The following is a 143,845-nucleotide window of genomic DNA, read 5'->3' as shown; positions in this document are numbered from 1 at the left end:
GAGATATGCTCCGGAAGTCTTCATTCTCCCCCTGTCCCTCTAAGTAACACTGAATAATTGCCATTATCAGCAGTGACACTGGAATACTACTATCCAGTTTGCGAGAACACATGTTTTAACAAGTGCTAACTCATTTGATTCTGGCAGGAACTCTGTGTGGTGAGTCATATCATCCGTGTTTCGTAGATAAGGAGACTGAATCACAAAGAGGTTTCCTCTCCTTACTGGAGCTGCTCAATCGGTCTGCATCACCTTTCCATGATCTCTGCCTATTATTCTTCAAGGCCTATCTTAAGGGTCATCTTCTCCAGAAAGGTCTTGCTGACTCTCCTCCCCTCCAGCCAAAGCGATGTCTTTCTCCTTTGTACTCACAGAACACTCTATGTGACTTCTCTTAGGATATCTGTGGTCTTCCCTGAGTAACATGTAGGTGTTCTCCTGTGTGTAGGAAGTACCCCGATGGTCACAAACCCGGTGGTCCTCTCTGTTGAACTTTGGGGCCAAGGGGTTCAAAGGGCAATATTTAAGTGTGGCTTCTGGAGCAGAGGGACTATATTGGGGAAACAGGGAAAAGAAGTGTAAAAAGTAGGCTAGGGTCTAATTGAAATGTCTGAGGGCTAGAAAGGTGTTATTGGTAATTATCTCAACTGACAGTGGCTGTCTCTCTCTCGCCTAGCAACCTGTCTATACTGTGCACCCTCTAGGATACTATAAAATAATATTTTGGGAGGCATCTTTTGGTAGTAGATCTCTCAAAAATTTTCAAGTGTACTGGCAATTCCACTTCTATAAATTTATCCTACACATATATAATATAGGGCAAAAGTACATCTACATTTTGGTGTATCTGTACCAAGATGTTTCTTGCAACATCATTTTGATAGCCAAAACCGGGTAACAACATACATGTGTATCATAGTGGAGTGGCTAAATAAATTACACAAAGTCCCTACTACATAATACTGTTACAAAAAAGCATGAAATGGATCATTCTAATGAAAGAGGAAGATAGCCATGGCTTACTGTCAAGTAGAAAAAGTATGATTTGCTTATCATGGTTCCATTTTGGTAAATATTCTCTATGTTCATATGTGTGTGTGTGTTTGTGTGAATGAGTGTGCACGTGCACGTGTGTTATGTCCACGTTGACCCGTGTGTGTATGAATGTAGAGGGCTGGAACACAGAGCTATGAGCAGTGGTTACTCTTGGCCAGTAAGGACGGATGGCATGAAAAGGCGGATGATCACTTTTTAATTCCCTCAGTGTGGTTAGAATTTTAAAAAGAGTAATTATTTTTGTACCAATTAGAAAAAAGAAAGAAACAGAAAGTTGTTTCCATAAGGAGGTAGGAAGATAGTGGAAAGTCATTTCTTCCAAGTAGCTCTGAATTTATCTCGAATTCTGGGTCAAGGCTAAGTTGAGCGGTTCTCCTCGGGTCTTTCCTTGGGTAGCCAGTTCCCCAGCTCAGATGAGCCTTCACCAACCTTGGTTACAACCTTACCTTTTCTGGCGGAAGGCCACATTTGGCTGCCACAGCGGTGATGCAAGATTCTGTTATCAGGGTTCCTTGTGGGAAGCCGAATCCCCGAAAGGCAGTATTAGATGGTAGATGTGTCATGCATGCCCGGCCACGGAACCTGAGGTTGCGGATTTTATATGCATTTTCCAGCTTTAATATAAGAAATTCTGTTACCTAAAGTGAAGGGAGATATTAATATATATTGGCCAATACTTCTTTTTTCCTGTAAAAGTCAAGTAAGAGTCTAACTGCTTGTGAAACTTGGGGAAGGACTTGAAGAAACGTGCTCCGTAAAGATTCATCTGGAAATTCTGCCCTGGGCTTAGGATCCAGAATGACGCCGTTTTCTGAAGCACGTACCAGCTCGGAGTCGTCCAGCATGCATCCTCCGTTAAGGAAGCACTCAATGTCCAGAGCTTTGATTCTCCCATTGTTCATGAACCCCACCTGTCACCGAATGAAGGACATTTTATGATCCGTTTAAAATTTACAAGCCAAGTTTAAGTCACAGCCCAGCAAGGCACACAAAACTTTCCTTTGCTCCGTGTGTGCCACACCTGACCATCCCCTCTTTTTCAGTGCTTACCTGACAAAGACCTCCTCAGATCTGACTTTGGAGGAGCTCTTCCTTTCCAGGAGTCCTTTCCTGGCTTCCCAGTCAGTTATGGAATTGCAAAGCCCTTGCTTGCCCGCTGGTGGAGAACTGCTACCCTCTCCTTGTTTCTGGAAGAGTCTCTTTCACTTTTTTTTTTTTTAAGGTTTTCTTTATTTATTTGAGAGAGAGAGAGAGCATGTTTATGAGTGGGGGGAAGGGCAGAGGGAGAGGGAGAAGCAGATTCCCTGCTGAGCAAGGAGCCCCATGGAGGGCTTTTCCCGTGGGCTCATTCCCACGACCCTCAGATCATGACCTGAGCTGAAGTCAGATGCTTAACTGACTGAGCCACTCAGGCATCCCAAGTCTCCTTCACTTTTTACTACTTTTCCTTCTAACCTAGTGTGTAGTTTCTCTCCCTTGTGGAAAAGTCTCTGGAATTCCAGAGTACGTGGGAATGAATCACAGAGCATCTCGTTGTGGGAAAGCCTTGGAAGCTGAGGCCTGGGGCATGGATATGAGAAGGGCTGCTCTCATCGTAGGGAGCTGCTCAAGTGCTTTGTGAACAAGGATGCACAGATGTGGGCTAGTGCTGCCGTTCTTACTGGGACTCAGAGAAGAACCTTGCGTGTTTCTGAAGTTGCCGCTCCCTCCTACCCACTTAGGCCTGACTGAAAAGCTCCTGCTTCCTGTTGTAGTTGTACCAGAAAAGGATTGGCCCTGGTCCCTTTGCCTTTTTGGAAACGGGCACAACCATATGGCTATTATCATCTATGGAGATGTTAGATAACAAAGCAGAGCACTTAGCACATGTAGAAAAAGCCACAAATTCAGAATTTATGGTAATTTTGACAAATGCTAGGCTGAAGTTTATCTGTGACTTCATGAAGAAAGGACTGCTAAGCAAAACAAAGTAATAAATAAGGTAGTAGAGAAAATTCTTAAATTGTTTATAAACTTTTCAAGAATTTCAGAAGAACCTCTTTCACATAAACATTTTTATGCTAATTTACAAATAGCTCTGATGAACAGAGCAAAACTTTGTTAGCTAGTTTTGAATGTGGATCTCCCTCTCTATACATACGCACACACACACACCTCTCTCACACTAACATCTTACTATATTGGAAGTCAGATTGTATTTCTTTAAAAATAAAATAAAATTTATGAGGCACCTGGATGGATCAGTTGGTTAAGCATCTGCCTTTGGCTCAGGTCATGATCCCAGGGTCCTGGGATTGAGCCCTGCATCTGTCTCCCTGCTCAGCTGGGAGCCTGCTTCTCTCTCTCCTTCTGCCTGCTGCTCCTCTACTTGTGCTATCTCTCTCTCTATCAAATAAATAAATAAAATCTTTAGAAAATAAAAAATTAAATAAACTTTGGATTTTCCAAAGTCTATTTCCCTCATTTTAATTATATTTTATGTTACTATAATTACCAAAATACTTACAGTCTAGAATTTTCTTAATAAGTACTTGTACTGGGGCGCCTGGGTGGCTCAGTGGTTTAAGCCGCTGCCTTCGGCTCAGGTCATGATCTCAGGGTCCTGGGATCGGGTCCCGCATCGGGCTCTCTGCTCAGCAGGGAGCCTGCTTCCCTCTCTCTCTCTCTGCCTGCCTCTCCATCTACTTGTAATTTCTCTCTGTCAAATAAATAAATAAAATCTTTAAAAAAAAAAATAAGTACTTGTACTAAAATAGTCGCATAAATGCAATATAAATAAAGCCTAATTTATAACTCAGGCCAAAACCAAAGAACTCAACAGCCACCATAACAAAACAAATAGCCATAATCCTAGACTGTGCCTCTACGTTGTTCTTGGTGCTAGAAGATAATAATAGTTGTATTGATTTCTGTGCATTTGAAGGCAAATGAAAAATTTAATAGCCAGCTCTGGTCTTTCCCTCCCTAATTACAAAAATCATTAATGCCGAGGGAAGAAAATAAATGGTGCTGTGGTATGGCTTTAGTAATCCAGGAAATATATTTTAGTAATCTAAATCATTAGACATGACATCAGGTAGACTATCTAACTATGTGTATGCTACAAGCAATTCCTGGAGAAAACATCTTTGATATAGAAACATTACATTAGAGCCATCCTAAAAACTCAGTCACAAATTTAAAAAGTACTATTGTTGTTGACTAGATGTTAAAAGTATTTTTAATGCTGTTTATGCCATAGTTGTATAAAACGCGATGAGCATGGTTTGAAACAATTTAAAATGATTTCATTAGTTAGTATTTTTTTTTCCTATTTGCAAAGAACTTTTGTGACACTTTCATAACAATTTGGCAGAAACACTTGTAAAAATGATTTTGTAGTTAAAATGGTAAAATTGCTTCCAAACATTTCAACTGCAAAATATTTTCTTCTTTTTTTAAAAAAATATTTTATTTATTTGAGAGAGAAAGTGAGCGGGGGTGGGGACAGGGGGCACAGGGAGAGGGAGAGGGAGAAGGAGAAGCAGGCTCCCCTCTGAGCAGGGAGCCTGATACAGGGCTTGATCCCAGGACTCCAGGATCGTGACCTGAGCCGAGGGCAGATGTTTAACTGACTGAGCCACCCAGGAGTCCCTACTACAAAATATTTTTATAATCAGGAAGTTTTGGTATAACAAGTGCTTGTAGCTTCCTTCATTTTTTGTCTCTGAGGAACCACTAATGAAAGTCTTATTCCTTCAGTAATTTTTTTATCAATTGAAATTGTGTTTTTATCATTCAATTTCTTCACAATCTATACTAGATTTACTAAAAGTTCCTTATAAACTTTATGAGTATTCAAATACACAGCATTTTCATTGAATATTTTAGGTGAGATGATTGTTTTTAGAATTTAGCAAAATCAAAATGATAAAACCACTCAGATAAAACGAGGTATTTTAATAATTTCATCTTTAATACTCACTTTATATTTTCCAAATAATGGGTGCCTTCCCCCAGTTATTAACATATCGTCTTCGCGATCAAGAACAAGCCGGACCGGACGACCAGTTCTAAAGAAAACAAATCTTGGTTGTATTCCCCCCCCCCATTCCCCTGTTCCTCCATTTCCCCATCCAGCTTCCGCCCACCCATTTCTTCATTCCCTCATCTAATGGTCTACGCTCTCCCATCGCCGGCCTTTCTACCCGTCCATCCTCATCCCTTGTCCCACCCATTTGTCCACTCATTTCACCGTCCAGCCGTCCCCTGTGTTTTCCCTGAGCGCCCGCAGTGAGCTGGGCGCCGATCTGAATTGACATGTGGCCAAACTACACTGTCTCTGCAGCCTTTACTCAATGGCTGGAGATCTAGCTACAGCGATATTGATGCAGCACGCCAGCTAACGTGTTTGGTTTTTTTTTTTTTTTAAAGATTTTATTTACGTATTTGTTAGAGAGAAAGGAGGGAGAGAGCACGAGCAGGGGGAGCAGCAGGCAGAGGGGAAGCAGGCTCCCCGAGGAGCAGGGAGCCCGACGCGGGGCTTCATCCCAGGACCCTGGGATCATGACCTGAGCTGAAGACAGATGTTTAACCGACTGAGCCCCCCAGGCATCCCTAACGTGTGTTCTTATGGCTTCAGATTTGATGCTTGACCAGATCCAGCCATTTTGCATATCCCCATCACCAGCTACAAAAGAATAGGAGTGCGGATAGATAAATGCAAACTTAGCAACACAACTGCAAAACCAAGGCCAAGCCCTTAGCCAGCTGGGTTAGCATCTTCATCTCTGCCTATGAATGCTACTCTCTTGGCCAAGCTGGGCCCTCGGGTACTCAGAGCTTTAGCCTTGCTGTATCTCTAGGGTAGCGGTTCCTGGACTCTGCGGAGTACAAAAGAATCATCTGGTGTGTTGGTGAAAATGCAGATTCTTGAGTCTTAGCACTAGGACTGTCATTCAATATGTTAGGGAGGGGCCTAGAATTGGCATTTTTCTCAGTGATTCTTTTTTTAAAGATTTTGTTTATTTATTTGACAGAGATCACAAGTAGGCAGAGAGGCAGGCAAAGACAGAGAGAGGGGGAAGCAGGCTGCCTGCTGAGCAGACAGCCTGATGTGGGGCTCAATCCCATGATCCCTGGGATCATGACCTGAGCCGAATGCAGAGGCTTTAACCATGGAGTCACCCATGTGCCCTTCTCAGTGATTCTTATGCAGCTATTTTCAGGTACATGTTGAAATCTACAATTCTGGCACAAAGTTTCCTGTTCTTTTTTTTCTTGTATGTGTGTGGGTGTGATTTTTGTTGTTGTTGTTGTTGTTTTTTAATGGTGAAGTCTGCTTGGAGCATCAGTTAAATGGAAAGCTTCTGGAACTACCCCCTGGTGATTCTGATTTGGTGGGTCTGGGATTTCTAGGAGCCTGGGTGAGTCTTATCAACGGTTGGGGAACTCTACTCTGGGAACTACTAACTGTATGCCAGACGTGTGCGAAGGCAGGGCTGTAGCTTACGACACTGGTTCCTACACTTAACTGCACAGTGGCACCCCTGGGGTAATTTTAAATATGGTGATGCCTGAATCTTCATGGGGCAGCCTAGGCATTGGGATTTAAGTGCTCCCTGGATGATTCTGATGTGCAGTAATGCTCGGAGGTCTTAAGGGCACAAAGCCTGGTAGGAGTATGATGAGCTGATTATCCCTTGCTGGGTACTTGGTGGGTGCAAATAGAGAGGTTCATTATGGAGAGAACTGGACATGGGATTCAGATCTTGTGATCTTCCACCGCTCACTGCAGAATGAGACACGCGGCTGAATGCTTTGGAGCTAGCTCTGAACTACACAGAATGTGTCAAAGGAAGCAGGACCTTTGGACTTTGTGGGCTGCCTGGGCTCTGACAGTACTTTGTTACTACTAAGAAACAGCCACAGAGAATGAACGAGGAACAGAAAAGCCAGCAGCTTGAACAACGTGGACAGCAAAGGAGCAAGTGTTGTGGTTGAGGTTAACCTGGGAACTTTCTTTGAGGATGTCATCCGTCGTTAAGCAAACACTGACTAGCCGGCCCTTCCCAGGTGCAGAGAGGCAGGGTGGGAAGCTTTCTTGCCTCACTCCACCCTGTCTGCAGCTAGAGAGGAAGGAAAAGTGGGGGAGGACCCACACCCATGGTGTTCCACACTCACGGGACACTTGTCCCACCCCTAAATGGGTCACTTTCCCTGAAGCTCAAGGACAGGGCAGCCGCAGCCTTGGAGCTATTTAACTAATAATACCACTTTACCTTTCTATAGCAAGTTAGCCTCTTTCCAGTCCTATGTACATTCGACTTTTCCGATAACACTAGGAGGGTGAGTATTGTATCTCTAGTTATAAAGAAAAAGAGACAGGAGCCTGAATTGCCCAAGGACACTCAGGTGGTTATGGCAGCAGCGATGCTCATTCACTGATTCACCCTTAGTTGGCACATTTTACACCCTCCTGTCTCCCCAAGCGCACTTACTTGAGAGCGCCCACAGCTGCAAGAGCCCCGAACACAGCTGGTCTTCCCACCTTCCCGCCGAACCCTCCGCCCACCCGCTTGACGTGACAGGTGATCCTGTTGATGGGGATGTTTAAAGTAGAGGACACTGTTTTCTGTAAAAGGGAGGTGAATGGAAAAGTTTTTATAAGAAATGGCAAAGAAGCCTTTTGTTTTCTGAAACATTATAGCAATATTCAACCACACCTACTGTCAGAAAAAGCAACAACCACAAAAAACTAAGATAGTCTAAATCTGTCCTGCAGAGCTCTATTGAGTTTGTAAACATCGTTAATCTTACAGAATAGCCTTTCCAGCTGAAAAATGGTATTTTCCAGAAGGGAAACTGCCTGAGTTTCCTGTCAGAAGTTGGAATCATGGCCAAATGCCTAGACCTGAAGTCCCAACAAGGTTAAAATCAGCAAACGCAGGACAACTTGCTAAAGATGTTTGCAGCTAAAACATAGGGCACTTTGTTACTGGGAGATGAAAATGTGCTATAAAGTGATATGTTCACTCCAAAGATTATCCATAGTGATTATTTAGAGAAAAGTCATGTACAGATACAATTTAGCGTTGTTATCTAGTGCTAGAGCTCATGCAAGCATGCTGCAAGTGAATGCAATCTTCAAATCTGAAGTGACTGTGGCTGTTTTTTTTTTTAAATTTGATTTATTTGATTTAGTTTTAATTCCAGTATAGTTAACATACTGTGTTATGTTAGTTTCAGGGGTGAAATATGGTAAGTCGACAATTCTGTACATTACTCAGTGTTCATCATGGTAAGTATACTCTTAATCCCCGTCACCTTGCTCGACTTGTTTTATTTACCTGTCACGACCAGAAACAATAAAAGGGTTCTGGTATCTTAGCTGCTCCACTGGTGTCCAGTACCTGGACATCAAGTTCCTGCAGGTAAAATGGCTGCCAACTGCGAAGCTGTGGGGATCGAAGGCCGTGATGGAATTAGGAGGCTGGGAAGGTAAAGGTGATCCTGGACCTCACCTGCACATGGGCTGGATCCTGTGTTGACACATAAATGTCCAGTTCTTTGTCCTCGGCCTTCGGAATGACAAGCACTCTCTGTGTTTCCATATAAAAATGTTCCTGTCCTCCAACATGGACCTCTCCTGTTAAGTGCAAGGTGGGGAGATTCTTGAAAGTGTGTGCTATTGGAAACTACCATGTGGAGGAATTCAAAAGCAGGTAAGGTGTGGACTGACCAGAATGGATTCGTTCGGAATAAAGAGCTGATGGGTCAGGCATTTGTCCTGTGGCAGCTGAGGGCAATCTGTTTCCGAGACTACAGTTTTGGACAACAAGTTCAGATTATATGGTTCTATTCCTCTGTTCTTGCCTAATCAAAATGCTAGGGATTTTTCTTCTATATATTCTGTTGCTCCCCACCCTCCAACCTCTAAAGGCAACACACGCGCACGCACGCGCCTGCGCACACACACACACAATCTGAGAGGAAGAGAGAGAAATGAAATTTGGCAAAGTGCTGAGTCTTTAGAGGATGCCCTTTCTGAGAGGAAATCACATTCTCTCTATGTCTACTTTGGAAGAGAATTGTGCAAAGATTCTGTTAAACATCCTGAGCTACAGAGGTGGGAAAGCATGTTCCTGCTTGGGATACATCTTGAAGGAGAAGCCTATAAAACTTGAAGATGAATTGAATGTAAAGTTAAAGAAAGAGAGAAATCAAATATGACTTCTTAGATTTTGGGCCAAACTGGGCGAATGTTGTTCATCTTAACAAAATGGAGAAGAAAAACTATCTTTGTTATTATCAATGTTGTGGTTGTTAGTTTTGTTGTTGCTTGTTTGCTTTAGTTTGATTCTCTTGTTTTGGAATGCATGGAGGAAGAAAATAAAAAAGGTCTCATTTGGGGATAAATAAATAAATAAATAAATAAATATCCTGAACGGCTTACCTTCAACAATTTGATCCACTTTTTCAAATGCCTCCTCAACATTTCCTTGTTCAAGCTTTTTTTCAGGGCATAGGAATGAGTTGTGCTTTATGGCATCCTAAATGATAGGCAAAAAACACAAGCCAATTAAAACAACTTTTTTTCTTCCAATGGCAAAATTTTTTTTTCTTAATCAAAGGCCAGTAAACTCCCCCAAAATGGCCACGAAGGGTCATCAACAAAGGAAGTACTAGAGTCGTGAGCTCGTGGCATAGACGAGATGGTTGTGAGAAGGTTGTCTTCAGACTGCAGGCAAGACTGACAAGAAGGATTAGGGAAACATCAAGAAATGAGATGTGGGGGTGCAGTGATGGCCCAGGACGATAATTACTCATTTCTCCTCTTCAGGGTGGGTGTCCAGGGAACAGTGATGGGTCTAACTGCAGGAGGGTGAGGTTCTAGGCCCTCCCTCTGTACGCTCTCCCTGAAGAAAAACACTTGTGCCAGACTTAGTAGCTCATGTACAAGAACCTCCAACTCAGGGATCTAAATTGCTGAGGCCAAGTGGACGGAGAAGACTCAAATCCTGACACATCTCTGGGCAAGAAGGCCCAGGAGACACGGTAGGAAGTAGGCTCATGTCTTTGGGCTCATTTCTTGGCAAATCTCATAAGGGCCTTTCTAGCCCTTTCTTCTGTCTTTTCTTTCTGACGATAGCGTGAACTGATTACACGTGAACACTGAAGCTGTCCCACTCCGAGTCCCTGTGGATTCACCTACTGACAGCCCCTCTCCACTGAGCCTTTAGGCCCGGCCTGATTTTCCGTACTTCCGAATGGCTCCTGTCTCCCGCATTCTGACTCTCCAATAGCCTTCCTGTTCATGGTCTATCTTGCTCTTTGTGATGATAATGAGAACAGCCAATATTTGTTGACTGCTTGCCTTGTGTCAAGCACTGCACAACACACAGCGCACGTGCGCACATTCTCACGTTAGTTCCAGATGCAGAGACTGGGCCTCGAGAGCTTAAATACCTCTCTTAGAGTCATGCTGCAAATAAGAGACAGAAGCAGTGTTCAAGCCCCAGCTTGGCTTTCAGAAGCCTCTCGCCTGGTGAGGAATACTTGATTTCTCCAAGCAGCAGAAAGTGTGTACCAGATAGTGGACTTTCTCACTTTCTGCTACACCAAGATGTCAATGAATCACTGAGTTCATGGGGAAGCACGTTTATAGCTATACTGGAAATATGTCATGAGATCATGGAATCTTTAATATGTGCTTTACTTAGTGAGGTTTGAGTGTGTGCTAGGCAGGGTGCTAAGTGCTTTCCATGTATTATCTCATTTGGTCTTGTAACTACTGGATTAAGTGGCTATTATTATTACCTCCATTTTACAGGTGAAGAAACTGTGGCACCTTAACTAATGAAGGTGACACGGTTATCAGGTGTGCATCCAGGGTTCAGATCTAGTGGTTTGGTTCTAGAAACTGTGCTTTTAGCCACTACCTCCACTGTCTCTCATATATACAGTCATTGAAATGAACGGATGGATGGATGAGTGAGTAAATATTGGTATACACGATTATTTTGTTATCTACTGTTGTTCACAAAAGAAATTTTTAGCTGACTCTGTTCAGTCCCATACTGAGAGAACACTAGATCTCTAACCATTCTGAGTCCCAGGATATTTCATGGTTTTTCTTCTGGGTGTCATTTCCTCTTGAGGAAATGAGATTAGAATTGAGATTTCAAAAACTGATATTAGAATCTGAGTACAACCCAGGGACAGAGAGTGAGTCAAGAAAAAGGTGTGAACTTCTTGCAAACTTGGCGAAATGGGAATTTGGAACAGAATTCATTTGGTTTAGAAAGATCAAGAAATATGAGCTTTTTAACACTTTGAATATTGAGCAAGTTGTACCTTTTAGGCACATTTTTTAAAATGTCAAGTAATTCACTGGGCCTTTGAAAAAATTCTATTTTCTGTCACAAGTGCACAAATAAGAAAGCTTTTCTCAACTCAATTACTCTGCACTTGCCCTTTATTGAGTTAGAACCTACTAATCCCAGTCTATATCTGAATTTCCTATTCTAACTTCATTCTTTCTGCTTTGGAAATAGCATTCGCATTCCATCAGTTAGACCCAAAAATAAAGAGTGGAAATTTCTGTGGAATTCCATCGTGAAAGTCATTCTGTTTTTGGGCCCCACCTTGAATACATGATCGTTCTCAATATCCATTCTTCTCACCTTCCCCAATTTTTGGTGGCTATGTAGTCAACCTGGCATAAAGCCTACATTTCCCAGCTCCCCTTGCAGGTAGGTGTGGCATCTGGCTAGGTGTTAACCAATGAGATATGGGAAGTGTCTTTACATGGAGGGGATATGCCTTTCTTCAACCTCTCACTCTCTCTGCTCTCTGGAATGTGGACTTAATGGCCAAAGCTTCTGCAGCTATTGTGGACCAAAGTGTGACCTGGAGTACAGAAACCAGGCAGCAACTAGATAGAAGAAGCCCAGATCCCTCACATATAGAACCCCACATAAGCCCTGGACGGACCACTTCTAGATTTTCTGAATGTGAAAGAGAAAGAAACTTCAATTCTTGGTGTGTCTTTGTCCCCTCATTTCTTACAGCCAATGCTAATTTCAACTCATATGAGTAATACCTTCCAGAGAAAGCTGATTTTTCCAGAGACAAAGTTAGAATTAGTCTTGCATTCAGAAATTTACCAAGGTGGGCGCCTGGGTGGCTCAGTCAGTTAAGCATTTGCCTTCAGCTCAGGTCCTGATCTCAAGGAACAGGGATCCAGACCCTGCTCAGTGAGGAGTCTGCTTCTCCCTCTGCCCCTCCCCATGCAGGTGCTCTCACTCTCTCTCTCAAATGAATAAATAAAGCATTTAAAAAAATATAAAAAAGAAATTTACAAAGGTGCTTTTGATTCTACACCCTTACAGGAAGAAGCCAGCCAGCCCTGCTTACGCTGATGGTGAAGATCACAGGCTCCAGATCTTCATAGGTGATCTTTATCTTTTCAGCTGCGCTCTTTGCCTGTACATCGGTCTCTGCAACCACAGCACAGACGATGTGGCCCACGCAGAGCACCTGCGGAAGGTACGGGCACGAAGCAGGTAGAAGAATATCTGTAGAAACTGTCTTACTCACCCGTGGCTGGTATCTTCATTCTCATTGTTTAGCAATAATAACCATACTGGAGGTCACATTCAGCCACATGTGCTTGGCTAACAAACATTTCAATTGAAAAAAGAATTTAAATATTACAGATGATTCCACTGGCCATTTTACTCAATGAATGTCAGCCCCCGAGGGGGTGTGAGATTGGCTGTAACCTGAATCTGCTATGTCCTCTGTCAAGCTTCGTTCTCACGTGTCATCTTCATGGTATCATTTATCATTTTAGAGTTTAAAGATAAGGAAAGTGTTTTTTGTGCAAAGTGATTCCTGTTAGGAGCTATACTGTGTCCCCTTCTTCTTCCCAAACTTGTATGTTGAAGCCCTGAATCTCCAATGTGGTGGTATTTGGAGACGGGGCCGCTAGAGGGGTAATTAAATGTAAGTGAGGTCGTCAGGGTGGCGATCCAGTCCAATATGACGGATGTTCTTACAAGAAGAGAAAGGACACCAGGGAGGCTCACCCACTGACGAGGTCGTGTGGGGACACAGTGGGAGGATGGCCGCCCACAAAGCAAGAAGAGAGGCCTCCGGAGGAACCAAACCTGCCAGTGCCTTGATCTCGAGGGATCAGCCACCAGAACTGTGAGAAAATAAATTTCTGTTTTTTTCCAAGTGACCCAGTCTCTGGTATTTTGTAATGGCCTCCCGAGCAGATAATACAGCTCTTAAGCAACAGCTGACCTCTTGGTCTGGAGTGCAACCAAGAGAACAGTGATTCGTTTCATGGGTGAGGGAGAAACAGTCTGTGTGACTCACGGAGATGTGACGTACTAGCTAACCCTTACGGAGAGCCTTCAGGTGCCAAGCACTGTGGTAAGCGTTTCACATGCATTAACTCATTTAAATCTCACAACGACACCATGGGGTTGATGCTATGATGAGTCCCATTTTACAGATAATGATACCCAAAGGCACACAGGTAGTGAGGGTAGAACAGCAACCAAGGTAGCCTGGTTCCAAAAGCAGGTATTCAGTGAAAGATTGTAGAATTGAGCTAAAAGGTCAAGGAGAGCAAGAGCACTGTTATCAAAATGGCGGGTGTAAGAGTCCGTGGGGGTGGGGTGTGGATGTGGGGTTGGTCCAGGAAGGGAGGAAGTCAGTATAAATAACGGAGTAGCTGTATTTCTTGTATTCTCCTTTCTAGTTCTTTCTAGGGTATTCTTTCCAGATACAGCCAGGTCCTACATTTATTCTTCAGACCAGGGTCAACTGAGCACACAGTGGGAAGGCTAGGACTCGCTTCTCTGCAATAAATGTCATTTTTACGATGTAATTGCTAAGCCTGCATAAAAATGTGAGGTGTAGAGAGGAGGTGTAAAAATTGGCACTTCTATCCCCCAATGGGTGGGGGTGGGGGGTGGCTGAAAACCAGCTGAGGGGGCACCTTGGTGGTTGTCTGCACAAAGTCGCCTGAAAAGGCACGTCCTGTACCTCATCTGCAGCCATCAGCTTGTCCTCCTCAGTCCCGTTGGTGCCTGGAATGTCCTCAGCTGTTACCACATCAACCACCCCCGGTAGTTCAAGGGCCTCAGACCAATCAATTGATCTGAAAAAAGATAAATATTTAAGAAATAGAAGTCAGCAAACTCTGAAGGCCCCAGACCTAAGGGAGGGATAGAATATTGTTGAAAATCAAAATATATAACCACTGGTCCAGCTTAGGTCCTGACCAATAACAGCTGACCTGCCTCAGGATCCAGGAGGCTCCCTGCTGGGTCAGGGTAACCCTTCAGCTGCTGGAGGGGAGCTGGAGTTGGGGCCCGTGTGGCTGTGGCAAGGGACCTTCTTCGGAAGTTTAGGACAGTGGGCATTTACCATTCAGAAATGCAGTATTTCGGGGTTTTATCACCAGCTGGGTATCGCACTACTCAGAGTTACTCCTGGGAGCCGTGCCTGGGGCTCCAGCAGAGAGCTGAAGAGTTGTGAGGTTAGAACAGAAGCAAGGAGCTCATAACCACTGTTTTTGTTCTCTCTTTTTAATGGTCATTTCCAGATCCCCACCGCTCCTCCTCCTGGGGATGGTGACCTTTTCTTTATTCTTTCAATTTTAGGATCTCTGGGTTCAGGACACTGCGGAACAGGCACATTCTTCCGTGGGAAACTGCAGGTGTGCTTTTACAAGTTTTTTTGAAAGCTTCCCATTTACTTACATGATTTTTGCATGGGCTCTGGTGCTGGTCACCAAAACCATGAAAAGCTCTCTATCCGCCATCGGAATGTCGTCACAAAACATGGCTTCACCTGTCGCATGTTTAAGACCTGAGAGGTGCATGACGGGGCGTCCCACTGGGTCTTGGAGGGCCTGGCAAGAATCCACACTCTGCAGACGGAGATGAGAGTTGCCCTGGGAAACCTGAATCTCCAGGAGTGTTCGGGCCAATTACCGACACTCCTGATTCAGGATTAAGAAATCAGTCACCCCCAGGCAAAAAGCCCTGGAGTGGGTCAGATGATAAATGTGACAATTTGATGATGTAACTAGACTGGGGAATTGTCCCGTCGGTTATGTCGCAATGCCGACCTTTTTGCAGCATTGTGAAATAGGTGAAAGGGCGCCCTAGCTTTTCCTTCTGGCATCTTCTTTTTCTGAGTCCTTCCCCTGGACTTTTTCTGGAATGTAGAGGGTCTCCCTGTCTGCTTTCTTACCTTTTTCATGACCAAACTGTTCACAGCTGAAGTGATCATGATAATAAAGCCTAAAGTGATATAAATCCTGATGGTGGGGGACCAAAATCAAAGCCAAAAGCTTAAGGGCCAACTTGAATGGGGTTTGGGGTAGGGGAGAGGGGAGGAGAGCCAATGGCAGTAGAGTCCCCCTGGATCTACTTGCAGGCTGTCCCTGCAAGTGGCCCAAAAACATCACTGGGAGGATAAGGGAGATGGAGAAAGGGTTTGCTCTGGAACTCTTCTCAGGGACAATCTGTGTGTAGATGGGGTGGGGGGAGGGGCTGGGTGCTAACAGAGAATAATAGATACTTTCTAAATTGTCCTTCAAGGAGGGGGCACGGTTCACGTACAGGCAGGGCTCCTGTTGCGCGGGCTGGAGATCAGACCTTGGCAATCAGGGCTGGAGGCTGACCCTTGCTACTGTCCTACTCGATGCTCCCTCCACACTTGGCTTGGGTGCTCTTCAAACAAATGCCCAAGGAACATCGGTCGGAAGAGATTATTGGTTATTAGTCAGGTGGTCAAACCATTCCAGGCTGGTTCAGCCTCAAGCGTGTATAGTGGTAGCTCAGGCCTGATCCTAGATTCAGTGTCTCCCTGACTCAGCTCAAACAAAGGGCAACATAGCAGCAAAAACAAGAAGGTCAGAATTAGAAATCCCAACTCTGACGTGCTTGCTTTGTTCACAGAGCTATAGCTTTTCTCTTACTTTCCAGCTTTCGATTAAATTATACTCACTGACCTGGTACCTCTGCACTCCCTGCGGTCCTGTGATGGGGAAATCTTCTAGAGCACTTAGGAACTGGTCTGAAATTTCGGGATAATGATGACCGTCCTGAGAGACAATTCAAAACAATAAAGACGAACTGATTAGTCTGTGATTAAACTGGGCTTTGATGTGTGTGGAAATGACTCAGCTAAAGCATCTGAGAAATTACAAGGCCAGAGCAGCCTGGAGGACCACAGTCCACAGCACCTTCCAGGATCTCCCTTTGTATGAAGGCATCTTGCTCTCCTTCCCTTTCCACATAAGGAGGAACTGGACTGATCTCAGTCTGGTGCTCAAGTCACCTTGAGGCTGCAAAGGCCTGTCAGAGAGCTGAGTAAAAGCAGGAGAAGCAAGCAAATCGGGGTCTGGGCCAGCCAGCCCAGAATGAGCTGGAGTTCACCGTACACAAAAGAGCCCACTCCTGCTGGCTTTTCTCAGCAACGCGGCAGTGAAACTGGGAAGGCGCTCGGGTTTCTGAAACATACCAAGTGTCTTGACTCGGAAATGAATGGCAGCGATGATTGCCCTGGTGAATGTGGCTGGTGGGGGTCTACCTCTGAGTACTCGGAAATGGAACACTGTGGGCCATGTGAGGAGCATCGGGTGGGGTGTGGTTGGAAACGGGGGTACAGCATAGGGTGAGAGTTATATTCAGAGGGAAGGAAAGAGAGAGTGCTTAACTTATTCCAGAAGTTTCCAATCAGAAATTCTAGAAAGCAGCCACTTAAATAGTTGCATACAAATAAATTTTCATATTTTTTTGAAAAATAAAATTTTATCTGACATTTTATATTGAATATAAACCTTCAGAAGAGACAAACCTAATCTCTAATGCCATGAAGCAGATCGGAGGTTGCCTGGGGACAGGACTGGAAGGATTGACTACCAAGGAGGCAAAAGGTAGTTTTGGGGGTGATGAAAATGCTCTATACCCTGTTTGAGAAGGCTATGTGGGTTTGCACATTTGTTAAAACTCACTGAGTTTAAATAGGTGCATTTTATTATATGTTATTATACTTCAGTAAAGCTGAGTTGAAAAGAAAAAGCAATCGTCCACTCTAGGCAGGGCGCCGTGTTGCTCAGGGCATGCAGCGAATGTCTGTGAAATGCAGACAGCCTGGCGTGCTGGCCCTCAGATAGTCGCCCTCCAGGGCAGAATGCCCGAAGGAGGGATGGCTGAGAACGGACAAGGCCTGACTCAGAGCAGGTGACAGGTAGTGGCCCGGGCTGCCCACAAGACAGGTTGCAAAAAGAGCGGAAAAGCTGAGGCTTTTGGCTCCAAGGAGGACAAGAACGCCAGAGCACTTACAGCCATGAACTTCGCCAGCTTCTTCAGTGCCTGCAGAACTTCCAGGTAGAATTTGAAGAAGAAACTGACCACCAGAGACCTCTTGAATTCCACTTTCCCCCCTGGAGCCCAGCCTGGGAGGGAGACTTCTTCCAGAAGCAGCTGGCAGGCTTCCTCCAGCATCAGCTCATTCCAGGGCCTGGGGGGGTTGGAGGCAGGGAAGGGGCGAGCTCGAGGCAGGTTTCAGTTGCACAGCACGCACTAGATATGGGACAGCGACAATTTAGAGAACCCCAGGTCTCCTTTTGTGAGTCGGAAGGGAACTTAGAAATCACCTAACCAAGGCCTTCAGGAAAATCCAGGCACTGAGGGACCGGAGAGTCATGGCAGAGTGAGGACAGGACCGTTTCACTGCGACATGAACCAAGCACCTCTGAGGGCCAGACCATGCTGGGACCAGGCATTACACAAACAGCCCATTGGGGACAATTCCATTAGGAACTGGACAGGCCTTTATTGAGGAAGAAATTGCGTGGACCCAAGCGGCAGCCATCAGTGCCCTTGGACACCGGCTGGTGTGGGTTTGCTGGATCCTGGTGTGTGTGTGAGGGCTGCCGCTGAATGTGGTCCCAGGCCAGTTTTGTTATATCCCTCACCCAAGGAGTGGTCCCTCGCTATTCAAAGTCAAGTGAGGTTTGATTTATTAGCAAAATTACCAAGAGAACAGGCAGTGGTTCTACAGATAGGAGTTTCCATCTTCCCCGGGCTATTAACAACACTGACCAGAACCAGGTTTCCGCTTTTTTTTTTTTTTAAATTAAGTTTCACCTTTGGGGTACAGGGTTTGCTGCTTACCTCCCCACGAGCTGCTGGCAGGATTTCTGTGCGCTGATCGTTGTGGCCCCAACCCCTCCATAGGAGATGCTCAGGTCCTCAATGGTGTCTGTGCCTTCCCTGAGGAGGACTCGCATGCCAGCATTCACATCGGCTAAGGCATTTTGCTGGCACTGAGCCTGTCGGAAGGCTGACACAAATTCCCACTGTGGAGACAAGAACCATTTGGGGTCGTTTGACATGTCAAAACTAAGAGCATGGTTTCTGCTTTTTGGTGCCACTAGTTCATCGCTTAGACTCAACCCAAGGGAACACTAAAGTCATTTGGCACAATCAGAGGACAAGTTGGGGGCCACCAAAGGCTCAGCTCCAGTGCCTGATACCCCTGAGGAACGGGGATCACTGTACACTTTTCCTGAGGCCAAGATGCCGGGATCATGTCCGTGTGCTCTGTTTCCAGGAGTTCTTCCCTCTAGTCTCCAGATGCTTCTGTCTTCGTGAGGATGGAGGTGCCTCCCAGCACAGGCACTTTCAAATGCAATTTGCTTACAGTGTGAAAGAGACCCACCACGGCTCTCAGTTTGTAGAAATGACTACGTTTCCACTTTGCAAAATTCACAAAGGAGTCAACTAGAACTTTCTAACAGTGGACTAGGGAATCTTGTATCAGGAACAAGAGTCAGGAGGGTGACGTCTGCCCCACTGGGCTCTTTGGGACGGTGACTGTGTGTGTTGTGACGCGGAGTTAGTGGCGATGACCTGCGTCTCAAGTGTGTTTCCATCTGTGGGGCCACGGAGGGCGCTGTGTTAGAGTCAGCCTGGTTTTCTGTCTGGGGACTTTACTCAGATGCCCATTTGACTAGAACACGTCTCAAAGTTTCCACTGCCAAGGAAAAATAAATGAAGGTGACACATTGGCTGAAAACATGACTTAATATAAGACTTCCTGTGTAGCCAAGCTATCACCTGGCTTTTGATCAGTGTGTGTGTGTGTGTGTGTGTGTGTGTGTGTGTGTGTGTGCTGAATTGCCTCTCTCTGAAGACTGTCCTCTTGGATTCAGGTACAGTTTTGGGGAGCGACACGGAACACGGAGTGAGGACAGAGGACCCATGCCACAGCCAGCTGGGTGGTCACGTCAACCCCAGATAGCCTGTGTTAGCAAACATCTGGAGGCCCTTCTGTTCCTAGTTGGAGGGGGAGTTGGGGAGGCCCAGCCCCGGCGTCTGCCTCTTTGTGGGTCAGGCAGAGAGGCTCCTTCCATAGCCGGGGAGCTTTAATTTCCGCCTCCCAGAGTCGATCTGTAGACACAAAGCGGTGTGGAAGCACCAGCGCCTGCCCTCACGGGCCCCACCCCACAGCTGAAACAACAGCCCCAAACCCACAGCCCAGAGCTGCTTGCCCAAGGGTGTCTGAGGGCTCTGGCGCTGGGCCAAAGTGGACAGGAAACAGGTTTTCGGGGCTGAGTTATTTTCCTTCCATCTGTTTGCAGATTTCTAACGATGACTGCATTCAGTCATGGGAAGGGGAAAACTACTCTCAAATGCCACCGGCACAATTCTTACCTTTTGAGAGTGAGGGAGGTACACGGATTCCAAAATTTCCTCCGGCTTAAGGTCTGCACTTGCCAACCCGGCAAGAAAACGTTCATTTAGGGGAATCTGCCGTGTACCTTCTGTTGAAGAAAATGATATTTCTTTTCAGCTGCAACAAGGAATGCCTGAGTATTCTGTACTCTGATAAGTCGGTGGCAAAGCAGAGAAGGTCACCTTCCTCTGCCCCAAGTGAGGCAGCAGGCCGTGTGCACGACAGTCCGGGGCTCCCTCATTCCCCGGCCCAGGGAGGGAGGCAGTGGCTGCTCTGCACTCGTGTGTCCTGTGAGCTGGGGCTCCGGCCCCCTCCCAGGCCAGTCAGGCAGAGGCTGGTGGACTAACTGAACTCGTTCAGCGCTGTGACCAAAGGGAAGGCCTTAGCTTCCGCAGAAACAGGGGTCATCTCCACTACTGGCAGAGCTCAAATCTTTGCATTTGCTTTCTGTTCTTGCTGCTGCTGCTGCTGGATACCTACACTCTTAAAATTAATTCACAAAACCCCCTTTCTGCCCAACTGTTACAATGTGGCAGTCAGAGCCATACCCCCTGTTATAAAAGTAGTTTGTGACTCCACAGCGGTGGGCACAGTGGTGGGTTCTGTCCCTGACAAAAGCAGTGAGATGTTGCTTGGAATGTAGGGGTGGTCCCGAAGGAGGCAGGGGTGCCCAAAGGAGCCCCTGCTGACCCTTCCTGGCCTGTCCTGCTGCTGGGTCGGTGAGCTCATCCACCAGCCTTGCCAGAGCTGGGCTGCGTTCAGGGTGGACGTGGCTTGGGCAAATCTGGAAAATGGAGACCTTAAGCCAAAGGCAATGACCAGCACCCCAGTAGAAGAACGCTGCCAGTACGAGTACTACGCGTACTACTACCTACAACGAGTACTACGACTACTAATTCACAGAGGGCTCTGCATGGGGCCATGCTGTCCTTGCTCTCCTGATGTTCCAGAGTCTTCGTTTCGTCTTTCCTAGTCTTTGGGGGTCAGGCTGGGTTTGTCTTGGGCACAGGCGGGGAGGACTCAGGAGAATGGCTGACAGGGCAGGGCCAGGGGCAGGCCTCTCAGCTCCTCCCTCCTGGGCAGGCCCCATGCCAAGCTGAATAGGGGCACGAGAGCTTTTCCTCTACCTCCCCCCACTTAGGGATGGGCTCATATTTTGGCCAACAAACCCCTTGGGAGGGTTACAGTCGCCTGTGATATAATTCCGGGTCAGACACACCCCCAAAGTTCACGTGGGGAGCCAACTGATAGCTTCCCTGCACACCGTTGCCCATAGGAGGGGTAAAGGACTGGCAGGCCGAGTGGGGTGGACAGAAGGAGAGGGCGTCTGATGGGTTGTCGGGGAGGGGCGGGGGGAGCGACCACAGGGAGAAGCAGAGGCCTCCCGGAGGCAGCCTGTTGCAGACAGTGGTCCCCACCCCATGTCTGTCTCTGCAGGTGACCTCAGCTGGGCAGCTGGATGGACGAGCCAGGCTGTGCCCAAGCTGAGGCACAGCCGGGTGCACAGCGCCCAGTGAAGGGGCACGTGGCCATCCCTGGAGAGGCGGCAGCACAGAGGGAGAGGAACGTTTCCAGGAGACCGGGGTAGTTTTGCATGGAACAGTCCCATGGGAATGGTGTTTCCCGCCAGCATGCAAACTTAGTCACTCCCTTCCTCCTGTCCCCAGAGGGCCTGTGGTGTGGGCAGTGTGTCCTCCCTGGACTCTGGCTTCACACCCAGCACCTGAGCCGGGTGCGCATGAGGAGGAGGAGGGAGCAGTCCTCAGGCAGCAGACAGCCTTCCGCTCGGTTGTCACACGCCACCCCGGCTGTCACAGGCTGGGTTGTCACAGGCTGTGGTGGGGCGGGTGTGGTGTGGGTGTGCGTGTGGAGCCAGCAGGAGGCACCAGCCGCTCCCTAGCCTCCGTGTGCTTTCTTCCAGAGCCCGCGTTCCCCGCGCTGGATCAAGAGCCAGAAACCAGGGCTTTCACTTATAGCCGTTCCCTAAAAAGACAGAAAGTCCTAGGCCCAGTTCAGAAAGTTCTGGGCTAGCTTACCTTCTGATATCACATTGAGGGTAGCATTGCCTACAGCCAAAACTGGATTCAGATCCGAATAGCAGTGCCGACTTATAATGTGTCCCCCTAAGGACTAAGAAGAGATAGTTAGAGCCTTGGTCATTCTATCCCTCAGATCCTATGCCCCACAAGCACCTGCTTAAGTTCCTCTCACAGTGAAAGTGTCCCAAGGAGTCTTGGTCTTGTTTGCAGAGGGGCTCCTTTCCGACCATCTGGGGGGCCACTCCCACCCACTTTTTTGGATGGGGAAAGGAGCGGGCGGTAACTATCACCCACACAGCATTCCGTCCGTTCTACCCCTTCACACACACTCACTCACTTCTCTCAACAGCCCAGTGCAATTGATGCCATTATCCCACTTTTCAGATGAAGACGCTGGGCACAGAGGAGTTATGAAAGTTGAGCCCCGTCTCCCAGCTAGGAAGGGGCAGGACTGAGATTCAAAGCCAAGTGGCCCATTGGGAACCACCCCCTGTTCAGCCTTGGCTGCAGCACAGGTGGCTGGGATACCGGCTACAGAGCTGCTGTCCCGCGTCTAACACTGCCTCCGTCAAGGCCAGACCTCCCGTGGCTGTGCTGGGGCCCTGGGCTCCCAAACCAATGAGGGAGAGTGGCGCTTTTCCTCTTCTGGGATCTGGCTGAGTCTACAGCCTCTCAGAACTTGGGAGAGAAATGACTGGCCATTCAACTTAATACTCTCCTCCCCACGCAGTGATGGCGCTTCCTGTGACCACCTTGGGTGGCTGCAGTCTGGGCTGGACCATCGGGTGAGGACAGGGAACCCCACTCCTCTAGGAACAGCTTGAAGTTCAAGTTCTTGTTTCCACGGAGCTGAATTTATCTCCCTGGATTTTCCCTATCAGGCATACTTCTACCCTCTGTGGCTATACGAAGTAAATCACATCTATCCTCGTGAGTCTGTACATATTTGAAGGCAGCGCTCGCCATCCCTCTGGCTGTCCCAGTCCCCACCACTCCTCTTTCTGATGTGGTTTGCAGCCCTGCACTCTCCTGCCATCATCTCCTCACCAGGCTGCAAGGTGTTACTCTGAGTTCTTGGCAGGAGGAATCCCTGGAAGAGCTTTTTCAAAGGAAAAAGCTTCCTTGGTACCCCATATCCCAAGGATTTCTCACATACCATTTGGGGGTATGTAGCAGAGGGAACACGCCTATTTTGAAAACCCATGTCTCTTCTGTTTCTTCTGAGGTCAGAAACAGCCAGACTTTAAAGCGTGACTCTCAGATCTGAGCATTATTCTCCAGCTATGGTCTGAACAGTATGGAGTAGAGAAGGCTACCCTCCTTATTTTAGGTATAATCCTTCTGTTAATGCAGCCTTAAACTAAATTAGGTTCTTTGACAGTCTTATGAAATTAGCAAAATTATGACTTCCTTTCCCTACTTGCATTGCTATTTGGCTATTACAGTGAATTTGACTTAGAATCCTCTTTTAAATATATTCTTAAATGTTTGTTAAATTTTAAGTGTTTGTTTATTGTACCTGTCGCTTCAGTCTGCTAGACCTTTTTGCATACTGATTTTGCCAGTGCTTATTTCAAAACTGCAGCTGAGATTAAGAAATAGGAGCAGGTGCACCTGGGTGGCTCAATGGGTTAAAGCCTCTGCCTTTGGCTCAGGTCCTGATCCCAGGGTCCTGGGATCGAGCCCCACATCGGGCTCTCTGCTCAGCAGGGAACCTGCTTCCTCCTCTCTCTCTCTGCCTGCCTCTCTGCCTACTTGTGATTGTCTGTTGAGTAAATAAATAAAATCTTAAAAAAAAAAAAAAGAAATAGGTGCAGTGTGTGTGATGAGTGGCCCCCAGAACATACTGCCATATTCCGGATCTGCTGGCCCGCCAGAGTCTTCAGCTGCTTCAGGAGGGCTCGGTATGTTTGAGTTTTCTCCTCTGGAAGCTCGGAAACTCGCTCAGCCAAGATGTCTTTCACTTGGGCCAGACTGCAGCCAGCACCTATCGTCAGTCCTAGGAAGCAGGTTGTTTTTACAGGTGACGTGGGAGGAGCCATCGTGGCGCCGGCGCTCTCGTGTGCAGCCGGCACGCTGGCTCTCTTCACCGGCTGCACAGAGCATCACTGGGAACCTACAGTAGCCCAGATACCCTCACTCCCAGATCAATTCAGTCAGAATTTCTGGACACAGGGCTTTTTCGAAAGCTCCCCAGGTAGTGCTGTGCAGCTAGGAGGAACCCCTGGGCTGGTCTGTACTCTTCTTTAGACAAATATAAGGAAACAGGCGAGAAAAAAGGAATGACAGCAACAACTAGCAGGGGGCAGACCCTACCAGGACTTTCCCCATGCTGAGCACAGTGAAACAATGCAAAGCTGTTTGTGACTAAGGGGAAGAAATCTGATGGCATTAAAGTAATAACAAGGGACTTTCAGTCACCTAGATCACTCTATAACCGATATTATTTTAAGGTCAGAAGCATCGTTCAGACCAGCATGACCACCTTGTATTCGACATAGGTAAGACAGGGCAGTGCAGCCCCGGGAGGGAGTGAAAGGTTGGCTATCTACTCTACTCTATTTCGGTTACTTCGTGCTAGGCTTGACATGACTGTACTGAGAAAACTCTGTTTACTGTATTTCTTTTCATGTTTTATTCCATCTTTGGTCAAAAAACCTAGCCTGTATTTCAATAGAATTGGAAAGAGCTCCGACTTTGTTTATTCTCAGAATGTGGGTTTTGTTCTAACTTCATGTTTTTCAGAGTGCAGGGGTCTATGGGATGAAGAGGTACGGACTTTCTGGAGCACTTATTGTATTAAAGATTTTGAGAGAAAAACCTGTACACCGAGTCAGACATGTACGTGGTTTGGATCAGCATGCACAATTTACACAAACATATGCCTTCACAGAAATTTATTTCCCGTGGGGGTGTGTCCTGGGAGGGGGGAACACACAATTTGGCTCCAATGTGCCTCTCCCCCACCAATGTTGGCATTCTTCTGGGCCTTAGGAAAAATTTGGGAATCCTGGGAAAAGTTCTTGGAGGAACATTCTGCCACTAGAGGGTACTCACACTTTAATTTTAAGAGGGCCTGAGGAAAGCATATTGGCTTCCTCAGATGTCAGAATCTGGCTCTACTTTGTTTGTAGATCCAAACTGAGCAGTCCATTCCAACAACAAACTGGGCAGGCCACAGAGTGGGCCTGGGAGATGGGGAAATGCTCATCAAGTGAGGAAAAGAGTTCTTAACTGGAAATGGGAGATGTGTGGCTTGGCGTCCTGGCCACCGGCCGATTTGGGGGAACTTAGGCAAGCCTACTCTCCTTTTGCAACTTGGCTCCCTCATGAAGAATTCCTAAGAATGAGGGATTTGGGTAACCCCGAGGAATCTGAATCGTGTTCTGAAGGTCCTCTCAGGCACAGACATAAGGGGGCTCAGTGACAGGGGGATGGTGAAGAGTCTCCCCTTTACTCTGAACAGAGCAGCTTATTTTCATTTATTTATTCTGTTTAAGATTTTTTTTGAGGACAGGGTTGGGGAGCTAGAGAAGTCCGAGAACTGGGCTAAATGATAGCTGGGGTGAAGATAAAGGAAGAGTTCTCCTGCCTTAACTTCCTCCCTATCCTGGTTACCTCCGCTGCCCATCCACTTCCCATCCACCCGTTCTGTCCCCCCCTCTTCTCCTCCTCCTGCTCTCACCAAGATTGCCCCCAAGTCGAAGCACATTCCTTTCATTTTCCCAGGGACATGCGGATGTGCTATGGGAGTCATCGGAGGCTGGACCTGTAAAGCTGCAGTGCGGGGCGGGATGAGGACGGGTCCCTTCCCTTGCAAATGGGTAGGAGATGCCGGGAGAGGCACGCTTGCTGGTCTGCTGGGCGGCCTGAGTTTGGCTGATGACAGTCAGGAGCCAGGAGAGTAGGACCCCTGGATGGCAATGGTACAGCAAGGGGGGGGGGTCCCCTCCCCTTCCTCCTACGGATTCCCACAAGTACACAATGGCCTACAAGTCAGACTTAGCTTTCTGTTCAGTCTGCCTCCTTGCTGCCTAAGTCAATAAAGTCATCAATACCACTGCATCCCAAATTCAGGTTCCTGACCCACTCATTCATTTATTTTTTTCCCAATAATTCATTCGTCAGTCATTGAAGCGAGCACTTATATGCATGTATCGTACTATATGCATGAGGTCACATGCTAGGAGCTCCGGGGGGTGAGGAAAGGAGTAAAATAAGGTTCCTTTTGTCAAAGGGTTTGCCGTGCAAAGTCTTGCAGGTTTTCTGTCTACTTTGTGAGTACCCGCCTTGCCTGATGTAGTAGCATTTGCATGGAGCGGGCCCTTAAGAATGTTGTAAGTGACTGGGGTGTTTGCCTGGGCAGGTCTTTTCTCATTTTACCTCTCGCCGTTGTCCGCATGAAATAAGTAGCATTCGAGGGCCAGACAGTATTTCTTCTACTTTCTCCTTGCAAACATCCTCCCTCCTAGAAACTATCAACCGATGGATAGCACTAGTCCCTTGCTGTCTTCCCATCAAAATTGCACTGCAAATATATTGTCTTTAGGTCACCATGGCATTTTATAGGCAAGAATCCTGCAGGTGACTATAAGGTCTTGAATGATATCATCTGAATACTTCATATTCTGGGCAAAGCTTTTGATAGTAAGGTTTTATGGCGGGGATGTTATATCACATCAGAGAAATGATGAAGAGTTGGAAATAGGTCAGACAAGACTAATGTGTAAGTAGGTTCCAAGCTCCTTGGCAACTGTAAGCTTTGGGCAGGCAATGGTTCACCAGGGTTCTCCTAAGAGCACCAGGAACTCACCATCACTTGTTTCGGATACCACACTGAGCTCAGGAATCCTAGCAGGAGAGAGGAGAACTGGCTGAAAATGTCCTTGAGATTTCATTGCAGGTCCTGAAAAGTAAATATATGTATTTTAGAGAGATTTAGGAAACAGAAAATGCCCTTTTTTGGGGCATTGAAAGTTTCTCATAAAAATATTCAGATACTAATTTTTTAAAAATTGAGAATAAATGTGTACAGATATAAAAGCAGTGGCTATATACCCTGCAAAGTAAACTTATAAGGATGCTCTTCCAGTAAAAGTATTTGCTTATTTTTTATATAGATAAAATAATGGATGGGAGGTTCTTAGAAAGCTCTTACATATTGGAACCAGGAGACATATATAAGAATATTCATAATAAGAAACATACAACCTACCGAAACTGAAGCAGGAAGAAATAGAAAATTTGAACTGACCAATTACTAGCAATTTGAAGCAGTAATCAAAAAATTTCTAAGAAACAAAAGTCCAGGACCAGAGAGCTTCACAGGTGAATTCCACCAAACATTTACTTTTTTTATTTGAAGAGTTTATTTATTTATTTGGCAGAGAAAGAGAGCAGGAGAGCACAAACAGGGGAAGCAGCAGAGAGAGAAGGAGAAGCAGGCCCCTGGCTGAGCAGGGAGCCCGAAGCAGAGCTCAATCCCAGCACTCTGGGATCATGACCTGAGCCAAGGGCAAACGTTTAACAGACTGATCCACCCAGGCAAACATTTAAAGAAGAGATAATACTTATTCTTCTCAAACTATTCCAAAAATAGAAAAGAAAACTTCCAAATTCATTCTGTGAGGCCAGTATCACTCTGCTACTAAAACCAGAGAAAGACATGACTAAAAATGAGAACTACAGGCCAATATCTCTGATGAACAGGAATGCAAAAATCCTCAACAAAATTCTAGCAAACTGAATTTAACACTACATTAAAAAAATCATTCACCACCATCAAGCAGGACTTATTCCTGGGATGCAGGAGTGGCTCAATATCCACAAATCAATCAGCTCGATGGGTCACATCAGGAAGAGAAAGGATAAAAACCATATGTTCATTTCAATAGATGCAGAAAAGATATTTACAAGGTACAACATCCATTCATAATAAAAAACCTCGACAAAGTAGGCTTTAGAAGGAATATACCTCAATAAAATAAAACCCCATGGCTAACAACATACTGAATGGGGAAAAACAAAGAGCTTTTTCCCTAACGTCAGGAATAAGACAAAAGATGTCTAAGGACTAGTACTTAAACATAGTACTATAAGTCCTAGACACAACAATTAGACAACAAATAGAGAAAAGAACCACCCAAATTGGTAAAGAAGTAAAACTTTCACTGTTTGCAGATGTCATGATACTATATATAGAAAATACTAAGGACTCCATCAAAAATGACAACAACAATGTAGAACTGATAAATGAATTCAGTAAAATTGCAGGATACAAAATCAATGTATAGAAATCCATTGTATTCCTATACACTAATAATGAAGCAGCAGAAAGTGAAATTAAAAAAACAATCCCATTTACCATTGTACCAAAAATCAGAAAATATTTAGGAATATACTTAACCAAAGAGATGAAAGACCTGTATTCTGAAAAACTTCAAAATACTGTTGAAAGAAATTCAAAATGACACAAAGAAATGGAAAGACATTCCATGCTCATGAGTTGGAAGAACAATATTGTTAAAATGTCTACACAACCCAAAGCAATCTACAGATTTAATGCAATCCTTATCAAAATACCAACAGCATTTTTGTTTTGAAGATTTTATTTATTTATTTATTTGACAGACAGAGATCACAAGTAGGCAGAGGAGCAGGCAGAGAGAGAGGAGGAAGCAGGCTACCTGCTGAGCAGAGAGCCCAATGTGGGACTCGATCCCAGGACCCTGAGATCATGACCTGAGCTGAAGGCAGAGGCTTAACCCACTGAGCCACCCAGGCTCTCCACCAATAGCATTTTTTAGAGAACTAGAACAAACCTACAGTTGGTATGGAACCACGAGAGACACCTCCCAAAGTAATCTTGAACAAAGGAAAAAACCACAGGTATCACAATTCTAGACTTTAAATTATATTACAAATCTGTAGTAATCAAAACAGGATGGCATTGGCATAAAAATAGACACATAGATCAATGGAACAGAAAGGAAAACCCAGAAATAAACCCACAGTTATTTGGCCAATTAACCTTTGATAAAGCAGGTAAAAATATACAATGGGAGAAAGATGGTTTCTTCAACAAATGGCATTGGGAAAACTAGAGAGCAATATACAAAAGGATGAAACTGGACCACTTTCTTACACCTTACAAAGAAATGAACTAAAAATGGATTAAAAACCTAACTGCAAGGTCTGAAACCATACAAATCCTAGTAGAGAACACAGGCAGTGATTTCTCTGACAGCATCCATAGTAACATTTTCCAAAGGCAAGGGAAATAAAAAAAAAAATAAACTATTGGGACTATATCAAAATAAAAATTTCTGCACAACAAAGGAAACAAGTAACAAAACTAAAAAGGCAACCTACTGAATGGGAGAAGGTATTTATAAATGACATATCAAATAAGGCATTAGTTTTCAAAATGTATAAAGAACTTACACAACTCAACAACCAAGAACCAAATAATCCAATTAAAAATGGGCAGGAGATGGGCGCCTGGGTGGCTCAGTGGGTTAAGCCGCTGCCTTCGGCTCAGGTCATGATCTCAGGGTCCTGGGATCGAGTCCCGCATCGGGCTCTCTGCTCAGCAGGGAGCCTGCTTCCTCCTCTCTCTCTCTTCCTGCCTCTCTGCCTACTTGTGATCTCTCTCTGTCAAATAAATAAATAAATCTTTAAAAAAAAAAAAAAAAAAAAATGGGCAGGAGATTTGAACAGACATTTCTCCAAAGAAGACATACAGATGGCCAATAGACACATGAAAAGATGCTGAACATCACTCATCATCAGGGAAATGCAAATTAAAACTAGAGTGAGATACCACCTTATATCCTTCAGAATGGCTAACATAAAAACCACAAGAAACAACAGGTATTGGTGAGGAGATGGAGAAAAAGGAACCTTTGTGCACCGTTGGTGGGAATGCAAACTGGCACAGCCACTGTGGAAAACAGAATGGAGGTTCTTCAGAAAGTCAAATATTGGACTGCCCTACAATCTGGTAATTGAACTACTGGGTATTTACCCCCCAAATACAAAAATACGAATTCAAAGGGAGACGTGCCCCTTTAAGTTATTGCAGCATTATCTACAATAGCCAGATTATGGAAACAGCCCAGGTGTCCATCAGTAAATGATTGGATAAAGAAGATGTGATGGATACATGCAATGGAATATTACTCAGCCATAAAAAAGAGTGAGATTTTGCCATTTGCAATGACACGGATAGAGCTAGAGGGTATAAATGTTAAGTGAAATAAGTCAGTCAGAGAAAGATGTATACTATATAATTTCACTCATATGTGGAATTTAAGAAACAAAACAAATGAGCAAAGTCCAAAAAAAAAAAAAAAAAAAGGAGAGAGACAACCTAAGAAACAGATTTTTAACTATAGAGAAACAGATTTTTAACTATAGAGAGCAAACTGATGGTTACCAGAGGGGACATGGGTGGGCGATGGATAAACTATGTGGTGGGGATTGAAGACCGCACGCACCACAGTGAGCACTGAGTGACATACAGAACTGCTGGATCGCTACATCGTATCACCTGGAGCTCATATGACACTGCGTGTTGACTAGACTGGCATTAAAATTAAAAATAATAAAAAAGGAATATTTGTAATAGCCAAAACTTGGAAAGCACTCCATGTCCTTCAATAGTAGAACAGATGAGCAGACTGTACGCTGTCATACAATGGGACTCAGTAGTTACCGTGCTGCACCACTGGGTGTGTGTTTCAGGTCAAGGATGTTGAACAAATAAAGCAAACTGAAGAAGAGTAGTACTGTGTCAGTCTATTTCTGCGAAGTTCAAAAATACGCTAAAGTAAATGACACGTGGCTTAAAGACTCAAATATATGTGGTAAAATTGTAAAAACAAGAAAGTGACTGACCATCGCCACATTCGGACTGATGACTGCTCTGAGCAGAAGGAAGGGAAGGGGGTGTGGTTTCGGAGGGCTCAGGGAGCTTTCCAAGTTCTCAGTGAAGTTCTCATTCTTAAACTGGGTGTAGGTGATAACTGTGCGTGCACCGTTAACATACATATTTTATAAATTTCTATTATATCTACTCATTATTTAACAAAAACAAAATAAAAAAGATAAGATAAATGAAATGATTTAAAAAAAACCCTCTAATATTTTTTTCTCCACACCTCAGGGGTGTCCATGATGTATACTCTCAAGGTATAGGTACATCCAACTTTGGAGACCATTTTATTATATTATAATATGATTTTTGTATTGTGCTTTTATATTATTAGAATATATACAATTTATATGTTATTTATATCTAAAATTATAGAAATAATTAGATCATTATATCATATATATATCACATATATTCATGACCTAAAATAGCATATTGTGTACTTCTATATTACATATTATATGATATAATGATCTAATTATTTCTATAATAATTTTTATAATACACAATTATGTTATATTCTTTTTATTATAAAGGATGAGGTTTTATCCTTGAAATGTAGAGCTTGTAGACTGAGAGTGAAGTAGGGGACAGGAGGTTGGGCGTGGCTCTAACGGCGGCGCAGGAAACGCTGTAATCACTCACCTAGGGAGGTGTTGCCTGAGATGAGAGAGGCTTCAGGATGTTTGGCTTTCAGCTCCAGGAGATCCTTGAGGGTGCCAGGGGAGATCCAGGTAACCCTCTCTCCACGAAAGGTCAGAGTTTGTTTTTCTGGCTTCTCTGCCATTCTCTAAGTACAAAGGACAAGTGTGTATGCACATGGGCACACCTGCCTTTCAGAATCCCAGAGGGAGGAACATTCCTCTAGAGATAATGTGGGAGCCCCGGGGTCTACTTGACCAAAAAGATACTCATTACACTACACCCCTTAAATAATGTCTGTATTTCCACAATTAGATATTCACTTCTTTAACTTAAGACTTGTTAAAATATGTAGCTCTTGGCTGGCCAATGATGATATAGGCTGGCCTCTGTCAATGACACTTCAGTATGCAGTAGTTGAACATAATTCAGTATCATGGCCTTAAAAATCATAATCACACTAATACTCCTAAATTAGCATTGTCAGCCTAGAGTTTTCCTCTGAAATCCAAACTCATAGTTCTGAATGAGAACTTGGAGTCTCCTCTGAGATGTCTAATACGCATCTCAGATTTAACATACCCCAAACTGTGCTCCTCACATCCCATCCTTTCCAAAACCCCCAAAAAGGATCCCCCAAAGACCTAAAGGTCTTCCCCTTCTTTGTCAGTGGCCATTGTCCTTTCCAGCTGCCCAAAGTCCCAGAGTCAGCCTCAATCTCTCTCTCTCTCCCATACCCCACATCACATCCGGCAGCAAATCTTGTTGGCTCTCCTTCAAAATATTTCCAGGATCCATTCTCTTCTCAGCTACATGCTGACAGCCTGGTCCGACACCACCATCTCTCGGGATGGCACTAGCGCCCTGACAAGGCTCGCTGTTCCTCCCCGTGCCCCTCAGCAGGCTATTCCCACCCCACCAGCCAGAATGATTCCCTCACAACATTAATAGGAACCCACCCCTCCCCTGTCCAAACTCCCTAATCATTTCTCATTTCTCGCAGGGTAAAGTCAGCAGCCCAAGTCCTTGTGGTCTGTTCCCCAGTAGCTTTCCAACCCCATTCACTATGCTCCAGGCGGGCCGCACCCCGGTCAGGACAACGGTTCTCCCACCAATGGCCCCTTTGCACCTGCTCTGTGCACCGCCTGGACTGCTTTCCCCCTACTGTGGAGGCTGCTCCCTCGATTCTGGTAGAACTTTTTTCAAACGTTATTTTCTCAGAGAAATCTTCTCTGGCCAGCATTCTAGCCTCCTTCTCAGTTTTTTTTTTTTTTCCCCCTTCTTATCACTTCTCACTGTATCTCTTATCTGTTATCTTGCTTATTACCTGTCTCCCCTACCAGATGACAATTCCTTGGGAGTAGGCTTTTGTGTTAGTTTTAGTCCTTGCTCTATATTTAGTACCTAGGACAGTGACTGGCATGTTGCTGGATGATTGGTATTTGCTGAATGAGCAAATAAACACATCAGAACCCCTTCAGAAATAGGTATTTTATAGAATGGGACCACTGGATGCCAGAGAGGAGAGAGAGATGCTGATAGAGGTAAGGGTAGGGCTAGGGAGGGCCCTGGAAGTGCTCCTTGGGGGTCAATCTATTAGTGTTGCTGGAAGACCAGGTTAGAAGCTGAGCAAAGCTGGATGACTAGGACAATCAATGGGGACACAGTGCAGATGACAATGATGAGAGTGATGACGAAGCCATTCAACAGAGAGCCTCCCTTGGGGGTTCAGGGAGTGTGTCCAGGGCATCAGCCAGGGAGGGCTTGCTGAGCTGGGCGGGGACAGGCTTCCTGGTGTGATCAAATATTTCCAGAGTTTGACAACTTCACAGGAAGGAAAGGGTGGTTTTATAAAACTGATTTTACAACCATTGACTTTTCAACAAACACATAAAGCATCCAACTTATCTTACCAAGAGTTCTGGGGGAAATATGAGCTCCTGGGTAGGGTCCAAGGGCTGGAACTCGTCTTCTGCAAATAACTCTGTGCAAATCTTTATAAAGGGCAGAAAATGGCCTTGTTAGCCCAGCTAAACCAGAAACAGCATTATAATTCTTTACATTAATTGGGCAAAATGAACATAGCTATAATTCTTCTACTCTCCTAATATGAGAGTAATGGGAAATAGTTCAAACCAGTTAAAAGTTTTAAATAAGAATCTTGTTGTAAGAGAAATACCGATTTGCCCCTGATATGATACTAAGGAAAAGGCCTTTTCCTGAAATAGTTCAAAGAGTCCCCTGTGAAACACCAAGACAATGTATGAGAAACTACCAGAGGTCAATAAGTTGGGGGACTGGTCTCCACTGTGCCCTAGCCACTGTCCTTTCACCTGTCAAATCAGGATTCAAGATGCTAAAGGCTATGAGAAGTCCTGAGGTTTGAATAACAGTGACTCTAGACATACATGCCTATGCACAAACCATCCCCACTAATTTTAATAACAATAGTTAACATTTATGGAGTGTTATGTTCTAAGTGCTTTTACATGTATTAATAATTTGTTTAGTCCTCACAACAATTATAGAAAGAATGTGAATTATCATCTCCAATTTTACCAATTAGGAAACTAACGCATAGTGGAAAGTTACCCAAACTCTAATCTTGTCTGAAAGAGATCTGTTTAAGCTTTGGAAACACTTACTCCCAGAAAACATTCCTGAAATGGTACAGCAAACCGGGAGAACCATAGGAAGCAGAGCTAGAGGTCTGTGTAGTGGAGAAGAGCATGGGTAGACATCAGACAGAAGGAGAAAATCAGATCCTGGCTTTGAACCACCCCATTACCAGGGGCAGATCTGGGTTCATTCTCAGCTCTGCCATGACTTGGCTCCCTGACCCTTCCAAAGGAAAGATACTTAACCTCTCTAAAGGTAAATGGAAATCATGATATAATTGGAAGGGTAATTTATGATATTTAGGTGAAATGGACTGACATTTGTCCAACACTCCCCCTCTTTTTCTATTTCTCTGGGGTCTTCCCAGGTTCCAGAAGGGAAACTTGCAACTACTCCTTATAAAGGTTCTTAGTAAGACCCTAGATTGAGGAATTACAGGTCAATGTTTTTGCATTAGCTGGACTTAGAAATGCAGGCAGTACCTGAGGACAATAAAGTGGTATGTCTCTAAAACCCAAGAATAAGATAGTATATGAGAATGAAAACATAAACAACAACAACAACAACAACAACAAAACCCATAATGAGTCAGATCTGAAGAATTAAAGTTCTCCCGAACAGGTGTTAGGCCAGGTCTTAATAATAGAAGATCTTAACATAGCTGTAAGAGAAGGGAGAGTCATGGGGCAGATGCCTGCCATCCAGCTGGTCTACCCTGGTGGAAGAGAGGGCTCTTCTGCGGTGTCACCCTTAAGGTTATCCAACTACGCTGCATCCATGTTCACCAAGCAACCTCATTATAATGTGGCTTCCTATGTGTTTTTTTTTTCTGTAGGGAAAGAACCTGCAGCTCAGTGACCATTGGATCCACTTTATAATTGTGTTTCTGTAAATGAATACTAGGGCATATTCCAGTTTAAATATCATGTTAAATATCAAGTTTGGTTAAAGTGAATCAGGTGGTCCCCAGAGCCCAATCATTGCCCAGATGGACTTCCTGAGGCCACAGAATCGAGGATCAGACTTTGAAATGTATTACCCCTTCTGAGGCGCACTGATCTTCTGTGAAGTGCTCATGGCAAGGGGTGCAGCTGCCCTCTTTGGCAATAACCCTCTATTTCACTGCACATCTTCTTCAGACCAAAATGAAGTGACAGCAGGAGGCCAAGAATGGGAACAAGGTAGGTGTGCAGGATGGAAATAGGGCAGGGGGTGATGGGCTCATTTTCCTCTGAGGGCAGCTCTGTTCTCTCACATTTTCTTGTCTACAGGAAGGAGACTCTATTTTATCCATATTCCTTTAAGAAATTGGCAGTGGGTCTTTTTTGGAAACTAGTGTCTCTCAGAGAGCGAAGCCAGAGACTGCAATGTTTCCAGCTAGATTTCCCAGTGGTGATGATCGTGCCCTCTTATGTGACTTCAGACAGGCTCCCTTCCCGAGGTTGCAATGCCCTCTCTCTGCAAAGGAGGGGACACAGTGATAGAGGACAGCTCTGCCTGCATGGGGGAGGCACAAAAGCCCTTTCCCACCCAAGGGGGCCATCATAGTTGGGGGAGGTCTTTTCCTCTTGTCTGAGGGGTTTATGTTTTCTTGTTTCATCCTGACAGAGTCAGAAGGGGCAATGGGAGCCTGGCTTTGAACCACCCTGTTTCTGGGTTCCAGATGAAAAGTGCTTTATCTGCGCATGTGCTTAGGAGATTTGAAAGCAATGCAAAGTGTGATCATCAACACTTACAAGCCAAGTTTTAACACTGGGCCAGTATTAAACAACATTCTCAAAGAGAGGACAAAACAGACAGGGACTTACATCACTTTCCCTGTGGAGCGAGGAAGCATCATTTCCTCCGGGATCCAAGCAGCATTTTCCTGTTCCTTTCTGTGAACAGCCATCTGACTCCTAGGACAGCAAAATGCCTTTAGATGAAAACTTTTTAATAGGTAAATGGGTATGTGCCTTGAAAGGCTTGTCAATTGAAATGAGACTTCCAGACTTCTTTTAGTCATTTTTGGTAGTTTCTGTTGGAACAGGACTAATCACAAGATCTCTCTTCTTTTGCTTTATTTCAAATATAGAATGACTGGGATGCCTGGGCGGCTCAGTCGGTTAAGTGTCTGTGTTAGGCTCAGGTGATGATCCCAGGTTCCTGCTCAGCGGGGAGTCTGCTTTTCCCTCTCCTTCTGTGTGAGTTTGCTCTCTCTCTCTCTCCCTCAAATAAATAAATATTAAAAAAGTAAAATGAGGGGCGCCTGGGTGGCTCAGTGGGTTAAGCCTCTGCCTTCAGCTCAGGTCATAGTCTCAGAGTCCTGGATTGAGCCCCACATCAGGCTCTCTGCTCAGCAGGGAGCCTGCTTCCTCCTCTCTCTCTGCCTGCCTCTCTGCCTACTTGTGATCTCTCTCTCGCTGTCAAATAAATAAATAAAATCTTAAACAAAGTAAAATGATAATATAGACTATATGAAGTATATAATATGATGTATAATATATACAAAAATATGTAGTGTAATAATAAAGAATAAAGAAGCATAAAGGAAACTAGTACCCTATTCCACTGATGAAGTTTTATATATCCTATATTTGCACTACATTTAAGTATAATATTCTTTTTGCCTTTTTATTCATTTATTTGCCTACTATTTTGTTCATTTATGTATTTATTTATTCATTTATATTGTGAATCTTTTCCCATATCATTAAAATGTCTTAATTTTTTGAAATTTAAAAAATTTTTTAAAATTTAAATTCAGTTAGCCAACATATAGTACATCTCAAATGGTCTTTAAAATATAATTTGCTGATCATATAATAGTCTATCTTCTGGCTATTCTGTGAAATATTCATAACATTTGCTATTGTTATATACTTGGGTTATTTCCCCTACATTGTATAAATATAAATAACACAATGAACATTTCTATTCATCACATGGACAGCTTTGTGTACATCTCTGAATTTTTTCACAGGTGAACTCCTAGTGGTAGAATTAATTGATATGATACCTTTTAGGGCAATGATTATTCATTCTTTAGCCTATATAAGATCTAGCAATACTAAATGTTATCATTTATATAAGGACCTCTAAGACAAAAGAAAAGAAAAAATAAAGAAAGGTGGAGAAAAAAACTCATTTTGGAACTGGGTATTCTATACATTTAGGGTCTGCAGGGGACTGACTGGAAATGAATGGACAATCGATGAACTTCCATTTATTGGTTCCTTCATTTCCCATTTCCTCCAAATTTACCTCTTGTGTATCCTTCCTTAAATAATTTCTCCTTAGTACCTAGTAAAATACTTTCTTTCAGATACCCTAGTTGTCTGCCCAAATGCCTCAGGCTGTCATCTTCCTAACTCTGTCCAAGAAGCAAAACCATCCGGGCCCAGTGACCAGAGCTTCCTCTCTTACTCAGAGCTCTGAGAGTGTCCACGATGGACCATGAGTCAGCTACACCAGAAACAGCCTGTCTCCTCTTGGCCTAGTAGATGTGAGCCTCGGGTATTCCCACTGGGGGCCCAGTTTCTTTCACCCATTAAAGTACTTGGGGCCAGCTGGAGGCACGTGGGTCTCCAAACACATTTTTGCCTTTATCCCTAGAGTCTGTGCCTGGAAAGGTGGATAACATCCAGATTCCAGAGGAAGAGAGGTTTCCCTTAATTTCCTTTATTCATATTTGATATGTGCTTCCCTTACACTGGCAATTTATTTATTTATTTATTATTTATTTTTCAAAGATTTTATTTATTTATTTATTTGACAGACAGAGATCACAAGTAGGCAGAGAGGCAGGTGTAGAGAGAGGGAGGAAGCAGGCTCCCCGCTAAGCAGAGAGTGCGATGTGGGGCTCGATTCCAGGACCCTGAGATCATGACCTGAGCCAAAGGCAGAGGCTTTAACAAACTGAGCCACCCAGGCACCCCTATAGTGGCAGTTTAATGGGTTTACAAGCTGTTGGTTTTATTTCTCAGCTAATCAACTTTGGCTCCCCCACGTGGCAGCAGAAGTCTGGGACATGCACCTAAGAGGACCGGCCTGGCTCTGGGGAGAGGGATGCACCTGCTGGTCCATTTCCAGGCTCACCTCTCCTACTTGTGGTGGGATGTGGAACATCAGAGGTCGTGTAACTTTCACCCCCTATCCTCAAGAAACAGCTAAAATTCTCATGAGTCGGTTGGGACTAACTCACTTGTTCTCCCTTGTTGTCTGTTTCTATCATCTGAACAGTTCAGCCCCCATATTCCCAGCCTTGGCCCGCTGTCACTGCCGTTCTCGCTCTGTAGGGCATCTCCAGTCACCTACTCACCACACAGAAGGTCCTTCCACCTGCGAGAATGGGCCGATACCCGGTGCAGCGGCAAAGATTACCTTAACAGAGAAGAGACATGCTTATCAGTAGGCTTTATTTTTACTACTTTCTTTTTGAAAGTTGAAACAGACTTGGTTGTTGGTTTTGGGGTTTTTATTTTATTTTTATTTTTATTTTTTTTGAGAGTGTTTAAATATCTGCCAGACTGTTCAATGCTTTTTTCCTCTTCTTAGAACACGAACGTTCCCACCACATCAATTCCAGTTTTATTCTCTGTCCTAAAGGAGATGGCCATCTATCTGGTGAGCTCACTTGAATGCACTATTAGTTTGTTCATTCATTCAGCATGCATCTATGTAAGATACAGGGGATCTGAAAACAAGAAAGTATGGGCCAGATTTAAGGCACTATATGATTTTCTGTAATGGGGTGAAGAGAGAAAAGGAAGCAACTGCCAGCGACTGGCGGATTACGAGAATTGTCTGTGCTCACCCCTCAGGTCTCAATCTAAGAACTTGTGTATTTAACAGATGGCTTGTTTAGGGACTGCTGACGCTTCAGAATGGTGTTTACTGATCCTGAAAAAGAGATATGAGTAGGTACTCCACTTTAGTAATTTCAACCCACTGCAAAATTTAAAGCATCCTTTCAATATGTGAAGGGCTCTGTGGTGGGTTGAATTGTGTCCTCCCAAAAAAGATAGGCTGAGGTTCTAACACCTGGAACCTATGGATATGACCTTATTTGGAAACAGGAGCTTTGCAGATAGTTAAATTGAGGTCCTACTGGATTAGAGTCCATTCTAATCCTTGTAAGGACTCGGGTCCTTATAAGAAGAAGAGAATTTGGACACAAACACAGTGGGGAGAAGCCCATGAGAAGACAGAGGCAGATGCTGGAGTGAGGCGTCTTTAAATCCAGGAATGTCAAGATGGCTGCCAAGCACCAGAGGCAAAGAAGAGGCAAGGAAGAATCCTCTTCCAGAGCCTCCAGGGGGAGCACGACCCTACTGACAGCTTGGTTTCAGACGGGTAGCCTCCAGAGCTGGGAAAGAATAAATTCCTGTTGTTTTAACTGACCCCGTTAGTGGGACTCTGATGTGACAGCGCCAGGAAAGATAGAAAAAGCCAAGTCAGTCACTGGAGAGAGAACTGAGGTGTCCAGATGGGCATGTGGCCTCTCCAGCAAGTGTGCTACCATTCTTCTCTGCTCCTGGGGGAGCTGTAGCTACTCTAGAAACAATCAGGTGGCCCCTGGTTGGGCACTGGGATGACCTCGTGAGTGGGCCCCAGCAGCCTGAAACATGATTCCCGCCGGGCCTCAGGCGGGTGGTGGTCGCCGTGCATGTCAGCCCTACCTCCCAGGGCTTCCAAGAGCTGCTCCTCGGAGGGCTGCTGGTGGTTCCTAAGCAGCGCATACATGGACATCACCATCCCAGGCGTGCAGAACCCACATTGGGTGCCGTGGCTCTTGGCAATCCTCTCCTAGAAGGACACATGCACGATCACAGGCCTTTTTGCCGTCACCACCCCTCACCAAAGTCCCCATCTGGCACCTCCCTAATCATGGTGGAACCCAGTCCCGGAGCAGTGCATCCCTCCCCTTGCTCGGAGAAGGCCAGCACCCCTTTCTTTGGCTGCTCTGGATGAGGTATCTCAGATGTCATAGTCTATCATTACAATCATCTCTCAAGCTCAGATGCTTAAATCCTTCTAACTGGGAATTAACGGGGTACAGCTTCTATTCCCAGAATGAGTATTCTCCAGAAATCAGTAATTAAGAAAAGTATGTGTAAGTTTCAAAAACAATTTTCTTGAACACCTCCACATCTCGTCCAACCTAATTCTGACCATGGGGCCACCTCTTTTTTGATTAGTTTGGAGACTATTTACTGTTGACCTCACTTTACTTTCTTCTTTAAATTCTTTTGTGTTGGCTCCAAAGGAGTTCTACTTTCAAAGATCCAAGATTTTGGTCTGTGTCCCAGATCCTTGCTGTCTGAAGTGCCGTCCATGGACCAGCGGGGTTGGTCCCACCTGGGAGTTTGCAGGACGTGCAGGACCTCAGGCCTCTGCTCAAACCTCCCGACTCAGAATCTGTATTTATAACAAGCTCCCAGATGATTCTTCGTGCATTAAAGTTTGGGAAGCCCTGTTCTAGATTTCACAGCGTTATCCTCTCTGAACCCCCCAGACATTTCAGTAAATTCTGCTGGGTCCTTGGCCTTTGCTGAGCTTTCCTGGAATCGAGTCTCATGTTGTAAAACCCAGAGGCCCTGCTGGAAGCACCTGTGGTCCTGGTGGATGGGGACCTGTGATTCTCTAGTTCTCTGTCTCCCTTCTTTGTGACAATGACAGAGGAGTTGATGTGTTTTCTGCCAAAGCTTAAAACCAGCCTCTGTGTTCCTGCTTCAAGTTAAGGTTTGGAGAAATGATTGTCCTTGTGCTCTGGTATAGTCAGCCTTGGTTCTAATTTTCCTCTCAAGACCTCCTATGCCACAGGGAATAAGTCTGGGTTTTATCTTGTTCACCTCTGACATTTTATTCTATGGAGAAGAGCCCGTGCACAGCATTTACTCCAGCTTATGGTCACACAGGCTCCAGTCAATGTTTTGATAATCCTGCTTATCATTCAGGTGGAAAAAGGAGGAAAAAAGATAATAATCTAATAAAATGTGGATGGATTTCCAGCTTTCTTTAAATCACTTGGGTGTTATTATCTCGATCAATACGCATCCAAAGCTTCTACTTACCTGAGTACAACCTAGAAGTTCCAGGCAGCACAGTCAACACAATGTTGGTTAAAAAGAAAAAGTTAAGAAGAAAATGACAATGTGCTCTTACCTGCACAGGGTGAAGCCTGGTGTTGATGCTTCCAATACCTTCCACAGTGGTGACAGCAGCCCCGTACAGAGAGCAGATGGGCACCAGGCACGCAGTGATGGAGAAGTGTCTTCATAGGAGGAACACAAGGAAAATCAGGGGAAGTAACACAGTCCTGCCTCTTGGGAATCTGGGAATGAGGAAGGGCAGCAGAACCCCCCCCCCCCCAAGCCTATCATTCAGCCTGCGGGATGGGGAACTGACGGGGTGACAGGGAAGGAAAATGTCGAGTCCTCTCTGCTGACTTTGTACTCTCTGTAGGAACTGAGGATCCTTTGAGGGAACCCGGGCATTCTGAACCTCAGAAGAACTTTCTAAGCCCGTATAGACCCACTGAGTCTGGACTCAGTGGGAATGGACTCATGTTGCCAGGAGTATGATTGGATATGGACTAGTATTCATTAGGATGCTGACCCTGTAACAGGTAAAAGGCATATTTACAGCTTTTATGTCTACATTTGAAAATTTTTTTGCTGTTAACTTTAAACACTCCGGATAAGGTCATTCAACAGTGAAATGACATGTGTTCTGAGGCCATTTCTTGATTTCTTGAGGCAGTAGATTTGAGAGTAGCCCAAGTCCTGGAATCTGACCCTCAGTGAAAGGATGCAATCGTGGCCTAGGTCCCTGCTTGGCAAGGCTGGTCCAGCCCAGCAGTAGAAAAGATGTTAGCTTCAAAGGCAGAAAATATGGGTTTAAGTCCTTGTTCTAGAACCTTGTGTGACTTTGAACAAGTCATTTTATCTCTTTAAGCCTCATTCATTTGTAGAATGAATGTTTTCTTAACCTGGGACACAAAGATGTGTCGGTTTGGCCAGCAAACCCTGAGGTGGTGGATGAGAAGATCCCTGCAGACACCTTAGTAGGAGAAAGGAGAAGGCGGGGCGGGGGGACGAGATGCTTTAGTGGCAAAATGTCCCAAGTCAAATTCTGCCCCCACCTTTATTGTGAACGTTACCAACAGAACAAGGGAATAAGAAAAACAAGGCGGAATGTGAGACTTTAATCATCAGGGCAATAGCATAGGGAGTAGAGTGTGAGGAGGACAAGCTGTGCTCGTGATGAGTGTGCGACAGGAAGTAAGTGACCTCCAAAGATGAATGTTTCTCCAAAGTCAAGCATTTACTCCCCGGATGAGAGCACTGAGCCGCAATGAGGATCTGGCTGTTTTTAGCCCAGAAACTGTAAAGGGGGCTCAGTTTTCCCTTCTTTGTTTTTCAACTGGTCTCACCAGGGAGGCATGTGTTTATTAAATCTTATGAATTCCCACATAGATGGGCCTTAGGAGGTCTATAATCTCCCTGAAACTATGAGCAACACTGGATTCGTTTATGTACTTTCCAAGTAGAGAGCTTATAGCTTTTATCTGATTTTCAGAGGGGTTAAAGGTCTAGAGAGGTTAGAGTCACATGATCTTAGAGACAGTTTGCTCTCCAATAGGAATATAAGCCTGACCAAGAACCCAAGCCCCCCTGGCCTTTGGCTTCTGGCCTCTGGGTCGGATACCTGATCTTCGTGGATAGCGGATCGCGCTTAGACACCATAACAGTGCAGGCCCCACAGCCTCCTCTTCCGCAGGCGTATTTGGTTCCTGTGAGGCGTACTAGAGGGGGTGGTCAAGGAAAGGTTGTCATGGCACGCGTTACCCCCTATGGCTGCCTCCCTAGGGTGTCGCTAGTGAGGAAGGGGAAATGTAGGTCTGAGAAGTCATTCCCTTGCCAGGTCTCAGTAAAGGCCACTCTAGATATTTTAAGTTGTGCGATACCGAACCCACTAACTTTTCCTGTCTGTTTTCTCACTTGCTAAGAGAGAAAGGTAATACCTACTTTATCTTCACGGGCTTATCGTGAGCATCTTACAGGATGGTGGCTGTGAAAACCCTTTGAAAAGTCTTATTTCATTATAGGTATTCTGGGTTCCAATTTTGTAACTGGAAGAGAAGAGCATTTTTTTTTTTTTAAGATTTTATTTATTTATTTGACAGACAGAGATCACAAGTAGGCAGAGAGGCAGGCTGAGAGAGGAGGAAGCAGGCTCACCGCTGAGCAGAGAGCCCGATGCGGGGCTTGATCCCAGGACCCTGAGACCATGACCTGAGCTGAAAGCAGAGGCTTAACTCACTGAGCCATCCAGGCGCCCTGAGAAGAGCATTTTTTAGCAGTTCAATGTATTTTAGTTTTGTCCGTTTGTATTGCGTTTGTTTTGTTTTTTAATTATTTTATTTTTCCTTTTTAATTTTTTAAGTTTAAATTCAATTAACTAACATTAATATAAGATTACTTTCAGAGGTAGAGCTGTGATTCATCAGTCTTATATGATACTCATCGCTCATGATGACGTCACAAGTCCCCCCTAATGTCGGTCGCCCAGTTAGCCCAACTCCTCACCTGCTCTCGTCCAAGCAAACCTGTTTGTTTCCTATGATTTAGAGTCTTGTGGTTTGAAAACAAGTGAGTAAGCTTTGGCAAAAACTCTCATCCTTACTTTCAAATCCCACCTAAAGTGTCCCTCTGCTCTCGCTTGGTCGGAGCCCGAGCCCAAAATCCAGGCTCAGACTGCATTCCCCTTCTCTTTACTCCTCCTTCTTCCTACGTGTGGTCCATTTCCACTCCGTTTAGTTTTCGAGATTGGATGTAATTCATTAGACTCATTCAGAAGATTTCAGAATCACTGCTTTTTTTTTTTTTTTTAAGCCATAGGGCTTATTCATGTAAATTAAGTTATAACATCAGATGCTTATCAGAGAGGCATGTAAATGAGCGGAGTGGGCTGCGTGGAACCGGAGAGCCTGTGGCCCACTCTAGGTAGGGCGCTAGGGACAGTCCCTTCTCTGCTCAGCAAAATGGCCGCCACGCAGCAAAGACAATTCTCTTATTTCTCATGAGAAGCTGAAAAATCTTGATTTTATAAAATATGAGACTTCTTAATTTTCAAACATTGATAACTAACTAAATACCATGTGGACTTTTAAGCAACACCTGTCCACAGGTGGACTCCATCCATCTATAATTTCTGCCATTTCTTTATTTACCTTTCAGTTTCTCGGAGAGATACATTAGACTTACCACTTCAAACGTGTGGCATGGGGTTCCTGGGTGGCTGCGTGGGTTAAAGCCTCAGCCTTTGGCTCAGGTCATGATCCCAGGGTCCTGGGATGGAGCCCCGCTCGGGCTCTCTGCTCAGCGGGGAGCCTGCTTCCCCCCTTCTCTCTCTGCCTGCTGCTCTGCTTACTTGTGATCCCTGTCTGTCAAATAAATAAATAAATAAATAAATCTTAAAAAAAAAAAATACCCAAACGTTTGGCATTATGAAGATCTAAAAAGGTCGGGAAATAGTAGGGAAAATCTCTAGTCAGAGAACGGATGGAGGGAAAGGCAATCTTTTCCGAAGACACGTGCTCTTCCTGAATCTGGAGAATCTGGTTTCCTGCCAGGACGGGGTACATGCAACACAGACCTCTATTACATAACCACCCTGCTGGGGATTTGGAGAGCCCTTAAAGAATAATTAGTGCTGAAGTAAAGAGCTTAGCTTCTATTTCATTGCTATTAAATCCAGATATAAGAAGCTCTGGAGAAACTTCATCCTCCCAAATAGCCCAATTAAATTAATATCCTTAAAACCACTGCCAAAAGCGAAGAGATAGCAAGGGCCAATGGGGCTGACTGGAGATGGAGAGGTTAGAATATCTTTCACAATCACAGCAGGCTTAAGTATTAAGGCAAACACAGACACTGCCCAGACTTTGATCAAAAGGATCCGGTTCTTCCGGAGGAAGGTCAGCAGAGTGACTTCTGGGTCCACATTCCTCTCTATCACCTGCGTTGGAAAGAGGAAAGAGAGTTATTATGGGGATTGAATGGGTGACCCAGGGTAATGTCTGCCACGGCCTGCTTGATTTGGGGGCTCGGGTATAATACTTTCATCTGCCCATTTATTTTTTGCTCTGAAGCCAAACAAGTTTCACATAGGTGTACAGAGGTGGAGACTCACCAAGTAAGTGCGACAACAATGCTCTTATGTGTGATTAGAATGGGGAGCCACCGCTGAGTAAGCCCCCACAGGGAGTTAATGTTCTTCATGTTTGCTCCACTACCTGTGTGTGTGGAATCTTCCAACTCAGTCTTTTGTACTCTTAGGATATTTGAAATTGGGAAGAGACTTTGATGCCGTGTGTGTGTGTGTGTGTGTGTGCGCGCACGCATAATGAAGGGTCCCGGAGGGAAGACATCCAGAGAGGAAGAGTTTCTCTTCCTGGCACCTCTGACACACCCCTAGTAGGGAGCACACATGAGAACATGAGAGATCTCAAGAGCTGGTGGCAGAGATGGGAGGTGGGGAGAGTTGCTGTCATCCTGAAGGGGTCCCTGAGTGTGCCAGTCCCCTCATGGCAGAGGAGCTAATGGTGAGACTTCTTGTCCCAGCTCAGGGCCCAGGGTGTCTCTGGTGGTGCACTAGAATTCTTCCCTCCCTCTCCTTGAAGAGTGGGGAGCTATCGCTCAGAAGCCTGGAGGGATCATCTTTGGTGCTTCTTTCCTACTTGCTTATTTTGGGACATTTCCTTTGATTTTATCTTAGAGGATCCTCTAAACACCTCCAGCCGTGCTGTGGCATCAGAGGGAAGGAGACATAGTGGGCTATTCATGTTAGGGTCTCCTTTTTTCCCTAGAAGTAAAACATGAACCTGTGTAGACCCCCCAATGTAATTCTGGGCTCATGATTCAGGAGGGATTTGGAACAGAAAATAGACAAAGGAGCCTCCAAAGCCTAGGTGAGTGGAACAAGTGAGTTGGGACTCAGCTCATGAATGAGGGTTTGGGAGAATGTATGGTGGCTGCTGGCTGTGGAGACTGGTTACAAGGGAGTTACAAAGGCCATGGTGAAACCATGTCCTATCTCCTTTCCTGGGGTGAGAGGCTGTATGTGGCCAGATCGCAGTTAGGTCTGTGGAGCTGGAAAGCTGAGAGGCCTTGGAGGAGGTGGCAAGACCAAAGCAAAGCCACAGGCCTTGGGAACTACAGAATGGTTCCCCTGAGAGCTAGAAATTCCTGAGAAGAGGGGACCTGGCAGAGGGCACTGAGGGTCAACCAGCAGCCTGTGTGGACGGATGGTGAGCACTGACAGGGACTTGCTAGAGGACAGGGACAACGGCAGAGACCACTGCTCTTGTCATATAGGTTCCCCTAGAACTTAGTTGCCACCTGGATTGAAAATTGACTGCAATTACATTCTGACGAATTCTGATTAATGAAGTCTTGACAGAAAAATTAAGTTAATAAATAGAAAAAATAAAGCTCTATTTATTGTCCTCCCGAGCTTGAGGATCAAGATATGTTACTAGATACAGTGCTTCCAGGATATCAGGCCCAGTGCTAAGTGCTTTATAAGGACCTGGGGGATTCCTAATCGATGAAAGAAGCAACTCTATTTTAATCTTTTTAAGATTAAAGTTATAACATTCTATAAAAAGTTAAAGTTGTAACAATCTATATATAGTATATGTATTATATAAAGTTATAACAATCTATAACATAGTTACAGATCCTAGAGATGGGTCCTCTGAGGCTCAGGGAGGTGAAGTAACTCCCGTAAAGTTATGCAGTAAAGGGCAGAGCTGGATTCGAGGCTGGGGCACGCAGGATTCACCCCGAGGCTTTACCACCTCCCCAGATTCTCAGAAGCTGAGCCTTGGCTGAGTGGGCAAGAGGCCAAGTTAGTATGGGTTCCGAGTCCCTGGCTTTCTGTCCCTGACTGGACAAGAACTGCCCTCAAGCTGGTAGTTTCCCGGTGTCTCTGCAGGCCGCAGTAGAATCACCCAACACTTACCTTTCTCCCATTCACAAAGAAAACCAAGTCATCCGACTTCGATGGGCAAGGCATTGCACCTGTAAATAAACTTCGCCTTGCAACTCTAAGCACGGGTGTTCTTTGGCACCAGAGAAATGAGAATTTAGTGCCAAGCCACTGAAATCCCTCCCTGTGCAGAAGCAGACAGCTGAGAGCCCCAGAGAGCAGGGCAAGGGGTGGAGACGTCCCTGCTTGTGGCCTTTTAAGTCTAGGGTAGTGTGTGGCCCAGCCTCTTCCTCTCCTTCCCACCAATCCTGGCTTCCATGCACAGCCCACTCTCCTGGCTTTCTTGTGAGCTGAATGGCTTCAGTGTGTGAAAACCAAAAACAACCCCTAAACTTGAAACGACTCTGCACACTGTCAGCCCCAGGAATATATTCTGGACAGATTTCATTCTTCTCAAAGAGAGCCAGAAGTGGGCTTTCTGAGACCTCCCACTTTTCCCGACTTTTTTCTTACTCTAGCTGCAGAAATGTCCTTGTAGGAAGCATATGGATAAGTGAACTCTGTGCCCTAAAGTGGAGGGCTGGGATGTCACAATCACCCGGCCCCGCTCTACCCCACACCTGCTTCCTCCCCACGCACAAGACTGCTCCATGGGGAAAGTGATGCAGTCAAGGCAGCCATGAATAAAATGAATAAATGAACAAAATGAGGCCCAGATAGGAGAGGTTGGTAGCTCAGGGACACAGAGAAAGTTAAGTGGCAAAGCAGGAACCCAAACCAAGATCTCTTGGCTTAAAACCCCTTAAGTTTATAGACAAATTCCTTAATAAAAAGAAAAATATGATGTTTGATCTTTCTGAGCCTGTCCGTTTGGCATGAGGAGATAAAATCAAGCCATTCTTATTCTTTCAGCTAAAGTAATGCCCAGGACTCGGCCTCACGTATGAGCAAAGCAGGTGGCTGCTCAACTAGACTGGTTGCAAGAGAGGAGGCAAGACCTCTTCTCTCCCTAACACTTCCTTCACAAGGGCACAGAGCCTTGGCCCACCATTGTTAGAGTCACTCCTTTGTCTTAAGATGGCCTCACCTTGTGACAGGGCCTCAGGCCAGAGGCGGCGAAGACCTAGCACCCCCCTGATTTGGTTACCTGAGGATGACTCTCTTTCCTCCTTGGTCCACATGTGGCTTCAGAATCCTGCCCACCACAGAACTAGTCCAGAAACACTCCTAACCAAATGGAGTTGGTAGCTTCCAACTTTCTTTAGAGTTCTAGTGCTGAGGTTCCAGGAAACTTCCTACACCTGTGGAGACAGTGTTTGCACGTGTGTTTCCACGGCGTTGAAACTTATGTGGAAATGGGGTATGTATGCAGGTGTTTTGCATATGTTAAGAAGTTGCTGAAGAAACCCACAACAGAGTCCTGAGAGGGGATGTTGGAGATCATGCTGTGAATTAGGTATGACCTATGGGTCAGTGTTTTTGATCATGTTACTCCTGCTAAAAATACCTTCAATAGCTCTTCAAGGCCTGGAACATCAGGCCCTAACTCCTCAGCCCAGGGTGCAAAGCCCTCCATAGTCTGTCCTTGTTTCAGGCCTCAGATTGTGTGCTTTTCAAAAAATCTCACGCGCCAGGCAAATTACTCTTCTCATTGACATTTTTCTGCTTAAACATGACATTGCTCTACTCGAAACCTTCCAATGGCCTCCCAGAGCACTTAGCAAAACTCCATATGATTTCCATGGAGGTTCCATGGGATTAGCCCTGCCCACCTCTCCAAGCGAATCTTCAACCACTTCCTCCCTTGTTTGTAATCCCTGCTATGTTGGTCTTCCCCTGGTTCTTGAACATGCCGAATTCTCTCCTATCCCAAGACCTTGGTGCATGTTACTCATGTGGCTCAACTTCTCTTCTCTTCTGTTAGACACTGGCATGGCTGGTGTCTTCTTGCTGTGGGGGTCTGAGCTCTTCCCCAATGTCTCAGTCTGCAGTAGTATCTCCAGCACTCTCATTTCTACCACGCTGATTCATTTTCTTCAGAGCAACTGTTGTTACCTGACACGGATACTTGCTTACCTTTCTAATTGCTTTGTCTACTAAAACATAATCTCCATAAGGGTTTGAACATTACTTTCAACTCATCACTGTATCCTAGAATGTGTAAATTTCCCACAGAATAAATGCCCAGTAAATATTTGTTAAATGACTGAAGGCTTTTCCATGTCTGAAATCATAACAACCTTGTTTCTATCCTGCTATGACTGCCCTCCCACTCTCTTTAACTACCATCAAAAAGCAACACTGAACTTCCTCTCCCTTCTTTTTTTAAAATTTTGTTTTATTTATTCAATAAACATATAGTGTATTATTAATTTCAGAAGAGTTCAGTGATTCATCAATTGTATGTGACACCGAGTGTTCACTACATCACGTGCCCTTCCTTCGTAATGTCCGTCACCTAGTCTTCTGTCCATTTCTTGACTGGATTATGTGTTCTTTGGGTGTTGAGTCTCATAAATTCTTTATAGACTTTGGATGTTAATCCTTTATCTGATAAAACTTTTGCAAATACCTTCTCCCTGTAGGTTGTCTTTTGGTTTTGTGGACTGTTTTCTTTGCTGTGTAAAAGCTTTTTATTTTGATTAAGTCCCAATAGTTCATTTTTTAAAAAAATGTATTTATTTGACACACACAGAGAGATCACAAGTAGGCAGAGAGGCAGGCAGAGAGAGAGGGGGGAAACAGGCTCCCCGCTGAGCAGAGAGCCCAATGTGGGGCTCGATCCAGGACTCTGAGATCATTACCTGACCTGAAGGCAGAGGCTTAACCCACTGAACCACCCAGGTGCCCCCCAATAGTTCATTTTTGCCTTTTTCCCCTTGCCTTTGGAAACATGTTTAGCCAGATATTGCTGTGGCTGAGCTCAAAGAGGTTGCTGCCTGTGTTATCTTCTAGGATTTTGATGGATTCCTATCTCACATTTAGGCCTTTTACCCATTTTGAGTTTATTTTTGTGTTTGATGTAAGCAAATGGTCCATTATTTTGCATGTGGCTATCCAGTTTTCCCAACATCATTTGTTGAAGAGACTATCTTTTTCCCCACTGGATATTCTTTCCTACTTTGTCAAAGATTAGTTGACCATAGAGTTGAGGGTCCATTTCTGGGTTCTCTATTTTGTTCCATTGATCTATGCATCTATTTTTGTTCTAGTACCATATTGTCTTGATGATCACGCTTTGTAATAGAGCTTGAAGTCTGGAATTGTGAAGCCACCAACTTTTGTTTTCTTTTTCAACTTTCCTATGGCTATTTGGGTTTTTTTCTGATTTCATACAAATTTCAGGATTTCTTCCAGCTCTGTGAAAAATGATGGTATTTTGATAGGGACTGCATTGAATGTATAGATTGTCCTAGGAAGCATAGGCATTTTAGTAATATTTGTTCTCCCAATCCATGAGCATGGCATGTTTTTCCATTTCTTTGTGTCCTCAGTTTCTATCTTGAGTGTTCTATAGTTTTCAGACTATAGATCCTTATTCTCTTTGGTAAGTTTTATTCCTAGATATCTTAAGGTTTTGGCTGTGATTGTAAATGGGATCAATTCCTTAAATTCTCTTCTTTCTTTCTCACTGTTAGTGTATAGAAATGCAACAGATCTCTGTGCATTGATTTTATGTCCTGCCACTTTGCTGAATTCTTGTAGGAGTTCTAGCAATTTTGGATTGGAGTGTTTTAGGTTTTCCACATAGAATATCATATCATCTGCTAAGAGTGAAAACTTGACTCCTTCTTTGCCTGTTTGGATGCCTTTGATTTCTTTTTGTTGTCTGATTCCTGAGGCTAGGACTTCTGGTACTATGTTGAACACCAGCGGTGATAGTGGACATCCCTGCTGTGCTTCCCACCTAGAGGAAATGCTCTTAGTTTTTCCCCATTGAGAATGATATTCACTGTGGGCTTTATGTATATGGCTTTTATGATACTGAGTTATGTTTCCTTTGTTTCTACACTGTAAAGAGTTTTAATCAAGAAAGGATGTTACAGTGTGTCAAATGTTTTTTCTGTCTCTATTGAGAGGATCATATGGTTCTTTTCCTTTCTTTTATTTATGTAGTGTATCACCTTGATCAATCTGTAGATGTTGAACGATCCTTTCAGCCTGGGAAGAAATCCTGCTTGGTTGTGGTGAATAATCCCTTTATGTACTGTTGGATCCTATTGGATAGTATCTTGGTGAGAATTTTTGCATCCATTTTCATCAGGGATATTGGTCTGTAATTCTCCTTTCTGATGGGATCTCTGTCTGGTTTTGGGATCAAGGTAATTCTGGCCTCACCAAAAGAGTTGGGAAGTTTTCCTTCCATTTCTACAGTTTTTGAAACAGCTTCAGAGAAATATGTATTACTTCTTCTTCTTTAAATGTTTTGTAGAATTCCTCTGGGAAGCCACCTGGCCCTGGACTCTTTCTTGTTGGGAGATTTTTGATTAAGGCTTCAATTTCTTTGCTCATTATGGGTCTGTTCAGGTTTTCTATTTCTTCCTGTTTCAGTTTTGGTAGTTTATATGTGTTAGGAATGCATCCATTTCTTCCAGATTGCTTAATTTGTTGGCATATAGTTGCTCATAATATGTTCTTGTAATTGTTTGTGTTTTTTCAGTGTTGGTTGTGATCTCTCCTCTTTCATTCGTGACTTTATTTGGGTACTTTCTCCACTTTCTCCTTTCTTTTTGATCTTGATCAAGACTGGCTAGGGGTTTATTAATTTTACTCTTTCAAAGAACCAGTTCTTAGTTTCATTGATCTGTTCTATTGTTCTTTTGGTTTCTATTTCATTGATTTCTGCTCTGATCTTTACTATTTCTCTTCTTCCTGGGTTTAGACTTTATTTGCTGTTCTGTCTCCAGCTCCTTTAGGTATAGGGTTGGTTGTGTGTTCAACAGAGAACTTTCTTGTTTCTTTTATTTATTTATTTATTTATTTGACAGACAGAGATCACAAGTAGGCAGAGAGACAGGTAGAGGTGGGGGGGGCAGGCTCCCTGCTGACCAGAGAGCCCGATGTGGGGCTCGATCCCAAGACCCTGGGATCATGACCTGATCTGAAGGCAGAGGCTTTAACCCACTGAGCCACCCAGGCGCTCCAGCTTTCTTGTTTCTTCAGAAAGGCTTATATTTCTCTGTATTTCCGTCTTAGGACCATCTCTGCTATCCCAAAGGTTTTGAACAGTTGTGTTTTCATTTTCACTCTTTCTTCTTTCTATTAAATCTAAAAGCACCTGCAGATCCAACCAACTGCTTCTTTACTTTTCTTTTAATAAACCAGGAACTGGGAAACTAGCCTCTTATCTGCCACTAACAGTTTGTTGTCTACTTGATGTATCTCATTTTCCCAATTAGGTAGCAAGCTCTTGGAAGTTAGGACAGCTGGTTGTATCCCCCACAGTGCTCAGCGTGAATGACAACTTGGATACTGAGGGGATGGATATATGCTTGGTTGGTCACCCAAGATGCTTTTAAGTGAAGGAAGCATCAGTGATTCATTCATTCATTCACCCAGTGGGTACTGACATACCATTAAATATTTATCATTGTGAGAAGCATGGAGCAGGGGAATTAGCTTTGTTTGATGGAGGGGGATCAGGGAAGGCCTGAGGGAGGGACATATAGTCCCAACAGATGAGTGGTAGCTGATTCTACGAGATCTAAGAATGGAGGGGAGGCAGCCTGGGGAGAGAAAAAGTAGAGACAGAAGATGTCCTTATAGCTGCTTCCACTTAGGGGAAAACTGACACAGAGATTGTTTTTTAGGGTTCACAGTCCATTCACCACCTGGCTCTGCCCCTAGGAGAGGGAAAGTAGGGAACACCAAGAGCTCATGGTTTCCACTGACAGGAGCACACACACTGATGATGCAAAGCGTGGATCATGGGGTTTCATAATACTTATAGGAATAAATCCTTCAGTGTCAACATAAAATACAAGCATTTAACATAGAAGAATAGAACAGTCTTAGGTACTAAGGTGTGACTATGGTATTAGATTTGGAAGATACAAAAGTAGTTTGGATTACTGAACCAAACACATTAATTGCTGGGAAACTGAAATCTGACCTGAAACTGAAATCTGAAATCTGATGGCTTTAGAGAAGTGTTTTTCAAACTTGTCTCAGCCAAAACTTTTGTTCGAATGAAATCTTATAAAGTGTAAACAAATGAAAGAAAAGGGTTACTGCTTAGCCCAGAGGGCTGAGGGTGAGGCCCGAAGTCATTTGATTTTCTCTCCTTCAGAAGGCCCCAGGGCTCTGGGGAACTCAGTGTAAAAATGACTTGCTGCAGAGTGAACAAAAGGTTGCCCCACAGTAAGAAGGTAGCATGCAGTCTCTGCCAAGGTTTTCTGACTCTCAGATCTTAGTCAAGACAAAGGAAAAGAAGCCACCACTGCTTTCTTTTTTCTTTTTTTCCTTTAGGAAAAGGGAATGCTAAATTTCTTCACTTTAAAATGGATTATTCTGGTAAGAGAAACTTGACATGTATCGACTGATGAAATTCTATGTTTGTTACGAAAAGAAAGTCTTAAGGCTTACATCAAAAAGTCCCTGTTACCCAATAGAAGAATTAATATTAGATGTGACACTGCCCTCCCCAGCAATCTAAACAAACCTATTTCTGGAAAAAAACCTGCAATAAATTCTGCTCAAGGATATAAATGGAACAGTACTGGCCATGACTTCAGTGTCCCTAGGGTGTTGCCCTCTATGGTGAGCTCTTCAAAACTTCAATGCAGAACACAGGCAAGAGGACTGATAACAGGGCACTTTTAGGACCCTTGGGCTGGTCATTAAACACCTATATTCAGACACTCTAGTCTCAACCGTTTTGACTCTGAGGTTCCTTCTCTTCCTCCCCAAGGTCCTACCTCTAGATCAAGGCTCCTGCAGATTTTGGGTCTGGTGAGCACCTGCCTCTGGGCATCAAACTTCCGGCTGCCTCAGTGGCCACTAGAGGGCAGGAGACTAGCAGCTGCCGGTTTCTGAGAGGAAAGAAAGGCGGCGGGGACCAAGTGGTTGGAGCAAAATATCCTCTTCCCTCCTGGATAAAGACTACCCCGCCTGAGGAAAAAGGATCAAACAATAAAGTAATTCAGATGGAAAGCAAAAGGGGAGAGGAAGTCCAAGTGGATAGGGCAGGCTATTAGGGGAAGTAGTATAAATGCTAAACAGTCATATAGTAAAGGGAATTCAATAGTCTGGGACTAAAACAGACCACAGCCTCAACAACTTAAGGGTTGGGGGTTGCTGGGGAGAGGGGAAAGTAAAAGTTACAGAAGTATTATTTTACTGGGGCAAAGGGTGAAATTATGACGACAGATAGAGCAGGAGGCCAGGAGAGTAACTTTTCATCGGGGAATACTGGTATCTTTATTTCAAATAGTGGTAGAGAAATATGTGTTTGTTTCTCAAAGTAAATGGAAATGTATAACTAATGGTATAGTAGAACCTCAAAATTAAGAAATGCAATTACTCATCTCTGAACCAGCAAAAATAATGAAAAGATGGAAAGCATAGTTTAAGATACTTTATATTATGTATTTGATACATGATACCGTCAAAAAATAAAATTCAACAGAGTAAACTTAAGGATCTAACTGGCTTTATGCAACAATTCATGAATTGGGCAGTGTCCCATCTAGCAAACAGAAGGGAGCCCCCTCAGGGTCTGTCTCAGGGGCAAAGAGTCTCTTTCCTCAAGGCCGTGCCCTTCCTGGGGCAGCCCCACCTTGATTGAGTGACCGAGGGGTACACAGACCTGTCCATTTCAGCCTAAGGAGGATAAGTCCTGGGGCAACACTTGCTCCCAGGCTCCATGCTGAGTTCCTGATGCCTCCAGGGTCTTGCTTGATTTCTCCCTCTGCCCCATTCTGCTTTTCCAACCTTCCTGTCTCAGGTGTTGATCCCTGAAAACCATCCTGCTCCCCATACTCTGTCTGGGCTTCTGCTTCCAGCAAACTCAGCCTATGATTCCAAGTGCTCTGATACTGCGAGGAATTCTGCCAATTTATGTCATTGAAAGCAACAAGTGCAGAGGATTTAAAGACTTTTTCCTTAAAAGAAACAATGGAGATGTCTCAGGCCTCCCATCCAGCCCTCTTTTTGATCAATCCCATTTCAAAAACCTGAGTGCACGTGAGAGTCTGCAGGTTGAAGACACTAAACAGAAATCAAATCCTTCCCCATTACTATTCGCTCAGCTCCATTTGCCCAGGGTTTTCGTAAGACTGTGCGAGGCTGGTCATAAACTTTGGTCCAGGAGAAGTGAGACACCCTTGGCCTCACAGGTTGAAAGGAGCAAGGAAGAGTACAACAAGCGTGGACCTGCCACACGCTCCTTCTCTTCCGATGGAGAAGAAATGAGCCCATAATTAAGCAATAGCCATGACAAGTTTCTAAGTAAAAAGCAACGGCTGTTTTGCCCAAAGTTAATAATGATCATGTTTTAACCATTGAAAGGGCTCTTGACCATTTACGGATCACTGGTTAGAAAGATCTTATCTTACACTTCTGTGTAACTGTCACTGTGATAACACTTTAAAAGAGACAGTCAATAATTAAATTTTAAGGTACTTATCTAAATTAGTATTATGGATTAAGTTTTAATATAATAGATGCTAAAAACTGTCAAATTTAAAGGGCATTAGAATTTTAATCCTATGTTTAGAAATTGCTATTCTGTAAAATGTACTATTTATGTAAATACTTTATCCCAAACCCCAATTCTTCAAGTTCATTAAGTACTGCTGAAGTGATCAGACTTATTCTGTAAAAATTCAATTTCTGTTTTTTCAGTGGCTTTGACCACATGGTCTGTGAGTACAATACTTTTTAAATTAATTTGTGTCTGTGATAAATGTGTCTTCCTTTACTGCTAGAAAAATAAACCAGTAATCCTATTTTTCTGTTCTGTCTGGCACAATGAGTTTGTGTGGGCTGGGTTCTAGGCAAACTAAATTATTGGGTGAATTTAAACAGACATTTAAAAATATGTATACACACACACACACACACACACACACACGCACACACACCCCTCCTAGAATAAAAGACACTGACTGGTGAGACTTCTCTTTGGAAAGAAGCCTCTCCTTTCTCCTGCCAGCCTTCTCTTCCCCCAGTCTGGTCTCAAACACACATGAACAGTCATTCATGCTTTTTCTTCTACCACAAAGTTTCTGTGAATAAATGCAGAGCTTTAATATCTAGCACACAGATTCCAACAAGTGACTCAGTTTGTTTATTTTGTTTCAAACCTCATAGGGACTGAACATCTTCTCTGGCATAACCCTGCACTTCCTTTGGAAAATGCAATGCAAAATGGCTAAGAAATAACTGAAAAAAACCAAAACCCACGCCCTCAGGATTTCAGTGCTCCTTGAAATGGCAAAAGAAAGGTGGTGCCGATTTCATCTTTCAGACACTGAGCCAAATCAAGGGGATGCAGAATGATTTGAGATCACTATTTCTACTCTGTGTGGTTTCCCGGGAGAGGAAGACACTACCATGAGCATAGCTCATGGCAGATGAGGACCCGCTGGAGGCTCTGGACGGTTTACACCCCTAAGCCTCAGTTAAACTGGCCACATGGGAGAGGCAGGAGCCTGAGGATTGTGGTGGGCTCACAGTGCTGGAGACCACAAGAGCCAATTACAGACATTTCTTCCAACCTCATGTTCAGAGACCGCATTGTTAGTGGCCTGGAATTGGCTGAGGTGGGTTTGTTTACACCACAGAAATTGGCAACCGCTCTCAATCACGAATTTTTCCAGGTGAGCTAGTTATCATAATCACACCATTGGCTTTGGGGATCCAATCCTGAGAGTTTTGGGGGTGGATGGTTTTATGAGTGATCAGATTTCTGAAGACTAAACCACGAGCAGTTTCTCGAGTTGTTCCATGGGAATGGAAACTCTACCATGTTTTAAAATCATGATGTTGTAGATCTTCAGGATAATGGGAATAATAAGAAGGATTTTTGATTCGAAGCTTCATTATATCTTTTGGTATAAATTTATGTCCTAAAACATAATCACACAGCGACCTAAACCACAGAGAATAACTAAAAAATACTAAAATTATCCTTGACAATCAGGAGCCAATTTATACTCGTTCTGGTTTGAAAATTTTAAGGTCAATCATGTATTCTTTCATTTTCTAAGAGAAATGTAGTATTAAGACACATGGATGGACCAAGGTGTAAATGTTGAAGGATCATCTCTAGGAATCTAAAAAAAAAAAACAATCAAAAAAGGAAGATAATTATTAGTAAAATGTTATATATGCAAAATGTGTAATTCAGAAGAAAAACTGTTTTTAAAAAAAGAAAAACCCAATGTCTGTTTTATTCTTATCAAAAATATATAGTTTTCCTATTCCTTTCAATCCTTGAGTCATAAATCTCTTTATCTTCAGAAACTTCTTATGTTTGGGAAAAGATGCATCTTATTCAGAAGCCCTGTACTTTCAAAGGCATAAAGTGCAATCCAGTTCAGTTAGGGCTGCAGTAAGCAGTTCAATATAGGAACAGTCTCTGATGATAGTTCTAGACATATTTTTAGCAGCTGGAAAATGAAACTGTGTTCTATTTGTGTGTCATTACAAGGCATATCAAAGAGTGCCCAGTGACTTTGATATTTTAATTTAAATTGTTTTTACTAGTTTGCCTAACAAATGCTTTCTAAATAATTGACCAGATCCGATATCTATTTCATCCCATTTAGTTATTAAGGTGATCACAATACCACCTCAACTGCATTTTGATTAAGTGTTTCAAGAAGTTAGCTACCATGTGGATTTGCTACTAGCGTTAGCTCCACTGAGTCTGCTTTTCTTTGGGGTCTGAAACAAGCCATCGTTTGAAGAGTTTTGCTCACCTTGCAGTTATGTTTAAGTATATAGGCAGTAGCAGGTAAAGGCAGAGTGAGAATTTTCATTGGAAAAGATGAACCTGCCCTGGGGTTTTGTCATGGTGACCAAATCCATACTTAGAACCTGAAGGCCCATGTAAGCGGTGATTACCACAGGGACCTCCCCTCACCACCTTTACCATGTCAGTAAATTGATCCACACAAGTCATCCTAATAAACTCAGGAGTTGCTGGGCTCTTCAGGTTGAAGATCTTGGTCAGACCCCTCTCTTCGCGGGCAGCAGTCACTGCATCAAAAATGGCGAACAACACGGAGGATCCCAAGAACATTGCAGTCTCACCCAACCCCTGAGAGGAAGGTAAAAGGCTGTCAGAAATGCATGGTTCTCTTAGGACTAATTTGAGTACACACACACACACACACACGCACACTCACCTCTTCTGGTGAGTATGGAATACTTAAAATGGAGTATGTCTGAATTGCCAGAACCGAATGCCCCCCATGCTGATTTGTGTGTGGGGTCCTCCTCAAAGTCGCTCATGAAGATGTTCCAGGACATCAGGATAGTGGGGCAGCTCCTTTGCCCAGGTAAAGTTCTAAAGACCAAAGCCCTTGGTGGCCTCTAGAATATTCCACTTTGGGTTCCAGACCATTTTTGTTTAACTCAAAACCCAAACAAAACAATTGCAATCTTTGTAGCTGAGCCTAAATGACAGTAAAGAGTGACCTGCTGAAGTTGCTTGTGTGTGAACGTCCCTGGTGCGTGCCGGATGTTTCTGAACTAATAGTGTAGTGGCCATTATATTTTGAATGATTCATCAGTGCTTCTTTGTACTGATTTTTCTTCTTTCTTCCTTCAAAGTAATCTGGTCTGTGGTCTGTGCTCAGGGCCTCAGTGGAGAGATTGGCCTTTATCTCTAAGCAAATAAAGCCTATCCCTGGCTTTGATTTCACCTCTAAAGCAAATGTAGAGGGAGATGTAGAGCTGGTAGAAGAAAGGGTTTCCTCTGAAGTGAGGAGGAAGGGAGCAGAAAGGCCTTATGTCCTATTTGGAGCAAACTGGCAAGGAGGTGGCTAGACTCTAAAAGCCAGGATTGCACCCCGTGTCAGGATGCTTTCTAGAGACGCTCCTGGTGCAGAAGTAGAGATAGAGGCCATTCAGACAGGAAGTCTTGTCTTCTTCCCAATCTTGACCTACTTAAAGAAGGAGAGGAAATTTCCTGAAAAATCTAAGGTTAGCCTACCATCTGTCTGGCCAGATGTGGGCTCAGAATAGAACTTAAGTTGGGGGAAGTTGTGTTTTTTTGTGCACTTGTATTCAAGAATCCTCACCAGAGGTCTTTATCGGCCAATCAGAGCCCATATGCTCCAGGGAACACAGACTCAATACCTCTTAGATCAGCAGCTATTTACAGCTCAGAGCAAAGAGTGAGAAACTCGTTTGAAAGTCTGTTCCAGTTTGGGGAGGTGTGGAGAGAGGCAGACAAATAAGAGAGAACTGAGTCTGGAGGATATGTAAAGGGTGCAGAAAATAAAGTTCTGGGCTGGTAAAATTTGCCTACAATTTCGGTTTTATCTCATGGTGGCACTAAGATGTTTGACTATTCCTTGACCTTTCTTGTTTTTTTTTTTAAAGATTTTATTTATTGATTTGACAGACAGAGGTTATAAGTAGACAGAGAGGCAGGTACAGAGAGAGAGGGGGAAGCAGGCTCCCTATGGAGCAGAGAGCCCAATGTGGGGCTCGATCCCAGGACCCTGAGATCATGACCTGAGCTGAAGGCAGAGGCTTAACCCACTGAGCCACCCAGGCCACCCCTGACCTTTCTTGTTTTGATTAAATTTGTTTCAAGCTCGCTTCCATGAGTGAAGAGTCTTCTCCGTCTTCTGGAGTCAGTGAGCACCACTTTGCCATGAATTTGCTTTTCTTTTCCCTTTTCTTGCTGGGATTTTCAATTCAAAGGAGTAAGCAAATTCAGGGGGCATTATATTTTGAATGAGTCACCAATGCTTCTTTGTACTTATTTTTCTTATTTCTTCCTTCAAAGTACTCTGGTCTGTGGTCTGTGCTCAGACCATTATTTCTTGAAAGAGTAGATTGTTATAGACCGAACTGTGCTCCCTCAAAATACATATGTTGAAGTCCTAACCCCTTACCTCAGACTCTGACCATGTTTGGAGATAAGGTCTTTAAAGAGGTGCGTTAAGTTAAAATGAGGTCTTTAGGATGGGCCCTATTCCAACATGACTGGTATCTTAACAAGAAAAGGAAATTAGGCCATACAGAGAGAGACATCAGACATGTGCACTCAGAGGTGACGACTATGGGAGGACACAGGGAGAAGGTGACCATCTGCAATCCAGAGAGGCCTTGGAAGAAAGCAATCCTTGATTTGACTTCCAGCCTCCAGTACTGTGAGAAAAATGTATCTGTAATTTAGGTTGTTTAGGCCACCCAGTGTGTAGTCCTTTGTTATGGTAGCCCTACGAACTAACATAGAGGTCTTGTGTTCTTACCTTGGACGAGTAGATGGCTATGGGATTTCGGGAACGCACCAGAGTGACATAGAACTCTTCTGGTATCTCAGTGACAGTCGGGATTTTGTAGTCCTCTGGACTTCGAGAGTAGAGGACACCTTCCGGGGAATATTTCAGTTCCTCTGTGGTGTACAACCCCATGCCTTGGATAAATGCTCCTTCAATCTACAGGCAAAAATTTCACAGTTTATAAGTATATGATACTGACTGACGAACTACTCCAATGTGACTGAAAATGGAACCATTTCTCTTGACCATAGTGAGTCATCCTTGACAGCCTGGGGTGGGTTTACAAAGGGTCCTGCAGGGTCTGGTGCTTCTCATCTTGCCTGGCCTCATCCCTAGTTCTTCTTGCCCAAGTGACCCATCCTCCAGGTACCTGACTCTTGGTAAGTTCTGGGTAATTCTCAAGCCCACCAGATTTCATTTGGACCGCCAAGTCTTTGTATTGTGGTTTCTCCTGACTCTCTTCACTGCTCCCCATCTCAGCTTGTCCCCCTGGAGAATTCCTAGTCATCCTCCAAGTTGCTGCCTTTTTGGAGCCTTTTGGATCCTTCTACCACCTCCTGGGTGGATTTAGGACCTACTTCCTCCCAGCTCACTCTACCTTGAACACATTCCCCCACATAGTGGCTCTCAGAGAGTATTTCCTCCATCCATCTCTTCCTCCTTGCTCTCTCTCATGTGTATGAGCATTTGGAGGCCGTGGCCTTCTTGTATTCTATTATTAACCTGAGGCCTTTTACATAGGTTCTTAATAAATGTCTGTTGAATTAGATGAAAAAGAAGCTAACATTAAAGGAACATGAACTAGAATGAATGGAACACTGTAGGTTATTATAATATCCGTATTTCTTTACTTCCCTTTATAAATTACCATGGAAAGTAGATAAATGTTAAATAAGATGGGATGGAAAAAACTTACATTAAGTTAAATATTTTTATTAAAAGTCATGTTGAGTTCTATTTACAAACAAATACGCTCTAGGAAAAAGGATTAAGGGGTGTGTGCCTGGAGGTTAAAGAACTGAAGGAGAATTACAGTTTGTATTTTATTGAAAATGCAAAATTAAGGAATACGGTATATGAATCTAAATTTTATATTTGGATATTTCCAAATTCTTATTCCTAAAGGAAAAGACTGAAGTCTAAGAGATCAAGTCTAATATACTCATTTTCTTCCCTTTTCCGGTGAGACAAATGCAGGATTTCCTTAATCATGACATCTCCCTTTCTGCCTTTGCTTAAAAGATAAAGAAGCAGAAAGGATCTGGGAGAAGTGGGTAAGACAGGGAAGGGGGGTGGAGGACTGGGTCAGTGGTGGTTCTCAAACTTTATAGGCTTGAGATGAATTTCAGGTGCAGGTTAAATGTGCCGGTTTCTGTCTCAGCCCAGCAAAGTTAAGACAGACCAAGTCTAAGCCTGGGCTGAATTCCTGGGTACAGGAATCCATGTTTCCATAAACACTTACAAGTACTTCTGTTGCAGAGTCTGAGGACCACATCTTGAAAAGCACAGAGGGATCACTAAAATTGTTCCTTATAAAGCCCAACGGCCAACCCAGGTAAACCAGTCTCTTAGGACTTAGGATACTGGGAAGCTGCTGGCAGATGAAAGCACCAGGTGTCTGTCAGGTGTGACGCCAAGCTGCTCAATGGCTCCAGTATGCTCCTCAGGTGGACCCTGGGGACCAGCTGCCTTGCCTCACTGGGGGGGGCGGGTTAGTAGGTCTGGCTTGGGCTAACGTGGCTGGTCCACTGGCTCCATCTTCAGTAACAAGGCTAGAAAAAAGCAAAGCTACACCAAGAGCTAGAAAGTTTTAAACTCAAAGTTTAAAAAGACTTTTTGGCGCCTTAATTTTATTGTTTGTGGGATTAAAATCAGAATTAAATTCAGCAGGAGGCAAAAAATTATGCTTAAGTATTTCTCTTTCTTTTACATTTCCCTATTTGCAGTCTGTTTAAATTTAATATTAATATGAATACTAATGGAGCTTTATTATTATGTATTTATGTAGTGTTCCCTAATTACAAACCTATTAATATTCATGAGAAAAATTAGAAGGCACGGAGAATTATAAAGCAGGCTAAGTCACACATATTCCTGCCCTACAAAGACAATGATTGTTAACCTTTTCTTGAAATTTTTTCCAGTATTTCATCCATTTGTGTGCGTGTGCGTCAGATACTTAATGTATAGCAGAGAACTTGCACCAGGTATAAACAACCCTGGAGAATTCTGGGAAGTACTTTTCTGAATGGAACCGACCAAAAGTTCCTATGGTCAGAGCACGCTGGTATCACTCACCTGTCCGACGTCCACGGCTGGGTTTATGCTGAAAGCAGCATCCACGAAGATGTCAGTCCTAAGGAGCTGTTCCAAGAGAAAATACACAGTGGAAAAAAGGATTTAGTCAAAATAGCTCTTGACTGCAATTGACTGTCTGTCCCTGGATTTTCCACCTGCAGGATCAAGTTGATTATCACGTACGGCACGGCAAGCACGTCAGTGTTTGTGTTTACTCGATGCAGAGGGCGAACCCAAATACCGCTCTTTACCTTATGAGCGCCGGTCAGACAGTCCACTTCAACCTCCGAACAGGCCGCGCCATACACATAGTACGGGAAGGGCTCGCCCTTCTCCTTCTCCCAGTCCATGTGAGTCTGGTAGCCTCTGAGAAGAGAAAGCAGCAGTGAAAAGGAAAGCCCTTTTCCTCACAGTGGTCTCATCGCCTCCTGTGCTGTGGGGCCTGGGGATCGAGAGGGCACCCACCCCATGGCTGCCGCATCCCTCCCCTTCTTCAGTAAGCGCAGGTGTGGTCAGAGTTGTAACGGTTCCACCGCAGGCCCAGGGAAAAAGGCCCTCAGTGTCTGGGCCCCACCCTCCAGCAGGAAGTTACTGGAATTAGTCCCGGTGTGTGTAAATAGCTGTGGCGGCCTTCCTGGTGGAAGCCCTGGGCCTCCCTGCCGTGAGCCAGCACTGAGGGCCGACAGCGGGCACCCCGCAGGGCCCCCCGGGCTCTCCGGGCACCTGTTCGCACTGCTGAATGTACACTGTCTCTGCCCAGCTATAATCCAACCCAAAGTAAAATGTCCTTTACTTGAAATATCCAGTAGCTGAGAGACTGATGGATTCTGTGAAGGCTTTTGTAATCTGGAAGAGATGATTGATTGCAAAGAGATATAAATTTAGGGAAAGTAATGAAAAATACCTTCCTCCTCCTGTTTGGGACAAGCTTTCTACCCGCATTCACCTCAGTTGAGACGTGCGCCTTGTACGAGCCATGGGCCATGCTTTTCCAAACAGATGTGTACGGGCAGCTGCTTATGCCCCGAGGCCCTCTATCCTTTGTTGGACAGTGTAAAGTTTATTTTTTAAAGTTATTTTTTAATGCCTTTTTGGCTTTTTAAATTAAGGAGGGGGCTAGACCATATCCACACACTTTTGTATGTAAGTATCTACACAGATATGTACATATACACACATGTTTCTATGTGTATGTTCATGTCTATATATGTATGTACTTTTCCTCTGCTTTTTTCCCCCAAATAATTTGACCCGCTGTCACTTAGTATAGTACATCAGCTTCCCTCCTAGAGTATAACCTGGGTAGGGCTGGGAATAAGAATACTAATGGTAATATTAATAATAATTATTAAAAATAGAGTCATCCTTTGATAGTAGGACTGCTATCATCTCTGTTGCTCTGGAGAGAAAACCAAGGTCCTGAGGCACTGAGGGTGACCCTTGTCTCCCAGAGCTAGTAGTGACAGAGCTGGGACAGTAACCCTAAGGTGTGTTTTACTTTAGAGCATTCTCTGTGAGAAATCAGGCTCTGAAATAAAATCAAGTTTCAGTGAATCCAGACATGGCTTTTGCTTTTTCAGAAAAGCAGAAGTAAATGTTAGTAAATGCTTTGTTTCCTGAACGGGCAGCACCCGTCAGCCCAGGCATTAAGGGCCGTCGCCCATCTGCACGTATGTATCTGGCTTTTCCTGGCAGGGGTAAGGACGGAAACACTCACCCAGTCCTCCCATCTTCCTTTAGGGTTTTTCCTGATGATTGGCTGAAGACGGGCCATAAGAATTTGGCAGGCATTCTGAAAATAGATATTTGAAATGACAGAAATAAAAGGCACAGGAAACAGCAAAATGCTAAATATTCAAATCAATTCAAATGGAATCCGTCAGTTTTGTGAGCCTGCTTGCTAGTCCTCTAGGCAGGGTTTCTTAAAGTTGAGTCATTTAGGGAACCCCTTTGAAGGAAACAAATATTCATGTGGATCCTACGGTGTTGATGTCCATTATTTTTATTATAATTTTGTTTTAATATATGCTAACATAAAGTTAGTTGAGTCTCCTGGATTTATAGCTCTTTTGTACCTCCAAGCAAAATAGAATGACAAAGAACATAAGCCAATATACACACCAATAAAATCCAAAATAACAACATTAATTTAGTTGGTTGATGATGTTGCTTCTCTGAAGCTAAACTGCTGCTTGGAAAGGGGCCATCTCGGCTGCTCCCCCCGAGGTGCGCTGGGGTTCGGTGTGCTGCCGCTTGCCTGCCAACAGAGTAATTTTCTCTCCACTCTTCTTACATAAATTGCCCGAGATTTTCATCTGCGCCTTATACCTTGACATCATCGTTTTTTTGCTGGGCAAGAAGAAAACAGTGTTTAACCTATGAAGTCCATCTCTGCTCGTTTGTTGTTGCCTTAACACAAAGTATACTTCTTGTTCCCGAATGTGGGCAAAGAGATCTTCTGGCAACACTCCACTTACAGAGTGGTCCTTCTGATGATGTATAATGTCCTTTTTGAATCTTTAAAACATTAGCAGTGCAATGAAAGTAAGAAGGATTGAGGTGAAATCTTGGAACCTTGCGATTAAACCTGTTGACTCCTGATATCAGTGGACCTCAACTTGACTTCTACCCCTAGTTCAAAGACGAATCTGTTCAAGTCTGCACTTACGTACTCAGCTCCACCTCAGATCACCTCTCATGCCCTCTTGTAGTTTGTGCTCTTTCTTTTCTATCATCCCCTCTTTGGAAACAGTTTCTGGCTTCTCATGTGTTAGGGAGATCCTTGTTTTCTTTCTTTCTTTTCTCTTTTTAAAAATTTATTTATTTTAGGAAGAGAATGAGTGAGCAAGAGTGGGAGGGGCAGAGGAAAAGAGAATCCTGAAGCAGACTCGCCACTCAGCTGGGAGCCAGACACAGAGCTGCATCCCAGGACCCCGAGACATGGGGCTTGATCCCAGGACCCCGAGATCATGACCTGAGCAAAAAGCCAGCCGCCTAATCATCGAGCCACCCAGGTGCCCCAGAGACCCTTGTTTTCATAAATCACTTTGCTGGTTCATTCAGCTTTCTATCACTGACCTTATTACAAATGGGGGCCTTCCAAAAGAGGGCCACATCCGACGCAGCCCAAGTCACAGGATTCCTACCTGCCCAAATATCACGTATTCTTCCTGTAATCATGTCCTGACCTTGTACTCCTACACATAGCTTTACACTCAGTAGTCTGACAGTCTTCCCTTTAAGAGAGTGAGACATCGCAGAGAAAAATTTCACCTCCTGAACAATTTGCAACCTCCTGAACTCCTTTCTTTGCATGGAGAATTCTTTCAGCTTACATTGTTTGGTAGGGTCTCCTCCCTTTATTGAAGCTCTAAATGCCAGATAGAAAATTTTCCAGTTTTTGCATTATAGAAAATACTAAAATACATAAAAATAGAGAGAATAATACACTAGCCCCCCTTATCCAGCTTCAAGAACAAACATTTGGGGTGCCTGGGTGGCTCAGTGGGTTAAAGCTTCTGCCTTCGATTCAGGTCATGATCCCAGGATCCTGGGATCTAGCTCCACATCAGGATCCCTGCTCAGCAGGGAACCTGCCCCCCCACCGCCTCTCTGCCTACTTGTGATCTCTGTCTGTCAAATAAATAAAATCTAAAAAAACCCCCACAAAACATTTATACCCCAGTCTCACTTCTCTGCCATCTTTCTTCCCTGTTCCACCTTGCTCCCTTTTACAGTCTCTGCTCCAGTCCCCCGGGCCTGCTGCAGCTTCTCACGCATAGAAAGCTAGCTCCTTCTGCTCCCTAATAACCTGCCCAGCTTCTTTCCTTGCTGTGTTCACGACCGGGCTCAAGGAGTGACTGATGTGTTATCTGCTTGAATGTAAGCTCTGTGAGAGCAGGCTCTTTGGACTTTGTCCTGATTCATTTACTGCTTATACTACCTAGCATGTGGTAGGCCCTCAGTCAATGTTCATTAAATCAGTGTGGGATCAATAAAATAAGTGTGAAGAAGTCATATAAATTTATGACTTTTAAATGATGATTCTTCATTATAAAATATAAAAATGTTTCTAAAAGCATTTAGTTTCCTTTTTTTTTTTTTTTAAAGTATGTCTGCTTTATCAATGCCTGAGACTACGCCTAGCTATGCACTGAGTGTCTTTGTGCTACCTGTGCTTGCAAGGCAACTAGAATTTAGATAAAAGGTGAAAAATGGACTCAGTCACCTACATGTTTTAATCAAATTAGAATTTCCCAGACTGTTTATCTTGGGTGCTGATTCTATAGATATTAGGAGGGGTTTTATTAATGAAAATGTTTTCATGGTTAAGCAAGCTGGGGAAAAACTTGGTGAGACAAAGCTAAAGAGGTTTCTACATTACAGGACTTGTCAGAGCATTTATCATGCTAATATGCAGCATAAGCCTCTATCAGTGGGATGTAGTACATAACATTTCCAAACTTGTTGACTACAGAATCCGTTTTCTCCACTGAGACCATCATGGGATTTCTGTTCCAAGGAACATACTTTGGGAATCCATGGTTCACATGATACATGGGCATATTCGACAGGCTGAAATTTTTGCCTTTTATGGGTGATAAATGGTCAATCAGTGGTTTTCTGGAGGTTAGAGTGTGGGGAGAAGGGAGGAGGTGTGGTGGCTTTGTTGCATGATCTCTGCAAGCCACCCAGTGATTCTATGAGATGGGTGATATTTGGGTGAAGTTCTGCAGAAGAGGAAACTGATCCTTAGAGAGGTTAAAAAACAAGTCAAGGCCTTCCTGGAATGAGGATGCCCCGTTAGTAACGTGATTACTCTGCACTTCTCCGGTGTGCTGGGGTGAGAGCCGGCGGGCTGGCATTCTCTCATCTAACACAAAGGGAGGTTGCTGAAGTTTGCAGGTTTCACATGCAACCGAACATTCATTATGAAAAACAGCCCCGGACAGCAGAAAGAGCACCAGCTGGGAGACTCAGGAAACTGGACTGGGAGTCTTGGCTCTGCACATCATAAGCTGAATGAGTGATCCACACCCACCCACTTGACCTCTCTTGAACTCAGTTTCATCTTCCATAAAAGGAGGGGCAGGATGAGGTCTCCTCCCGCACTGTCACTGGGTGACTGAGAACTGAAGGAAAAGTCACCTGCACAGCCTTCCCATTGATGTCTGTTCCCATCGACGCCGCCGTGAAGCTAGAATTGGGCACTGTGACGGTGCTTGTTTCGGACAGGTGTATGTACGACTGCGGGATGTTCAGTTCTCGACTGGCCACCTGTCCAGAGCAGAAGAATATTCTTTGTTCCATTGACTTTAAGCACCCCTCCCCCCCAATTAAAACTTTCTAGTTCTTTTTTTGAACTGAGTATAAAACCTCATGGTCCTATTGGGACAAACATTTAAGACAGCATCTTGGGTTTCATATGGAGATTATGAGTTTGAAGCAACCAAAGAATCTTTCTGTGCTTTGCTTTTTATCCCACTTTCATAAGAGCCATGTGGCAGTGCGGTCACTCTGGGACACCTACTTTGGTAGGACACATGCAGCAGGCAAGGCTGGGGCCCAGTCTTACTGTTTTACCTTCATCTTCTTGTGATTTACAGATAATTTAGTAGATTATGGTTCTTTTGTGGGACATTTTGCAGGTATGAGGATTTTGTTACGAAGAAGCAAGATATGTTCAAAGAAGGCCCTGTGGATTTTTGTAATTTCCCAATTCCGAGTACTCTACTAAAGAGTATTATCTCCTTAAGGAAAGTATCTTCTCCCTACTTCTCAATAGGAGAGAAGTTTGTTTTTTCCACTCTCTCCCACAATACCTGCTCCCACAATTTGATTCAGGTATCTTATTTAATATTAAAAAAAGAAGGAAAAATTTCCCATTACAAATAATCTCTTGCTCTTTAAAAAAGTATTAGGAACACGTCTTTCTGAAATACCCATTCATGTGGAGTTCCTAAGTAGACTGCAAATTCTACGAACCTAATTTCTCATCCTTTTAAACACATCCATTTTTAATTGAAGATCTGAATGAACATAGCACTGCTTTGAGCAGGTGCCACAAAGCTGAAAAGTATTTGATCTTTGAAAACTGGAATCTCATTTTTCAGAAGACCGACTCTGTGTTCAGGAAGAAGAGTCCCATATCTCCTCAGTTCTGGCATTCGCTCCCTTCGCCCCTGCAGTCTGCATTCCTGAAACCAAGACGAGTCTCACAGTGGAGCTGTACATGGAGCGGGATGGTATTTCTCCTGCTCAGCAGGAACAAAACCGCTCAGCCGACCGCAAGGCGCTACACTTTGCCACAGTGGAGATGACAGACACTTATCTCACCTGAATAATTTTGGTGTGAAGGCCTTGTCCCATTTCACAGCCACCATGAGTCACCAGGACGGAGCCATCAAGATAGATGTGGACTAGAGCAGCAGCCTGGGGGAAATAGTTACATCATTTTGGAAAATGATGAGGCTCAATGTTGCTGAGAATTTAGCTGAGGTCGCCAGATGAACGGTTTTGCTTTATTGAGCCAATCTCTCCCTGGTTATCCTGGAGAAGAAAGCCTTTACAGGAGGCAATAGACCACCCCTGTCAATAAAGCCCAGACTGGAAAACCATCCATGTCCATGTAGGAATGGTGGCACATCTCCCCTCCTACCGGTCTTTGGCCTTCTGGGGACCTTGTGGGATTGCTTTGAGGTCACTCCATGACCCCAACTTGCACAATAGTTCATTCTTCTTCTTTCCAGGACATGGAAATTAATTTTAAAGCAAATAGAACCTGTATGGGTACATTACCAGGCACAAATGGCCTTGAGTACTAGAGGAGCTGGAAGACCCTTGAGATGTTTTAATGGTTTCCAAATGCTGCTGACCTTCAGGATCATGGCAGGGAAAAGGTATGGGTCTCGTTCTGGAAATTCCAACTCTGTAAGAAGTTGGGCGGTGGAGCCTAAGCAACCATGTTTTTAAGCTCCCAGGTGATTTTGATGATTGGCTAGGTTTGGGATCCACTGACTGAATCCAAATTCTTCACTTTGCCCCTGGGGGGAATGAACAGAAGGCTGGGGAGGAGAGCAATGGCCAAACCCAGGTGCTTAGTTTGTGACAGAGTCAGGACTGACACCCACAACTCCTAACTTGAGCCCCATGTCCTCCACATCTATGCCAGGCTGTCTCCTTCAAACTCCCTGCTATTGTCCTTCTCCGGGGCTGACGGTTTCAGTGGAAGAATCCACAGCCTGTGCAAGTGGCTCCAGGGATCAGGCCGGAGGAGGGAGGAAGCTGGCCTGTGTTAGGTGGTTTGCAAGTTGATGGAATTTTTCTTTAGAGCAATTCCTCTCTCAGGCTGGTGCATGTGCTCAGCATCCTGCAGGTGCCCTCTTGGGACCTGACCCCTGTGGTCATGCCTGTGTCTCCACCACCGAGCACTGAAAATGTCAACTAATTGAGCTCTGCCGGTCTCCTAAGTCTGAGACTGTATTCTCAGGACAAATTCTCTACAAGAACTTTTAAACTTCGTGTTTTCACTTTTTTTTTTTTAAAGATTTTATTTATTTATTTGACACAGAGAGATCACAAGTAGGCAGAGAGGCAGGCAGGCAGAGAGAGAGAGAGAGAGAGGAGGAAGCAGGCTCACTGCCGAGCAGAGAGCCCAATGTGGCACTCGATCCCAGGACCCTGAGATCATGACCTGAGCCGAAGGCAGCGGCTTAACCCACTGAGCCACCCAGGCACCCCTCGTGTTTTCACTTTATGATAATCTAACGAGAGTAACGGATAGCCATGTAACAGTGAGTATGGCCACAGGCTTTCAGAGTGCGTGTCACATTTTATGTTGATGACTGTGCAACCACCAAGTAGGACTACTTTAACTCATGGGACATGTTAGAGACGAGAGGTGGCACGGTGTCAGCACACCTTACATAGACATTTAGGATAAATATTTCAAATTGCCTTGTACAGCAGCAGCAGCTGGAACTACCATCATTTTGTGAGCGAGGAGTTAGTTTTAAAGAAGCCACATATTCTACCACAGTAAGTTCATGTTACTATTATCTTACTGGCATTCATAATACTATTTTTATTTAATTTCCAATTTTGTTTGTATTTGATAAAGGCTATGAAAAGCTTATTCCTTGTTTTGGGATTACTCACAGCCAAATAACAACAAAATAAATAATATAAATGATCACTGAGAGTCCACAGAAATTTTTTCCTTTAAAGGGGGTTTTGTGTGCTATTCTAGCTTGAGCAGCGTCCCTGGGGGAAAGACAGCAGCTGCTCCAAGAGGTGCAGTGTCCCCGCCTTCCCCAGCCACCCTCTCCTTTTGCTTTCTGCCTTGTTAGTGGACGCCAAGGAAGGGTGTGTCCGGAAGGCAATCTGGTGAGAGACATTCATTCCACGAACAGGGCCTCTACTCCACCCTTGGCATGGCTTTGTTAAGGGGACATTTCAGAGGCTGATGGGGATAGAAGCAAAAAAAAATAAGACCGAATCAGAAGCAGAGCCCCATGAAACACTGTTCAAGGTTAAATGAAAACAAAGCACAGCAGTCACCGAGCTTTCACAGAGTAACTCCAAGTCCCTGCGTGAATGGGGTAGTTCTGACTGTTCTCAGTGTGTTTTTGAAAGCTCTGTCTTCAAATGACCCCACTGTTCTGAGAATTTAGGAAAGAGAAAAAGAGATCCTCTTATTTCTCCCAGTTCTCTCATGGATTTAAAATTAGACCCCACACCCCAATGCTCATATTTGGGGCCCTGCCTGAGGTCAGACCCCTCGAGCTAGACTCTGCATTGATCACTTTCTAAGCCCTGGTACCGAGTCACACCCGATCTGCCCTGATACCTGTGGTCCTGTGTTTGCCTAAATCTACTTTGTTCCCTGCTGTAGGAATCTGCCCTGGTTTCTTCTTTCTGCCCACAGGGGGCCAATCCCTTGTTGCACAAGATTGCCGTTTTCAGCCAGCCAGTCACGTGGAAAAGGGCTTCTGGTGAGCAGACAGACATCTCTCTCAAACTCACCTGACTGTAGTAGCCCACAGGGAACCCAACAGTAAACTTCATGGGAATCACGGCAAGCCCCCTCTTCTTCCAGTAGTTCTTTTTGTTAAATTCCTCTGCAGCCAGTTTCCTAGCAGAGAATGAAGATTTCTCCAGGCATTCTTTCCAGCATCTTCGCAAGGGCTCTGGATCAAATGTCTGCTTGTAGGTTGTTTTGCTAATTCTCTTATACATGTTTATTTCTTTAACCTGAAAGACAATAGAATGGATTTTATGGGTATATGCTTATTCCATTAGTTGAGCATGGGTTTTTGTGATATACCTGATAAGAAGAAAGTGTTTCTACAAAAAGAAACCATTTAAGTGGCTGCAGATATGCGAGTACAAGTGTACATGGATAACATCACAACAACAGCAACCACAATAACAACAGAAAATACCAGTAAGCACTCCACCTGCTCTAGGCTGTAGGCCAAGTGTCGTATCTCAGTTAACATCACCACAACCCTGAGAAAGAGCAGGTCCCAACTACTGTGAGCCTTGCCACCAGTGTGTTAGTGGTGAGACAAAATACTCCTCACTCAGAATTATTCTTCCCCTGCACAACACGTCCTTAATTCTTAACCGTTCAGATCAGCTCCTCAGAATCCGGAGCCGTGGTAGAACGCCTACGCAAACGCAGTCACTTCCTTCTCTGTATTCATGCTCAAGGTGGTGTCACTCTGACTCCGGGATCGGCCATATGACTTGCTCTGGCCCATGGGCTGATACATATTCATACAGGCAGACTCTCGCAGGCTTGCCACATTCCTGCCACTCCTGGGGACTCTGTGACCGCCATCATGCGGACTAATTCGGGCTGGCCTGCTGGGAGGATGAGACTCTGTGAAGCGGCTATGACCCTTCTCAGCTGAGATGTCCCCTCATCAGCCCCGTGACCAGACATGTAAATGAAGCTGTCTTAGACCATAAAACTCCCGTTGAGCTGGCTCAGACCAGAAGAGCTACCCAACTGACCTGAGAACCAGAAGAAATACTTTCTGTTATTTCAGCCCATTACGCTGTGTGGTTGACTTGCTACATACCCAAAGCGAACTGATACACAGATGGTGTACTTTATTTCTCAGAATCTACTTAGAAGCTGATGTAATGCCATATGCAGGTTCTCCATACATATTTGAACCAATGCTGTTCTTTTAGGGCGTTCTGACTTGTTACCTCTTCAGGGGATAAGTCACACCGAGACGCCACAGCGGTTACGTAAGCTTCCGCTACCACTGCAGCCTCGGGGAAGCCGTATCCTCGGAAGGCCGTGTTGGATGGCAAGTTTGTTTTGCAGGGCCTACCCCGGCACCGGAAATTAGGAATATGATATGCGTTGTCGGATTTCAGCACAATGTACTCCATTACCTGAATTAAAGCAAAATAAAACTTCGCATCTATCAAGTATTCAAAACCACTTAACCAAATTTTATCTCTAACTAGAACACAGAATTCATCTACTTTGTATGACAAATACTCATGCAAATAAAGTATGACACATACAGTTCAACCGGTAGCCTCTGGGAAAGGCATACTTCTTACCGACTCAGACTCGTCAGGAGTGCATCCACCATTGATATAATATTCAACGTCTGCAGCTTTGATCACACCATTGTTCATGAATCCAATCTGCAAAGGAATATAAGTAAAATCACTTTCTCAATCCAACCATGTTAGCACACAAACACATGTGATCACAGTTGTCAGTCTACCTAACTTATGAACATGGTTTGATGTGACAGTCACCAGAGGGACACTGAGGTGGATGCCCAAGTTGACTAGGATCCCAACAGAAAGTTCTGGTCAGTTGTAGGCAGCATCCACATATTCCTCTCCAGCAGTTTGGAATCTAGTAATTGGCTTTCCTATCGGTTGGTTGGTCATCACTGAACAATGTTTTAGGCAGTTTCCTAAAATTTTTTGATCTCACTCACTTTGTATTTTCCGAGGAGTGGGTGGCGGCCAGCAGTTATCAGCATGTCGTCACCACGCTCTAGAATAAACCGGATTGGGCGGCCAGTCCTATAGGAAATGACTCTGTCAATATGATGGATGGTTGATAAATTGTAGAAACAAAGAGATGGGGAAGGGGGTTTGAGATAATCAGGCTTAGTGGTTTTCAGTGGAGGAAGTCATGTGCTTTAAACAACATTTCAGAAGTTCTGGGGACATTAAAATAAAAAAACCCACGATTACTATTATTATCCTGGTTTAGTCGTGTCTGAGAATTTATCAAAATGCTACATTATTTTGTTATTAGTTACTTTCCTTTATTTATTTATTTTTTTATAACATTAAGGCATTGTAAGTCCATCAGAAAGGATGAATGGGTACCCAACTTTCATATCAACGTGGGTGGGACTGGAGATTATGCTGAGTGAAATAAGTCAAGCAGAGAGGGTCAATTATCATAGGTTTCACTTTCTTGTGGAGCATAAGGAATAACGTGGAGGACATTGGGAGAAGGAAAGGAGAAGGGAGCTGGGGGAAACTGGAAGGGGAGACAAACCATGAGGGACTGTGGGCTCTTAGAAACAAACTGAGGGTTTTAGAGGGGAGGGGAGTGGGGAGCCGGGTGAGCCTGGGGGTGGATATTAGGGACAGCACGTATTGAATGGAGCACTGGGCGTGGTGCATAAACAATGAATCCTGGACCACTGAAAAAATAAAATAAAGTTTAAATTTAAAAAAATTAAGGCATTGTATGATTATGTTGCAATTACATATATAAATAGGTTATATTGTTATTAATTTATTTTGGGATATTAAAAGGGCATTAAACTGACTGCCATGGGGGATATTGAGGCTGGAAAGGTTGAGAACCAACGCTCTCTTTAGCTCTGTCAGGCTCCTTTTCATCCAGGCTCCTTGTTCCTAAAATGTCCATCGAGGACTCCTCTGGCTTCTGAAGGAATGTCCCCAGTGCCTGCACACCCATACGTATAAAATAGCCTTTTCTATTCTTAGAAAGTGCCAATGAGCTAAGGTGTTCACGGTTTTTCTTTTTGCAGTAGTAGCCTAGCATAAGTTAAGCTTGTCTTGAAAATTTAGAGGTTTAGTAGTTGTAACATTGACAAAAGTCACGGCTATTCCTGTGTCTGGTGATTCCATCTGGAAGATGCAGAGGTGAAGTGAACATTCCCAGGAGCAGCAGAGCCTGGGTTATTTCATACAAAACAAATCCCTCGGATGGTTAGGGTTCTGACCCTTCTTCCACTCAGACAACCTCAGCTTGATTTATTTTAATAACTTAAAACATAAACATTTTAAAGAGTTAAAGTCAATAAGGAAGTAATACATGGTTATGTCTGAGTCAAGACACACAGTGATTACATCTATTTTACACAATAATCTTACAAGACAGGTAGACATGATTTTCCCCAGTTTATGGGTGATGAAACTGAGGTGGCTTGTCGAGGTGACCTTGTGAGTGATGGGCAGTTCAAGAGTAGGGCTAGAACAGAGATCTCTGGCTCGGGTCCAGTCTTCCTTCACCCACACGTTAACCCCACCTTTGGAGATGAAGGGCTGTGACCTGCGGGATGGAAGCTGGGGTGCAGGGCCAGAAGGACACAATGGTCTCTGCACCGTCGGGACCACTGGCATTACTAGCGGCTACCGCGACTCTTACTTGTTGGCGGCCACGGCACTGATGGCTCCTAGCAGAGCAGGCTTGGTCGCTTTTCCTCCAAACCCTCCTCCGACTCTTTTTATGTGGCAGGCAATTCTATTCCTTGGGACGTTTAATGCTGCAGCCACAAATTCCTGCAAGAGGTAAGTCCCAGAAGCCACATTAAAGTGCAATTGGGTATTTCATTCCCTCATCTGCGTACTTCCCCTCTGCCTAGGTGAAGAAACACCGTAAACATTTACTGAGAACGTACTTAGTTCCGTGGACTTAGAATCTTTAGAGTCGTGTGGCCATCACCATAATCTAATTTTAGAATATTTAAGCGTCCCCAAGGAAACGCTGGATCTACCGAGCAGTCCCTCCTTACCTTCCTCCAGCCCCCCAGCACTAGGCAACTCCTCATCTGCTTTCTGTCTCCCTAGATTTACCTGTTGAAACATTTCATATAAACGTAAACCTGCAATATGTGGTCTTTTGGGACTGGCTTCTTTCCCTGGGTGTAATGTTTTCAAGGTTGTTGGAAAGCATGCTGTTCAGTTGTAGCATGTGACGGTACTTCATTCCTTTTTATGGCTGAACATTATTCCACCGTATGGATATGCCATATTCTGTTTCCCCATTCATCAAGTGATGGGCATTTGATTGTTTACACTTTTGGCAATTGTAAATAATGCTGCTATGAACACTCATGTATAAATTTTTGTATGGGCAGATAATTTCAGTTCTCTCGGGTAGATACCTAACTGTGGAATTGTTAGGTTATGCAGTCACTATATTCAATATCTTTAGAAACTGCCATGTTATTTTCCAGGCTGTGCCATTTTTCACACCATCAGCAATGTATGAAGGTTTCAATTGAGCACATCTTCATCTTCTGATTACACCCATTCTAGTCAACGTGGAGCGGATTTCTCACTGTGGTTTTGGTGTGCATTTCCCTAGTGACAATGCTGTGAGCATCTTTTCGTGTGCTTATTATCATTCATAGACTTTCTTTATCTATTCAAATTCTTTATTGGGCCTGCTTTAGATACTGCCCCAGGTTCTGGGCTGTGGGCTGTGAGTACCCTGTACCCTGTTACTCCTGGGAAATGCCTCATGAAGTTACTAATTGTATGTTACAAGGTATTGATGATAGAAAGCAATGGTGACCCGGGACATATGTTTTATCCATTTGGAGCCCAGAGCTGCATACTCTGCCAAAAGAGCTCAGAAGTAATATTTATCACCTCCCTCGATTTATAGAAAAAGATACTGGTGCCCAGCAACCTGTGGGAGATCACATAGTTTTTTTAGGAGCAAAACCATGACTTCTCATTCCTCTGTGGTCCACTTCAAAACTTGCAACTGTGGAGGCCACAGACACACCCCAGCTCAACATCAGTCCCCTCAGACTTTCATTTTGCCTTGAACAACAACTTCCTTTTCCCACTGAGCCTATCCACCCCCGCAAGATCCCAAGGTACTAACTCACTCTGCTTTACCAGGAAGCCCTCAGATTTTCCCCTCAGTAACACTTGTTATTAATCCTCCTGCCAGTATAACTGTTTAAGTATCCCCCTGCGCCAGACACTATTCTAGAACCAATATCTCTACATCTCAGAAGAGGAGAATGTCAGAGGATTTCTTCTACTTGCCTGGGTGCAGCAATGTCTTATATCTCAACCACTGGAACAGGACTGGAAATCACCTGCTACTGCACTGGAAATGCAATTGCTTTAAACTTGCATCACCAATACATGCAAACATTAAGACAGAGAAGTGACACGAATGAATCACAAAAGGAAATTTAAATATAATACTAAGGCTCTGACCTCCCTGACATTAGCTTTTACACTATCAATTGTTATAAGGGTAAGATAAATCTTGCCCATGTTTTGGAAGGTAACAAAGTTTTCATATCTCTTTGAAAAGTCAGCCCTTTTAGAGAAATGTTTGCCCTGTTTTCTTCATTCTGGACCGTAGCTTATGTCAAATATACAGAGAGTTTGAGTCCCAGAAGTGGAAGGAATCCAAAGGCCACTGGAGCACAGTGCCTGGTTGCAAGGCCTTACAGCACAGCACGTCTGGAGTCTCATTTTCCAAAAATATCCTGTTACCTGCACATGGCTTGGAAACTGTGTTCCAAGGTATAGCACCATTTCTTTATCTTCCTGTTTTGGGATGGCCAGGATAGTCTGAGTCTCCATGTAGAAATGTTCCTGCCCTTCTACATGGGCCTCACCTGTAAGGCATAAACACAGGACAATGCTTAGCTGAAAGTCCCAAGCTGGGTGCTCTCTGTGGTATCTGGTTTATGAGTAGCGAGTGGCTTTAGCTCATGGAAAGCTGGGCTTTATATCATTTGGTTAAACCCCTTTTTTCTAATTAAAAGTTGTTGTGCACAACCAGCTCTATGACCCTGGGTCATTCATTTCCTCTCTCCTGACCTCAGTTTCCTCATCTCTCAAGTGGGGTGGTGAGATCTCTGATGTGCTGGACTTGAGCCCACAGACGAAGCTGGCCACACATTCAGGCACCACCACCCTCTCTTTGGTGAATTTGGCTGAGTTATGAAACCCTCGTGTTTCCTCCTCTGTAAAACGGGGAGGGGCGGAGGATAAGCAACAATATGGACCTCAGTCTGGTGATGTCAGGATTATTGAGTCACAGAAGATCAACAGTTCATGAAAGGACACAAAGTTTAAAATGGCAGAGCTGAGGTCGTTTCTTTCCCTAAAAGCCTAAAAACAGGCAGCCTGCTCCTGCTGGTTTAGCTGAGATTTTTGGCTTGCTCAGTGTACCCTTATCATTTTTCTAGGTTATAACAGAAGAGGCATTTGGCCCTAGTTTCAGTATTTGGAGGACATTTTTACTTTAAAGTGAAAGAAAATACTATATCCTTCAGTATTTTTACTTTAAATGTATGTCAACTATAATTTAATTAAGAGTAACAACAACAACAAAAATTGGTCAAAAGATTCCTATGCTGTTAAAATAAGTGAGAAGTTTATTTTTGCCAGGAGCCAGAGGATGTCTTGAAATTATTTCTTTGGACAACAAAATGTGAGTCATGCAAAAAGGTCCAAAAAAAAGCTCTCTTCCAGGTTTTCATAAAAGATTAAAAGCTTACAGAACTCTCTGTTCCAACTCTCTAGAAGAGGGTAAAAGATTCTGTGAAAATTACTATCTTCTCTTACCCAAGACTGGAAGTAATTCTCTTTAAAGAACTGTGCTTCTCAATCCTGGATACACTTTAGGATCATCTGGGGAGCTTTTAGATAAATACTGATGCTCTCACCCTGTACTCAAAGTTCTGATTTCATTGGTATGAGGTGGGATCTGAGCATTGGTATTTAAAAAATATCAAGGTGCCTGGGTGGCTCAGTCAGTTGAGTGTTTGCCTTCAGCTCAGGTCATGATCCCAGGATCCTGGGATTGAGTCCAGCAACAGGCTCTCAAATCAGCAAGCAGGGGGGTGAGGGGTGGGGCTGCTTCCCTCTGCTACTCCCCCTGCTTGTGCTCGCTCTCTTTCTCTCTCTCAAATAAATAAATAATAAAAACTTAAAAAAGTCATACTAACTAGGTCTTTGCCAGTTCAGTAAGTCAAAGCAGACAAACAAGTAAACCAACAAATTACAGTGTCAAGACTGGAAAAGATAAATAAAATTGTCGTGATATGTTTGTATATATAGAAAATTCAAGAGAATCTACAAGACTTTTAAAATAGTAAGTGAATTTAGTAAAGTTCTTAGATATAAGATCAAGATATAAAAGCTAATTGTGGCAGAGGGCACGTGATGTGATGAGCACTGGGTTTTAGATTCAACTGATGAATTACTGAACAATACATCTGAAACTAATGATGTAATATGTGTTGGCTAATTGAATTTAAATAAAAAATTAAAAAGGTAAATAAAAGGTAATTGCATTTTTATATATTAGACACAAATAGAAAATGAAATAAAAATAAATATCATTTTTAACAGCATCACAAAACACCAAATACTAGGTATAAATATTGAGAAGGATATGCAAAATCTCTATAGTTACTGAGAGAAATTAAAGAAAACCCAAGTAAAAGGCAGTGCCTATCTTGCTCATAGATTGGAACTTAATACTATTAATATTTTCAGTCTCTAAATTGATATTGTTTCTATGCAATTCCAACCAAAATCCCAGGAAGTTATTTTTAGTGAAAATTGATGAGCTGACAATAAATGTACACGGAAATGCAAAGAACCTATTATAGCTAAGGTCATATTGAGAAAGAATTAACAAAAGGACTCTATACTTTCAGATTTCAAGACTTACAGTAGAATTTCAGCAAGTAAGACAGCTCAACAACACTGGGCATCATAAAGAAAAGACTGTCAAGTTGTTCTTCATTAAAATCAAGAACTTTTGTTCATGATAAAGAATAATGAGGACAGTGAACACACAACCCACAGCCTGGGAGAAGATACGTGCAATACTTACAACCAACAAAGAACTTATACCAAAAACATAGAAAACTTCTATGAATTTATAAGAAAATCAAGTAATTATTAGATAAGTAGTTGTATAATAATTATAGTAATATATTATTATAATTATCACTTTTAATTAATTTAAAAACAGGCAAAAGATTTGACCAAATATTACACAAGAGAGGATCTAAAAAGGGCCAATACACATATGAAAAGGATTCAGTATCATTAGTCATCAAAGAAATTCAATGGAAACTACAATGAGATATTACTCCACCAGATTAGATAAAACTAAAAAGACTAATGACAACAACATAACAATGGAACTCTCATAATTGTTAATAGGAGTACAAACTGGAACAAATTTTTTTTAAATGTTTGACATTCATGATCCCAGCATCCTGGGATCGAGTCCCACATCGGGCTCCTTGCTCAGCAGGGAGCCTGCTTCTCCGTCTGCCTCTGCCTGCCATTCTGTCTGCCTGTGCTCGCTCTCTCCCCCTCTCTCTCTCTGATAAAAAAATAAAATCTTTAAAAAAAAAATAAATGTTTGACATTAACTACTAAAGGTAAATACATAAAAATACTATTATTTAGCAATTCTATTCATGGGTATATTTCAATGGAAATGATTGCTTATGTTCACCAAAAGATATGTGCAATATTATAGAAACTTTATTCATAACATCAAGTTGAAAATAGCTAAATAGTCCATCAATGGTAGAATGGATAAATAAATTGTGGAATTATTTATACAATGGAATACTCCTAAACAATGAAAAAGAACTACTGATCTATGCAACAATTTGTATGAAGTTCAAAAGAGGTAAAACTTTTCTGTAGTGATAAAGACCTTTGGGAGAACTATTGATTGAGAGAGGGCAAGAGGAAGCTTTCTGGGCTGCTGGAAGTGTTCTATATATATATTTCTAAAGATTTTATTTTAAATAATCTCTATACCCAACATGGGGTTCGACCTCACAGCCCCAAGATCAAGAGTTGCATGCTCTCCAACAGAGCCAGCCAGGCATCCTGGAAGTGTTCTGTTTCTTGATGTGGGTAGTGTTTACATAGACTTGTACTGATACATAAAATTTCATCAAACTGTAAACTTACTATTTGTGTATTTTAATTTTGATTTAAAAAATCACACTAGGGTTGAGAGCTCTGCCTTGGAGTTTCAGTATTTCTAAAACCAGATGACTAAACCTAGAGCCTTCAACTTCAGAGGAGTTACTTCTCTGGCCCAAGACCACTTACCTTCAAGGATTTGATCAACGTATTTAAAGGCTTGCTCTACATTTCCTTGCTCCACTTTCTTTTCAACGGAAAGAAATGAATTGTGCTCTAGCGCTTGCTGCAAGAGAAAAACCAATAAACCAAAACAATAAAAGTTTTTTTTTTCACATCCTAATAAGTCAGTCATCCCCCATCAAACGGCTATGCTCTTGCTTTTTCAGATATTCACACAACACAACAGACAATCTGAGCAGTGTGGAGAGCCAGCAGGAACTGGGATACGATGTACTACAGGCACTGGTAACTCAGTTTTGTTCAAGGCTCTGAGGAAGAGCTGAGGGGGAAACAAGCATAGATTGTTTCCCCCCTCTAGATTGTTGAGGGGTGACCTGAGGCAGTAGGGTATACAGGTGCCAACTTTGTGGTGTGCGTGGGGGATGGGATAAGAGGGTAGAGAGAGTCCCAGGAGGAGGCTGGTGGAGGTGCAAATGATCAGAAATGGTCTTGTCTAGGTGACCTAAATTAGGTGCTGAATTGCATGGAATTAGGACAGTTAGAGACAGGAGGGGAAATCATTTGAAGTCAAGGGCACCTCAAAGCAATAGTTTGAGGTTGAAAACAAGCTGAGGGGCCAAAAAGAGAACAAGGTCAGGCGGGCTGGGGAGCAGTTTTTCTATCAGGAAGGAGCTGGATGAGCTTCAAAGGGGGCAATGAGGTTGGACTATGAAAGACCTTGAGTTCTATGCTGAGAACCTTATCAAGGGAGACATGATTATATAAGAAAAGTGACCTGGTGAACATGGAGGCTTAGAAGAGTTAATGTGGTGGTTAGGTAGGTTGAAATGGAGTACAAGAAACTGAGATTGGAAAGAAAGGGGCAGACTTAAAGGCATTTATTTAAAAGATAACTGGGAAAGACCTGAACTTGGCAACTCTTGGGAAGAACAGAGGAGAATCAGAGGATATTAAAGACTGCAGCCTACTTGGCTGGGTTTCATACTGCTCAAGTACCCACGTATTCATCTCTCTCTCCATCACACACATTTAATAAGGTGGACCGTGGGTTCAGCGCTTTGCTAAACACGGGCTACAAAGCACTATGCCTCCACTAACAACTACTAAAACAAAAATAATAACAAAGATGCATGCATTCCATGTCTCCCTGGTGCTGTTCTAAGCATTTTACTTGGGTTTTCTCATCTAACCCTCACAATGATATTTTATGTAGGTGCTTTCATAGTTGCCATTCTACAGTTGAGAAAGTAATAGGAATTTAAGGACTTGCCCAAACTTTCATTGCTATTGACAGGCCTCTAAAAGATGGAGTCAGAATTCAAACCTGGGTTTTCTGTCTCCAGAGCTTGGAGGAAGTGTGCAGGAGACAGAGGACCCAGACTGTAATTCAGTACATGTTAACAACTGTTGCCAGTTTCCCAGTGCTCTGGGTTTTCCCACTGACTAGTTTTACAGGGAGGCCATAAGGACATTGCTCTGGGGTTACTTACTTGTATTCTGAGGACCTGCCCTGGCAAGGGGCAATGGGAGAAGTAGTGGTCACAGGAAGGAAGGGGAAATCCAGGCAGGGAAATTCTCAGTATTATGTCTCAAGGTGCAGATTGCTAGAGCCTTCACTCTGAAACTACAGATAACACCAAGCAGGGTATAGATGGAACCCGGATGCTACTGTTTGATGATTCCACCAGTTGTGTTCTGCAGGGTGTATACGGCCCTAGTCATTCTAGAAGACATGAAGTGGCCTGACTACCTCGATGGTGATAATCCGTGGTTCTATGTCTTCGTAAGTGATCTTCACTTTCTCAGCCGCCTCTCTTGCATGAGCATAGGTGTCAGCGGCTACCGTGCAGACAATCTGACCCACGCAAATCACCTACAGAAAAGCCACGTGTCGCCATTAGCTAAGACACAGAATTACTAAAAAGGGATTACTGTTCCCACACTCTTACATTTACCCACTGGGTTCTTGTGACCAAAAGAAAGATTATTTTCTACCTATGAGAATAAATTTAAACACTGGACTGAGTGGGATTTAGAGGGTACAAAAACCGAGGACAGAACTTCACTACTTGGCTTCTGACTGTCTCCAGCTGCATTCCTCACTATTCCCATATCACACACTTTAATCCAGTCATCTTGGAACTCTGTTGGTTCTTTTAATGTCCTATATTGCTTCTATGGTTTCGTAATCTTTTTTTAAGAAGTCATCTTTGACAGGGCTTATGGCTTATGATCAGAATCTTAAAAGGGTCCACAATTCAAGAGAGAACTTGAGAATCACGGATGTGGAGTCCTTGGTTCCCTGTTTTTGTGATGTGAACATGAGTCCATGGATGTTAGAGTTGCAACGAATAGTCATTTTGATTTTCTAAACAGGCATTTGAATAATAGGCCCCATACAAACTACACACCTCATTCTGCGCATAGAGGATCTCTCCCTGAAGGTTATTAGCTCCTGGGACGTCCTCTGCTGTTATCACATCAACAACACCTGGAAGGGCCAGGGCTTCTGAAGCATCAATTGATCTAGGAGGGACAATTTGAAAGGGTACATCAAACATAAATGATTCCTCAAACCCAGGGAAAAACTACAATGTACCTCATACCTAAATCATGGGACAAACTTTGATGCTGAAAAGTGCCAATGTTTAGCAGGTGTTTGGACTCTTGGCATTAGTTTCTTTCAAAAATTTGTTTAAAAAAGGACTGATTTAAAAAAAAAAAAAGGACCGATTTCCAAACAGAAGAGGAAATGAATATTCTTAGTTAATTTAAATATATAATAAGGTCTTGATTTTATCTATTTATTTTTAAAGATTTTATTTATTTATTTGACACAGAGAGAGAGAGAGAGCACAAGCAGGGAGAGTGGCAGGCAGAGAGAAAGGGAGGAGCAGGCTCCCTGCTGAACAAGGTCCCGATCCCAGAACCCTGGGATCATGATCTGAGCCAAAAGCAGATACTTAACCGACTGAGCCACCCAGGCGCCCCGTAAGTTCTCAACTTTAATGTGAAACTGTGAATGCATTCCAGTAATACAAAGAAGTGTCTTTTATTTCCTTACATGATCTTTGCGTGAGCTCTGGTGCTGGTTGTTACAGCGAGGAAGAGTTCTCGGGCAAAAGGCGGCATATCATCACTAAATACAGCCTCCCCTGTAGCATGTTTGATGGCTGACTGGTGCATGACTGGGTGGCCGACAGGGTCTTGTGGGGATTGGTAGGGATCCACGCACTGTCAATAAATAAAACAATTGTTTTACTTGCAGACATTCTCATGCACCAAAAACTGGGTCTGTATATCTGGCTTCTTCACAAGTCAGGAAAAACTATAGGCAACTGATATCCATATCTGTGAGCCAAAGTTAATAAATGTCCATTGAGTACTGTGGTAAGAGATATATTCTGGTTATAATCTACCCCTCACCTCTCCAAAAGGAAGACACTGTTCTCATCCTTGAAGATTCGATAAGCGTTTAAGGGTGTCAGAATACACACAAACACATATTAAAATAACATGATCAACTTCATTTAGCATTAAAGAACAGTTTGTACAGCTAATATGGTACAAAAAAAATACACAAGTTCCTGGGGGATTTAGGATGACTTTATTAAAGCAGGGAAGGCTTCCTAGAAGCAGTGAATGTAGACCTAGGTTTTGAAGAAAGGACAGGCATTCACTAAGAAGAGGAGAACGTTTTAAGCAACAAAACTGAAATAGCTGAGGAGGAACATTAAGAATCTAATTCCTTTGAAGCCTGAGTAAAAGCAAAGAAGTTAAACCAAACAAATTATGAAACTGTGTGTGAGTGACAATGGGTAATGTCAACTGGCCCTTACAAATAATAAAAAGTATAGCTATTGAAAAGAGGAAGATATATGCATAATGCATACATCTGGATGCATAGAAAGATTAAAAAATGAAAAACTCTACCCACTGACCTGGAACATCTGAATTCCTTGGGGTGTTTTTATGGGGAAATCTTCTAGAGCACTCATGGAATTTTCTGGGATATCAGGAAACTTCTGGGGATCCTGAAAAGAAGATTGTTTCACATTTAATTTTACATTCTGAGTCACTGGCTTGGAGAAACATACATAGAAATAGGCTATCCAATTTATTCTCCCAGATACTAGTCTCGAGGTCTGCTGGGAGAGAGCCCTGAGCTTTGAGCTCCCTAGGCTGGCAGCAGCACGACGGTTATCTGCTCACACACACAGGAAAGTGAAAGCTATTTCTAGGAAGTAGAGACTTCCTTTATGACCAGCTCTCCTTTAGAAAGGGTGGAAATATGTACACTTCCAAATGGAAGCTGTGTTTTCAAGTCAGGGCCAGTCTTCTGTGCATATCTCAAAGAAGCAACTGAAGGAGGAGATGAAGATTAATCTACTAGGACGTTCAGCTACAGATCATTTGTCAGAGTAAGGAAACTAGAATTAACCTAAATATCCAGTAAGAGGGAACTGACTAAACGAATTATGGAACATCCATGAGATAAAATATTTTGCAGTTATTAAAATGATTTTGTAGAAGTATATTTATGGACATTAAGTGCTCATGAATTATAATTAAGTAAAAAATCAATTACAAAAGTTTATGTATGGTATGATCCCTTTTTCTTGTAAAAAAAAAAAAGAAAAGAGAACTATATATGTATGTATTCCAAATGTTGACAGTCTTTATGGTAGGATTATTGGCTTATAGCTGATTTTTAAAATCTTTGTTTCTCTGTTTTTGCATTTTCTATAAAGATAGAGTATATAATCATAATCTGTAAGAGAACATATAATAATATATAAGACTATAAAACAAGAGACAGATACTTAATAAATTATATGTAATAACATTAAGGTTATATAGATTATATATCTATATACTGAACATATATAATAAATAAGAGTATATAATAATCTATAATAGAATATTATAATACTGCTAATGATAAATAATGTTAGTAAAAATGATAAAAAAAGGACTGGTTGAATTAACAGAGTAAAGCTTTCACCCATAAAAGAAATGTGTGTATAGTCATTTATCTGTCATTTTTGGATCAGCTCATGACTTATCATGGGGACATTGACAGTCATGAACCACATTCTGAGAAACAGTGCCTGTGAAGGTCATTTTAAACTAGGCCAGGTAAGAAAAAAAGTTAAAAAACCAGAACCAATCTAAATATCCAAAAATAAGGAACAGATCAAATAATGGCTCATCTATCCATGGACACATCATGCAACCATTACATCATTTTGTCATGAAGAATATTTAATGATACTGAAAGCTGTTTGTTACTAAGTGAAACAAGCAAGCTACGCTAAACAGTTCTATAGACGCATTCGAGTGACACGTATGTACACACACCCATAAAGAAGAGCTTAGAAGGATACACCCTAAAATATTAATCACAGTTAGCTATGCGTCATGGGATTACAAAGGATTTTCGTTTCCTTTTTGGCTTAGCCACATTTTGTAAACATTAAAGAAGGTATTGTTTTAACAAGAAAATTTTCTTAAAATAGGAAAAGATGTTGTAATTACTGAAAGCTTTTCAATACTGTAGACCAACTGGCTATTGCATATTAGTATTGTCACACAACCTATAGAGCAAATGTCATAGCAAGACTGTCCCCTTCCCAGCCCAGGACAGGAGGAGAAGGGAGAGGGCAGGAGAGGGAGGAGGGAGGCTAGGAAGCACCGCACTGCGGGCTCCATCCCCTCCGGATACCCTTGCTGCATTAGGGAAAAGAAGGGAAGTCCTTCCTATGCAGACTCACGCTCAGAGTATCAGGCACTCAGAGACCCAGAGAAGTCATTTACCATTTTATTCAATCCTCGCCTCACTCTGAGGTAGAATTTGAAGAGTAAGCTGACGATGAGGGTTCGCCTGTACTCTACCATGCCATCCTTGGCCGCTGGCGGAATGTAAATCTCATCCAGGACCCATCTGCATGCATCACTCAGCATGTGGTCATTCCACGGCCTCAGAGCAAAATGAAAAATTAAAAAAAAAAAGTAGTTACAAAAATTTAAAAAAAAAAAAGAAAAGAAAAGAATGCAAACACGCCACAGGACGGGGAAGACAGCCTAAACTGACAGAGCAAGGAAAGATGGAGAAAACCCATATTCATCTTTGAAGTCTGGACAATACACCCACCCATACGTCACTAGCTTTCTTTAGAATCTGCTGCGGTGGTTTCCTATTTCCTTACCACCCTCCTTTATTATTACCTGTAATTCCACGGCCTGGGAAAGCCATGGGTTTTCAAAGAGCTGGGGTAACAAAGTAGTAAAACCAGAGTTTCCCAAGATCTGGAACTGTGTTTTGTTCATTGCCGCATCCCCAGCAAACAGGCCACGCCTGGCGCACACATACACGGTAATGACCAGCAAATGACCCAATTATTGATGACAGTTGTAACATTTTCACAAGTAAAGATTTTCTACAGAAATGCTTTGAGAGCATCAACTCATTTTAGTGTCTGAGAAAGAAAGCTGCATGTAGTTGCATTGCATTGCTGACAGTGACTATTACAGGTGGATAAAAATGATCGTAAAAGCACTGGTTGGAAGAATTTTTAAAACTTACTTTCCAAACACTAGAAACAATGAGAGTGATAGGAGGAAGGCCCATTTAACCTTCTTGAATATTTCACCTTCTTTCTCTGGTGTAAGGACGTTTTCAGATGTCTTAGGGTACAGTATTAGAAACACTGACTTATTTTGCAAGTTAATTTAAAAATGAAAATTTGAAAATACTATCTACTTAGATTAGATTCCTCTTTCTAGAGAAACTGCAAAAAAAGAATTGTATCTTTAAGAAGGTTGGCTTTTGAGTGACTTTTATTTTCTTTCTATTCTTCCACAGCACTTAAATTTCATATATGATTATGTAATATGTATGGAATCAAAAAAAAATTCTCCAAGTGCTATTTTCATTAAGACATTAAAATACAAAGCCCGTGGGGCACCTGGGTGGCTCAGTGGGTTAAAGCCTCTGCCTTCAGCTCAGGTCAGGATCTCAGGGTCCTGGGATCAAGCCCCGCATCGGGCTCTCTGCTCAGCAGGGAGCCTGCTTCTTCCCTCTCTCTCTGCCTGCCTCTCTGCCTACTCGTGATCTCTCTCTCTATCAAATAAATAAATAAAATATTAAAAAAAAAATACAAAGCCCGAGTTCTAGGTGCACATGTGCTGGGACATACCTCCCAAGGAGCCGCTTGCACGTTTGGCTTGCAGAGACAACGGTGGGGCCAACACTTCCATAGAACATTTGAAGGTCCTTAATCGTGTCTGTACCATCTTCAAACTTCACACTCATGCCGGCATTGACAATGGCAAAAGCATTCTCCTGACGCTGGGCCAGCCGGAGTCCGGACACAAAGTGCCACTGGAAACAGAAAAACATTCAGAATATTTAATGTTCTTCTCCACTGTCTGCTGCAGAGCCACAGCTCTGATGATGAGTTGTAATGAAGAGGATCCTGTACCTGATGCTTTGGACCAGTGCTGGCTGGGAATACCAGCCCCCGTGCTTTATAGGAATTAAAATTTGATCCTGAGAGCAACCGTACTCACTTCTAATCTACTGATGAGGAAACTGAGAGGCTATACAACCTGTACAAGGTCATGCAGCAAGTGGCAGAATTGGGGTTGAAATCTAAGCAGTCTGGTTCCAGACTTGACAGTCACCTACTTTCTACTCTGAGTTACCACATGTGGCCTCAGGCAAGGGATTTAAACTGCTTGGGTCTTAATTTCCTTAAAAATGAAAAGGTAAGATTTGATCAGACAGCGCCTCCAGGGCTGCTGAGAGGAGTAAGGGAGAATGGAGGTGGGGGGGTGGCTCTCGGGAGGAACTACACCTCCACTTTGAACGGTTTTGGTTTGGCATTCTACATAAATTTCATGTGAATGACGAGTTTTACTCTTAAAAAAAAAAATGAAGCTTGGAAACCACTGGATCATATGGTCTTCAAAGTGCCTTCCAGGTTTCAATCTCTCATTCTAGATTTAATCTCATTACTAGTGTGAGATATTAGAGCCACAGAGTAGGAGAAACTGTGTGGCTGGCATCTTGGTGGGGGTAGGGGTGCCACCGCCGACCCTGTCAAAGATAGAACATTTTTAATTTAGAAAGCGAAAGTGACAAACTTGATTATTTAGTCCATTGTACTGACTGGTGGGGACTTTCCTCTCTAGTCCTGCTGCCACACGCTTATGCCCACCTGAATTATGGCACGACCGCAGTAACCTCTGAACTGGCCATTCAACCTCCAGTTTCTCCTCCAACCAGCTTATCCTCTATTTTTCTCGTTAGATTGGCTTTCCTAAAATACCATTTTCATTCAGATTTTACCTTGCTTTAAAGACTTTAGAGATGGCTGTCCGCTAGGACATATACAAACAAACCCCCTGATGGAACAGTAGATCTGCTCGGTGACGGAGCCCCAGCCTCCCTCCCCGCCACATCGCACAGGGCTGCCCCAGCGCCCCTGCCCTGTTGCCCAGCCTCCAACCTGCCATTCCACGTAGTCCCCAACCCTAGCTGCTCTCCCGCCTGGAATGAGCACCCACTTCTCTCCCCTGATCTTTGCTCTATCCCAGCTGCTTTCCCTCCCTTCTGAGCAACACGCAAGTTCCAGCCCTGTCGCTGGAACTACGCTGGCTCTCTGCGCACACATTTCCTAATTAGCTGTTTCCAATTTCAAGCCCTTGCTCTCAGATCTAGAGACCTTTGAGGACAGAAACCCATGTCTTAGGAATACATGAAGTGTCTTCTGGATTTAGCACTATGCTTGACATGTTGAATGGTAGGTGGTTAATAAATAAATAATTTTATTTAAAGTAGTTAATAAATGTTAGTTGATTTGGAATTATCTTTATGATCATAAACTTTCATTTACTAGAAACTTGTAGATGAAACTGATTATAATTTTTCTCAGTCTTGGCTAAGATAAATATTTATCTGAAACCAAAAATTCAACTCTTCACACAAAGGGCTCTCTGTTTGCAGAGGGATAGGGCCCACAGAAATGTTATTCTTTTTTTAAAAAAATTTTTTATGTCAGTATAGTTGACACACAATGTTACATTAGATTAGTTTCAGGTCTACAACATAGTGATTCAGCATCTCTCTACCTTATACTGTGCTCACCACAAGTGGAGCTCCCATCAGTCACTCTCCAACATTATTAAAAATCAAGAAATGTTTTCCTCTAAAGTTCTTTTAAAAACAAAAGAAAAAAATGAATATAATAATAATGAATATATAACACTATGAATACGATTTGGGTTATTTTCATCTTTATACCAATAGAGTCGTATTTTTATTTTACTTTTTATGGAGGAAGGGAGCCACAAAGGCAAAAGTGCCAAGGGTCCAGGAAAGTCACAGTGTTGCCCTGGTAGGAAAGCAAACCAAATGGTCCTCTGAGAATCTGCCCCTTTCTGAGAGCAGCCCCAAAGTCTCCCTGCAGGGTAAGCAGGGCTCCCTCCAGGTGGGCAGTGAGTCAGGAAGCCTTTACCTGAGTAGAGTGGGGAATATAAACAGATAACACAATCTCTTCGGATTTAAGGCTGGCTTCAGATGATCTCTCAAGGAAAAGGCTGTTTAAAGGAATCTGCCGTTCTCCTTCTATTAGAGAAAATGATCTTGATTAGAATGCATTTATCAAACAAAAGAGTATGTAGCAAGGGGTAGGTGTGCTGCATCTGGTGGAAAGAAAGAGTGCAAGCGACAAGCCAGAAGATGTGATTTCTAGTTACAGCTTCCACACTGAAAAACCTTAGGCAAGTCACAGAACCTTTGGGGCTTCTGGTTCCTCATCTGTAGAATGAGAAGGTTGGATCAGATAATCTCAAAAGTCTTTTCTGAGAGCCCATGGGTGGCTCAGTCAGTTAAGCACCTGCCTTTGGTTCAGGTCATGATCTCAGGATCCTGGGGTCGAGCCCTGTGCTGGGCTCCCCGTTCAGCAGGGAGTCTGCTTCTCCCTCTGCCTCAGTCTCTAACCCCACTCATGCATGCTCTTTCTTCCTCTCTCTTAAATAAATAAATTGAGTCTTAAAAAAAAGAGAGAAAAAGAAAATTCTTTTCTGGTTCTTAGCACCCATTACACACCGCTCACAAATTTTGGCCTTGAAGAACTTTAAAGCTATTGGGAAACAACCTAGTACAATCTGTTTCACAAATGGAAAAACTGAGGTCCAGAGGTCTAGAGAGGTTAAATGATCTGTTCAAAGTGCTGGAGATGGGACAGGTAGCAGAGGTGGAATGCCTGATACATAGCTTGTCTTTCATAAGCAGTTTACAGTACTCTCTTATTTGAGTCACTGTATTTGTTTTTTAAATGTGTTATCTTTCTTTCTTTCCTTCTCTCTCTCTCTTTCTTTCTTTCTTTGGGAGAGAGTGAGCACATACACGAGCTGGGAGGGGGGTGGGCAGGGAGGGAGAGAGAGAATCCCAAGCAGGCTTCCTGCTCAGCACAGATCCTGAAGCAGGGCTTAATCCCGTAACTCTGAGATCATGACCTGAGGCGAAATCAAGAGCTGGACGCTCAACTGACTGTCACCAGGTGCCCCTAAAAACGTGATTTTAATCAAAGAGAGGGTATCTTATATCAATAGCTCTATGAATAATATACATTTATTGTTATTTCACTAAATTTAAATAATTTTCCCTTGGCCAAGCTCAAGCTGTCTTTCAATGAAGAGAGAAGTAATGAGGAATACGCTCCACAAATTTGATTCTGTTTAGGATGAAAAGTTCTAGGGGTGTCTGGCTGCTCATTCAGTGGACATGTGACTCTTAGTCTTGGGGTTGTGAGTTTGAGCCACACGCTGGGTATAAAATTACTTAAAAATAAAATCTTAGGGGCACCTGGGGGGCTTAGTGGGTTAAGCCTCTGCCTTCCACTCAGGTCGTGATCTCAGGGTCCTGGGATCGATCAAGCCCTGCATCAGGCTCTCTGCTCAGTAGGGAGCCTGCTTCCCCTTCTCTCTCTGCCTGCCTCTCTGCCTACTTGTGATCTCTGTCAAATTAATAAATAAAATCTTAAAAAAAAATCTTAAAAAAAGAGAAGGAAAAATCCTATAAGAAAAATTTCCATCTTTATAAAACTCTGGGGGCGCCTGGGTGGCTCAGTGGGTTAAGCCGCTGCCTTCGGCTCAGGTCATGATCTCAGGGTCCTGGGATCGAGTCCCGCATCGGGCTCTCTGCTCAGCAGGGAGCCTGCTTCTCTCTCTCTCTCTCTCTCTACCTGCCTCTCCAACTACTTGTGATTCCTCTCTGTCAAATAAATAAATAAATAAATAAATAAAACCTTTAAAAAATAAAACTCTGAAATGTGCTCTAAAGCTTTAAAACTGTGGGTACATTCGTGTCCTGCCGCGGTTGCCAAAATAAAAATAAAAATAAAAAAAATAAATAAAACTGCAGAGACACAACTCATTTAAAAAATGCTTTGATACTACAATTTGGACTGTACATAAATGTAGCCAAACAGTTAGGAAAAACTCCCAGGTGCAGTAACTTATCTGATCTACAAGATACATAACATCTGAGAACGGGATAATCGATCTCAGTTTCATCCTAACACTTGAGGTAGTATAGAAGTAGTCTATATATTTGGTGAATCTGAGTTAGATATACTTGAGTTCCTAATTCACGGTTTATGAAAGGAGCTACATAACAGACAGTGATAATTATAAAACAGAATGTCCAAAGCTTATCTCTTACCTTTAGATATCAGATTGATGGTAGCATTTCCTGCTGCTAAAATGGGATTTAGGTCAGAAAAATTAGGTCTGCTCACCACATGTCCCCCTAAAGTCTAAATAAAAAAAAAAAAGATAACATTTTTAAGCTAGTTATTTGAAAAATAAGGAATTACGTGTATAGGAATCTTAAGTTTTATTTTTTTCTCTTTTTTTGTTCCTAGAATGATCTGGTATGATTTTAGGGGAGCTAAACAGAGTTAGGCCACATACTGTGCAAGATTCCTACCCCCAACCCCAGTTCAAGCTTACTGCTTGAGAAAATGTTCTTTTTCTGTGTGCAATGAGGAAGAAAATTTCTTTGAGAGCTGACCCTAGCACGAGTGTCCAATAACATGGGGGTAAAGTGGGGAACTAGAGTGAGTAAACTCTAAAGAATTGGGATATGTAGCATTCCCATTCAAAATGCTTGTTGTAATGTCATGCAGTAGAATTCATCTCTGTTATTCCAAATAAATAAATAAATAAAGTTGCCTCAGACATAGGCTTGAATGAGAAATTTTGAGGGGATGGTGGGCAAGGGGTGAAGTGGAGAAGAATAACCTGGTCGAGAAAAAGGAACAAAAGATGCAGAGGATGAAAACATACAGTGAACTTCGAGGGCCAACAGAAATAGGGGCAGAGACGATCAGGAGAAATGCCCCACACCAAAGTCTCACTGAACTACCCATCCTGTGTGGAATGGGCAGAGACCTAAACCATTACTCTTAAATCTTGAATAATAAGGAAACCTCAGTAAGCTAGACAACTGGGGGACGTCCAAGAACAGACATGTGGGATACGTGTCAAGAAGCTGAGCTCAGCGCAAAGGTTTAAGACAAGAAACAGCCATAAAAGAGTATTTTCGAAATGTAGGCTCTTGTTACTCTATCTCGGATAAGACATATCTCATAGCCTGTTAGAGCTGGCCAGTCCATTTGGTTGGACTTTAGCTCTTAAAATGAAAAAAAAGTGGCTTAAAGAGGTCAAGGGGCTTCTCCGGGATCATACCATTCATGGGTGACAGGCCGGGTTAGAATCTGGGCATCTTCAGACTTCAGTGCCATAATCTTGTGATATAATATGCCATTTCTCACTTTGGACACACACATACACGCAGTGTGGTAACTCTCACTCTGAGCACATACACACACGCACACTCATATTGTAGACACTTGTTCGACATTGACGGGGGATTCCTCTTCAGAGTAATGTTGCTAAGCTGAATAGACTGTCAGACTGTCTGTAACTGTGGCTTCTTTCGTATCACACTAGGGTGCATACCGCCATATTCCTTATCTGGGCTCCAGCAAGTGTCCGCAGATGCTTCAGGAGGGCACGGTAAGTCTTAGTCTTCTCCTTTGGTTGCTCCAAAACAGTAAGATGTAAGGCATCACTCAGCTGGGCCAGGCTGTATCCTGCACCTATGGTCACCCCTGCCAAAAAGACAGTGGAACAGAAACTGAAGGCAAATTATGACAAGATGCATGGGCTGCACAGAAAGAATCTTTCAGGTATTTTTTTTTATATTAACTTAGAAAAATGAAAGGTAAAGACATTTCTGGCAATTTGCTTTATTCCCAAATATTAACTACCAAATTCTTTTTCTCAGTCACGTGTACAGTCCTATGTGCCATACATTTTGGGACACATCAAGCACAGATATCTGAAACTCATTACTTTGTTAACTCCCAGTTAAGTGTTTTCCTGAATAAATTGATCAAATACAAAAATTTCAGTCAAGATTCTATAAGACTGTTGTGTTTTTTTTTGTTTTTTAAGATTTTATATATCCATTTTAGAGAGAAAGAAAGAGTGTGAGCCGGGGGAGGAGCAGAGGGAAATAACCTCCCGTAGACTGTGAGTTGAGCATTGAGCCCCATGGGGGACTCAATCCCGTGACCCTGAGATCATGAGCTGAGCTGAAGCCAAGAGTCAATGCTCAACCAAATGAGCCACCCAAAGTGCCCTGATTCTGTGTCTTTTAAAAGATCATTGAGTCTATGTGGGCAGTGACCGACACATTTGCGTTGCCCATTCGCCTGTCTTCTACAGCCAGCTCTTTATCTTGTTCCTGCCTGTACTTTGGGTCAGTTTTGCTGGCAAGTAGGCTTTCTGGGAATGCTTTGAGTAGTGACATCATCTAGTTCATGCATTCTCAAGGATAATGCCAGCGCAAAGAGGGTGAAGAAAGCCTTACTCTTTTGATGTATAAAGCCCTGAATACACACTGTACACAAACAGATATATGGTCTATCTATGGTGTTAAAATTTCATGGAGGGATGATTAGGGGGAAAATGTCTATTGCTCCCTAGTGAGGCAATAATGAAAAGGTTGAAAACACTGACTTAGTGTTCCAGGCTCTCCCTCCTTCCCAGTCTCTTCACTCCCGCCCTGCTCTAACCAAGTACCTCCACGCCTTACTTCCAACCCTCTCCTGGACCAGCCCAGCTTCCCCTTCCTCCATTTCTTCCTAACAGTCCACTGATATGAACATTCTAACTGGTTTAAAAGAAAAAAAAAGAATGATCAGAGGGGAAAGCAGACAATTTCTCATTTGATTTCTGTTTATTCATTGGGGGGAATCTTATTTTAAAGAAGAATTTTTACCTCCTATACCATTACCTATGCAAATGCTGAATTTGGATGTTTCTCAGATAGCCTTTTTCAGTGCACTATGTGGAAGGGGAACTTGACTAAATGTAAGAAACCCTGGAATCCGGTCCTGACTTGATCATGTGTTAGCTGTGTGAAGTTGGGGAAATTACTTAAGTCCTTTGATTCTTTATCTTTACCAAGCTTCCTACCTGCTCTCTCTGCCTTCCTGGACTGTCATGAGGATCAAAAGAAACAAGAGATATGAAAACATTTGGTAAATTGTGAAAAGACTATAAATAAGATAGTTACAATTAAATTTTCAAATTTTGTGTCCCAGACTTTTTTTTTTTTTTAAAGATTTTTTATTTATTTATTTGACAGAGAGAGACCACAAGTAGGCAGAGAGGCAGACAGAGAGAGAAGAGGAGGCAGGCTCCCCGCAGAGCAGAAAGCCCGATATGGGGCTCGATCCCAGGACCCTGAGATCATGACCTGAGCTGAAGGCAGAGGCTTTAACCCACTGAGCCACCCAGGCACCCTGTCCCAGACTTTTTTTTTTTTTTTTTTTTTAATGTATGTGGGTATAGGCTGAGCCTTGAGCAAATTTATGAATCAGGGAGTAATATGTGGCAAGAACATTTCCTATAGGCCAGCCAATGTCTTAAGTCTCTTTTATTCAGTCAATCTCTCCATTTCTGGACAACCAATATGGCATCCTCCCACCATTATGGCTCTGAGGACCATGTAGTACTCAGTGGCATAGTTGAATAATTCAGTTTGATAAAGCTCATATAGGACACATAGTAGATGCTCAATAAATATTTCTGAATGAATAAATGAGGCCATACATTCTGTGAAGTGCTCAAATAAGCCCAGTGCATATAATTACTTATAGCCTACCAACAGCCAACGAAAATGAAGGTTCATACCATCATCTGTGTAGTCCACAAAATACAGTTCTGGTAGCCCAAGGGGAGATATGAAAACTGGATGGAATTCACCTTTAAATTTAATGCTGGGTCCTTAAGGAGAAAAATATTTAAAGCAATTAGAAAAGGAAGTCAATGGGTGGTAATAGATGTTGCTTACTTATAATCCTGAGTGAAAACTGTGACAAAACCCACATATTTGCAAAAGAAAACAATGAAGTATTCTAAAGGACCATCAGTATCCATTAATTAAAATGAACTGCATTTATGAGGAATTTAAAAAGAGAGACAGATGTCTAGGTTACCCAAGCTAGACTAAGGAACACGGTTAAAAACCACCCACCTACTGCAGTATTCCCCATGATGAGGGGGGCTTCAGGGAAACTGGCTTTCAGCTCCAGAAGGTCATTAAGAATCACAGGGGCAATCCAGGTAGTCCTCTCCCCTTGGAACGTCAGTCTTCTTTTGTTTGGATCTTCTGCCATTCTCTGCAGAGAAACGAACCCAACACGCTTTTGAGAAAGGCTGCTGAGCTACATGCCATGAGGACATCCACTGCTCTGGTTGTCCAAATGGCCTGATGGGTCATTTTAGTTTTCTGAGGTGACCTACCTTGTGTTGATCAGGAAAGGATGGCCTATTTGTAACTACCTGGATTGATATGATAACCATGTGGACACCACTGAATAAATATCATAATAGGTACCTGTCATCAACAACTGCATATAGAGTAGAGCTAACTCTGAAGAGGAGGCATTATGGTGTAGTGAAAGTGTCCTAGTCTGAGATTAAAGGGCCAGGCTTAACAGTGACTCAAAGGGGCTCATCTTTGGGTATTAGGTGTTTTGGTATGACAAAAATTGCTTACAGGCAAAATTATTCTTTAAAAATCTCTTAAACCATTCACCAGGTATAGTGTAAATTGTTTGATTTTTACAACTCTCTCTATATACATACATGTGTATGTAACATGTGTGTATACTCTTTAAATAGTGAGTACAAGTTCTCACACTCTGAGGGGTGTGTAGGGTCAGTGACCCTATGGGAAGTTAGTAGAATCATATCCCCCATCTCATGTTCTCTTCTGACCAAAGTTATGGAATGGAATGATGAACATAGACACTATTTATATTGTTCTATTTCTCCCCACTGAGTTGAGATCACAGAGGCTAGCAGTAAGAATAATGTAATTCCATTATAATAAGTTTCCTTTTTCAAACTATCTTTAATATATCTCACAATGTAGCTATGTGATGCTGAGTAAGTTACCTATACTCTGAGCTCAGGGTCTTTGAGTAAACAAAGAATCAAAGCATCTCTGAGGTCCTAGCAGTACTACTCTTCTCAGCTATCTGCTTGAAAATTTCATAGTTGAACCAAACAAATTCATACCAATGGGTTATCACACTGGACACATTTCCAAATTCTAATGTCTAAAACTCAGTAATTCCAGAGCCTACTGAAAAAGGCTTTGTACCACGTCATGTTACAAAACAACAAAAGTAAAGCATCTTACTATTAGTTCAGGAGGAAATATAGGTTCCTGGGATGGATCCAAGGGCTGGAATTCATCTTCATTATACAGTTTGGTACACATCTCAACAAAACAAAACAAAATACAAATAGAACTTCAGAGTTACTGAAAGATGTACAGGAATTTCTAAGCATGAGACTTGAGAGTTAGGGCTATACCTCTGACACCCCAGACACAAAATGGAGGTGCCAGAGCCACAAAGTACCCCTGAGTAGAATTCTTCCCACCCTCAGAAGACTGTAATGGTTTCCTGGCAGATGTACTGGACTCTTGGCTTCCTCTTTTAGCATCGGGAATTAGGTTTTAAGCTTCTGTGCTGGGTCTCAGGTATTATTCACAGATATTTATTTGCCAAGAGCAATGAAGATGCACTGCTTACATCTCTCATAGTACTTGTTGCAGGGAAGGGTGGTGGTAAACCTGATTAAGGTACAGAAAGTTGTAATGCTTCTGAAGGAAAATGCTTCTGTGGTGCTTGGCCTCATGAAAGTCATGGGCCTGCTAATTTTTGAAGCATTTTAAAGATATTTTACTTCCTGAATTCTCTTCCTTTTAATTTACCCACTGAAAAAAATAGGAAATGAATACATTTGGATTCAGTGTATATTTTTCAGTCAGTCCCAACTGAAGTAGAAGTCTAGCTACTCACTTTTTCTTGTCTGTTTATAAAAGACCCTTCTTCTTGATCCATGCAGCATCTTCCTGATCCCTTCAGTCCACAAACAGTTGTTTCCTTAGGACGTAATGCAAGAATTTAAAACAAATTCATCCGTTAGTTCTTAAAACATCAACTTGAGTACTTGCAGTCCCCAGGCCGCACAGAAGTGATGGAAGAAGTAACAGAGCCTGTCCTTGCCTTCAAGGGCTCTGTAATGGGGTGGAGTGGAGAACAAGCCATTCCATCACTGAACAATTAGGGAAAATTACAGGGAGCATGTAGCCATGCTATGATAAGGTCTTGTTAATGTGTTGCTCAAAAGCCAGGGGATCATGAAGGAGGTCAGAGGAGATGGGGTCAGCCAGCTAAGGCTTCCTGTAAAGTGCCGTAAATGGAGTAGTTAACAAGGTAGTAAACAAAAAACCAAAAGAGATGGCTTTTCTTTATCCTAAGAGTGATACAGCATGTATCTGTCACAAAGTCCTGGGAAGGCAAACTGCCTTTAAGACTTTCTATACACAAGATGGGATTAGGAGGGAGACAAACCATAAGTGACTCTTAATCTCACAAAACAAACTGAGGGTTGCTGGGGGGAGGGGGTTTGGGAGAAGGGGGTGGGATTATGGACATGGGGGAGGGTATGTGCTTTGGTGAGTGCTGTGAAGTGTGTAAACCTGGTGATTCACAGACCTGTACCCCTGGGGATAAAAATATATGTTTATAAAAAATAAAAAATTAATTTAAAAAAAAAAAGACTTTCTATACACAAAGAAAAATAAACTGAAAACCCGAGTTTTATTTGGGTATTATTGGAGCTCTTCTGAATTATTTGGATGATTCAAGTCCCAAACCATTTTACCTTAATTTTTAGGACACTTCCTGCAGACCCCAAGTAGTGGTTTTTGGACTGAATGTCCTGGTCAGTTACTGCAACTCTACCTAATTATTTTCATTCCTGTTTGTCCTTTACATGTGTAGACACAACCCAAGGCTTTGGGGTGCTTTGGAGATATATGGTTTGACTTTGTACATGGAGTTAAGGAGACCTGGGTTCTAGTTCCTACTTTAACACATAATAACTGGGTTGAGTTTGTTAAATTAGGGAAATAAAACCCCTCCCAAACCGGTCTGTTTGATTTAAATATACAATAGCACCTATAGTATCTGACGCAGAGAAAGTGCTGCAGAGGTGGTGGCTGATGTTTTCACCCGTGAGGAAGAAGGGATTTGGATTTTGTGACAATGCTGTGCACAGTAAAGGAACAAATGACAAATGGCTGAATGTGGGGACCCAGGTGAGTGAGATAAAAAAATCTATTTTTGTATAGGTAGATTGGGCCTCCAGGTAAAATCACATATTAGGTTGAATCATGAATCATATGAAGTTGCTGTTTTTGTGAGTCATACTGGTGGAGGACTGACCACTCATATTGTTCGACATGAACGGTATCTTACCCAGGATTTCAAAATAGCTGTAGTGTGTAAAGCTTTTCAGATTCTTCATCACAGGCCTAAAAGTAGATGTTTTTTCCCAAAGACTTTTTGGTATTTGGAATTAACTTGTGTAACTTGAATTGTTTTTGGTCAACAAAAATTATATAAAATTAATTTTCACCATAAAAAAATGGGTGTTAGAATTCCATCCTAACTGAAACCTTGTTGATATTTAACATTCTGAAAACTTAATATATCTCAAAACTACAGCCTCCCACACCCCGTGCCATATGCTAAAGCGTTCTTTTCCAATTTCCTTCATCCTGTCTGGTTCCTTAATCTCTTAACTTTGAGGGTGATTTGGATTTCCTCTTAACTGTATCCTTTATTGTCTGGAGGTTATGATTCTGACAATCCCCTTCCTGAAAGTTATCTTTTTTGGGTCCATATCTACCACATGGGTCTAGGTCCTCATTCCTTCATTCATGGGGGGCTGCACTAGTCCACGCCTTCATCCCTTTCAGTTTTATCCTTCTTACTGGCAGATGCCAAGAATTTTCCCTTTGAAATATTATTCCCATGTTACACCTAGCTTGAGAACAGACAATGACTGTATATTGGTTACCAAATTTAAGTCTAAATTCCTTAGCACAGAATAATATCTTTTTACTTCCTAATGCTTTAGCTATGTATCAGTTTTCTAGATGAACCTTGCACATCTTTTCTTTTTCCTACTTCAGTGTGTTTTCTTACCTGGAATTTCCTACTGGCCTCTCTTCACCCATTCATCTCTATCACTTCATTTAAGGCCAAGCTCAGAACTCCCTTCCTCCAGTGTTTCCTTTGTCCCTTCCCTTCCCACTCATTAATTCTCTTTAATCCATGTTCCTTCAAAACTGATATACATGGTATAGGGGATATATTGAACTTTTAATATCTTGCTTTTCAATTCTTAGTCTATATTTTTTTTCTTTAAAAAGTCTATAGTCTTAGTCTATTGGTCCAAAATAATATAGACTATTCCTTAGTCTATATTATTTTCTTTAAATGAGTTTGCATTTCTTGAAGTCATGTAACAAATACTTTACTTCTTAGGAAAGTACCTATTTTAGGACTATAAATAAGATACATGCTAAAAGGTTTATTTAAAAAATACCAACAGTGGCATTCAACAACTTTCAATGGTTAGAAAAGTCAACATGAGGATATTTTAGAAATAATGTAATAGAAGATATTATGCAAATGTCCATTAATGTATTAAATCAACTGAAAAAAATTTTTTATTGTAACTTACCTCGCAGAAAGTTTTTCCACTTTCTACAATTGGTCGGTATCCAGTACAGCGGCACAAATTACCTGATTAAGAAGAGATGAGTTTTGGAGTGCCTGGATGGCTCGGTTGGTTGAGTGTCTGCCTTTGGCTCAGGTTATGATCCCAGGTCCTGCTTCTCTCTTTCCCTCTGCCCTCCCACCCCCTGGCTTATGCTGTCTCCCGCTCATGTTTTCTCTCTCTCCCAAGTAAACAAAATCTTAACAAAAAAAAAAAAAAAAGAGAGATCAATTTTTAAGGAATAGTAATGAAATATATTCTTTATTTGTGCTTCATTTTTTTCAGTGAAATAGCTCTATTACTAATTAGATTTTTTCTTTTGGGAACAGAGATGTTCTTCAAAAAAAACTTGAGATTACCTTTTTCCCCTGAAATATCACAAAGGTCTTCATAATTTTTCCAATCAACTCTTCCCGCCTTATTTCCTACCCCTGTCCTAACTCAAGCAACCCTGCCACTCCCATAACATCTCATTTGTCTCTTTGTTAAGCTTTTCTTACATAGTCTTTTCTCTCTCACATGTTCTCTTAGGGAGAATATGTCCGTTTGTCAGGGCCCTTTTCCATGGGGTCTGCTCTAACACCCCAGCCAGAGCTGTATTCACTGTCTGGGTCTTTCTGCAGGCTGTCGTCAACTGTGCTAGCGTAGGGTCATTTACGTACATGCTTCATCTCCCTCAATGGATCTTAGGTTCCTGGAGAAGGCAAGGAGTATCTTAGATTTCATGAACCCTCCCAATACTTTTTTTACAAAGTATACTGAAATTCTGCAGCCATTATAAATATTTATGAAGAGGTTTTTAATAAAATGAAAAAATTCTTATGTTACACTGTTGAAACTATAAGTACAGTATAAAATCATATATATAGTAGCCACAAGGTTTCAAAATAAGAAAACAAAACTTATGCATAGAAAAGACTGACAGCAAACAGAAGTGTGTGATTGTGGTTATTTCCTGAGGGCAGAAATATGAATGAGATTTTTTCTTTTTAATTTTTTTCTGCATTTTTCATAACAGGAATGTTATTTTTTTTAATTTATTTTTTATTTTCAGCATAACAGTATTCATTATTTTTGCACCACACCCAGTGCTCCATGCAATCTGTGCACTCTATAATACCCATCACCTGGTACCCCGACCTCCCACCCCCCGCCCCTTCAAAACCCTCAGATTGTTTTTCAGAGTCCATAGTCTCTCATGGTTCACCTCCCCTTCCAATTTCCCCCAACTGTTATTTTTTAAAAATAAATTCAAAATGATATGTCCAGATGCAGCTTAACAATTTCATAAGCTATATAAATGTGTGAATTGGGTAGGTTTAAACATCCAAAAGTGTAAAAGCTTGATGCCAGTGAGTCATGCGGAAACTTGGTTAACAGATTATCCTCTGTTTTTGTTTTTAGAACAGAACAGTTGAAGAAGAATCTGCATGCTCGAGATGGAATTCAGACCCCATAATCTATCTTTCCTTTTGCTAAGAAGAAAGAATGTAGAAGTGTGTGAGTTAAGAATCTCCTTTTGGAGTCAAGGAAAAGAGCTGAAATGTCTAAAACATAACTAACATGGCACGAGATACCAGTATTTAAGAGGCAATGGACACCTTCTCTCTGATAAACTATAAGTAAACATTAAAGGTTAGAGAGAGCTAATATCAGAGTTTTCTGTCGTGTTTTTGTCCTTGGCCACATAATCAGTGACAAGTCTACAAGCCCACCACAGGAAGGCCCACCACAGGGATGCTAATAGTAGCCACTGCGGAAATTCTTCCGGTTCTACGGGGAAAAAATATGGAAATTAAAAAAAAAAATTTCCCCTTAGTCTTGAAGAGAAAGACAAGATTACATGAAGTGGTGATTTATACCAGCTGATCATTTTAGAATATATGTGCCACCCCTAACTGTATTACTTTGGACTTTATTATATGTTATTGTTTCCCTTAAAATATTAACATGAAAGCTATCAGTGTGGCTAGGATTTATAATTCTAGAAAGAGCTCAAGCAAATGGATTGTGAACCAAAATATACCCTCCAAATTATTCATACCCTGCATAAGTTTATCTACTTCATCAATTTAGCCAAACTTTATAGCACCACCTCCTGATGGTTGTTATGTGAATTACAGGCACAGAATCTAGGAGGAAATAATCCTAAAACTGTGCATATGCAAAAAAACAAACAACAAGTAGGGCGAATCTCAAGATCTCTGCTTTTTGAAGCTCTCATTTCCTCATTAGTATGGATTATTTCATTGAATAAAGATTATCTATTCAGGTTGGGTTAAAATTATAATTGAAACCATAGGTCAAAGTTTTAGTAGTACTTTGTAAGAAAGTGAAAAGTTTTGACTGAAGAAGTTGTTGAGAAACAAGGGAAAATACTATTTTTATATACCACTTACATAAAATTTAAATTGCATTTTTATTTTGTTTTAGTCTACATCTTTTCCTCATAATACTGAATTTCTGACTAGGCTTGTTTACTGAAAGGGACAAAGAGCTTTCTTATAATATTTAAAGGTTTACTTTCATGGCTTCCTTCCAAGAACTAGGGGCCAGTTACCTTGAAAATAGGTAGATTTGTACAGGAAACTACATTTGTTAACATGCTTTTCTTTCATTTTTGTTTTTGTTTTCTTAATAGAAAATTGTGTTTGTTCATTAGATTTGATAGTTATTTCATTTTAGGAGACTGAATTACTAAGTTTATTTGTGATAACTAGTTGCTGCCCGTGACTTCCTAACCCAACCAGAACATAAAAATAAAGTATCAGAAAGTCTATCTTCTTTATAAAAATTTTTTAAAAATTAACTGTAGTAAGCAGAGTTAATGAATGAGTCCAACAGATTAATTTAAAAATAAACAACAAAAATCTCATTCGTCCACACTACCCAAATTTCCACATTTGGAAAAGATTATAATATTATAAATGTTAGAAAGAACCTATTTGAATGCCTTCGTAGAGGGACACTGGGATCAATTAAGGGAGAAAGATTTGTAATGAAACCAATATTGCCCCAGTTCTTGGCATCACTGCTCACAAAAGGAAGGTAGTACTTCCTAGAAAGTATTAAAGGTACTAAAGAGGCCTTTGTGTTAGCCAGGTGCCTGGAATCTCAAAGTTTGCCACAATATCTCTCCATGGGCTGGGATTTCCTCTTCTAGTTATTCGGGCACTTTCTACCCTAGGCCCTACCTACAGAGGACCAAGAAAGCTCACCTCCAATAGCTTTGGTTATCTGCTCCAGGGTTGGCTCTGGGTGGTTCCTCAACAGCGTGTAGATGGACATCACCATCCCTGGGCTGCAGAAGCCACACTGTGTGCCATGACACTTGGCAAGTCTTTCCTAGGAGGAAACAGAACATTATTTATGCTTCAAACCTCTTGTTTCCCTACCTTGGATACTAGAAAGGAGTACAACTTATTTATTTAGATTTCCAGAAATGAGTGCAGCGTAAAAGATGTTCACTCTGGAGGAAAATATTTCTATTTCTTGAAAATATTTTTATTTTTGAAAGCTGTTTTTTCTCCCCTCAAGAAAAGCCTAGTGGCAGGATTAATTAAGTGTCTTTAGTCTCCGGCCTGATTTCTTTATCTGTGAAATAGAAAGTGTAGCTTAGGGCACAAGTAAAATGCTTTGGAGTCCCCCTCCTGTGAGTTTTGGTCCCTACTAAACCTCATTAACTGTGTGACCTTGGTGATTTACTTTTCTTCATCTTTAAAATTAGAATAATAAAATATAAATAAAATTAGAATAATAATGGTATCTACCATATGGGATCATTGGGAGAATAAATGAATGAGTATATGCAAATCACCTAGCAGTTTCTGGGAAGTCATTTTTATCCCCTTCTCCGTCTGTATTATAGAATTTTTGAAGACCTAAATGACAAAATCTATATAAATGCTTCAAAAATTGTGAAGTGTCATTTAGTCGTGTTGTGCCATTCATATATTTAATTTAAGCATATTCAACTTTTATGCATTTAAATACAACAAAGAAGCAACAAAAATAAGTGGGGAACATGACTCTGAGTCCGTCCTGTGTTTCCTTTCCATGTGTCTCTCAAAGGGTATGCAACTTAACTGGCTGGCTCGAGTGTGCTTCAAATGTTTTTAAATAAACATTTTTCAAATTCACCCCTAAGATGAAAGCCAAATACTTCAACTGTAACTCAACTAAAAGGAGAGATACTGTTCTAATAGTAGAGGGAATTGTGTTGGATTTATCACTAGATGGCAAACTCCTTGGGATGTGGCATACAAACTGCCCTATAAATGTGGTGGTAAAGGTTTAGCAGCAGAACCTCTGGGAAAAAGCCCTCTAATTTGTAGCTTCTATCAATTTTAGTAGTATAAAGTGTCCTTGTTTTAATTTAGGGTAAGGGTGGGGCTGAGAAATAAAGATGCCAAAACCAAAGAAGGAATCTTGCTTTATATACCAGTCTCTAAGAAAACCTTAGTTATGAAGCACTGATTATGGCAAAATGAAAATTTAGAAGCACGGAGGATTTCAAAGTTGGTGAGAGTACAGCAGACTATGTGGGATGTCTATACCAGAATTACACTCTTACCTGCACGGGATGAATCCTGGTGCTGATGCTTCCTACGCCTTCCACCGTTGTGACAGCAGCCCCATGCAGAGAGCAGATGGGCACCAGGCACGCTGTAACTGGAGAGTGGCTGTGATGGGTATTTGTAAAGAGAATACATTGGAGTCATAGGGGGTGAATAGTGTCATTCAGGGAGTCTAGGAAAGTCATGGGACAACAGTTCCTGAGAATGCAGAGAATACTTGGTAAAAATCTATAGATTTCTAGAAGTTTCTAGAAAAGAGTTTACATATGGCTGGCATCGAGTGGTAGAGAGAAATGGAGAAAAAGAATAATGAACAGTTCTGTGTAAGAACGCCAAGAGACCTTCTTTATTTCCCATTCTAGGGAGAGGAAATCTTTTCTTCTTCAGATAGCACACTGACTTATATAAACTCCACCATGGGGTAGTTTAGTCCTTTTGATTTTCAACTATGTGCTACTTTAAAATATACAGACACTCTGCTTGCATGCTAGTCCAGTTAAATCAGAATCTTTGGGGGTGGATCACTTTACCACATTTTAAAGCTCCTCAGCCAATTCTAATGTATGGCCACAGGTGGAAGCCACCCATTTACGCCCTTATCTTGATCATCTTTCCCACAGTAGAGTCTGTGTTAATGATGAAGTGAATGTGGTTAGCACCAGATTCTCATCTCACAGGTTGGGAATGTGGTCCAGATCTCATTAGCCTAATTTAGTTTCTTTATTCCCACTCAGACTAAGTCTCATTCTCTGTCAGGCATGGGATATTGTCCCTCTCCTTAGGAATTTTTCCTTTATTCTCCTACCCTGGAAGACAGTAAGCATGCTATTCTGAAGAAAAGACAGGGGTTCCTGGGAAGCTCAGTCGGTTAATGCCCTACTTTTGATTTTGGCTCAGGTCATGATCTCGGGGTCATGAGATCAAGCCCCCCATCTGGCTCTGTGCCCAGTGTGGAGTCTGCTTGAGATTCTCTCTGCCCCTCCCATACCCTGCAACCTCGCTCTCTCTAAAAATAAATAAATCTAAAAAAATAAAATAAAATAAAAAAATAAAAATAAAAATAAATAAATCTTAAAAAGAAAAAAAGTGCTGCTCTTGGCTCCACCAGCTCTTCGGTCAAAGGCATTTGGAAGCCACCCGGCTGGCTGCGAGAGTGCTTGGTGTACAGAGAAAGAGTGCAACCGATAAATTTTTGTTTTTTGTGTCCTCTAAGTTCCTCCTCCCCCATATTACATGTAACTTCCCCTTAATCTCAACCTCCCTCTCTCCTTGCTCTCAACAGCTCTTCCAATGTTCATGGCTTTCCTCAGTCTTACCCTCGTACCTCATCTGGAAGATAGAAGCACGAGCTCCATCCACTCCCAGCCCACCACTTCTCACCCAGAGTCGCAGTCACCCGCCCTGTGTTCTAGGCCAGGAGGGCAGGAATCCTTCCTCCTTCTCCCTGTGCTCTGGCTCCCATTTATTCTTCTCCCCCCCGGGCCTGCTCCGTCACTGAGAGTCCTCTTAACCTCTTCCCTTCTATAGCCTCATTCCCCTCAATTCCCTTGAGTAAATTCAAGTGTTTGCTGTCACTACACGAAGCCAAACCAAACCGATGTCTCTCTCCAGCTGCTGGTCCATCTATCTTTCCCCTCTTAGTCAAGTTTCTTCAAAGGCTGTCCACAGCTTCCCGGCCTTTCCGCCATTCCTGTGTCGTCTGTACCTCATGCACTGGCCTTGTTGGTCTGATGAACGTGCTCCAGGAGCAATCTAATGGCCCTAGGTCATTCCCTGGAGTCTCATATATTCTCATATATCGACCACTTCTACCTTCTAGGAACTTTCTCCTCTCATTATTCCTCCTTCAACTCCCTCTTCCTCTCCTTTCCGAGATGTCTGTTCTACGGTGTCTTGAGCTGGTAAGTGCAGTGTGCTTCATTCCGGATGGCCCAGGGCTGAATGCCTGCCTTCACCGCCAAATGGCCCACATGATCTCGAGCCAGTTATTTAACTTTCTTTGCTTCAGCTTCCCCTTTTTTCAATGTGAGTGATAGTGATGCCTATCTCGAAGCTGCTTTGGAGACTAAATATGACAATATATGTAAGCTACTTTGAACACTGCCTGGTATATGATAAGCATTCAATAAATGTTAGCTATTTTTATTACCATTAATATTTAGATTGATAGCTTCAGGTAAGGTATAGGTCTGGATGAGACCTCTTCTCTGAGTGACAGAACGGTTTATCTAGATGCCTGAGGACAATTCCTCTTAGGTGTCTCGTAATTAATCTAGTGCAATGTGTCCAAAGCTAAATTTATTGCTTTCCCTTTCTCTGCTCCTTTCCCAAGTTCCCTAATTTGTAGAGAGCACCACCCAGTGACTTAAGACAAGAACTTGGAATCTTGCCAGACAACTCCTTCACCACCCATTTCAATCATCCTGAGCAAAACTGCATTTTAGGCCAAGGTAATTTGAGATCCCGTTCAGCTCTTCCAGGCAAATAATTCCTCTTAGTGTGTCAAAGACCTAAACCTCCTACCAGGACAATGTATTGCTACTTCATGTTTAAGCATTCTTGTCTGGCCCCCAACTCTGACATCTCTTGCTTGAAAGCAAAGAAGTATTTGTATAGCAAGAGAGAACATGACCCTGAGAGACTGGCACACAGGACAGTAGATGCTGATGGAAACAAAGTCCATGGGAAAGATCTGAAGCTTACGAAGCTGCAGGCTGAGCAGACCTAGAGGTCCTGTGAGCGTGATAAACACCTGAAAAGAAGAGAGGGGAGCGCCTGTGGGAAGGAAAAGTAAGACACACCTCTGCGTCCTCCCCAGATGTGCCTAGGACAGGGCTGGGCCCAACACAAAGGATACCGGATCTCCTTGGTCTTGGGGTTGTATCTGGACACCATGACGGTGCAGGCGCCGCAGCCTCCACTTCCACAGCTGTACTTGGTGCCTGTGAGGTAGACTGGAAGAAAAGGAGTCAAGGAAAAAGAGGGGGCGCAGGCCACTTTGCTTCTTATGTTGTTCTTCCTCGGATACTGGTAACAAGAAACATGTTTTCTTGTTTCTTGTTTAGAGAGCTGTTTCATTTTTTGGCATATAAATGAGCTCAATGGGGAAAGATGAGAAGAAATTACAGACTTACACTGCCTTCTCCGAAACCCTCAAGGCCAGATGCCTTTCTGATGTAAAAGTTTCCATATTTTACAAAGGTAATAAGATAGCATTCCCAAGTGGGGCTAGGGCAGCACCTTGTAATCAAACACGTGAGTATTTCTGCAGTGAACCATAGGGATATTCACACTAAGTGGGAAACAGGAAGACAACCAAGGACCTCATGAGAGATCAGGGTTTACATCCCAAAGAGGTGTAAAAAGGCTTTTGAATTCAGAGTTGTGGATAAGGGGTCATCATCTAGGTGGTGGGAAATAGTACATGGGAAAAACTTAGAAAACTGTCTCTGGGAGCTTAACTTGCCCTGTCCAGCAATGTATGCTTCTATCTTCTTACTAGATTAGAGAATATTAATTTAATACCCACAGCTCCTGAACTGGTACTGTCACCAAGCACTGTGTACCTTTTCCCTGTAAGATGTTTATATGTTTTCATAAAGAAAGAACAAATAATATATGTAAATCCTCTGCTTTAGCTTCTTTAAGGATCTACTGGAATTTGCTTGGGGCCTTTTCTGGGCGAGTTTAAAAAGGATCTCATGGGCAGAGGTCATAATTGGCTTGGGCAGAATAGTGAGCTGATCGGGATATTAGGGGACAATCCTGGCTAGAGCAGTGGCATGATGGGTTAGGAAACCAGATTGCAAGGTGTTATACGGTGAGAAACAGAGTCTGGAAAGAAAATGAGGCATCAGGTACACATAATTTTTTAGATAAGTTTGGCAGGAAAATACAGAGAGAAACAAAGGGATGTTTTTAGGTGGGTATGTTGGGAGGCAAAATGACGGGGAAGATCCTGAAGAGAGGGGATGACATTATCTTGTATATATCTTGTATATGTCTTGTAGTGACTCCCCAGAGCCTAACATAGTGCCTGGCTCTTAGTAGGTATTCAGTAAGTATATATATTTCAACTTACTGTTTTGAAATATTTATAGTTTCATAGGAAGTTGCAACAATAAAACAGTAACAAAACCTGTCACCTTGCTTGCCCCAAAGATGACATCCCACATAGCTATAATACAACATCAAAAGCAGGAAGCTATCCTGAGGATTACACTGATAACCAGACTAGGGAGCTTATGCAGAGTTCACCACTTACACCTGCACATGTACCATGTAGGTACTGCTCTACGCAATTTTTTCTCCTAAACAGATCTATGTCACCATGCCCACAATAGCTGTGCTTCCCCAAACCTAAGACATTTTTTCTGAAAATTTATTGCAGGTCTGTTGAAGGTACTGGAGGGGTAGGGAGTAAAAAAGTTCCAGATTAGAGGGGGAGAGCTGAGAGTACATTAGCTCTATGTTGGAATTTTGAAACATGTTTATAGAACCTTGTTTTCTCCAATAAGACTTATGAAATGGTCTAAGTGACAAGTCAGGGAAGTCCTCATGGGAAACTACACATGCCAGCACCATGTACCCCTGAGCAGTTGGCTGGATAACACTCCTGAATATAAAAAGTTATCAGGGTGGGCATGAGACCCAAAAGGTCATAGTTATTTCTAAAGTTACACACTCCTGTTTCACTGGATGATTCTTTTGGTTTTGCTCAGGTGAAATATATGACAAAGCATGAATCTCTCACTTTTGGATGACTTTTGTAAACTCCAACTAGACTCTACAAGTCAAACACAAGGGTATTTACCTTGAGTAAATACAGGGCGACTTTTTTCAGAAGTCTTAGCATGTCCACTTTTTACCACCCAGGCCAGATTCATTACAGTAAAATATAAGGATATGGACTTTCCTCAGGTAGTACAGTAGGTTTACTTCAGGATCAGCATTCTTCTCTACAACCTACATTATGAAACGAGAAAAGGGGATTTTAGGAAGATAGTACCAACATGTCAGGGCAACTCTAACCATTGTTTTGGGGACGTTTTTGACAGACGGTAGCTTCACAGGGGGAAAAAGATAACAAAGGAAAACTTTCTAACACTTGGAACCAATTTTAAAGAAATTATGGCATATTATTTCAACATCTCTGAATTTTCCCATATATATGACAATTATAAATTCTCGATTGCTTTTCCTTATAGTCACCCAGAGAGGGCCCAAATGGGAAAACAGATAGATTCCAAAATCGACTCAGATAACTTGTGGCCATAGGAAGTCACAAAAAAGGTTAGCCAGAGATTTCTTAATGGAGTCATGGGGTGTATGTTACAAAGGGAGCCCCTCCTGTTCCCATACCCTGCTCCCAGCCCCCTAGTGAAATGGAGGTGCCACTAAGCAAAGGAGCATGAATCTGGCTCTGCCTCTCATGTCGCAATCCTGGCTGTTACTGCCAATAGAAAGAAGGGGGCACATGAGATGAAAACCGTCTGCTTTCGCTGGCCCAGACAGCTTTTCTTCTAGGTATAGTCAGGCGAGATTAGAGAGAATGGAAGAGAAACTTACAAGGAAGTGTAGCAATGAACCCGAAACAGAGGACATTGTTCCATTAAAAGTGTTTACTGTTATCACCCTAGAAAAAGGCAACAAACCACATTATTCTTCATATGCTGCCTATTTCCAAAATTTCTAAGTCCTTAGAAGATTTACTCAGCTAGAGATGAGCTCATCAGCCCTCCACTAGGAATCTTAGCATGAGGAGGAGGCTAAGTATAGTGGTATCTCAGAAACAAAGCATTATAGTTAGCTTTGCTTTGACACCCTAATGTGTGGCTATGGAAATTATCTCCAAAGGTGGGAGCAAGATAGGGGATAGGGAGTGATGGTGGGCAAGCCAGGACTAATATAACTTCCTCCTGTTTTCTCTATAATGGGGGAACCCAGACTGACGACACTATTCTGTGGTATAAAGACATTGATAAACCTGAGACAACATTCCAGATAAATAGTAAACCCTCCCCAACCACTTTAGATGCCCAGTGAGTGCAACACTTGATTTAATGCTTTCTCCTTCAATCATGACAAGGTCTGCTCAGGTTCCAAATGAGGGAAAAGGCAAGATTAGACTTTGGGAAATTAATTAAAGACTGCCAACTGCAATTCTGACATATCAGATATATGGTATCTGAGATTTCAAAATATATTTGGTATGGTATTTCAAAAAATATTTCAGTAATTATATGAGAAATAGTGGTCATAACAATAGCTGTGCTCACAAAATTGTATGGGTACATCCTGTTTCCTCCAGTAATTTATAGACACTTAGGAAAAAAATCCCTTTTTAGTAAGCATATGAAAACAGGGAAAACCTCACCAGTAACTGAGAGATGCAAGCGAAACCCCCAAGACACCCTGCCCATTAGATTAGCAAAACTTAGGAAGCATGATTATAGCAAGTTTTGGCACACTAAAGATTGGCAAATCATCTACAGGCAAGGAAACAGCACCTGTCATGCAACGAACTGTGGGAAAAGGAACTTGTGCAGGATTCTGGAAAGCCACCTAGAAGGACCTCTGAAAGCAGCGTGGTACAATCTCACTCAAAGATTCTCTTGCCAGTGTTGGTGAGGAGACACGTCGTAGGATGTTCACTGCAGCATTTCTCAGGGTAGTGGGGAATTGGAAGCATCCTATGTGTCTATCGCTAGAGTCCTGGATAAGCAGAGTGAAGGATGTGCAGTCTGGAAAACTAGCATGCAGAAGTCTCAGGTTTTCAAAGAGCAACATGGATAAATCTCAAAACGGTGGTGAGTCACAAAAGGGAATTTATAAGTCACAATACCACTTGCGTACACACACACACACACACACACACACTCCTGCACAATACCACGCAGGCCAAGCACTGTATATTTCTAAGATACATCTATATTTCTAAATAACTATATAGAAAGTAGATGGGAAGGACATATATATAAAATGCACAGAGTAGATGCTTATGGGGGAAAGAAATAAAGAGACAATAGGACATAAAAAGAAAAAAAAAAACAAAAAGAAAACAAAAGAGGAGTCTTGTCTAGACTGTGGGGATGGAATGCCATGGCCAGAGGTGAGTGTGCTTTGCTCAGCTCTGTGCCGGTGGGTCTAAAGGAAGGAAAAACCGCAAAAATAACAACAAAACCAATTTCTACAAAGAGGTGTATAATTTCCTCCCTTTGGCCATCAGTAACTTGTCTTAGAAATCTATAAGACGAGAAGGGTAAAAACAGCAAAATATCAGCTGTGACTGCAAAAGATTGAAGACCTGGAGAAGGAATAATCATGCTAATGTAATATTTTTTTTTTAAGATTTTATTTATTTATTTGACAGAAATTACAAATACACTGAGAGGCAGGCAGAGAGAGAGAGAAGGAAGCAGGCTCCCTGCTGAGCAGAGAGCCCGATGCGGGACTCGATCCCAGGACCCTGAGATCATGACCTGAGCCGAAGGCAGAGGCTTTAACCCACTGAGCCACCCAGGCGCCCCAAATGCTAATGTAATATTAAGGGAGAAATGGTTTTATTCCAACAAAGGAAAAGCAGCAAAGTCTATTTACCTCACACTCAGAGTAAGTTCTTAGCTTCTGAATTACTACTAATTGTTACTCACCAATCATCTTTCTGATGTTCAGGTCATTCAAGGTCCTGACCTACTGGTAAGCACTATTGCTAAACCCAGACTTTTTTTCGTTCTTTTCTTTCTCTGTTGTTTAGTTCAAAGGCTTCCTAAAAATGATGTTTCCCTGCTATTTGACAAGCAAAAATCCCAAGAATTCTTGACTTCATTGAAGTTGTGTTTCTTCCTTTAGGGAAGAACATCAGTAATCTAAAATAACTGAAGCTTGAGAAGCATTAGCAACAAATGACTGTCCAAACTAATTTTTCATTTTAATACTTAACTAGTTTTTTTCTCTAATTGTCCCAAGGCACCTCAAACTTCCCATGTATTCATTTTGCTCATTAAAGTACAGGGTTGAGAACAACTGGCCCAGGCTAAGCATTAGAGCCGCCACATCTCTTCTGAAGAGAAGGCAGCTTACTTAGTAGTCCGTGTTTCAGACAGAGTGGCCTCTGCCTCTAGGTTGATTCATCAGCCTGAGGTGATTAAAGCAAAACAAAATCATTCTTTGCTACTGTTATCCTCAATGTCATATAGGCCTTCTATTAAAATAGAATTGGTGAACTCAAGTAGAGCTAATATCCAAGAAAAAGGGGGAGAATGACAGTTTTTCGTGCCTGTGGCAGAACTGATTTTGTAACATAACAAAGAGAGTCCCTTACTGATTCAAAAGAAACTATTCCTTAATATTGTGCACCAAATCTTGAACTAATGGTCAATGTTCAAGTTCATATTATGATAGCTGAATCGAAAAAGGAGAGAGAATAAAGATACAACTAGTAGCACTGCAGTAAAAGAAAAAAAGTTAGCTTGGCTTTTGTCCCTGGTATACAAAAATTCACATTAATCCTCTCATAAACTTACCTTTCTTCCATTCACAAAAAAAATCAGTTCATCGGAATTGGGAACAGAAGCCATCATACCAGGAAAAGAATGCCTCCACCAGAATAGAGGTTTGTCTGTCTGTTCTCAAGAGCAGATATATTAGAGCAAAAACCTGGGTAACCATTAGTCTTGCCCGCTGCGTGGGGTGATTTATAGCCACGCTGCCACGTGAGAAGCACCAACCAGGGCTCTCTGCCCACTCTGCCCGCAGGGACTTGGAGTGGTTCCTGGCAGCGCCCTGTGTTCTCCTTTCCTACAAATTAAGTCAGTGTCTTTGCCCATCCCTTTTGGAGTCTGACTGGTTTCCCCAGGGTAATGTGTTTAAAGCCAGATAAAAATTGAGTTTTAAACAGGCTGTTATTTGGCCAAGTCATCAATCAACAGTGCTATTAAACCTCATAAAACTAACTTTCTTTGATTTTTCAAAATCAAAAGATCTTTGATTTTTCCTATGCAGAGGGAAGATTCCACCACGCATAGAACTAAAGACTTCATAAAATGTATTGTTCAAACTCAACTATAACAACATGCGAGTTTATTCTCCTTCCTTAATCTTTTTTTGTACTCACCTCGTTTCTTCAAATTTAAGGGTTCACGACATCAAACTACCTAAAACCATAAACATGTACAGAGGTTTGCCATGCTCCCATCTGTTCTCAGGGCCTCATCCTTCAACAGCTTGGTGAACTACTGTCATCTTTGATTTAGAGACAAATGAATGGAAGCACAGAGATTTTGGACAACTTGCCCAGTGTCACACAGGCAATGGGTGGCAGAGTTGCTCCAGAGTCTGTGCCTTTCATCTCCTTCCTGTGCTCCACATGGAAACCTGGCAGGAAATGAGGCTGGAGAACAGGCACTCCTGAGTATGTAGGGAGGTCTTGTAGGCCTATTAAGGCTTACGCGGTCTTCTAAATATAATGGGAAGCCACCGGAGGGTTTTGAGGAGAGGATGACAAGATCAGATTCAAGTTTTAAAAAGACTGCTTTGGCTGCTTTGCAGAGAATGAAAGGTAGGAGCCAGATTGGAAGAAGAGAGAGGATTAGAAGTTACACAGTGGTGCAGTCAAGAGATGGTGAGGCTAGAACAAGGGTGACAGTGGGGAGATGGGTAAGAAGGGGTAAGATTTGCTGACAGACTGGATGTAAGGTATTGGGGGGCTGAGTCAAGGATGTCTCCACAACTTTTGGGTTGGGCAGGTGGATGAGGCTATCGTAAGTTCTATTTGGACATGTTAAGTTTGGAAAACCTAAAAAACATGCAAATGGAGATGGTGAGTGGGTTGTTGGATACTCAAAACTGGTTTTTGGGTTTTTGTCTTGAAGAGAGGGAAGACTTCAGATTTGGGGCAGAATTTCACCTCTGAGACTCCAATCCAGTCTTCCTTTAAGTACTAAGTTCTGACCTCACCAACTGAGTAGTATGCCTACACACTCCCCTGCCTCACTGCCTCCACAGTTCCCATTCTCATCCTGATTGCTCCTTACCCAAGTAAGGGTCTGAAGGACCAACAGGAGTTTACCAGAACAAAGAAAGGACATGTTTAGCAGACCACTTGTGTAAAGTCAAGGAAGTCTGAAATTGCATATTATGTTTCAGAGATTTAAAAGTAGTTTTGTTCTTATATAGGAATTGCTTGGGAATGAATGACAGAAATAGGAGTATCAAATAACATCATTCATTCAAAAATATTTGAAAAGATCACTTTCCTCATGGAGGTTAGGGGTGTGTGTGTGTGTGCGCACGCGCATATGTGAGTTCTGTGGGAACCTTAAGGCATTAGATAAAATGACATTTATTTCTTATGTAGTGGAAAATAAACTAGAGAGACAAGGTAACTTCAGATGGCAAGCAATGTGATCAATAGGTTAAGGTAATACCAAGTGACTTCGGACACTAGTTTAGTCTTGGGTAGTCAGGGCTGGTGTGTGTTTGACGTGAGTGCTAAAGGCAAGCCCGCGGAGAGGCAGCATGGCAGAAGAGCCTCCAGTGGCCCTGAGAAGGAACTGAGGCTAGCATGTTAAAAGGCCTCTGTGGCAGACCGTGAACGGCAGGATGAAGGGAGAGTGAGGGGAGGTCAGAGAGATGGTAGGGGCCAGGACCAGGGGTTTGCAGAATTCTAAGGTGGGAAGGGACGCCACCGGAGACTTCTGAGCGAAGATGTAGCATCATGTGATTTGTACTGTATCATCCCACCGTTATTACTGGGAAGAGGATAGCTAGGAGACCAGTTCCGAAATCTTTTCTCTGTTGCCCGTTAGAGGCTGATAAAAAAGCATCAGCCAGGGTGCAGGGTGATGGCAGCAGAGGTGGAGAGAAAGAGGCAGGCTGATATGAATTTTGGATGTAGAACCACGGGGGTGTCTTCAGTTTGAGTTAATTGGACTTCCAAGTGCACATGTCTGTTGGATGTAGGGATCCAGAGGTCAGAGAAGTCCAGACTGAAGCAGCCAATTTATGAATGATCAGCTCATAGATGGTGTAAGCACACTGTGGGGACTATAAAGTACCAGAAAAAAAAAAGTCACATTTCTTGTGGCAAGATATTTGAAGTATTAGCTGATGTGCTTCCTCCTGGCCATTGCTTTCCCCATTCTTCAGCTGTGAGGACATTCCACATTCCTGGCCTTGGAGTGGATCCTTATGGCAGGAATAAAAAAAAAATTTTTTTTTAAAATATAGAGCCAAAAAAGCCATTGAAACTCTTGGCAGAGACACCAGGAACAAAGGCAGGTGAGGCTGTGGACAGGGATGCCAAAGGCAAGTGTCCTTACCCCATGCTTCTGTCCTGAATCTACCACAGAAACTTTGAACTATGGGGTTTCCTCTAATTGAGTGGGACTGAGTTTCTGCTGCCTGGTGGAATGGAGCTTGAGATAGAATTTAAGTCTGTGTCTATACATCTAACTCTGAATTATTCTACATTTGTGTCATAGCCGACCTCATTTAGTACTCACATATATGCCAAGTGAAATGCTACCCTGTATTAGCTCATCTAATCTTCATGACGATCTTTGAGGTAGGAATAAAATCTCCACTTTACAAATGAGAGATCTGAAGCAGCCAGAGAAGGATACAGTCATGTTTTGTACTCTGAGTCTGTGCTCAATCAAATAATTCTAAAATTTCACACACTTGTTTCCCTTTGTTCCCTCAACGCCCTGGTGAGACAGAGAATAATTCAGTTTCCCTGGAATGCTGCATATTTTACCCTAATAGGGCAATAAAGTTTCCACTGCAGATGACTGCAGCTTTTAGTCAGCTGCTTTTATCCATCAAATTTTCAAAAACTCTAAGGTCGGACTCTGGGTGCCTTAGTTTTATCACCGATGGGACATACTTGGTAGAAAGACCCAGTATGACCCTCCTGAGGTGTACTGCAATTCCAGGTCCAGGCTTTTTTTTTTTTTTTTTAATCCAAGCAGATGGATTTGCAGTGTCTCCCTGGTATGTAGAAATATGTATATATAGAACACCAGCTGTTCAAGATTTAATAGCACAGAGATCCTTCCAGAGCCCTAGGGTTCTTTAAACATAATGTAGTGATGTAGTCTCTCCTACTATGTGAGAATGGACAATTATACCTGGGAGTGATAGTTCTTGAGTTCCTGTGTTATCAGTAGGCTTGGATTCGTTTGCTCAAAGACATAAAACTGTGGACATCTCTTTGTCTGGGTGGGAAGTCTCATTCTCCACAGAAATGCAGGCTGTGCTCAGAGCTCAGCTGCCTTGCTTCCCAGAGACCTCATCCGGGAATCATACTCTCCAGTCAGAAAGTGCCAGTAACAGATCAAACACCCAGGCAGAAATAAAGCTCCTTGGGACAGAACTGTCTAAAAGGTACTGCTTCCCTCCAACATTTCTGTAGCTTTGGTCTATGATTTACAACCTGTACTTGATTTTGTTTTTGAATTCTGGTTCATCTACAAAATGGAGCCCTCAGTTCTGCCATCAAGTGGCTAGCCCAGAGTTCCACAGCATTCTTCTGCCATGCAGTTATCTACTCCAGGAACTAAAACTTTCCCATGGAGGGCTGGACAACATTGTCATTTTCTTCTGGTAAAAAGCGGACTCCTGCAACAATTCTCTGTGGATGTGTCAGAGCCAAGAGGGCAGGCACTTCACCTACCCCTGCTCCTGCCTCTCTGCCGCTGGTCTCCGCTAAGGGCATTTCTGCTGGTACTTTCCATATTGACGTTGTAACAAAATGGGTCATTTTTAAGGCTTTTAGCTTTTGCAGTTGTGGCAGGGCAAAGCTTTTCAGAAGTGTTGTGATGAGTTACAGATTTCAACGAACAGTTTTTAAGAGATACAGACATTTTTGGTTACCAGACAATATTTCTTAGTGCTGCTTGGTACACAGATCCATGGGAACAGGAAATCTATCAGTACGCAAATCCGGTCATCTAGAAGCAGAACACTTATTTGTATCCTAGTGTACTTTGTTGAAGGGACAAGCAGCAGGTTCCATTGGGTGGACCCTATGAGAGTAACACTGTTATTGGCACTTTTCAGCTCAAGTCCCCCTCCACTTCCTCCTTTATCTCAGGACCCACCCACCTGCAATTCCTGGATTCTGCCCTCTGCTGGGCTGATGTATCCCAGTTTAGGGGTCCACGAAAATGTTTGCCTTTTAAAATCAGAAGAAAAAAATGAATATAAATGAGGCTGGATTGTACTTACGTACTGATGTAGTTCTAAAATACAATTTCAATATTTATGGAGGAAAGAGTTCACAAAGGTAAAAGCCCCCCAAACAGGTTGCACCCTGCATGGCCTCCCCCGATCGCAGGCCTACTGTGATCTATTGGAGCATGTTGAATTCAGGGCTGAAATATTTGCAACACTTGTCCTCAGATCTAAGCCAAATTCCCCAACTTTGCTTTTAATAAAATCTGTACAATAATTTGATCTTCCTCTAACTTCTCTATCTACTGCCCGATTGTCCTGCATCCAGGTGACCTCTTTAAACTCTGGCACACCAGCACAATCACTTCTCTGCCCACATTCCCAGCTGCTTATTTCATTGGATCAAACCCACTGTTTTTCACAAACTTCTGAGGTTATTCCTGACCTTTTCAATCAACAGAATTTAATCCACATAAAAGTTTTACTACTTGGGGAGCTCTACTTCTTATGGACTCCTGTGATCTGCGTGTCATTCTGTAGTATATAGAGCCAGACAGATGTATTTTCGGACTCCATCCACCAAAGGGCTCATTGTATATGGTTGTGCTCACCATAGCCTTGACTCTAATGGCCAGGCCATAAGTCTCTCAAATGCACTTCCCTTTTCCATTTTAGTCCCCCAAATCTGTTTTCCACAGTGCAGCTGGAATGCTCCATTCAAAACATAAATCTGAATATGTCAATGTCAGTTGTGTGTGCCTAAAGTCTTTCCGTGACTTGCCCTGTGTTCAGGAAAAAACAAAGATGCTAACATGGCCCAGGTGGTCTGAGGGTCTGGCCCTGCTCCACGCAGATTCTCCATCCCACAGACATGCTCCTAGCACAGGTGTCCCCATTCTTGGGCCACAGTCCTCATCCTCCATCCCAGGGCCTTCAAGCCTGCTATCCCTCCAGCAGCACATCCGCTGCAGTTCTTTCCCCAGGAGCATATCTTATCATTCAAGGCATGGCCCTACCACTGTTCTCTCAGGAAGCTGTCTGACCCCCAAATCTAAAAGCCCCCAAAATTATTTTCACTGACCACTTCGTATTTCTCTGGGGCACTTATCAAAGCTTGCAATGATATTTGTGTGATTCCTTGTTTAATGCCAGCCTCTCCTATTGGATCATAGAGCCCACACTTGTCTTGTTAACCAGGTGTTTCCAATGTCTAGCACTTATATATTTTTTAAAAGAATGACTGAGTCCATACTATAATGAGATCTTTATAGTAAACATTTTAGAGTGGGTCTGCTATTGCGGTCTTGTTCTTCCTCACTGAAGAACTGATGATAAGCCTATGCAGTGTGGCTGAGAATAATCTGTATTCTTTCTGGACCCTCTTCTGGGTGATCTATGCTGTTCCTTCTCGGAGTCCCATTCTATTTCAGGACTCACAGTGCTCACCAGACAGTTCTTCCCCTTTTTGCTTTTGCATTTGTTTAAAAAAAAAAAGTCATGAAGTATGAAATCCCCACCAGTGATTTCTAGTGCAGTCTTGGCATCTCTCTGATTAGCTTTGCATCTTTCCGGATGTCTGTTTAACTTTCTAATGAAAGGACTTCCTGCGGCTGTGGTTTTGTTTAACTTGAGCATCCCGTATCTGTGTTCTCTTTGGTAGCTTCATTCTCTCTGCAGGACCGGCACCGTCTGTATGACTGCACAGTGGTGAAGGCATCTGGATTCTGGAATAACAATAAGAGTTCATTTGTATTAAGTGCTTAGCATGTATTGTGCCCTGGTCTAAGTATTAACCCATTTAATCTTCAAATCAAATTAATGAGGCAAAGACTATTATAATTGCCCATTTATGGATCAGAAAAACCAAGACATGAGACTTTAACGAACTTGCCCAAGGTCACACTCTAATAAATAGTCTGGCCAGGATTCAACCCTAGGCCACCTGGCTCCAGAGTCCTGGCTGGTCACTACTAAGTATCAGGGCCTCCCTAGCGACTTGTGAATGTTACATTTCTGGGTCGCTTCATTAATCAAACCTGTCAATCAAAGAAATCATTAGGGAGTGGCTCAGGGAACCCATCTTCTCTTCCGCTCCTTTGGTGACTTCGGAACTGCAGGTATATGGTGGGTATATGGAATTTTCTTCTGGCAGGGAAGAAACTCCTGCCTTGGCCAGTCACTCTCACATGGAAGAAGTTGCTTTCTGCTCAGCAAAAAGAATTGGCATACTGATATGGGATGAAAATAAGTCAGTTGTTTAGAAGCTGATGATGACCTTTTGTGTTTATCTTATGGCACAGTATTGGCCTAACAGGAACTCAAAAAGACTGCTGAGTGAAGAAAATAACACAAGTGGGATAGGTTCCTCAGTTTGGGTTCCTGGCTCATTTTCTGTGTGTAAGTCCATTCTGAGAATTTAATGGCAGATACAGAAATAATTAAATTCACCCAAGAACCTAAAAGATCAAGGGGTAATGCCAGAAAAGGGTTAATATCTTAAGTCTTAAACCATGATTTAACGCTTAAACCATCAGACCATATCAGGTGGTGTCCAGACATTCCTTGCTGGATTTCATGTACCATCACAACCAAGTAGCAGCTGAATTTTCTCAGAGGACTGTCTTTTCTGTCCATTTCTTCCCATATACTTCCTCCCCTGTATCTGTCTGGTCTCCTGATACTATGGTGCATCATGTACCCTATACAATAATCCAAACCTACTGCCATGCCAGTAACTCTTAAAACGCAGTCCTCTGCTCTGCCTTGGGCACTTTTACTTCCTTTTCTTACCCATGCTTGTTTTATTTTCTCTGCTCATTAGCACTATGTCTCGTGCTTTTGTCCTCCCCGCCCCCGCCCCAGTTTGTTCCTTATTTCATTTTCTACTCATTTCCCCTTTAAATATTTGTGTTCACAATGCTATCAAATTTGAAATTAAAGATAAAAAAGACACTTAGCCACAGATAATATTTTAATTTTAAATATTTAGGTTCAAAGAAGGAATAAAAACCAAAAATATAGACTTATAACAATAAATGGCAATGAAAAAGTTATATATCAATATCTATGAGATGCAACTGAGATTATATTCAGGGAGAAATTTCTTAACTTCAAATGTTTTTATTTTTAACATAGAATGGTTAAAAATTAAAGAACTAAATTTTCAACTCTAGAAAGGGAAAAGAAAAATAAATCAAGACAAAGTAGATATATACAAAAGTAGATGTAACAATGACAAAAGCAGAAAAAATATTTAGAAAATGAGAAAAGAGAATGGATAAATAAAACCAAATCTTTTTTTTTGGAAATCTAATAATCTAAATATCTAATAAGTATTTTAAAATGAGAAAATTCAAATAAACACAATTAGGAGTAAGAACTACGATATAACCATTATGTTCAACTTTATGCTAGAAGTTTGCATTGCTCATACTACTAAAAATTTAGGACAAATGCACTTCAATGGAAAAAACAGCTGACTATGATATGTAGTTACTATGAAAAACAATTTAGCCATTAATAATAATCAACATTTTTATATACAAGATGTGAAGGGCTCTGGTCCAGGATTAAGCCTGGCAAGGGGGGTTCCTAGAGTCTTCTCTTCCTGTGTTCAACCTGCTGACTTTAGCCGCTTCACCACAGATTTTCCTATGTTCTTCTCTGATGGTGTCCTTAGTCTCCCTACAGTATTAAAAGTTCCTTCATCATCAAATCCAGCAAATCTTCTACTTTTTAAACATCTTGGCAGTCAGTTAATGTTTGCTTCTGAGGGGTTTATATGTATGTGTATGTTTATAACATACAAGGCACAGTCCATGCCCTTGAGAATCTGACAGCTGTATATAATGGTTCAGAAAAATGACAAAGCAAGAATTTATTAAGTACTCCAAAGCAAACTAGCTCTGAGGCTTCAGGTAGGTGGAGCATACGAAAATCTTTGTAAACTGGAAAGTGGCATGCAAATACAAGTACTTATTGTATTTGTTATGGTTTTCCTTGTTATAATTCCAAGAAAAACTCCTGACAACCTGCACAGTATGTAAACTGCTTCCCTAATTTCAAACTCCCACTTAGCCTGCCATCCTCTTCACCCTTCATAGAACCCACATATGAGCTGCCCCAGTGTTGAAAACGATGGATGCGGAAGAAGTACCCCTGAAAGAAAAAGGTGAAAAGGAATGAGTGGGAATTCAAAAAGGACTTAATGAGTTGAGTGGGTGTACGGCAATGCCATTTGCAAAACCAGTTTGTTTGTACATATAAAAATTGGACAAAAAGAAGTTTGATGTTTTGTACTATTTAGTATCTGAAAATTTATGTTAGAATATTCCAGATTGGACTTTTTTTTAAATGTGCTTTCGATGAATTAAAAATATTATGTGTTCATGCCTTTTGAACTTAACCTGTAAGTATATTGGCTACAATTATTTGGCCATTCTCACCTTAACATAGTACATTTATTTTAGTAGTTAATGCAAACAATCCTCATTTTAAGCACATATGTAGGGAAAAAAATTCAGTGAACAGAATTAGGCTAAACATTACTGTGTTGAAGTTAATGGTGGCAAATACTTCCACAGATTTTATTTAATTATTTTCATATTTCCTTCACATTCCTCTCCGAAAATCATATTAGGAGGGGACTCTGCTTTATCCAACATTTTATTGACTGAATTAATGATTCTTTTAACTGACAGCCCTAGAAAGTCAACTTGTGCACTAAAATAAACAAGAATTTGCTTTGGATTACCACTTTGCATGGATTATCACTTATTATACTCCGGACTACAGATTAATGATAAAAGCACAATAAAAATTATTTTTAGCCATAGCATCTCAAATAAGAAGCTCCACAAATAGCAAGCAAACACAAAAGCTTTTCTGTTCTTCCATTTTTCCTAAGAATAGAAATGCATAGAAATACCATCCACATTTGGAAAAAAATCCCCATAGGAACATAATTGCTAATACATAATAACTGATGGTTACCTGACATTTTAAAAATATGTAAATGTGAAAATTGTGTAAATACGAAAAACAAATATTATGAGTTGCCCTAATTTTCTGTATATTTGAGATGAAAATGTTTACACTAATGACCTGTCCTGTGTTTAAGTCATTCAGAAAATCACCTTTTGTTCTCAAGCCCCAAATATTAGGCAATAGCATTTAAAATCAATTCATGGCATCTAAAAGAAAAATTCAGAAGATAAGGAATATGACTTAAAAGCAGTAAAAAAAAAAAAATTTTAAAACAATCCACTATAATTAATTACAGCAAAATTTCTTTTTATTTATTTTTAAAGATTTTATTTATTTAAGAGAGTGTGAAAGACAGAGAGAGAGAGCAAGAGACGGGGGAGGGGGTAGACAGGGGGAGAAGCGGGCCTCCTGCTGAGGAGGGAGCCTCACATGGGGCTCAATCCAGAGACTCCAGGATCATGGCTGGAGCCAAAGGCAGATGCTTAACCGACTAAGCCACCCAGGCACCCCAAAATTTCTCTTTGGAAATATTTCATCCATTTTTCAACTTGTGTAAGTTTATTTTCTCTCTTTCCAAATAGGTATTTGTGATTTTTGTGGATAAATTAAAAGGATTCCTAAATTCTTTGACATACTATACAGCAGAGATTAAATGTACAAATACTTACTGTAGCTAAAAGGAGATTTTTATTATAGCAGTAAAGACAGGCAATCAACAGGCTCAAATCATGACAAATACACTTATTTAAAAATTCTCTTCTATGTTTGATCTTTTATTTCAGGTCTTTTGACATTAGTATCAATTTATGAGGTTCTTATTAGAATGAGCAAACTGCAAGCACTTCAGAAGCAAAAATTCTTGAGTTTAAATTCTTAAAATTTAAAAAATTCTGGACTTTTATCAAAACTGAAACAAAGAATTATGAAGTGTAGGTCTTCAGGTACATCATATTTACTCATTGATTATTCAAAATATGTAGAGCTTCTTTTAAAAATAGTATATAAAACAAAGGGAACGCCTCATAAAATCTTGTGATTTTTCTTCCCTCATGTGTGCTTGTTTGTAAGTTTAAAATCAGTTATTTTGGGGCGCCTGAGTGGTTCAGTCCTTTAAGTGTCTGACTCTTGGTTTTGGCTCAGGTCATGAGATCAGCCCCAAGTGGGGCTCCCTGCTCAGTGGGGAGTCTGCTCCCCTGTCTCCCCTGCTCAAGTGTGGTCTCTGTTTTTGTCTCTCTCTCCCTCTCCTCTAAAATAAATCTTGGGAAGTTGATTAAGCACGTGCCTTGGGCTCAGGTCATGATCCCAGGGTCCTGGGATTGAGTCCCACATGGGGCTCACTTCTCCCTCTGTCTGTCCTTCCCCCTGCTTTCGACATGCTCTCTGAAATATATATAAATAAATTTTTAAAAAAATAAATAAATCTTTTAAAAAATAAAATTCAGTTATTTTTTTTCCCCTTTAAGGAGAGGTAAAGTAAAGCAAAAGCAAAAGCAAATTAGCATAAAGTCCTCTTGAGTTTAAAAAAGCTCATCTTTTTCTGGCTTCCAAAAAACCAAAACACAAATGTAGTCTTTAAAAACAAGTAGTCACTGGAGAGAGATGGAAACTGAAGAAGGATTTGGTATGGAACAGGTGCAAAAAGCTAAACACAAGTAAAACAACTTACACTTAAGCTATCAAATTCTTCCTTTACCAGTATTTTATCTAAATAAGGGAAGATTTACAGATGGATAACTAAAATTCACTAATATCTGGCAGGGTCAGAATTTACCTAAAATGTAGCTTTGTATTTATTGCACAGAATTTCCTGAAACTTTTCAGTACTTGTCCGTTCATTATAAACTAAAAGCCCAAGATGATGTCTTTATAGCATAGTTTTAAAAGACATTCTCCTGGATTTCAATTTTTCCTTTATATAGGATGCAAAGGAGCATGACAAAAGTCATTCAGAAAGGGCCTTTTTCAAGGTTAGTCACCTGAACTTAGTTCCCTGGGGTCATTAAATTTAAAACAGACATAATAAGTTCGCGAAGCTTTGGCTGATGAGCCTCTCAGCTTTCCCCATTTTGTCCATGACAATCGTGTGCTGTTTCTTTTCTGGGGATCCACACCAAAAATTCCAAGGAGATACACAAAGATCAGAATTTTGCCGCCCAGGTTCAACACCTGCCGGCAGAGAAGAGAGTGAAACCTGAATCCTGGCTCTTCGGAGCGCCAGGCGGAGACACCGGCCACGTGGCCCATCGACTCGAGCTACAAAAATCAAGCTCACAACTCAAGTGGCACATTGGTTCGATCTGGACCCCACAGCGGTACTCACCCTCCCGGGCGGCTCCTCCGGCACTCCGGGCCACTCCCCGGCGTCCTTCGGCACTGCTTGCCCCGGTCCGGCCCGCCACCTCCTTCTGCCCAGGGCAGAGCAAACCGACACACTGGAAACGAGGACAGCCCTTCTGCAAGAGTGAGATACCTGGTCCAGCATTCTCGGCGAGGCCGGAGCCCCCGTACTAAAATCCCCAAATGAACACGGCACGTTGCCATCCTTGCTCCGTCTCAAGATACACACACCTGTTCCGCATCCTTAAAACAAACGAACTGCGCGGAGTTTCTGAGAAGTTCAACAAAGGGGCTCCAGACACATCAAGGTATCTGAAGCTGTTTCAGGAACGTTTCTTCACACAATGGGTTCCTTGGGCCCCTGCCGCGCAGTATTTCGGAGAAAAGCGCCCGAAGGGCCTAAACTAATCTGGCTTAAAGACTGTGCACAGGAAGAACGCCAGACTTTCGCTTCGTGGTCGCGGGCCTCAAGACGCCGGCCCCGGGGGCTCTCCACGAGCAGGTCCCGGGGAGCCGCACTGAGGAGCGGCCGCGGCTACGCCCCGTTGTGGTCACCAGGTCGTGGTCCCTGCGCGGGCAGGGCTGGTGGGGCGCGGGTCTCCGGGCCACTCGGTGAGGACTCGGCGCTGCGAGGTCAATGGCGCCCGCTGCGCGACCGTAACTGCCGCGGCCTCCTCACGCGGCGCGCGGGGCACGTGGGCGCGGCCCGGCCTCCACGTGCGGGGCCACCTCCCCTTCCGGTGCACGCGGCGTCGGCCTCGAGGGTCCGCCCCCCGCGTGGGCGTGGTGGGCGGGGCTGCTCGCCCGCCCCCGGACTCCGACGGAAAGAGCGGAATGTCGGGAGATTCGCGCGGCCGCAGCCAGGCATCCGCTGAGCGAGGCGGGAGCGTTTCTCCGCATGCGGGGATTCGCCGCCTCACGAGGTGCACCGCCTGGCTGGGCTCCGACTGATGGGCAGCATGGGGGGGTGGTTGGGCACCCGGAGGATCTGGGGCGGAATGACCGGTTGCCGTTGTGGTAGCCTGGCGGGTGTGGTAAGAGCAGGGGACGGTGAGAGCCGGGAGAGGGGGCTTCCAGGCTCCGTCCAGGCCCCGAGCACCCCTGGAACGGCGGGGCACGTTCACAGAGGCTTCCCGCAGCAGTTCGGAGTGCCTTCCTCCACTCCGGGGTTGTTCTGATTGCCTGCTTTGAGGCCGAAGGAGGAGAGGTTCTTTAAGTAGGGCTGTGTGAGTAGGTGGGGGCATCAAGTAAGGGACTTTTCAGGGCCTTTAAAGTCTTGCTAATGGTACCCCCCCCCGGCCCCCATTCCCCTCTGGCAGACGTGGCAGTGCCAAGGGTGCGTTGTGAGTGTGTGCACAGAGACTCAGCACTTTACATCCTTAGTTTCAAGGCATTTAGTGCTTCTGCCCCTGCTTCTACCCTCATGTACTCGTTCCCTGAACCGTCCTTGATTCACTCCTTCCTTTCTCATTCCTGTTATTTTCTGCTCGCTCTTCCCCGCTACATCTTCCTTTTTCTACCTTCTCTGCCGTTTCACACTTTGGTGAGTTTGAACCTGTCTCCGGGCTCTTGATTACTAATCGCACGCGTGACTCGTAAATCTGTCTGTAGCCTGGACCTCTTGCCAATTCCGAATTAACTGTCTAGTAAATCCTTTGGCTGACAGCCAGGCTATAAATCTAAACTCAAATTCACGTTTCCTTTGAAAGCACTTTCTATTCCTGTGTTGCCTGTTTCTTCCTCCTCCTCCTCCCACTCCCTCTCTCCCTCCCCCATCCCTCCTCACTCTCCTTTTTTTTTTTTTTAAGATTTTATTTATTCACTTGACAGAGATCACAAGTAGGCAGAGAAGCAGGCAGAGAGAGAGAGAGGAGGAAGCAGGCTCCCTGTTGAGCAGAGAGCCCGAGGCGGTGCTTGATCCCAGGACCCTGAGACCATGACCTGAGTCTAAGGCAGAGGCCCAACCCACTAAGCCACCAAGGCGCCCCCTTCCTCCCTCTCCTTATTCCCCCCTCCCCAGCTGCTTCAGCCTTGCCTACCCCATCCTGTCAGAGGTCAGGGACTGTTGCTTGAATCTCTCCGTTCCCACCAGCGCTGTTGGTGCTCAAGCCTTTGTCACCTCTTGACTATCACAGTATTGTAGGGGAGGAAAACTTTTCCCTTTTTCTCTTCTGGTCAAATAATTTAAACAGGACATTACCAGGAAAAGGCAAATTTTAATTTCAAATGTATGGGAGCTGATAGAAATATCAGAGAAATGATCAAAGAAGGCAGGTTTTTATAGCTTTTAGATGAGGAAATTTGTGAAGAGTTAAGGCAAATTTTAATTTCAAATGTATGGGAGCTGATAGAAATATCAGAGAAATGATCAAAGAAGGCAGGTTTTTATAGCTTTTAGATGAGGAAATTTGTGAAGAGTTAAGACGAAGAAGTTTGGGCTTGGGGTAACAAATTAATGAAGAGGTAACAAGGTTTCTTTGTTTACACAGGATTCTCAGCCCCGAATTCCCTATCTCTGGTGATAAGGATGCGTTCTACCCTCCAGGTGCAGAGAGTGTACCCTTCGCATGAAAAATCTGTTTCCTGCTTTTAGGTGTACAGAGGACCGTCAGTGTGACACATTTTGGGGCAGCCTGCTCTGGACTCCATCAGTAGCTTCCCACCTGTTACCTCCTGTGTTAATTCATGCTATACCTTCCAGCAGATTAAGTCATCCTTATGTCATTTCCTTGATAAAAACCATCAAAAGTCTTCACTGTTGAAAGAAGAAAATCTGAACTGTTGACTTATAGTTAAGAATATCTGTGATCTGATCCAAACTAGTTTTCCAGTTTTTCTTTCTAGATTTCTCCCTTTCATAGTCTACTCTCCAGCCAAACCAGATTATCTATGCTGTGGTAATTATCTGAATCTTGTCTGACCTCCGTCCTTCGCTTCTGCATTTTCCTTCATCTGGAATTCCTTTTCTTTTGTGTCCCTTTTTCTAGATCTTCCCAGATAACCGGGATGTTACCTCCTCGCCTTCCACAGGACTAGATTTGGGCTGCATCTGGCACACTTTTATCCTTGCATTTCTTTCATTGTAAGACCATATATAGTTAAATTGTAAGCCCCATGAGGCGGGATCAGGGATTTATTTTCACCATTCTTTAGATGCCTGGCCACAACTTTTAGTTGCTCCCTAAAATTTTGTTGAATAACTACATTATTCGTTGAGGTGATGCATCTCAGCCTGCTCTCTGCTCCCCTCTTTTGCTTTAGATCCTGAAGAAGGAGCCTAGCAGTTTAAACCAAAAGCAATGCAATTATTAATCGGTTGCCACCTACCGTACACATCCAGAACTGTAGTTAGTTTTTTCACATGCATCTTAAAATGTATTATTTAATCAAGTCAGGTTTGAACACTTCTTGGTGGCTAAGGAAGTTTCTGCTGACCCTAGGTTGGAATACTGGGTTATTGTTTATAGCTTCCTGTCAAACCTCAGAGAGCTGTCTTCTGCCATCGTGACTCAGTCAGATGCCCCTTGCTCACTTCTCCATTATGGGGCTGCGGGCTAGAAAAAGCAGAAAACATGAAGAAGCATAAAGGATTGACTGGGGAGTAATACTCATCATCATGACAATCATGGTAATCAGCACTAACCTTTATTGAGTTGTTAACATGTGTGCTGGTCCTGGGTCAAACACTTCTGGGGCACCTGGGTGGCTCAGTGGGTTAAGCCTCTGCCCTTGGCTCAGGTCATGATCTCAGGGTCCTGGGATCGAGCCCCGCATTGGGCTCTCTGCTCAGCAGGGAGCCTGCTTCCTCCTCTCTCTCTGCCTACCTCTTTGCCTACCTGTGATCTCTGTCAAGTAAATAAATAAAATCTTAAAAAAAAAAAAAAAAAGCTTCTACAGTTAAGCTCATTTAATACAGGAACTCTATAGGTAGGTCCTCTATTTTCTCTATTTGACAGATGTGGAAGCTGATGCACAGATAGGTCAAAAACTTGCCCAAGGTCCCACTTACGGCTGATTTAAGGGGCGGAGCTGGGATTTAAACCTGGCCATTGGGTTTTAAAGCCACCATGTCATTCAGTGACGGAGGCGGGACAAATGAGACGGGCTGCCTGTCCCCAAGCTTGCAGTCTAGCCAGGGACAAAGAATTCGAAGCACTCTGAGTGAGAAAACTTCTCTCAGTCCTTGGCGCTCCCTCGGTGTGTGGTCCCTGGCCCTGGAGAGCTTGTATAGCGATCGTCTGTTTCCGTGTCCGTTTCTTCACCAGACTGTGGCCTCCCTGGGGCCGGGACTTATGTCCTCTGAATGGTTCTCTCTTGGCCCAGCACAGCACCTCACACAGAGCGGCCACACAGACTTCTTTGTGGAAGTGAACCACGCTGCTAAATGGTGGTGTTCATAACACAAATGTCATGGGGGGCAGATGTGGGCTGGTCAGTTTGGCGGGGTCCTTGTAATGAAGAACAGTTGGAAGAAAAGCAGGCAGGGACAAGGGGTCCCTACCCCTAAGAGGAAACCCCCTTTGAAAGGTTTTACATCACCCTGGAAGGAGCCCTCCCTCCTTTCCCACATGGTAGGCAGATGACAGAAACCTGATTGGGTGACAGGCACAGGGAGGGTTACTGGGATTGAAACAATCTGCCAAGAAGCCCATAAAGACCCCTAGATTTAGAAACTCTGGTGGCAACCCTCTGGGGTCCTCTCCCTCTTTGGGAGCTTTGTACCATCACTCAATAAACTTTGTTCCACTATCATTCAATAAACCTTGCTTTGCTGCCCACCACTCTTTGACTGACCTCTTCATTCTCTGAAGCGGCGTGACCAAGAACCTCGGGCACCGGAAGAAAAGAAATCCTGCAACAAGGGAAGGCTCAGGGAGGAGCGGCAACTTGAGAGAGGAAGGAAGTTTAGAGGTTGTTATAGACCCGGTGTTTGTGTCCCCCCCAGATTTATGTGTTGAGACCCTAACTCCCAAGATAACAGTATTAGAAGGTGAGACCCTTGAGGGGTGATTAGTCCATGAGGGTACAACCCACATAAATGGAATTTGTGGGTTTTTTGTTTTTTTTTTAAATAAAAGAGATCCCAGATAGCTTCCTTGCCCCTTCTTCTGTGTGAGGACATAGCGTGACAGTGGCTCTCCATGAGCCAGGAGGCAGTCTTCACTGGACAGCAAATCTGCTGGGACCTTGATGTTGGACTTCTTAGCCTCCAGAACTGTGAGAAATAAATGCCTGCTGTTTAAGGGTGCGCAGTCTCTGGCACTTGGTTAAAGCAGCCCAAACCGTTGAAGACAGAGATCCTTTTCCTTTGCTGTTTTTGCCTCTTCTCGCATCTCCCATTCCCTTTCCTCTCCTGTTCTCCTCTTGTTTCCTTGATATCACCTTTAAATTCTGGATCTTATAAATGTTTCTTTTTTAAACAATCAGAGTGTTGGTAACCTTCCCTGACCCCCAAGAGCCACTAAATCTCTTCTAACTGCCAGTGCTCCTAAGTCTTATCTTTTTTCCAGGTCAATATGCAGTGGGGTCTGTCCAGAGCAGAGCTGTCCAGCAGACATGTAATGTAAGCCACAGATGAAGGCCACATAGATCATTCCAAATTTTCTAGTAGCCACAGTAAAATAATAAAGGGGGTGAATTGAATTTTAATAATGTTCTAATTAACCCAATGTGCTCAATATTAACATTTTAAAATCCAATTGATATAAAATTATTAACAATATTTTACATTCATTTTTGGTAATGTCTGCAAAATGCAATGTATATTTTGGACCCAGAGCACAGCTCTGTCTGGACTGGCCTCCTTTCAAGGGCTTAGTAGTGCCATGAGGCAGTTTTGGACAGTGCAGGCCTTGAGCCATCAGTGAAGCTTCCCAACTTTTTTCAGGTCTTGCCACTCTTCAGAAGTGACAATATTGTGCAGCACACCTGAGGTGAGTGGAGGAGGTTGACTGTGGCTGAAGGTTGTTACACGGTTGAAAAGATCCAACTGTTCACTTGTCTGCAACCCATTCGAGACCTGGATGGGAAGCACCATTCTTTAGCACCATCCTTTAAAATCCATATTCCTTTCTGATAAATGTAGAAAGATTTTTAGCTCCCTATTTGCAAATTCTCATGGAAACTCATTTTTGGAATGAAAGTGATCTATTGGACTTGTGAATTTACTTTTTTAAAAAAAGGCATTTTATTAAATTCAATTAATTAACATATGGTGTATTATTAGTTTCAGAGGTAGGGTTCAATGATTCCTCAGTTGTGTATAACACCCAGTGCTCGTTACATCACGTGCCCTTCTTATTGCCCATCACCCAGTCACCCCACTCCCCCACTCTGCTCCAGCAACCCTCAGTTTGTTCCCCATATTTAAGAATCTCCTATGGTTTGTCTCCCTCTCTGATGACTTCCTATTTTTCCCTCCCTTATTCTATGGTCCTCTGTTTTGTTTCTTAAATTCCACATATGAGTGAGATCATTTCAAAATTGTCTTTCTCTGATTGCCTTTTTCGCTAAGCATAATATCCTCTAGTTCCATCCACATGATTGCAAATGGTTAAATTTCATTCTTTTGATGGCTGCGTAGTATTCCATTGTATATATATACCACATGTTTATCCATTCATCTGTCGATGGACATCTGGGCTCTTTCCATAGTTTGGCTATTGTGGACTTTGCTGCCATAAACATTCGGGTACACGTGCTTCTTCAGATCACCACATTTGTATCTTTAGGGTAAATGCCCAGTAATGCAGTTGCTGGGTCATAGGGTAGCTCTGTTTTCAACTTTTTGAGGAACCTCCATGCTGTTTTCCAGAGTGGCTGCACCAGCTTGCATTCCCACCAACAGTGTAGGAGGGTTCCCCTTTCTCCACATGCTTGCCAACATCTGTTGTTTCCTGAGTGATTAATTTTAGCCATTCTGACTGGTATGAAGTGGTATCTCTCATCGTGGTTTTGATTTATATTTCCCTGATGCCGAGTGATGTGGAGGATTTATTCATGTGCCTATTAGTCACATGTATGTCTTCTTTGGAGAAATGTCTGTTCATGTCTTCTACCCACTTCTTGAATGGATTAATTATTCTTTGGATGTTGAGTTTGATAAGTTCTTTAAAGACAAGCGGCCACTTTTTGCAAGGTAGGAGGTGTGGAGAACTGAATCTCAGGTGATATATCAAAAGATGAACTGCGGGGGGATGGAAGCTCTGTGAATTTACCTTTCAACTAACTATGTTCCCTGTCCCCATGCACGTTAAGCATCTCTGAAGGAGTTGCAAAGAATGAACAAGATGAGGAGGGACCCCATACCAGGTCTGAAAACCATCACACAGGCCATTTGAATTGGCTCTTCATTGTCCAAGGCGAGGCCAGGCCCCTCTCCCTGCCAATTGCCATCATAGTGTCTGTTACAGTGAGGAGCCCAGAAAACCCCAGACACATTCCTGAATCTCTTTTGGAGGACATTAAAAATTAAAAGGGAGGATTCTTTTTCCTTTTTTAAGATTTTATTTATTTATTTGACAGAGAGATCACAAGTAGGCAGAGAGGCAGGCAGAGAGAGAGAGGGAAGCAGGCTCCCTGCTGAGCAGAGAGCCCGATGCGGGGCTCGATCCCAGGACCCTGGGATCATGACCTGAGCCAAAGGCAAAGGCTTAGCCCACTAAGCCACCCAGGCACCCCAAAAGGGAGGATTTTTAATAAACATACTCTGAGACACTCAGCCTGTGGTGGGGTGGGCACACTGACCTGGTTTAGAAAAGCATCTGAAGGGATCACCCTCCCTTCCATTCCTCAACCAGCCGGCCAGAGACCACTGGAGAGGCACTGAGTGGATCTTTCTGTCTTGTTCACTGCTCTGTCCTCCGGCCTGGCTCAGCAACTGATTGACGAGGATCCTCCATGAATGTTAGTGGAGTAAACACACCATTGATTAAACATGTGTCAGTCCTCACTGATAGTCCCTGGCCTCGTCTACACCACTGCCTGCCGTGGGCTCATTCTTTTTAAGAGGATGATATTTTCCACTGTCGCTCATGACCAATTCATGGGCAGCTTTGAGATCTGTTGCAGAGCTTGGTTTCGACTGTGGGAACTATCTGGGCCCCAAAGGGGCTCCGTTCGGGAGGAGGGAGCAGTTCAGAAGTTGGCCCAGCTTGCCACATGGCAGGAGACCGTCAGCCCCAGCAGCGGATGCCCCGGGGGATGGTGCGGGTGGGGTTGGCAAAGCTGGCCAGGTTCAGGGATTATCCAGAGCAGGAACTGAGCTTCTAAAATGTATGGAAGGGAAAAAAAAAAAAAAAGAATAAAATGTACAGAAGGGCAGCACCTGGATGGCTCAGTTGTTGGGTATTTGCCTTTGGCTGGGTCGTGATCCCGGGATCCTAGGATCGAGCCCCGTGTTGGGCTCACTGCTCGGTGGGAAGCCTGCTTCTCTCTCTCCCATTCCCCCTGCTGTGTTCGCTCTCTTGCTGTCTCTGTCAAATGAAAAATTAAAATCTTTTTAAAAAATTAAAATATAAAATAAAATGTATGGAAGGGGGACACCTGGATGGTTCAGTTGGTTAAGTGGTTAAGCGTCTACCTTCTGCTCTGGTCAAGATCTCCGGGTCCTGTGATCAAGCCTCACGTCTGACTCGATGGGGAGTCTGCTTCTGCTTCCCCCTCTCCCTCTGCCCCTCCCCTCTACCTGTGCCCTTTCTCAAATAAATAAATAAATCTTTTTTTAAAAAGAACATGAAGGTTTAGAAGCATCTTGCTTTTTTTTTTTTTTTAAGGAAACGTACTTTGAACCTTTACTATGAATAGACCTGGCTGCGTCTCTCTCCTGAAAGGAACAGGATTCTCCCATCAGAGTCAACCAAAAGGCACAGCACACTCTTCTTATTGGAACATGTTTCCCAAACATGACTGATTTTTCTGACATTCATTCATTCACTCATTTGTCCAAAGCATCTTGCTTTTTGATTACACTTCTAGTCAGGCCAGTGCCAGAGGCCTATCTTCTGTACTTCAAATTCAGAAAGTCAGAGACTTTAAAAGACTTTTCCCAAAACATAAACTTAGAGAACTCTAATAATATTAGAGTCAATGCTTTTTCAAGGTACACATGCCCCTTCCTGGAGATTCAATGTGTCCCCTTGGTGGTTGGGGCCTGCCATTGAGAGTCTCTGGGGTAGATGTCCCAGGGCCTATTCTAATTCTGATGGTACATGTTTCTATATGGTATATGGTATATGGTATATGGTATATGGTGGATGGTATAAGTTTCTATGTCCTTGTCAACTGCCAATTGCCACTGATGCCCCCCGACCTGTCCTCCTTTTCCTGTTAAGGGGTGTTCCTCACTGACCTCTTTCTCTTACCATATAGTCTTCTCCTCTTTGGCTACTCCCTACTATGGTGATGGAGGCATCCCCACTGCTGAGTCCTACCCCCACCTCCCAATCCCCACCTTCCTCATCCCCAAGCTCCTCCCTTCTTTGTGTATTGTCCTCTCCAGAGGAAATCTAAGCATCCCAGAACCTGGTCCTCGCTCAGCTGAGTCAGGGACAGTCATTCGCCCTGTCCTCTGTTGAGAGCACTCACTGTCTCCCATCCTGCCTGGCTGTACAGGTTGACCCCTGAACAAAGGTTTCCAGGCAGTGGGGTAAAAGCCAGGCCCCACTTCGCTCCCAGGCACATCCACCTGGAGAAAGGGAAACTTTTCCTCCTGTACCCAAAGATGATTTGTGGGTTAGAGCAGCCCTACAGAGGCGGCCAGACCCTCCTCGGCCCTGCCCGGATAGCGGGACAGAGTGTAGATCCATGGGGGAGAGAGACAGCGAGGACATAAGCAGACACAAAGATGGGCTTAGAATCAGGGCAGAGCAACAGAGGAAAAAGGAACAACTCTGGTACCTATGTAAGGTGAGGGGACAGGGCTGCTTCCTGAAGAAGTGAGATTTACACGGACATGTGAGAGGTGAGAAGGATACGGTCAGGGGAGGGACCAAGGGAGGGGAAACCCCAGCAGGGAGGGGGTATGATGGTTCCATCTGTGCATCAGCAGGGCTAGGCTAAGGCACCCAGTAGCTTGGTCAAACAGTACTCTAATGCTACTGTGAACGTATTTTGTAGAAGTGATTAACAGCTGTGATCAGCTGACTTTAAGTAATGGAGATGTCCTTTGACAACTTGGGCAAGCCTCTAAATCAGGTGAAGGCCTTAAGAGCAAAAACTGAGCTTTTCCAGAGAAGAAGGAACTATTCGGTCTCAAAGCTGTACCGAAGAGATTCTACCTGACTTTCTAGCCTGCTGGCCTGCTCTAGATTTTGGACTTGTCAGCCTCAATGATTATGTGAAGCAGTTCTTTCAAATAAGCATCTTTCTGTGTGTGTGTGTGTGTGTGTACATGGATGTGTGTACACATACACACATGTGTATGTGTATGCTTCTACATGGATGGATTTGTACGCATGTATTCATTATTCACAGACACATGTATGTACACAAACATCCACGTATGCATCCTGTTGGTTCTGGTTTTCTAGAGAATCCTGAGTTATGCAGGTGACATCGGCAAAGGCCTTGAGGAGGAGAGAAGATGGATACGTTCAAGGATCTGGAGAAGGTGTTGGCCAAAGTGTGTAATCATGGCACAAGGAGCCTTAGGAAAGGTGGCAGGGTGGATCCCAGAACCCCATTAAGAATGATGTGTTTTATTATTGGTGCAAGGGAAGCCATCAAAGGCTTTTGACTGTGACTTACATAACCTTCTCCTTACTCATGTATGCTGTAGCTCGACTGTTGCCTAACAGATCTGTCATGCCACGACTCATGTAACGCACCTCAGATACAGCCCTCGAGCTGTGAGTGTGACTAAGGCTGGGAATCAGCAGGCAGGTGGGGCAGTTATTTTGGCTCAGGAAGGCCTTCCAAGGCTTTCAAGGACATTAACAGGTGGCTCGTTAACCCAGCTCCACTGGTTCAGTCCGGTCCTACCGCAATGACCATGGCCAGGCATGTTCTCAGCAGCAGTCAGTTCTCTGCAGCCGGAGGCGAACGGGCTCACCAGCACGTCCCACAGCTCCCCCCTTTCCCCCCTCCCAAACACACACAGAGACACACACGGCAGGCCAGGGGGCTGCGGGCCGGCAGGAGGGAGTCTACGGCTGTAGTTCTTCATACCTGCTTTCTGCATGATGTCACTGGAGCCCTTCTGTTGAATCCTGCCATACACAGGGAAATGAGGTCCCCGTGCTCCAAGTGTCCTACCGAGGGTCGGGTGGCTACAGGTGGTAGAGGTCCTCAGGGTCCAGGCCCAGGCCTAGCAGCCCCAGGCCTCAACCATTTACCGACGAGCGTAAGCAGCTGCAAGCCCCACTGGGCCGAGTTTCCAGGAGCGGGAGGCTTCACAAGGTGAAGAGACATGGGGAAAAACAGGGTCCTGGATACAAATGCCTCCCATGGCAAACGGGAAGGAAAGGATACGTGACGGGTTGACAATCCCAGCTCCCCACTGGGATTCCCCCACTCTCCTCTGTCCTCTGGCCCAGACAGGCAAGGGGTTGGGGGAGCGGGTGGAAAGACATTTGTGATCACCATTATGGCCATTTCCCTGTGTGGATTTCAAAAGGCCACAGCACTGGAAAGGAAGTTCTTCTACCACTAATGCCCTTATTTCTAGGGTCTGGAATAGGAACCCAGCTGTCCCTCTTGTAAGCTCTCTGGAGGAAGAGAATGCAGGAATCATGGGTCACCTTCGCAGGCCTAAATAGTTCCAGTGGCATCTAGGCTTGTTTATGGAGTTTCTTAGGATTTTATCTAGTCTAAAACTCCTGGGATCATTCCACATACAGCTATGCCTTTTCTGAAACAGATGATTTTAATGATATGAAAATGTATTCTGGCAAAATGTAACATGACATTTAAGTTTTTATTTTGATAAAGTTTCTTTAAAAGAAGAAAAAATTTAATTTAAGTGACAATACAAGACCCAAATTTCTGAGCAGCCTGTTCTTTTATGAAACTGTTCATATGGAAAAGTTACTTCTTCTGAAACTTGTTCTAGAATGGATTTAAGTTCATGATGCTTAGGGCACCTGGGTGGCTCAGTTGGTTACGTGTCTGCCTTCGGCTCAGGTCATGATCCCAGGGCCCTGTGTCTGGCTCCCTGCTCAGCGGGAGTCTGCTTCTCCCTCCCCCAGCTCTTACACGCTTGCTCTCTTTCTCCCTCCCTCTCCCTCTCAAATAAATACATAAAAATCTTTTTTAGAAAAAAAGTTCATGACAGGGGCCCCTGGGTGGCTCAGTGGTTTTAAAGCCTCTGACTTCAGCTCAGGTCATGATCTCAGGGATCCTGGGATCGAGCCCTGCATCGGGCTCTCTGCTCGGCAGCGAGTCTGCTTCCTCCTCTCTCTCTGCTGGCCTCTCTGCCTCCTTGTGATCTCTGTCTGTCAAATAAATAAATAAAATCTTAAAAAAAACATGTTCATGACATTTGTTGGGACTGAAGTAGGGAATGTATCACGCTATGCTGTATATGTGATAAATTTACTGGGATTGCACTTGACCTGGATATAGGATGTGGACACTTCAAGGCAGTGTTTCCTCAAATTTTTAGCCATAATTCGATGTAAGATACATGTTTTACATTTTATCAGTACACTTGCTTACACAACATGTGTCTAGATACAGATGCACACACAGATATTTAAGAAACAAATCACTTCCTTTATTATGTGTATAGCATTTTCATACTTTTATACTAGTGTATTATATTCTACACACTTAAAAAAATGGTGGTTGTAACTAGTCTACTAACTCTATGATCCTCTAATAAGCAGTGAACTGTATGTTGAAAAACTCTACTCAGATGTTCACCTGAGAAATTTTACCCCAGGGAAAGGAGAGGACAAAGGAAAGAAACAATTTCTATCTTTCCCTAGGAAGTACAGTCTAGTGAACACTATACTTTTTGTGGGTAAAAATGGGCTGATGAAGGGGATCTGGGTGTCAGCCATAAATCTGATTTGATTAGAGACAGAAAAAATAAATCAACCTATTAAACAGGATGTCAGTGTTTAAAACTTAAAAACCAGATGGAAAAATCAAATGGAAGTTTAGATTCTCCAGAGAATGGAAGCCTTCAAGCTTATGAGCTTATTAAAATGAAGCCCGTATTAAAATGGGACCCCAGGTCTCAAACCCCTCATATGACATTGCATAAAATTTTCAGCTGCCTTTAATAGGAAAAATGAACACTACAAAAGTTCCTGAGAAATTGGAGTAGAATTAGCTTGACAGGAGGGAATGGAGTGTGGGCCCTAGAAAGTGGGATGAGGTGACGCATCAAATTATCAACCCACAGAAAGGGCTGGTTATGTTAGTAGTAAAGAATGGTTTAATTTCCATTTACACTGATATCTGGGAGCTTGGCTTCAGGTAGGGTATCTGTGGCTGCACACTGGAGGGGCTGAGGAAGTTCAGGGGGTCCCTTTGTGCCTCATATGGGGTAGGGGGAAAATTAGAAGGGGAAGTGGTAAGGAAACAGTACCAGCATTCTGCTTCAACATCCCGAACTTGGCTAGCAGGGATGCCCTGCCTTTGTTCCCTTCAGCCTGTAGATTTCACTTCTGGAAGGCTGGGGTTGCCTTCTCACTGGTGTGCGTGGCTTCAGGAAGGAAGGCTGCCAGTGAAAGTTACAGTGCTGTGAACTTAGCCTGCTTCTTGGTTGAGGGATTGTAGTGATGGTGGTATAGAATGATCCCTCCCATCTAACTGTGTGAGTAGGTATTAGAAGCTACAGTCTCTCTCTTGTTTGAAGGGGTGGAAGACATTCCTTTTACACTTGCTCCTGGTCTAGAGGCTTGCTGAGGTTAAGGGAATCCACTGGCCATCATCTGCTAGCTCACCTGTCCTTTCAGAGAAGGTGAGCAGCCTCCACTGCTGATTTGTTATGTAGATATTCCAAAATGCTGAGAATAGCTCAAGATATAATCCAGACAAGCTGATTATGAAACAAGTTCTTGGAGTCTTGTTTGCAGATTTTTAGCAGTGCAGGTTAGCTACTGCATCATGCGGTTTAAGAGTGGGGTGGGAGATTTCAGGCTCTGAGATCCTCATGGGGGCATCATGTAATTAAGTGGGGGAAGCCAGCCCAAGAATCCTGCAACAGAGATGGCTAAAGGTTCAGATAAAAGCGATGTACTATAGGCTAAGGGAAATCCAGAGTTCCCCTTGTCCCTGTTCCCCTCTAAAAGGAAGGCGTTTGGCTACCAAAATAGGCCAAAGGCTAAGGATATTTAATTGGTTACGACTTTCACTGTGAGGACATTTCAGTGAGAAGTGCTTTCCTAGTGACAACTTCAGCTCTAAATGCTCTCTCACCCCCATCAAAGGGAGGCTAGAGGGGTGAGAGGCTGTGCTGGGTCTCCTCTCCTGGGAGAAGGCTGCTAAGCACACACTCTGTCTCCTTCCTCTTTGACTCCTGGCTCTTCCTCCTCCCAGGCTAATGAAAAAAAGCTTGGGGCACTGCCCACAAGGGAACTAGCCAAACTCAGGAAAGCCCGGGATAAGGATTAAGCTCTAACTTATGGAAAACCTCCCCTTCTTACCTCCAGTTCATGCAAAGAAATTTCCAAGTATATTCCCATGTAACAGCCAACATTCTACAGCAGGGCTTGAAGCTGAAGCACCCAAGGGAAAATGAGCTTATTTGTCGGTCAGTCTCTGGGACTTTGAGGGCAGAAGTCAATTGTCGTTTGATTTGTTTTTTAATAGATCGGGGGAAGTTGAACGTATTTGTAACTTTCTTCCGGTTCATTGAACCAGAAGAAAGATCTGAAAATAGGGATAATTGACGGAATGGACCCTCAGAGGAGGACGGAGGGTACAGGATCGTAAGCCTGTGAGCGTCTGTCTTGGAAGGAGGAAGGAGTTCTGCTGAGGTAGGAGGTAAAGGAGAAACAAGAGGTAGCAAAGCAGAATAACGGAGAGTCGAGGGAAGGGAAGAATGAAAGACTACAAGGCTGGGCTGGAGTCCCTGCAGAAGAGGGGCCGAGGTGGGCTCCTGAGACCATCTAGGGGGCAAGGAAGGGGGCTAGAGGTAAGCCAGATAGAATGTGAGCCCTATTTGCCCAGCCCAACCCAAACAGCTCTATTTTTATTCGCTTTATGTTAAGGCTTCTTTTATGATTTGCTGAATCCTTAACAAGGCCATGACAACTGCTGTCCAGAGCAGCAAGCCTAAGAGCTATCCCTGGACTGGGCACAGAGCAAGGCAGTGTGGTATGAAGAGATTTGGGCTCTGGGGTCAGACATCCCTGGGATGGAGCGTTCTGCTTCTTCTCATTATGCAAGGGACTTACAGTCTCCACATCTCAGGGACTTCATCTGTGACCTCAGGGCTCAAGGGGAAAAGCAGTGGGGAAAAGTTCTCTAGACTGGAGCAGAAGGCTCCTCTGAGAAAGCGTTTGAGACCTACGAGAAGGTTGGGAATCAATCAAGTCCTCACCTGCACGGTTCTTCCAATGCCATCTGCACTGGCGAGGCTGCCGTGGGAATCGAGCTGGGCGCTGTCGTGGTATCCGTCTCGCCAAGGCATATGGAAGACATCGGTGTCTTTAATTCATGGCTGGCCCCCTGCACAGGAACACAGATGGAATAAGATGGAATAAATATGCAGGTCCAAGCTGAAACTGGGACAATAATCTAAACCTATTAGAAAAGCTTTTTTTCTCTTCAGAAAGTGATAAGGAGATTCAGAAGCTATGGTTCAAATAGATATTTTCAAACCAAAATCTTTATAAAGAGTTTTAAAGTTTTAAAATGGGAAGTGTTTTCCTATACCCCAAACCCCTCAAGTGCCACGGGTCAGGACAAATCCCACATCGTCACATGGCATGGGGTTAAAACAGGCTTTATTGTGAAAAGGGGAATCCTACAGAGAGAAAGCACAGATTCTCCATCCTTCCCTGGCCCGCAGAGAGGCCTGCTGGATAGGCAACATTCTAGAGGAGGGGCCCTGCCTCTGCCATGGGTCCCCTTTGTGGAGGGTGACCGTGAGAAAGCAGACGTTTGATGGAGCAAAGAACAGGTTGTCTGGCACTAGGAAGTCTGAGTTTGGGGTGCTAATTATGTATAGGGAATGCTGGCAGCCTAACACTTGGACTTAGGAGCCCTCGAGAAGTTACAGACCTTCTGCCAGAGGGAAGGAAGACACCGGTCCCTGGGGAAGGGGAGTTTTGGTGAGAGAAAAGGGAGGTAAAGCCAGCTTCCCAAGTCCCAGCTGACTTATTTCCCTGTAATCCAGAATGAGCTACTTGTGGGCAGTTTTGGTCACTATATCACAAAGCCCCAATGCAGTATAATACAGTGCCTAGGAATATGTTATAAAGTCTAATTTTTTTGGCCGATGACAAAACTGAGACTACCTCTGTCACCTGTATCATTTTGGTTTTAACACCTTGTCCCAATTCAGTTCTCCCACGAGCAACCAATACAGACCCATCTGTGTAGACGTGAACCAGAGCAGCAGTCTGGAAATAAAAGTGAGAACTCTGCTCTTCCTGCCACCTGTACCAGAATCTTTGACAGGGAGTTCCTAACAAGAAGGTAAGTTACTCAAAGCCCCTGGAATAAAGCCACAGCTTCATGCAGTAGGGACAGGACAAATGGTTTCATTCGAAGGTGCGTACCACCTTTGAATAGCAAAGGTGTTTTTGCTATTCTCAGAAAACTGCGAAGGAAAAGCCCAAATGTGTACCATATTGTTTGACTTTGGTCATGAGCTGTCTCACGGTCCTCTGGCTGGTGTCCGCAGCACGAACGAGTCATAGTTTGAATGTTTGCTGGGCACTGTTCTCCCCTCTAAGTCTCTTCTACTATGTGGTTGATTTCAACAAGGAGAGCTCATCACCCTGCTTTACCCATCCTGCAAAGCCATAACCGATGGACCCAAACTCTTAGCAACCTGTAGAATTTAGACCTTATTGTCCTTTGCTGGATTTCAGACTCTCTGTCTTTAGTTGTCGTTTAGGGACCGATGTTCTGTCCTAGTGAGTTTGCTCTCCTTATTGCTCTGAACACATTACCTCAGCTGCTTCTGCGGAGGAAAAAGCATGCAGATAAGTAAGGATAAGAGAAAGTAACATAGAAAGACGAAAGTGGTCCATGATTTCATCACTCACCCACACCCTGTTATTATAAGAAAAATCAATTAGTGCTACTCTAAGTCCACAATCCCTTAACTGCAATTCTGAATTCCAAAAGGCCCTGAAAACCAATTTGGTGCACAAATCTGATTCAATCTCATCCAATGATAAGATTCATAGTCTTTAAAACAATTCCACTTAGTGTGAATAATCATACACTTCACTGCAGAAATATTAACAC

General features: G+C 43.1%; 2 protein-coding genes across 7 annotated transcripts in view; both read right to left on the bottom strand.

Annotated features, from left to right (window-relative positions):
• LOC116597122 (aldehyde oxidase 2) overlaps window positions 1-47,237 on the bottom strand; it is a 79,239-nt gene extending 32,002 nt beyond the window's left edge. Inside the window, exons 1-25 of the mRNA XM_032354367.1 lie at window positions 47,056-47,237; window positions 44,991-45,048; window positions 42,736-42,832; window positions 41,191-41,299; window positions 39,705-39,831; window positions 38,345-38,406; window positions 35,853-35,942; window positions 33,339-33,419; window positions 31,429-31,573; window positions 26,662-26,754; window positions 23,696-23,847; window positions 21,846-21,939; window positions 19,788-19,897; window positions 18,246-18,430; window positions 17,412-17,589; window positions 16,076-16,168; window positions 14,817-14,986; window positions 14,098-14,212; window positions 12,454-12,576; window positions 9,491-9,587; window positions 8,559-8,683; window positions 7,536-7,669; window positions 5,021-5,108; window positions 1,881-1,967; window positions 1,503-1,694 (exon numbers count right to left, since the gene is read on the bottom strand). Of these exons, the coding sequence (XP_032210258.1) occupies window positions 1,503-1,694; window positions 1,881-1,967; window positions 5,021-5,108; window positions 7,536-7,669; window positions 8,559-8,683; window positions 9,491-9,587; window positions 12,454-12,576; window positions 14,098-14,212; window positions 14,817-14,986; window positions 16,076-16,168; window positions 17,412-17,589; window positions 18,246-18,430; window positions 19,788-19,897; window positions 21,846-21,939; window positions 23,696-23,847; window positions 26,662-26,754; window positions 31,429-31,573; window positions 33,339-33,419; window positions 35,853-35,942; window positions 38,345-38,406; window positions 39,705-39,831; window positions 41,191-41,299; window positions 42,736-42,832; window positions 44,991-45,048; window positions 47,056-47,109 (2,859 nt within the window). The 5' untranslated portion in view covers window positions 47,110-47,237. The remainder of the gene's footprint in view (window positions 1-1,502; window positions 1,695-1,880; window positions 1,968-5,020; window positions 5,109-7,535; window positions 7,670-8,558; window positions 8,684-9,490; window positions 9,588-12,453; window positions 12,577-14,097; window positions 14,213-14,816; window positions 14,987-16,075; window positions 16,169-17,411; window positions 17,590-18,245; window positions 18,431-19,787; window positions 19,898-21,845; window positions 21,940-23,695; window positions 23,848-26,661; window positions 26,755-31,428; window positions 31,574-33,338; window positions 33,420-35,852; window positions 35,943-38,344; window positions 38,407-39,704; window positions 39,832-41,190; window positions 41,300-42,735; window positions 42,833-44,990; window positions 45,049-47,055) is intronic.
• A 9,059-nt stretch (window positions 47,238-56,296) lies between these two features.
• Window positions 56,297-114,912, bottom strand: LOC116597121 (aldehyde oxidase 4-like). Of its 6 annotated transcripts, none has more exons than XM_032354361.1 (36): window positions 113,626-113,816; window positions 111,542-111,608; window positions 110,881-110,938; window positions 108,831-108,927; window positions 105,970-106,078; window positions 104,615-104,741; window positions 101,361-101,422; window positions 98,624-98,707; window positions 97,957-98,037; window positions 96,784-96,928; window positions 96,441-96,533; window positions 94,197-94,348; window positions 92,896-92,989; window positions 90,686-90,795; window positions 88,364-88,548; window positions 86,982-87,144; window positions 85,106-85,198; window positions 84,229-84,398; window positions 83,576-83,690; window positions 82,915-83,037; window positions 81,171-81,267; window positions 77,562-77,686; window positions 75,463-75,596; window positions 73,766-73,853; window positions 73,374-73,460; window positions 73,008-73,199; window positions 71,811-72,038; window positions 69,123-69,218; window positions 67,935-68,063; window positions 64,504-64,578; window positions 63,580-63,632; window positions 63,038-63,152; window positions 62,787-62,852; window positions 60,459-60,644; window positions 58,121-58,288; window positions 56,297-57,299 (listed from the first exon to the last, which is right to left on the bottom strand). In XM_032354361.1, exons 2-36 carry the CDS (start codon window positions 111,575-111,577, stop codon window positions 57,246-57,248), a joined length of 3,990 nt encoding a protein of 1,329 aa, XP_032210252.1. In that variant the 5' UTR covers window positions 111,578-111,608; window positions 113,626-113,816; the 3' UTR covers window positions 56,297-57,245. The 6 variants fall into 6 exon arrangements, with proteins under 6 accessions (XP_032210252.1, XP_032210257.1, XP_032210251.1 ...); XM_032354366.1 differs by lacking the exon at window positions 113,626-113,816 and adding an exon at window positions 112,483-112,571; XM_032354360.1 differs by lacking the exons at window positions 111,542-111,608; window positions 113,626-113,816 and adding an exon at window positions 114,499-114,912.
• Window positions 114,913-143,845: the final 28,933 nt, after the last annotated feature.

Source organism: Mustela erminea, chromosome 8 (assembly GCF_009829155.1).
Source record: "Mustela erminea isolate mMusErm1 chromosome 8, mMusErm1.Pri, whole genome shotgun sequence".
In the NCBI taxonomy this organism is placed as follows: Eukaryota; Metazoa; Chordata; class Mammalia; order Carnivora; family Mustelidae; genus Mustela; species Mustela erminea.
This window is presented reverse-complemented; position numbering and strand designations above follow the sequence as displayed.

Coding starts and splice junctions, on each gene's coding strand:
- LOC116597121 (XM_032354360.1), bottom strand. CDS start 114,555: ATGATGGCTTCTGTTCCCAATTCCGATGAACTGATTTTTTTTGTGAAT. Junction 92,990..94,196: donor CCCAGATAAGGAATATGGCG/GTATGCACCCTA, acceptor TTTTTTATTTAG/ACTTTAGGGGGACATGTGGT. Junction 90,796..92,895: donor CATCAATCTGATATCTAAAG/GTAAGAGATAAG, acceptor TTTCTCTAATAG/AAGGAGAACGGCAGATTCCT.